Source organism: Eulemur rufifrons, chromosome 19 (genome assembly GCF_041146395.1).
Source record: "Eulemur rufifrons isolate Redbay chromosome 19, OSU_ERuf_1, whole genome shotgun sequence".
NCBI classification, from domain to species: domain Eukaryota; kingdom Metazoa; phylum Chordata; class Mammalia; order Primates; family Lemuridae; genus Eulemur; species Eulemur rufifrons.
Window position 1 is genome coordinate 87,874,862 of NC_091001.1, and position 144,179 is coordinate 88,019,040.

Below are 144,179 nucleotides of genomic sequence, written 5' to 3' on the forward strand. Positions count from 1 at the left end.
GAGTGCAGTATTTGCTTACTTGGGCAGCTTGTAGCCTAGAGGCCCCGTGTGTATAAGAGGGATGGCAAGGATAAAGTTCAGCTCAGTATTTTTCAATTAAAGGACACTTAAAAAAAAAAAAAGCAAAGACTTTCTTGAAATTGTGGTCTTTCAACCTTACTTGTTTTCCACGTGGATGGTTATTTAGATAGGACATTTCTCTCCACTGAAGCCTTTATACTAGAAACAGTGGATCCCAGAAGCATCACATTTGCCTCGCTGACGGTCTGAACAGCCTTTCAACAGTCAATGGTGGGCCGGGCGCGGTGGCTCACGCCTGTAATCCTAGCACTCTGGGAGGCCGAGGTGGGCGGATCGTTTGAGCTCAGGAGTTCGAGACCAGCCTGAGCAATGAGCGAGACCCCACCTCTACTAAAAAATAGAAAGAAATTATATGGACAGCTAAAAATATATATAGAAAAAATTAGCCGGGCATGGTGGCGCATGCCTGTAGTCCTAGCTACTCGGGAGGCTGAGACAGGAGGATCGCTTGAGCTCAGGAGTTTGAGGTTGCTGTGAGCTAGGCTGACGCCACGGCACTCACTCTAGCCTGGGCAACAGAGTGAGACTCTGTCTCAAAAAAAAAAAAAAAAAAAAAAAAACAGTCAATGGTGGACAAAAAGTAACATCCTGTAGTCGTTGAGGCCAAGGGAAGTGAGTGGGAGTTTTAGAGAGGCTGTCACTTGCTTTCCCGGGTCAAGCTTCTAAGCAAAACGAAGGACGACGGCAGAGCTGGAAGACTATCACTCAGCCTGCATTTGGTTTGCCAAAACTCAAGAACTTGAAGACATGCGTTCATTGGTGCTCAAAGCAACTTTCAAGGCACTTCAAAAGGTTATTAGGCGATGAGACAGAATGATGTGCGTGCTCATCCCTGACCAGCCACGTCAACCTGGACTGCTGGGTGGCCCTGCTGAGGGACTGCGGGAGGCCAACCCCCAAGGAGAGGGAAGTTCCACTCCGTTCCTTCTCTCTGGAGTTGTTTGCCAGTTGCCACAGGAAGCTCATTCTGGAGGAGGGTAGAATGAGAGGGTTACCTGGTTCTCCTGTCCTGTTCCTGTCCCTTGACCCATTTCTGAGGCTCTGCTATCTCCCTGGCCTTGGGGTTCATGAGTTACTCCAGTTTCCTTCCAAAAATTCTCCCTTTGCTTGAGCTACTACAAATTAGGTTTCTGTTGCTTGCAACCAAAAGAACCTTAACCCACACAGCCTTCTGTGGCCTGGCCCCTGCCTCTCTCCTCAGCTTCATTTTCCGACACGCTTGTCTCCAGTTCCAATCTCTCTGTGCCCTGTACTGTTCATACCTTCTCACTTTTGTTGCTATCCTTCCCTCTGCTGGGACGCCTTTCCACTTTTCTTCACCTGGCTGAAATGGACTCCTCCCAGAAAACCCAGCCCAGGAAGCCTTCCCAAGCGTGCTTGTCATCTACCACATTGGTCAGATGTTTATTCCTGTCTCTCCCTCACTAGTCTATCAGTTCCTTGGGCAGAAACCGAGTCATTTTCCCCTTTGTACTCCAGTGCCCCCAGTGCCTGGCACATAGTAGCTCATAAACCATGTTTGTTGAATGAAACCCAGGAAGGTAAACAGAAAGAGGGGCTTTCATTTTTCATTTCTGCAGAAGAAATGAGGGCAGAAGGTGAGGGACGGAGTTACCCTGTGGGTAGATACCCAAAGAACATTCTGGTCCTAGAAAAGCAGTAATGGTAACACGCAGTAAGGAACGTAGGAGGCATTGGAAAGGGTGGTGCATTCTGGATGAGATTAGAGCCTCTCTTTCTCTTGCCATCATATTCTGTTTCTTTCTTCCTGAAATATCTGCTTCTTATTCTACCAGTGGCATTGTATTATGGGCTTGCACTGTGCGGTGACTTAAATTCAAAGTTGTCGTTCTCTGGGTTCCATGTCTTTAATGATGTGTGTAGGTTGTGTCCCCTAATGAGAGGGGACCAAGGAGGTCTCTGGAGAGTGGGTGAGTCAGGATTCTGTATCCAGAAAACCTAAGTCTCTCTGAGAATTTCAAGGATGGCTCCAAAGAGGAGGTGGCATTTGGACTGTGACTTGAGTGGTTAAGTAGGAGTTTATCAAGATGATAGGGGAGATCAGTGTGTCCAGTAATCCACGGGACTGTGGACTGTAGATTAAAACCACCCACTTTAAGTGAGGACAGGGTGGCTGTCCAGAGAATCAGGAAGCGTGATGGGGAAAGTGGAGTTTGGGTTGGACATTTAACAGACTCTGTTCACATTGTATATTTAATAGAGCCAGAGAGTACACTCTGTGGAATTACATTTTAAATTATCAAGCTCACTATCCTTTATGCAGTCACTGTGGTGGTTTCATGTGTCACCATTATAAGAAGCCAAGTGGTTAAGTATGTAGAGCCTGGAGTCACATTGCCTGGGCTTAATTTTCAAATGTGCCTCATACCAGCTCTGTGACCTTGGGCAAGTTATGTGGTATCTCCATGCATCAGTTGCATGATCTGTAAAATGGGAATAAGACTAGTATCTCTGCTAAGGTTTGAATGTGTCCCCCAAAGTTCATGTGCTGGAAACTTAATCCCCAATGCAACAGTGTGGAGAGGTGGGACTTCTGAGAGGTGATGAGGTCATGAGGGCTCTGCCCTAACTGATGGGTTAATGGAGTTATCTCAGGAGTGGGTGTGTTATGGTGGGAGTAGATTCCTGATAAAAGGATGAGTTCAGCCTCCTTTCTCTCTCTGCTCTCTCTTGCCATTCCAGTCTCAGGTATTCTGTCATAGCAGCATAAAATGGACTAAGACAATCACTCACAGCAAATCATAGGGATACATGAGTTAATATATATGAAGCCCTTAGAACAGTGCTCAGGATATGATGAACAATCACTATTAGACGTTATTATGACTTTCTTTCTGATGAGGTTGTTTGAAATCACCAGTCGTGTACTTTGTGCATAATCCCATGATAGTAATTATACAATTTTAATTATTCATTTGTGTGTGGTTTCTCAATGGACTGTGAATTCCTCAAAGGCATTACTTGAATAAATGTCTCTTTCCAAAGTAATTGAATTCGTGCTTTCAAGCATATTTCCTACTTATGATATTTATATATTAGTAATCTAAGGGGAGAGCTTCTCATAGAATTTTAACTAGAAAACACTATTATTTGGAAACTCCTTTTCTTAGGCTGGAAAATCCTTAGACATGGAAGCTTTATCTTTTCTATAAACTCATGCTGGCCCCTGAGACTGCTGCTGGGAAACTTACTCTGTAGAGGTGCTGTAGTTTGGATGTGTGTCCCCTCCAACTCTCATGTTGAAATTTGATCCCTATTGTTGGAGGTGGGGCCTAATGGGAGGTGTTTGGGCCAGGGGGGTGGATCTCTCATGAATAGATTAATGCGCTCCCTGACGGTGCTGGGGTGGTGAATGAGTTCTCACTCTAGTAGTTCCTAAGAGAACTGGTTGTTAAAAAGAGCCTGGTACTTCCTGTCTTTCACCTCCTTCCTTTTTCATTCTCTCTTGCTTCCTCTCTCATCATGTGATCTCTGCACATGCCGGCTCCCCTTTGCTTTGAGTGGAAGCAGCCTGAGACCCTCACCTAATGCCCAATCTTGAACTTTTCTGGAATCAGAATCCTGAGCCAAACAGGATTTTATAAATTACCCAGTCTCAGGTATTCTTTTATAACAGCACAAAATGGACTAAGACAGGAGATTTTGCCATGTTCAAAAAGGTTTAAAGAGCCCAGATTAATAAGAAATATCTGAATCCTATCAGTTTGACTAGAAATTTTTAGCAGAGCCTTGTTGCAAAACTTTAAGCCTAAGCAAAGAAGTTTCTGCTAAAGGGCCTTAACTCTTGAGAATTGGGAAAATTAAGTCAAGTGGAGGTTAGACATCATATGCACCCAGAGAAGCTGTACTAATGTTCCATGTTGGCTTGTATTGTTTGACTTTGAGAAAAAAGGGCATGGAAGAGGTTTTTTGTTTTTTGTTTTTTTTCCCCATGAAAGATGGAGTTGCCTTAGGAGATTGGTTCTAGAGACTGCAGGACCCAGAAAGCTCTCTGCAAAGGCTAGACCAGATCCCAGAAATGTGCAGAACTGGGTGGGGTTGGGGCTGGGCATGAGATGGGGGGCTCTGACGCCAACAAAAGGTGGTCACATGACCCACCAGATTGGCAGACAGATCCAAATTCTCGTTCTGTCCCTCCATATCTGCACAACCTTCTTCTGGCCTGGGTTTACTCTTTTTCAGTTTGAGGGATGGACAGGATTGCCTCTAAGGTTTTGTTTCCAGGGTTAAGATTTTAGTCCTGCCTCAGCAGTGTCGGGCATGGTTTAGTTGCACCAGGTGGCAGTTATATCCAAGCCTCCCACATTGTCCAACATCCCCAGAACAATGCATTATCTCCAAACTGCTCTGTGCAAACACTGATTTGACCCCACCCCACTCTCCACCCAGCCTTCCCACTAGGACTCAGGAAGCTCCACTCTCTTGTTAGCAACTCCCAGAAGCCTCAGCCCCTTACCGTCTCGCCCTACTTACCTGAAACCAGGTTTTCTCTTTCAACCTTCCAAGTGGAGGCTGTTTGTTCTGTCTCAGGCCTGGCATGGGGTTGGTCTGCTCTTTGCCCCATTGCCCCTCCCAAGTCACACCCCTCCTCCCTCCCTCAAAGCTCTAGCTCCCTTGAAGATCTCTCCTCTGAACACAGCCCCTCATCCTGTCACTGCTGTCTTCTCCCAGCCTCCCAGTCATCCCTTCTCATTTGAGGAAGATTCCAGAGCCTGGCTCACTATTTCTCCCTCCGTCCCAACTCCTGTCACTATCTTCGGTGACTTGAACATCCGCATGGACAATTCTGATGACACTGTAGCCTTTGGGCATCTCGACCACCTCATGCCTGTGATCCCTTCCTCCACACAGTACATACACACTCAGATCCTTGTTGACACCACATAGACAATGGGCCCATTGGAAGAGGTTTCATTTATCTTCAAAAGTATAATACCTATAACTAGGTTGGCCATATAATTTATTTTCCAAACTGGGGACAGTTTTGTAAATGAAAGAGGACACCGAAATAATTAAAATTTTGGAAATAATTACTTATTGATGACAAATTGGTTTTTATATTAAAGCCCCTATAAAATAATATTTGAAAATCATTTTCCAAAATAAATTTAAAGAAAATCAAAATAACTTATACATTAAAGCAGAATTGAAAAATTCCTTTACGAGGATTATCTTCACATTCAAAAACATAGGGAGAATAATTGTCCCTAGTCTTTAAGTTTTTAAATTAGTTTCTTAGCTGAGTCTGCCACAAATAGAGTGCCACTGGTATCTTTCTGAAGAATTTTCTTTTTAAAAATAGTTTTCATATTTTGAAGTTTTTGGACAAAACTGCTTACAATTGTATTCAAAGTAAATTATGGCTAATAAATTTGAAATTGCTGACACCTTTAATTGATTCTTCTCTGTAGACCACAATATTTTTAATTGACAATATCCTCTCTCTTGAGGTACTAAGAGATTCAGTGAGCTCCATAGAAATTCTGCTAATTGAATGATATTCTCGATTCTAATTTTTTAGGTAAATATTGTATCCCAAATATTGACACAATTACTATCGTTTTGCCTCCATTCACAGTAGTATTCTTCAACACACATTTTTATGAAACATAACCTATCAATTACGTCATCTCTATGATACTTTTGAACGTTTACCTGTCGCACATGTATTGCACATCTGGATAGATGAGTCCTTGGAGAAGCTGGAAGTAAAAAGTGAAGTTCAACCAAACTTATCCCAGCTTATGCAACTATCAGTACTACTATCTAGTTAACAAATAAAAAATCCAGGACAAATGCTAAACAGGATGGACACAGGACAACAGTCAGAAATAGACCCTCTCCCAGAAACACTAACCCCTCGGGTAGCTCGGTAGTTCTCAGTCCTGGCAGCATATAAAAATCATGAGAAAGCTCTTAAAACAAGCCAGTGTTTAGGCTCCAATCCTAGAGACTTAGATTTCACTGGTGTTGGGATGGGGCCTGGGAACGAGCATTTTAGTCTCCCAAAGGATTCTAATGTGCAGCCTATGGCACCACTTTTAAGCAAGATCAACTTGGTCTTCCAGCACCAACTGCTCCTAAAACAGTATGTTGCAAGTATTCATGGATTCTGACAGTAGTTGGGGGAGGGGGAGGGAGAGGGGAAATCAGGACAAGCTGTGCCGCTGTGCATTTTCTCTGCACCCCCGAGGGTGTGTTGTCACATTGGGGCAGGAGTGAGTCCATGGCAGGTGCTCTGGGAAATGAGAAAAGGAGAGGATGGCCCCAGCACAAACCCTGTGTACGCTACACACGACACAGCCAGAAATATTGCATGGCATCCTTGTAAACATTTAATTAAGCAACTCCAACATTGTCATGACAAAAATGAAACTTGCTGAGGGCTACAGAGTTCTAATGAGAAATAAAAATAAGAAAATCTCACGAAAGCTCTATTTAAGCCCGTTGTAAGTGTTGCGCTCTGTTCTGAAGGTTTATCTTGAAAATAATTGTCACAATGTAAAATCTCCAGCACCCTCAAAATAATGTATCATTTTGGCTCATTCTACAAATTGGTGAGCATCTTTCTAACTCCAAGTTTTGAACTATGAAAAACCAGGATGGCAAAGAATAATAACAGTGCCTCTGTTTCCCCAAGCCCTATCCAAGCCTTGCAGCCCCAGGTGCGCCCCGTGAAGCACTGGGCATTGTCCAGAGAGTCAGTGAGTAAAGCAGCATGTGCCGGTGCTTTGCCTGCTCTGATTTCAGTTCCGAGGCTGCGAGTTGAACTCTGTACAAATGTTCCTGATGATCCTGGGGACATACTGGTAGAGGTTGTCAAAGTCATCCGCAAAGAAGGAGTGGTCCCTGGCGGGGTGAGTGGCAATGACTTCTAGCTCCTCCTGGGCAGCCCATGCAACGCCTACTGCGTAGGTGATCACTCCTGTGGGGACAGAGATTAAATGAAACAAATGTCCTCAAGAAAAGGTACTGCTAGTGAGCCCTTGCCTTCTTGTTACTCCATTGGCACAACCAAATCCAAAAGCAGAAATGTGCCCCCCAAACAAAACAAAAACAAAAAACCCTACAGGACTCTGGGTTTTCAGAATGAAGACTAAATATGACCATTCATCCATTCACTCAATCAGTACTTTAGAGCATCCACAATATGCCAACAGTAACAAAATTAATATAGTTACTATCTCAGGAGTTGATAGTCTTTTGGGGAAAAAAACAAACAAAATAGAGTAAATACATGGTAAGAATTTCATGACCATGAGCAGAAGAGGGGAAGATATTTTGGAACAAATGAAACTTCTGGAGCCATGCTGATTACACTACAGGACACAAGCTTGCTTTACCCATGTGGAGGCCAAATAAAAACTCAGGGAGTCTTAACTACCTGAAAAGCTAGTTCAAGATCTTTTCAACTAAAGCAGTAGAATTGAATCCCTTTAGGCTTGAGGGTGGCTTTGTAAGCCATTGAATCCAACCTCATTCCCAGTGCAAGAGCCCTTGCCCAGGGCCCCACAGAGATGGTCACCCTGCATCTGCTCCATCACTGTCAAGGGAGAGACTTCAAGATAAGGAAGGGATGCCCAACAATGTTGGATGCTGCAGGGAGGTCGTGTAAGATAAAAACAAGAAGTGTTCAGTGGGTTTAGAAAAAGCAAAACCCAAACCAATTGGTAGCTTGGTGAGAGCAGTTTCAGGGGGAGAAGATGCCAAAGAAGCCAGATAAACTCCTGTGAGTTGAGCGTGGAAAAGAAGTGAAGATGTGGCGTCAGCACAGACAGCTAATCCTCTCCCAAATGTTGGCTGTGAAGGGAAGAAGGCAAGTGGTACCTGGAGCAGAACACGAGGTCAAAGAGAATGTTTTATTTTTAGGAAGGGCAGGACTTGAGCATGTCTAGATGCAAATGGGAAAGAGTAGAGTGGGAATGAAGGTGTCGGATTGCAATGGGGAGCAAGATGCCCCATGGAGGAGGGGATAGGATTCAGAGACTTGGCAGCCATTCCTAGTGGGAATACTTGGAGCCCGCCTGGGAGGCTGGGTCTTGATTTGGGGTGGGGGCAGCTAGTCAGCAGGTGCTTGACCTTACCCTACAAAAGCCTGTTCCCACACCGCTTTCAGGCTGGCTGAGTGCGGTGAGGAAAACAGCCATGAAGCAGAGGGCAGAGCTGGGTGTGGCTGTCTTGCCCAGGCACCTGCCCCCTGCACCCCACAGTGGCCCGTCTCACTGTCTCTGGTGTCCTCTGGGAGCCCTAATATCCTGCTGACTGGAGAGCCATGTGTGCCTCGGTGGTTCCTGTCTAAGTTGCTTTTCAACTGTGGTCCGTTAAGCTGCATTTAAGCTGCCAGTCCCTTTTCTCACCTGTCTAGTTTCCTTTCCCTGAATATTGTCTAGATCGGCAGTAGCAGCTTTGGGCTTTAAGATGCTGCCTGTGGCAGTGAAGGAAGCTTTGCTGCAGAGCTGGGCTTAGACTGACTGTAACCTCCTTTCTGTTCAAAGATGGAAAGGCTGCCCCTAATAAACACTGCACAAACTGTACTAGAGATTTAGCTTTTCAGATCTCAAGTCCAGCCTTGTTGTAGGGAACCTCCACCTGGCGGTTCTGACAGAGGGTCACCCAGCCTTGACTGGGAGATTGCCAGAGACACAATGCAGACAAATCTTAGTGTTAGTCTGAGTAGGAACTTGCCTGCATGTCATTTGCATCTATTGGTCCTGATTGATTAAGGCTGCTCAGAATACGATACCCTGAGAGCTCGAGGGACACTCCCCCCAGTCTTCACTTTTCCTGATGAGTAGGCCCAGGATACCCTCTGGGTGAGGCCCGAAGGAGGCACTTCCACAAAAACACGGGAAGCTGGGGCTGAACATGGCTGGGGATGGATGCCCAGAGAAAGCAGGGGAGCCCTGGGCTTGCAGTCGATTGCGGGCCCATCTGGCTCTGCCCGCTCACTTTGGGACAGGTTTCTTCTGAATCTCAGGCCATCTTCATTCTGCTGCTATGAGCCCCGGGTCCCTGTGATTGTTGGCACGCAGGCCATCAGTCACCCCGCCGCTAGGAGGGTGCCCCACAGGACCCGCAGAGGGTAAGTCACCGGGAAGACTCTGCCTGAACCTGGTGTCTAGTTACTCTGGTTTCCAGAAGCCAGCGCTGCTGACTCATTAAGGCTTGTTTTAGGAAGGATTTAAAGCAGCTTTCAAGGATACAGAAAATCCTGCAAAATAACCCATGTTAAATGCAGGCTCAGAAGAAGAAAACAAACAACCATGGCACTGAGTGAGTGCTGCACACTAGTACTTATTTACAGGGCTTTGGTGTTCACTTGCCACTTGCTTCACTTTTATTATTATTATCACTTTGGGTTTTCTCCTAGTTGTTTATATTTTTTGATATTTTATGGCACAGTGATTATACATAGGTTCTACAATGAAGGCATAAATGTGACTGATTTTATAAACATTTACAAAATGCTTACATCTACAAAAATATTTTTGCTAATTTTTCATATTTTAAATGTTCTATTGCCCTTTTAGGAATTTTTATCTCCAAATATCTATCTATCTATCTATCTATCTATATATATATATTTTTTTTTTTTTGAGACAGGGTCTTGCTCTGTCACCTGGGCTACAGTACAGTGGTCTCATCATAGCTCACTGCAACCTCCAACTCATGGGCTCAAGAGATTCTCCTGCTTCAGCCTGCCAAGTAGGTGGGACTACAGGCACACCCTACCATGCTTGGCTAATTTTTCTATTTTTAGTAGAGATAGGGTCTTGCTCTTGCTCAGGCTGGTCTTGAATTCCTGGCCTCTAATGATCCTCCCACCTTGGCCTCCCAAAGTGCTAGGATTACAGGTGTGAGCCACTGCAACCGGCCATCTTTAAACATTTTGAATCAAAATTTCCTTGAAGTTTTCTCCAAACCCCCAAAATCTGGTTAACAGTTGCTTACAAAAATAGTATGTTTCATTAAAAACACAATTTTTCGGCCGGGCGCGGTGGCTCACGCCTGTAATCCTAGCACTCTGGGAGGCCGAGGTGGGTGGATCGTTTGAGCTCAGGAGTTCGAGACCAGCCTGAGCAAGAGCGAGACCCCACCTCTACTAAAAATAGAAAGAAATTATATGGACAGCTAAAAATATATATTGAAAAAATAAGCCGGGCATGGTGGCGCATGCCTGTAGTCCCAGCTACTCGGGAGGCTGAGACAGGAGGATCCCTTGAGCTCAGGAGTTTGAGGTTGCTGTGAGCTAGGCTGACGCCACGGCACTCACTCTAGCCTGGGCAACAGAGTGAGACTCTGTCTCAAAAAAAAAAAAAAAAAAACAAAACACAATTTTTCCTTAAAAGGTACTAACACAATTTGGCATCTTCAACAGAGATAGAGATTCTGGTGTCTTTGATAAAGTAATGAGCCTAATCCCCTTTTTAATGTCGCTCACCCTGGTGGGAAATGCCTTGGGACGGGGAATGTAGAGGAAAGGGTTAATGTTCCTGTCATTAAAAATCCTTGGGTTTGCCATGACACTTTGGAAACTTCCTTGTTGCCCTTTCCTTGTTCCCTCTTTCTACTCCAAGGAGCCTGCAGTGTTTAAACCTCCAATACTCTCCCTATGTCTTGAACATTTTATTAAACTGTAGGCAAAACTAATACATAAAAAGACAGCACCTTCCCCGCCACACTGGCCCACCAAGCCCCAGACAGATGCCGCAGCACCAGGCTTACCCTTCAGATGGGCAGCCAGGGCTGGTATCCGGACGTCGTCGTAGGACCTCCCGTCGGTGATGAGGATCATCAGCTTCCTCTTGTTGGGCTTGGACTTCTGGAAGAGCTGTTCCAGGGCGTAGCTGATGGCAGCCCCTGTGCTCGTGCCGCCGCTCCAGTACCCCACCCTCTTGATGGCGTTGAGGACGTCGGCCTTGCTGCTGTACTTGTCGAACCCGAACTCCAGCCGCTGCTCGTAGGTGTACTGCACAGCCCCGACGCGCGTGTCCGTGTCGGAGATCTCGAACTCCCTGCTGAGGTTGGCCACGAACTGCAGAACGGTGCGGAAGTTGCCTGTCCCCACGCTGCTGGAGCCGTCAATGACGAAGCCGATGTCGGCCGAGTTTAAGCAGGTTTTGCTGCAGGCCAGGCGTTCGGTGTCGCAGACCCGCTTCACCAGGGGCTGCAGGGTCTTGTGGAGGCCGAACCAGCTCTGCACGTGGAACGAGTAGAAGCCGTTTGTTCTGCACACCGCCTGGAAGACAGAGGGGAGGATCCGAGCCAGGTCAGGGTCAAGTCCTGCTATGTGTCACCGTCACCCCCGATCGTGGGGGGTGGACAGGTGAGGAGGCTGACGCTTGCTTTCTCCATCTCCGTTCACCCCGCCAGACACTCACTGAGGTGAAGACCCCCAGGTTTATCTGGACTCGCTCCTACTCCCTCGGCTGGGTCTCTGCCTTAGCGGAAAGCTGGCCACTAAGCAAATTCACGGAGAGACAGGAATCACTGATTTCAGCTTCACGCTTCTGCCTCTCCAAGCCCCTCAATTCACTTGTACGGGCAGCCAGCCATGGGCCTGGCACTGGTGGGCACCAACGCGTGAGAGGATTAGAGAGAGTGATTGTTCTGACTGGGAAAACGAAGACACACACAAAGAATGACGGAAGAAATGTTTTCCAGAGCAGTCCTGTGCCCGGTGGGAAAGGGTCCCATAGATGCTGAATGACCATAATGTGTCGGGGGTCCCCTTAGATGCTCTCGGCAAGATTCTCTCAGTAAATCTCCACCCAAACCCTACAAGGTGGAATTATAACCCCTGTCACGAAGGAACATAAACCGAAGGCTGGCTGTGAAGGGACTTCCCTGAGTCCCTGAGACTGGAACACAAATCTATCCACCTTCAAAACCCAAGCTCTGCCCTCCAGACGACCCTGCCTCCAGGCCAATGAATATTTATTTACTTGTGCCTAAGCTTGTTCCAGAAAAAAGATGAAGGCAGCTACAAATAAACACTGAGCAACCTGGCTCGTGTGCTCCCATGACCGGGCTCGTGTTCCTAAGGTGCAGTGTCTCTTCCTCACCCCTGCCTCTGGGTCACAGGGAGTCAGACCCGACCGCTACACGTGAACTTGTATAATTTTAAAAAAAGAGAGAGATGGCTTAGAACTTTCCTAGGAAATATTTTTTTTTATTGACTTGTATAAACCTAACTGGGGTTCACACAACTTTCCATGGACGAGGCGGCATGTGAGATGAGGGCCGAGGCTGAGCTGAATTCTGGCCCACAGCTGGAGAGGCGGGATTCCCACCTGGCAGTAAAGTCAGGGCAGCAGGGAGCAGCGGTGCTGGCCGGGGACAGAGGACCAGGTGACTGGTGCACAGGGCCCGTGGGGGTCACAGTAGCTGGGCCAGGAAGGTGGGTTGGGACCACCCTCCAGAAAGCCTCAAGAGCAATGGGGAACCATGAAGGGTTTGGGGCGAGGACCCCGAGGGACTGGAGGAACCCATCATAAACATGATGTGGGCTTCACTGTGAAATCTACGCTAAACTGGGGGAGCCAGGAGGGAGCCACGCCTGACGCGGAGCACTAGCTTGAGCCAGGCAGGCAGCATCAGCATGGGGAAGAGCAGAGAGACGAGAGAGAAGGACGGGGGCATTGACAAGGGATTCTGCGATGACCCTGCCCTCTGGGATGGGTGCGGGGCCACCAATGTCAAGCCCACAGGAAGAAGGAGTTGGGGGGGGGGAGACTATGAACTTGGCCTGTTACAGGCAGGCTTTAAGGTTCTGACAGCACATCAGGTGAAGAAAAGTCAGTTGGCTGGAAACAGATGGCTGGAGAGCTCGAGGGACAAGGCTGAAGCTGTGGCCATGCGGGGGATTCTGGAGGGAGCAGCCCCATGAGGGAAGAGGAGGGTGCCAGTGGCTGAGACCCAGGGACGTCTACGTGATGGACAAAAGCAGAGAGAAAATGAAGTAAGAGCCATGCAGCATCCTGGACGTCCAGGAGAAGTGACTTTCAAGGAGCAGAAAGTGGTCAGCAGCTTGGGATGGGGCAGGAGGTTGAGCGCTGTTGGCTCTGTAGAATGTTAAAGCTGGATGGGCCTCAGGGACAACCCCCCCCGCCCCGCCCCCCGAGGCTGGCTGGCTTTTTCAAAGCTGGAGGCTTCTCTCTGGGAGAAGGTTCACGTGGAGTCCCACGGTATAAAACACACAAAGCCAAGCAGCTTCGGTGCAGCAGGGGCGGGAGGCCTAGATCCCATCCGCGGGGCCCCATCTCCTGCCTGTGTCTCCATGGAGACCGGGAGGCGTGTTTGAAAATAGATCTCACTGATCTGGTTCAATAACTCCTTTCTCTTGTTTATCAGTTTGATTAACTTGCAGTGTGTATGTATAAGAGCGTGTGTGAGCGCATGCTTGTGATATGGCGTATGTATGCTCGTGTGCGTGCTCATGTGCACGTGTGAAGGCTTGCTGGACTGCCTGGATGAGGCCCCTGGGGCAGTGGCAGGAGCAAGGGAGCACCTCTGTGTGAGACCTGGGGGACACTGTGCTTCCCCTCTCCTCCCACACTGCTGGGCTCGGGTGGGTGTGGGGTTTTGCTTTGAGAGGGTAATTCCAGCTTCTAGACTTATGATTCCCTCCTTGGAAGCCCAGATGCCTAGACGTGAGCTTCGCACACATTTGCAGGAACGAGAAAACAACCCCCATGGCATTACAACTTGTCAGAGTGCAGGGAACCCACATGTGGGGTGGGTCTCGGGCACTTATAATACACACCTTGTTCACAAAGTTGGGCTCCAGCACGTACTGCTTCTCATTTTCAACAGCACCTTCAATGGTGATGAAGAAAATGTTGATTCCTGACTCTCTTGCAAGTCTCGAAGCTTCCTCCACTTTGTCTGTGGGCCAGCCGTCCACCAGCACCACGGCCACATTGGGAGAGCCGCCTCTGTTTCCGTTGGCTTTGGAAAAGAAGTTCTTGGTCACAAAGGAGATGGCCCGGCCTGGAAGTGGAGTGATTGGGCCAATTATAAATACAGGAACAGATCACAGCACACAAAGAGGTCCAGAAAAACACACTCATTCCCTCCCCAGTTTGTTTATTTCTTGTCTTCAAGCCACTTTAACTATTTTTAGGTATACAATTCAGTGGTATTAATTATATTTTCAGTGTTATACAACCATCACTACTATCCATTTCAGTTTCATTTCAAACCTTTAACTTCTTCTTCTTCTTTTTAAGAGATGCCCCAGGCTGGAGCGTAGTGCCGAGACCATAGCTCACTGCAGCTTTGAATTCCTGGCCTCAAACAATCCTCCCGCCTGAGTGTCAAAAGTTGGTGGGATTCCAGGCATGCCCACTGTGCCTGGCTCACAAGCCTTTAACTTCTAATTGTCTCTTGCTTTGAAGAAAGTTTTAGGGACAAGCAAGCAGATGAGAAAGACTTCCACGGGAAGAAAAGGGCCCCTTCTCTGTCTGGGTGCTGGACCTACATTAAGCTCCTAAGCCGGCCCCATGTTATTTCAGAGTGTGGGGTGGGAGTTGACTTGGAGTGACAGCAGCCTTGTCTTGGCCCCTTACAGCCTGGGGTGAGTCCAGGGCTCAGGAGCTTCTGGATGTGGATAGCTGTATTCTGTGGCCAGTGGTGTTTCCTCTCTGCTACCAGGCCAGGGGCACAGGTCTGGCTGGTCAGGGAAAACCTACGCCCACTAGGAACTGAGAGACTGTGTTTTAGCTCTGGCTGGGCCACCTACAGGCTGTGTGGCCTGGAGGAGGTCACTCGAGGTCTCTGGGCCTAGATTTCCACGGCAGCAATCTGCTTCAGCCAAGTACAATAGTCATGAGCTGCTATGAAACCTCCTGACATGCCTTTCCCAAGTGCATCCTTCACACTGTGAAGGGCTGCAGGAAATTTTCAGAGTCAACTAGGATGACCAACTGTCCTAGTTTGCCAGGACTTTCTCAGTCTTATCACTGAAAGCCCAGGTTCTCCTGCACAAACTGGGATGACTGGTCACCCTAGAGCCAGTAAGGCTTCTCACCGTAAGGCAGGACTCTTAACCTGAGCTCTGTGAACCTTGGGGCTCTGCGGGATACAGCCACACACCCCTGAAATAGTACACAGTATTTTGTGTATATAAGTATCTGCCTGGATAGAAGGGCCACAGCTTTCATGAGATTCTCAAAGGAGTCCTCAATCTCAATAAAAGTTGAGAGCCACCTTCTTTAGACTTTAGAACTAATATTATTGCATTTAGTGCATTTCTGGTTTTGGCCAGCATCCTGTCTCCACTGGTTAGTATAATCTTACTGGTCAAATGGAAGCATCAGATGGTTATAAACACAATTGCTGGAGAAATGTCTTGGAGAACCCACGTGAACTGGCTGCACAGAACCCAATTGCTAAGGGAAAACCTTGGATGCTGAGAACTGCTTTCATAGCCAAAAGATGATTTCCCCAACACCCAAAGTAACCAGCAGTCTCTCTGGCCTCATATTAGGCACCTGGTAGGCAGAGCACAGGGAGTTATAAGATCACCTTGACCCCACCTAACCTTAAATTTGGAGACCATGGTGAATTAGTGCTCAACACAATTCCATCCACCTCCCAATGGATCTTGAAAGGAAAGGCTAGAAATCTGAAAATTACATTGTCTAGACTCCCTTGCAGCTAGGTTTATAGCTTTGTTTTAGTTTCATGAATTGATGTGCTTGCATGAGATTTAGAAGATGAAAGTGAGGCAGAGGCTGTACTTTTGTTTCTATTTCTGCTGACAAATATCTGTAGAGTATTTGACCTCTCTGGGGCACTGTTAGCAGGGTGCTTGGATTTGGTTGCTAGCTTCAATGGTGTTGAGGGGGTAGGGTGTGCAGAATCCACTTTGTGAGTGTAAATAGGGCAGGTAGGATGTGGTTCTGGAGCTGGCAGCTGTAGCAGAAGCTTCCTGATCAGGGTGGCTTCCTGGCTGAAGCAAATTCCTGAAAAGGTTGCCATAGCAGAATTCAGGAAGTGATTTCCTGATCTTGGAAGAGGTAGCAGCTCCCCTGGAGGCCCTGGTTCTTCCAGAAGCATTTAGAAGTCATCTCTGAAGCTCAGTCTAGAGTCTGTTTCTTTAGCCCTTTCAATAATTCTCAAAACTATTTAGTACCCTGAAATAAATCTCTTTCTGCTGGAATCATTTGAATGGATTTTGTTCTCTGAATTCAAACCCTGAACAATACAGAGGCAGAGTTAGAACCTGCCATCCACTAAAAAAGGCATGCTGATTGGATTAAGCCACTTCCCTAATCTCATCAAGGAAATAGAGTGCCTTCTGAAGCCTTTCTCTATTGGAATTTTGATAATGTAAGCATTAAGTTGAAAGCAAATCAGAAATAAACTCTATCATGTTTGTGATGAAGGCAATACTGATTTGGGGGGATGTAAAGCAATGACTTAGCTGGTGTTTATTTAGTCTTTCAAGGGTGAAAGGCTCTGCATTTGTCAGATACTAATGTTCTGGTCACTACAGAGATGTGCACTGAGGTGGGGAGGAAAATAATTACTCAGATTTATCGTAACTCCGAGGAAAAGCCCCTGAAGACAGTTCTATTCACTGCATGTGCTCCAAACCAAGCAACTGTGGCTCACATCTCCATTTCTTTGGGGTTTGATGGTAGGAGGTTGATTGTCAGGGAATCTGAGAAGTGATCAGTCAACCCATCCTCTCCCAGTGTCCCCTAAAGCCAGGCTACTATTTATAAACTAATGCATTGGCATGGGCTCTTTGACAGTCTTTGAGCTTGGCACCTGCCCCACTGAGGACTAGACGTTGGATTCTGGTGATACCCCAAAGGCTCAGACATCATAGGAGACTCAGCTTGAAACAGAGAATGTCTCTCTTTGCACAGTCATCACTACAACAGTAGCATTCTTAAGGGGCACCGAGGGGCGTTCTGAACAGAATTGGTCACAAAATCTAACGTTAAATAGCTGACAACTTGTAGACCAATTGGGAAATAGTCACAACAGCAGCCTTCTGCTTGTCCTGAAGAATGCTGCCACCCCAAGGAGCCAAGCGAGCGGGAACTCCATGCCATTTGCTTTTCAGCGACTCTTGCCCACTAAAGCCATGATAATACTTTAGAAAAAATACAGATGGTATGTGAGTCATTTATTGATGAATTAGTATTATTTTTTTCCTCCTTCAACATGAGTATTAGGAGACAACTAGGTAGAAAGGGAACCATGGTAGCAACATAGAATTCTTGGAATGGATCGCATACCTGCATTAGCAAGCCCTCCTCTCTGGGTGATTTTTTCTATGGCTGTCTTCAAATCACGTGAATTCGTGTGAGTCCTGAGGTTAAAGTGGGTTGCAGGGTTGTCTCTGAAGGGTCAGAGCAAGAAATAAAAATTAGCTGAAAATTTATTACCTTTGGAGGAAGACAGAAATCATGGTTGATTCTCATATATGCAAATAGAATGGAAGTTGCTAAGAAGCCTTATGCAGTGGTTTGCAAAATGTCCCACTGTGGACGGAGGTCCTGCTCAGTGTGTGTGGAGAAAAGCAGGTGATTTCAGGACTCTGAAGGGATACGTTCTACTTTTACTGTGCCATTTCCTAGCAGTGTGATCTTGAGAAGACACTTAACTTCTCTGGGATTCAGTTTCCTCATCTAGATAAAAACATCGTCAAAACATCCATATTGCTAATGAACAGGGCTATTGTCAAGTGGGACTCTGCAAATGTAAGGGTCCCATCTATGGAGGGCCCAGTGTCCCCAGGCTGCCCCAGACCCTCCTGTCCAGGAAGAGAATCTCAGCTGTTAGCTGCTCCCTGGGTCACTGGAATTGCACTGTGAATGTGGTGCCAAGGAGATCACTCTACCTTTCTCAGCTTGTGGCTCCTGTGACCGGGTGACACTACTCAAATCTCACCCAGAAGGTCAACATCTACTTTACTGAAAACTGAAAAAGATTAACTGGGGAGGAGTCGGAGTGAATTCAGTGGAGAAACACAATGAGAGTCCTTCTCTAGAGACGAGTCTCTGTGGAGCAGCTGAGTGGTGCTGGAGGGTGGGTGTGCGCCCCTGTGCTCAGGATGCAGTGGGAATGCCATCCAGGCTCAAACTCCGGACCCCATCTTTGCTTACTGATAAAGCCCATCAGTCCCTGCCCCTCAGGCCCTGGCAATTCCTCTACATACATCCACTCACTTTTAGTCCCTCCTCTGTATTTCTACAGAAACCTCCAGAGTTCAGGCCCCCTTAAAGGCTTCTGGCTGATTCTGACATTGTCTGTGTTGGTCTCTGCAATGCCAGTTGTATGCTCATCTGTTAGAGGACCCTTCCCCATGTTCAGTCTCAGCTCTGACTACAAAGTTCCTCTGCTCAAAAATCATCAGAAGTTCCCCTTGCTAAACTTGATATTTTGGCTTTCAAAGCATCCATAATTCACCTCCAACCTATGTTGTTAATGCTGTTCTCTCTCTGTCTTTCTCTCTCTCCCTCCCCTTCTCCCTTTCTACTTTTGACTCTCTTTCTTCTTCTCTTTTGCAGAATATCCTATATTCTAGTCCAAAGGAACTGCTCACTATTTTCCAGTTTTCTGGCTTTGTGCCTTTGCTTATTTCTCCCCTCATCTGGAAAGCCCAAATCGTGCCCACTCTCCAAGCTTCAGCTACCTGTCTCCCTAACCCCCAGCCCCAGCTGACAATCTCTCTGCCTGACTCAGCCTTCTCTAACCTACAACATCTTGCATAATATGTGGCGCCCACAGGTACTCAATTAACAGTATTAATATTGCTTCATTCTATTTCTGTGCATCTCTTTCTCTAAATGTTGGTGTTCCCTGGGGTGCTAGCTTCATCATGCATCTCTTCTTCACTTATGCACTTCCCTGGGAGATCTCATCAACTTCCAGGGTTCAGCGACCATTCACGTGCCAACAGCTGTCCAGTGCAAACTGCTGGTCCTCTCTCTTGAACCCCAAATATACATAAAATAGTTTCCATATAGATCCCTCCGGAAAGTGCCTCAGGTTTATATTTCCAAACCTGAAGTCGTTTATCCTCCAAGCCTGCTCTACCCAACCACCCTCTTCTCTTCCGTATTCCCTCTTCTGACTCATTGAGTTTTCCCAGCAATGTGTGACCTTCACACCCTCCTCATCAAATACCACGTCCTGTCATACCTGTCCCTTAAATATCTCTTGTATTTTTCCCATCCTTTCCATCTCCAAGTTTGGATTTTCATCTTCTCTTTGCTGAACTATTGCCATAGTTTCCTCCCTGGTCTTCCTGTACCCAGGGCAGCCTCTGCAGTGGCTATTTTATCTGACTGGCTCTAAGTGCTTCATAGAAGCAGATTAACTAGGAAGAGTTAATAGTGCCTCTTCTAAGGGGCCTGATTTTGTATAGTATTTGTAATTTTGTGTTCTTTTTCTTAAGGAGGCCCCCAAGTGAATAAGCTTCAGAGTCCCCAAAGTCTGAATCTTTCCCTTGTGACCAAGGATTATAAACTTTTTCAAAGCCTAAAAAATGGGTTGAAACAACAAAACAGTTAGTGGCTACAAAATAAAAAATTGCAAAATCGACACTGACAATAATAAATATGTAACAGTCCACCAAACATAACACTATATATACTTCATTAACTATAAAATTTTTTTTTTTTTTTTTTTTTTTTTTTTTGAGACAGAGTCTCTCTCTGTTGCCCAGGCTAGAGTGAGTGCCATGGCATCAGCCTAGCTCACAGCAACCTCAAACTCCTGAGCTCAAGCGATCCTCCTGTCTCAGCCTGCCGAGTAGCTGGGACTACAGGCATGCACCACCATGCCCGGCTAATTTTTCTATATATATTTTTAACTGTCCATATAATTTCTTTCTATTTTTGGTAGAGATGGGGTCTCGCTCTTGCTCAGGCTGGTCTCGAACTCCTGAGCTCAAACTATCCGCCCACCTCGGCCTCCCAGAGTGCTAGGATTACAGGCGTGAGCCACCACGCCCGGCCTAAAATTTTTAATTTATAAAAATTTAATTACATTTAAAAAATATTTGTGGGCTAGATTTTTTTCACCTTGCACAATTTCCTGAGTGTCTGATTGTCAAGCAATCATAGACAAATAATTTAAAAAGCAAAAATATAAAACTTCCTTTCAAAAATGTTTACAGAACAATGTATTTAATGTGAAACTTGGTCATCTAGTCATTTTCATTATGTTAATATTGATCATTAAGGCACTGTCTTAATGTTGATCGCTTTGTAGGGCAATTGTTGATCACCTATCTCTTTCCCATACAGCACACATAGTCAAGCCTGGTTATTCTTGGTAGTTACATTCTCTAAAGCTGCCACGAGCACTGAATTGGCAAGTACTGAGCCATTGCTCCCACTGGAAATACAGGGTTTGGTTCCTGTTAGCTTCTGGCCACAATGTTTCCATCAACAGATCAGTATGTAACCTTATTTTATGTGTGTTTCTCTTTTAAGAGACCAAATTTAATATTTCTTACAAATAATTAATTGTATGCAGTATTTCCTTATAATAAAACATTAGGTGAGAAGGGTTTAACATTTGGATAATGTGATTATAAGTTTCTTTGGCTTTTAGCCTCACAACAATGCTGTCCACTATGCTTTTTTTTTTTTTTTTAAATCAGTCATGATCTCCTGAATCCATAAATTTAGTCTCTTTCCATACTTCATCACTCTCTATGGATGTTATTTTAGTGCTTTCTGGAGTAGACTCTTATACAGACGAGCAACTTTCCTATCCTTTTTATGAATGTACCAAATTATTCATTCATTAACATTGAGCTCCTGACCAACAGCACAGTAACTCATGCCTAAATGAAGCTTATGAAACACACATTTCCTCTGTAAACCACAACACAGCCTTCTTGCCCTTAGGAACACGAGACACCATTTCAGAACTACATTTGGGAGGCCACTGTAAATAGTAAAATCACCAAGACAAGCAAAAAATGAGGAAAATATGGCACTAAAAAGACTGTGAGAAGGGAACGTGAACAGATGAACAGAGCTGAACCAAAAAGGCAGAGTGTTGCCTTGTTCGACCATAGCTGGGAACCTGTGCATTGGGCAACTCAAAACCTTTTTTCTATCTCTGTGCATGTCCGAGTATGACTGTGAAAGTGCTTTGAGTTACAAATTTGGGGTTACAAATTTAAATTTTAGGGAGTAGGCAAATTCACAAATGTGGAACCCACAAATCATGAGGATTGACTGTAACCTACTTGACGGCAGGCACTCTCTCCTAGCTTCCAGTCCCTAGTGCTTGGCACTCAGGAGGTAAGAAATAGGTAATCGTGGACTAGGTAAACAAAAGCAAGCAAGCTCAGACGTCCTCTCCTCTCTCGGTTCATCCCTGGTGGAGACGAACATGCTACCTCTGAGCTCCACACTGATCACCCTCTGCCTCTATTACATCACAGATGTAGACGAATCCATCTTTGGAGGCATACAGATGAGCTATTCATACACCTAATGAATAGCTGCTTTTGATTTTACTTAATGGTATTTTTTTAAAAAAAATACTGCCTCCCTTACTAGATTGTCAAGTCCTAAAGAACAGTGTCTCTATCACGTTTATTTATTTATTGTAATGGATTGAAAGGTTGGATCAGAGGACTCCTGAAACCCTTTCCAATTGCTAAAATCACGATTAGGGGCAAAGGCATGAAGCTCACGCACCAAGGGAATTAAAGGTAAACATAATCAAACCACTTCACTGAATTTTACATCATATCCCATGCAAATGATATAATGCTTAGTACACGGCAAACACTCAATAAATCTTTGCTAAATTGTACTCTAACTAAATCACAGGAATGAACAATCATGAATCTGCAGTCTGGGGCAGGTCTCTGGACCAGAGCACATGAGTACATGTGTCCTTTTTTAGGATATATAGGCTGATGGCCTGACACCCTGGCCTGGTGACTTTTAAGACATGGAGACTATTTTAAAAGCTCCAAGAGGTATGCCACTAATTTTTTATGTAAGCAATCTTTTCCTTTGTAATTTTATTACAAGTTCTTATTAAAGGGAAACAAAACATTTTTTTCTCAGGACTATCAAAGATTTCCCTTGAAAATAAGAGAAGAAAATAAACAAAGAGATTGATAGCTCAAGGGGAAAATTTTAATTGATCTAGGTTTGGAAGAAGAGCTAGGACTGACGGAGAGGAATTACAGGGAGCCAGAGTTGATTGGGCACAGGAAGCGAGAATTTCTGCAATAGGAAGTGGCCACTGTTTAAGAAGCAAGAGGAACACCTGTCAGGGATGGGCACGTGTGATCCCTAGGAAGGGTCGAGGCTGGGGACAGGGAAGAGAGATGGATCATCAGTGCTCCAGACCTCCTTGATGATATGACTCACCTAGGACACTCATTAAACTACACAGGTGACCAGGCCATTCCTGGAAGAAAATCCATGGGGCCTGGGAATTTTTTTTTTTTTTTAATAAGAGATCCAGGTGATTCTTATCCTTAGGAAGTTGGGGAAGCTTTGGATTCTAGAAGACTCCTGAGGCCCTTTTAGTCCTAAAGCTCCCATTCTGTTAAAGTTCCAGAATCTACTGGTTTACCCCGTAATACTTTGAGTCACAGGGAATAAGCCTCTCAAATGAATTTTTATGCCAGTAGAGAAATATTAACTAATCATATTTCCTCCAGCAAGGACCTTTCAAAACTGTTTCCTCCAACAAGGTATTACCTGAAGATTATATTCAAATAACCTAACTGTGTTCAACCTTTTAATTTTTTTACTCGCTAAAATGTAATGCCTTATAGACTTAGTCAATGACATGAACCATGGCTATAAAATCAGGAGGATGTTCCAGGGCAAACGCTGGTGCTGCAGGTTGGGTGGCGGACCTGTTCCTTGAGGGCCTTACCTGGCTCACATTGAAAATCGCTCTGCCCCCATTCCCTCAAACAACTACAGCAGCTATGGCCAGCCCAGGGTGCAGTGGCCTGGGCCAACGTGCCAGGGGACTTTATACCTCTAGCTCTTGGTGAATGCACACTGGCCTTTTCCACATTTCCTGGCATCAGAGAAGAGGGAGTAGGGTCTTACAATCAAATTTTATTATCACATGGGTGTTTTTTGGTCATTATTAGTAAACAGTAATTCCACCCATCCACCAAAAAGAGTAGAAAATCAACCTGCATTCAGTGCTTCCTGCTGGAGGAAATGTGGACATGCAGTCTGCTGATCTGAGAGTTGCTCCTGGACCAACTGGTCACCAGCTATTGATCCGTAACCACATCACAGGGTAGGGAGAGCGCTGGGGAAGTGGAATGTCTGGGCAACAGAGCGTCCCAAGCTCAGCTGTGCATCTGATACCCTGGGGATCTTGTTAAAATATAGATGCTGATCTTGCAGGACCAGAGTGAGGTCTGAGGGTCTGCATTTCTAACCCACCTCCCAGAGGACACTGTGGATCACACTTTCAGTGTCTTGGAGGATGCTTTAAGAATCAGAAAAATCAGCCCTGGGGCTGCCAGTGATGAGAGGAAGGGAGGAGAAGGGAAGAGACAGGGAATAGAAAGGGAGGGGGATGGAGCTCTCGCGCTCTGGACTGGTCACCTGTGGGGAGAGGGAAGGACCGGGGGCATGGGATCCACTAGAGGACAGCACAGGCCATGGGAATATTTGTGCCTTCATGCTCTGGTTGCACAATAGAATCACCTGGGAGCTCTAAAAAATAATGATGTCTGGGCTCCACACTCAGAAATTCCAGTGATGCTTGATCTGAGGTTTGGTCTGGGAGCTGGGAGTTTTAAGAGCTCCCCAGGTGGTTCTAATGTGCACTGGAGTGGCCGTCTGCTTCTCCAGAGGGAGAATGATCTCAGGGGATGCTGGGTAAGCCTGGGCATTGTGCAAAGGGAGTTCAAAGGGAATCGTTGGTAGGAGTCAAGTGCAGTCATTTTGTATGTATTCCCAGGAGAACTGCATGCGAGGAAATAGAAAAAGCATAAGGTCTTTGGGCGACTTGTATTCACAGCTCACATGGCCTTTAGACTCTGTGTTCCTGAGGAGTGGGGCTCCTCTCACGGTGTGCCTGCCTGTCTCTCAGAGAGGAGAGAAGTGGCATGGTGGGGTCTTTGCAAGGGCCATTAGGCCCTGGAGAGTCAGCCCAGGCAGGTAACGGAGAGCTGTTCTGGGATCCTAAGAATTAGAGATTAAAATACCAAGTCCTGGGCCTCATTCCCTTGCCAGATTCTGGTTTAATAGGTCTGGGGTGGGGCCTGGGCCTCAGCATTTTTAAAAAGCTCCCCAGGTAACATGAAGCCAAGGTCCAGGCAGCCTCTTCCTGAACTCTGCGATTCACCTCTGCTGGCCCCCATCCCAGCTGTGTCTTCTGCCCCAGCCCCACACTCTGTTTTGCTGCGGGCTCCGAGAATGAGACACAGCGGTCCTCGTTGCCACCTGTATGAGTTTCCTATTGCTGCAGTAACCAATGACCATACACTTAAATGTGTGGTGTAAACAACACACATTTATTAGTTTACAGTTCTGGAGGTCCAAAGTCCGGCATGGGTCTCCATGGGCTAGAACCAAAGTGTCGGCGGTGCTGTGTTTCTTTCTGAAGGCTCTAGGGAGACTGTTTGCCTGTCTTTCCCAGCACCTAGAGGATGCCTGCGTTTGTTGCCCCTTTCTCCATCTTTGAAGCCAGTAATGTCGCATCTCCCTTTGACTGACAACAGCTGGGAAAAGTTCTCCACTTTTAAGGACTTCTGTGATTAGATTGGGGCATCTGGATAATCCAGGATGATCTCCCCATCTCAGAGTCCTTAACTTTATTCACATCTGCAAAGTCTCTTTTGCCACGGGAAGTAAAACATTCACAGGTTCCAGGGATCTGGACATTGACAGCTTTGGGGTTATTGTTGTGCCTATCATACCAGACTGCACACTGCTTCTTCCCCTCACTCTGATCGTCCTGCCCTTGGTGGCTCGGCTGACCTACGGGAGCCTCTGTGCTCAGATGAAGGCATGACTGCAAGTCTTCAGTCCTGGGCTGAGGCTGGACGGCCTGAGAAGCAGGACAACCAAGGAGATGCAGCCCCATCCAGAGCCACTCTCTAAAACAGAGGGCAAATGTCACAGACCCATGCACAAGGAAAAGTCTATTTCATTTTTAAATGCAAAAAAATCAATATTTCCTTTTATCCCAAAAGTGTTTCCCAATTTTGATATCCTATTTTGATTATGAAGAGCATGTGCAATTCTGCTCCATTTATACTAAAACTGGAGCCTAAAAGGAAAGCATATGGAAGGTCTAGAGGACACTTAGCACCTGTAGATCTAGGCTGCAGCTAAAATGCAAGCTGTTTGGCCACAGTCATTCTGTTTACTAGAGTTCAACTAAAAGCTGCTTGCCCTGGCTGTTCTTTCATTTAGCCTTTTAGTGTATCTGTTGGCATTAAGTGCAATTATGAACCTGTTGGTTGCATAATTTTAACTTAGAATTTATGTGCAAGACAGGAGCTTGATACGTGGCCTTTTGTCCAAGCACAGTGTCTCAGTCTTCAGGGGATAGAAAGCCCATCTACTTTCTTGGCAGATGAGCAAAATCTTTGCTTTGAAGAAAATTTTGTTTGACATTTTATGGATTAACACAAGATTAATATTTGCCCTCTCCCCTGGTCATGCATTTAGCTTAGTGTTCTTGGGGAGGTCACTCAACTTCTTTGAGTCTGTATCAAATGCCTCATCTCCTGCTGGGGGTGTGTAATAACTGTGGTAGGAACACTGTGGTTGCTGACAGGTTAACACGATTGTGGGCTGGGGGCCCTGCAAGTGGTTGAGACCTCCCCTGGGTCTGGAGCAGAGGTAGGAACTCAGCCGGTGCCAGGTGAAGTTCTGGAAGAAACCGAGAGCCTGGCAGAGGGTGCTGGTCTGCTGAGAGAAGGCAGTGAGGAGGGGTGATGTACGGAGAGGAGGAGGAAGGCATGACCCATGACCCGTCAGTCCTGTGAACACTCCCCTGGGCTGCTTGGAGTGGTTTTCTGTTCCCTGGACACAAAAGATCTCTGAGTGGGATACCGAAGAATCAGGATGCACCGCATTTTGTAAATCATATCATTTTTATACATCTTGCATTTTTATTTATTTCCCTTTTGTTTCTTGTTAATATTTACTGTGAGTCTTTTAAATTCTAAGTTTTTTAAATCCTAAATTTAAAAGTCTAAATTTCGACTCAGCTCTCCTAAGGAAAACCAAGGGAAGGAATCTTGCAGGGGTGGGGGCCCAGTGGCCGTGCAGCCCAGAAGTTGTGGTCCTGGAGAAGGAGGAACTCTGAGTCACCGAGCCCTCCTCCTGTGGTTGGGTCCTCCTCAGCCCAGGCCTGTCCTTTGCGTGCTCATTCTAGATGGGGAGGTCATTCCTTTGTACGGCTTCATTTCCTCACTGTAACGTGAGGAAGAACCAGGTACTCTGTAAGGCTTCAGGGCTGTGATTCCAAGAGAGCAGGGACGATTCCAAGTGGAAGTAAGAGGGCATTAGGATCTGGTGAAGGACCCTAAATGTCACGAGAGCAGCCAGATCCCCAACCGGCCAGAAACACAGATCTACGTCTACCTCCTACCCTTTCCTGCCTTGCTCTCTTTTTCTGTATACACCAATCCCACCCGAAAAAGGAAAGATTGAAGGCAGCCACCCAGGCAGGGCAGCCAGGCAGCTGAGAACAAAGGCGACGTCAGCCGGATAGATGAACTCGTCTGTTCTCAGCCTCCTCACACCCTTCTTAGGCCGCCCTGCAATTTATTTCATTTCCCACACTCCACGGATGGATGTCTAACCTCAGCGCGACCCATCAATTCATCACTGATCCTCCCACCTAACCGGGACCCCGAGGCTGTAAGGAAGGTGGAGGCGGCGCATCTAGTCTGTTAGTCCCACGTTCATGTATCGGGTGTCTTCTGAATACAGAGCCAGTCACTGACTCGCAGAACACCAGGGCCGGCCGAGCCCTAATAAATCATCCGCTCTGACCCCCGCGCTTTACAGATGGCAGGACTCACACGGAGGGGTTAAGTGACTTGCTTAGGGTCACGCTGCGGAGCTAAGGCCAGAATTCAGATGGCCTCCGCAGCGGCTCATCGTGTTTTCTCCTCTCCCCTGTTGCCGGGGGAGGGAGAAGATGATGGATTAGCTTATGTGAGCATAAAACGGAGGGACACACACACATTTCCCGAAAGTGCTCCCAATTAGTAAGGACCCTGGATGGAAATAAGGCAGGTAGCAAGGGACTTTTTAGAAAGTAAAATTGAAAAGCATGGGGGGACGCTCTTTCTTGCGAACGGCAATCACATTAGGAAAATGAGAGAGAAAATGATTTTGGGGGTGGCATCTTTATTGTTTTTCCTTCTCTGCTACATTTGTTCCCTAATCCGTGTTCTCATCAGTAACACTATGCTCAGGCCATTTTTCTTTTCCTTGACACGTTTATCACCTTATTTTCATATTATACTATAAACCTTGGTACACAAAAGCTTTTAAAGCAGCTACTTTTAATGCAAGATAACACACCAAGTTTTGAACCCCCCCAATAAAACTAACTAGGGACATCTGGCACTAAAATGCCTACATTTTCTCCTAGAAAAGCCTGCTCTTTGTTTGCTATCTGTAAAAAGTAACACAGGAATGAAAAGCGGTTGACATTTTGAAAACAAGAAAACAATAACCAAAAAAACCCTTCTTTTCTTATTTCAAGTCAAAAGCCTCTAGACAGATCATTTGACATGGAGAGGCGGCATTTGCAGCAATTGGTTATTTTTATATAATTGACTCTGACTACAGTCAAATGCCAGTTAACTAATCTCCTAATTTTTCCTCACAAGAATAGAAGACAGTACTAAATGTGTTCCTGGAATTTAATTCTAAAAATAAAAATGTTATAGGTTCTTTTAAAAATAAAGCTTTTTGTTTATTTCTCTTAATAACACAAACATGAATATTCTACTGTCTTCGGTACAAAAACCTTGGTCAAAATGCTGCTCCAGGAGGCCCTTGGGAAACCTTTTAGGGGCTGGAGACCCCCTGGGTATTGTCAGGGGTGGATGTTTTGACTTTTCAGGTGAGTGAATAAGCTGTGGCTGCAGTTTCTCAGCAAGAGGCACCAAGGTCAATGTCATTAGTTTCCACTTTCACTGGTCCTTTGTGGAAAATGTGATGATTATCCCGCCCTCAATGGCTCTTGGTCAAAAGACCACCTACTTGTGACACATGCATGCATTTGAGATTTATGCATGCTTGCTCTTTTGATTGTTGATTGTCTGTCAATATCTATATATCTGTTTTACCGAGAAACCAATGCAGATCTGAAATAAGAGCAATTTATTATCCCAAAGAAGAGAAAAGAAGGTTGAGATTGGCTGTCAACATGAGCCCTTGACTATCACCTAAGTAAATAATAAAATGAATTGGGGGCAGTCACCTAGGTGCTTGGCTGACTGTTGAGGGGGAGCGGCCATCTTTCTCCCCACCCACTCTTCCCCATTGCCTGATGAGCTTTCCTAGCACCAGTACAGAGGCCTCAGGTTATTTGGAGAAGACAGAAGGTACAACCTAAAGCACTGTGTTCTCTAGGTGTCTTACCTACAGGTGGATAGGTTGTGGCACAGGGTGCAGTCCCTCTAACAAATGCTCTAATAGTTAGGGTTGAATGAACTTTCTTGATCTACAGAGGAGGCAATTGATGATCAGAGAGGTGAAGGCCTAGCCCAAGGTCACACAGCTTGTTAGCGGCTAAGCTAAGACTTGCACTCAGCTCTCGTAATTCCCAGACGAACAAATAATCTACCAATCATGGGTGCAAATACCATTTACTTACAAGTGTCTATTAACCTATCCTTTCCTTCAGGGAGTCTCAGATTTCTTAAATGGCATCTGGATTGTTTCAGTTTTTTTCATTTACATTTGCATTAGGGAAAAGAACAAATCTGTGCTCTAGAACATGTTGGCAATATTTGTGGCATAAAATTAAGTACGTGGCATCACTGGGTTTCTGGATTCAGAACGTTAACTGCACTCACCCATACTGAACAACACCCATCAGTGGACCGGCAGGGCCAATGTCAAGAGCTTGGGCAATGTCAGCCAGGAACTGCTTCTGGATTCGGAATCGACGTTTGCCAATGCTGGAGCTCCCATCGATTAAAAACGACAAGTCAACTTTGCAGTCTGAAGAACAGAAAAAGATTCTATTATTCTCATGATCTCCCACTGTCTCTACCAGGGCACCCTCTCATTCTTCTTTCTCCACCAGCCTCCTGAGATCCCAGTGAAAAGACAGTAAAAAAGAGATAGTAAAATGCAGGATATATTCATTATTTATACCCCAGCAGAGCTTCCCTGAGCAGCAAGGTCCAGGACACCTGGGCTAGCACTTATTTCCATAACTGTTTTAGAATTCTATGTCTCAGTCACGATTATGTTTCAGAAGCAGCGACGGCCCAGCCTAGCTTGGGAAGGCCCTCAGAATGGTCTTCTAGCCTCAGACCATAGAATTACAGACACCCCAAGGTGGGAATTCACCAAGACCAAGTCTCAAGAGCCTATGCCCTTTCACTCTCATCCTAACTTCTTAGAAATAAGTGTTAGATTTTTATAGAGGCACGAAAGAATCAGCAAGGCCAGTGCTGAGGGGAGGGCAGGAATTGTAAAACAAGAAATTGATACCAATCTTCTCCTTCACTTCCCCATGGGAGGCAACCAAAGAAATTATCCACGTATATCTATGGGATATTAGCACTTGTTTGTAGCTATCTTAGATCCATCCTTCCCTCCCTCCCTCCCTTCCTTCCTTTTCTTTGTCTCTCTCTCTCTCTCAGTTGTGATAAACATTAGGATAGTTGTTCTGGTTTAGAATCTCTGGACTTCTGTGGACATATGAAGGTTCTGATAGAGGTGGGGGAGAGTAGGGCTGCAAGCTCTTTTCAAGGTTTCAAACACTAACAGGAAAAGCCACCCAGGCTAATAGAAATCAGTGTTTTCTTTGCTCTCAACTGAAAAGATATCAACTCAATATGATAAAAACTGATCATTCAGTGCTGATCAGAGGGTCTTACTGGGAGTTATACATCCCTTTGATTAGTAAAAAGAGAAGAATGAATTAACAGTTGCAATTTGGGAGACAAATATGTTAAAAACAGAGTTTCATAGAGGGAGAAGAGAGAAAGTTAGGAGTTTCTGGGCTGGAGTAACTGAGAGGACACAGGGGCCAACAATGCCCTTTGTGGGTGGGGGAGCAGCTGCCTGTCTCGCAGGAGCACTCGCTCACCCACGCTCTCCCTGGCACGTGGCTGCAGAGGGGCTGGAGTCTTCCCGCTCTCCAGGAAGAGCAGCTCCACAGGCAGAAAGAGTTGTCAGTTTTTTTAAAAAATCTTTTAAAAAATGAAAGCAATAAATGGATCTGAGTTGACAAAGTTTTAAGCAAAAGAATTGACAAGAGGTATTTATCAATGCGTGCCACTACAGGGTTGTCACAGTAAGGAGAAAAGTTGTATGTGAGACTGTGTTTTGTTACCCTACAGTGGTGCATGGCAATCCAAACCAGAGATGCAGTAGATGACAGGGACCTGTCTGGGTCTGGCCAACTCTGCTCCATCCGGAATCAGGGCACTGATTTTGTGCCTCGGCTCATCGGCAGATCTCAAAAGCTTTTACCTCCCGTCCATCTGGGCATTCGATGTCTACTAATTAATTCTTCCTTTCAGCTGGGTTTCCTTGTCCTTTGCTGCCCCCAAACTGCCTATACCCAAGCATGACTCTCGAGATGAAGAGTGAAAGAGGCAAATAAAATCCAGAAGTGGAGTTTAAAGCTGCCACTAACACCTGGGATAAAGTGGAAGAGAAGCAGAACTGCTGTACCGATTGTTGTTGCTCCCTAAACAAGGCCAGCTCATTTTTTTCCAGGTCTGGGCTTGCAGTGTGAATTGCCGCCAGCAGGTGTCAGTGGTGTTCTTTAGGGCCGGCCGCCCACTAACACTTAACAGTTGCTAGACTCTCAGGCTCCACCCAAACCTATAGACTCAGATCTGCATTTTAACAAGGTCCCCAGGTGACTGATGTGCACAGTGAAGTTTGAGAAGTACTCTTGAGGTGGGGTTTTTCTTCCAGATGTCAGCAGATTAGTTCAACATGTCTTTTAAAATAAAATCTTTTTGGGGGAACAATTGTTAATTAGAGTAAGGGCCAGAGGGGGTTTTCTTTTTAAGAGAATAAGGTACATGGATTTTGTAGCATCTATTTTGGTTCCTCACAGACAGGTTTTCTTCCTCATTTCTTATATCGTGACCTGTGTTCAGGATTGAAACATTCATTCCACAGCTAGGTTTTAAGAACGTGAGGTGTTTCTCTATTTGCTTCATTCTCTTTACTCGCTAGCCTGATGGCTGGTGTCAAGGTTACCTTTGCTCCCCTTTCTCTGAATGTCTCAAATGACAATGGTTCCAGCTAGAGGTATGTGCTGACTGAGACTTGTGGCTTTCTCATACTGAGATGAAAATATGCTGATCTGAAAATGACAACATCAATACTAATGACTTAGTATCTCATAATTGACTTATGAAATATTCAGTATGAGTGATTTATTATGGTCACAAAAGAGGAGAGGTTGGAGGATGAGGAAGAAGAGGTAAGATCCAGCATCTGTGGGAAGCAATCTACCAATTTTTTTAATTGCTTTGTTTTTCTTCAACATGGTACAATTTTATAGATTAATGCTTTGTGTTGTCCAATGTATCAGGCCAGTGTTTCTTAACCCTGGATATACATCAGAGTCACATACCTGTCAGAGCTGCTTTTACAGCTTCAGTGAGTAAAGACTCCTGGGAATCACTCTGGACAGTGCTTCTCAAAAGTTCATGTGTATAAGACTCACTTGTTGCTATCACTTGTAGAATTAGCAGCTTTGGGCTGGAGCCTGAGACTCTGCATTTCCCAGGCCACACTTTGAGTAGCGAGATCTGGGGAGAGTCTGATATAGTAGGCATGAGGCAGGAAGTGGGCATCTTTAATTTGAAAAATGTCTTCAAGTGATTTCTGCAGCAACATTGAGCTTCACTGCCCATGGGTGGCTGCAGACTAGCAGCAACTTTCTGGAGGAATTTGCAAGTGCCTTCTTTCTGTGCCTTGCAAGGTACTACACCTTTCTGGTTTTCCTCCTTTTCTCTGGTCCCTCCTTTCTGGTATCCTCAGGCAGCTGCTCCTCTGCCTAGTGTGGTTCTTTTCCTACTCTACCCTTTCTCCTTGGGTCACATTTTCTGTTCTCGTAGACTTGGTTTTGAACCATAGCTCATTGTCTTCCAACTCTAAATTTCTGACTGGGCTGTTCCTTCTGAATGTTAGATCTGGGTAGTCATCTCTCTACCACATCCAATGTCTCAGGGAAGATGACAGACATAAACAATCTCCCTGCCTCCAACTGTCCTTCCCCAGTGTTCCTCACTGCAGGACCAGTTGCTCAAATCACCTTTAACTGCTCCCTCTCTCCCACCTCCACCCAACCCTATAGACTCTTCCTTCTCTGTATCTCTTGAATTTGCCCATTTCTCTCTATTTCCACTTCCAACTCTGAACTCCAGCAACCATCATCTCCACTGGACCACTCCTCCTGCCGATCTGCCTATATCCTCCTTTCATCCATCCTTGTCTCTCCATTCCATGCCATTCTTCGCCCTGTTGCCATAGTGATGTTTGAAAAATCTGATCTTCTCCCCCTCACACACATAGACAGTTTAAAACCTTCAAAAGCTTCCCTTTCTCCTTAGAACAAAGTGACAGAAAAGAGGAGATAAATAGATGCATGGTAGGAGAGAGGCAGGCTTGGGTGGGAGTGAGTGGGCAGAGAGGAGAGAGAGCAGATCAGATGTCAAAGCCACCCTGGGTTTCTAGTTGTCAATTAACTTACTTGGATCTCCCAGGGATACTGGCTCCAAAGACTGTGTGCTTAATTCTTCTTTTGGAACAAATCCTGGAAAGAGCAGTAAAACTTTTGGTGACTTACAAGCACAGGAAGCATCTGGCCTTACCCCAGGGAAAGGGACATAACAGATATTTACACCCAGCTCGGGGGCTTGGCTTACAGATAACTGTGCTCTTCTCCACATCACCCCCATCCTGAGAAAAATAAGAATAAATTAATATTTACTGACAGCCTACTAAAGACACAGGACTCTGCTGGGTTCTCAGGGGGATTTGAAATCAGGAGACTTGAGTTCTGCTCCTGTTAATTTATTCTATCAGACCTTTAGTTTTCTTATCTAAGCACTTTGCCAGTGTAAATTATGCCTGTGTAAAATGATGAAACTCTTAAGGTCAGAGAACATGTCTATAAACCTTCACTGTGCCCAGGGCATGTAGGTCCTCAGTCAACATTTGGTGATTGAGTCAATGAACAAAGACGTGTAAGACACAAGGAGGATAATCTAATGAGGGTTGGATGTAGGTTGGACGAGAAGGGTTTAGATAAAAGTAACTCAAATAAGAAGGTCTACAGTGCAACTCCTCTCCCCAGCTGTTTGAGACTAGAGGTAAAAATGCGAAAAGTCTCATGCTCTGAGAGTCTGTGTGAGTTGAATTTCAACCTCAGGGAGGTGGGGGTGCCTTTAGAGCCATTTACATGTGAGCCAAGTTCATAAATATACCACGGGGGGAAATAAAGACAATAAATGAGAATCCTTTTGGGCTTCGTAAGACCAAAGGGCTTTGCAGGCAGAGCAAACTTGCAGGACCGGAAGTGAGTCTCCCGGTTTTCAGGACACCCGGAAGTTCCGCAGCGGAGGAAGGTGCTGGGGTCTTTTCCTCGCTCTTGGCAGCAGTACGCTTTCCCCTAGCTTGTTATTTTTTCCAGTTTGCAAAGCACATGATTTCATCTTCCTATTAAAGGTCAGCTAGCTCATCTCACATCCTCACATCATTTAAGAAATTCGCTTTGGGTGTCTAACAGCATTTCGCAGCCAGGAACCTCTCGGGGAAACGCCCGAGGCTCGGCATTGGAGGGAGGGGGAGAAATGCAAGTCCGGAGTCCTCATCTTCACCTCGGTCTCTCCTACCAGTAAAATCTTTCCTCGTACCACGAGCTGGGAGGTCTTGTTTGTTGGAGTTTCAAACATTTAATGCAGTAAACAGCAAACAACACCCATTCATGTGAAGGGGATACCTGAATGCCATTTTGCAAAGAAGGAAGGGGAAATAGAGGAAACCAAAGGTGCTGCCAGATGGAGGGGGTCACCCGCTTGGGGGTTGGGGGACCGCCTTCTGTTTTTTTGTCTTCATGTTTGCTTTCTTCCTTTTGTTATCCAGTGTGGCCCCTTGCCCCAGGCCTCCCTAGGGAGGTTTCACTGTGCTCTTCACAGGACCCTCCTGTCGTGTCAGAGCAGGAAGCTGTTAGTAAAGCTGCTGCAGCTGAGCTCGGCCACTCGTACCACCAGATGGATTATTAGACTCTCCTAGTTCTATAATCCAGTGCATCTCGATCCGGCCATGGCTGTGAGGTTGGGCTGTATAATTACCTGCGTCCAAAAGGACTGATCCAGGTTTCCAGAAGTCCATTTCTCCTGATTTTCAAAATTAAAAAGAAACAAACTTGTTACTTAAACTAAACCATTGGAACCTCTCAAGTGAATTGCCAGAATGATAAGGTTTCCCAGCTGTGGCAGAAAGTTCAATAAAGGAGCACGGGACCAGAATATTGGAGGAAGCAACCTGCAATCTGTATGGTTTTTCCTCCTAAAGCTCTTAAAGTCAAAGGCATAAGCATCTTTGTTTGTTTCACTATGCACCAGGAATCATGGAATAATAGGAATCCTACAATTCAAAAGGACCTAAAAGTTCATCCAGTCCAAAGCCTCCCCTCCCCAACCTGCTTTGCAACATCACTGCGGAGTGGCTGGCTGGTGCTTGAACACCTCCAAAGACAGTGAATTCATTACATATTCAACCAAAGTAGTATGTTCCTTCTTGGACTGTTGAGACTGAGAAAATTTTCATTGTATCGATCTGAGATCTTTTACCCTAAATCTTGCCCCATCCACCCATCTGTCCACACTTATTAAACACTCAGTATGTGTCTATATCATCCTAGGTACAGTTGTCCTGCTTGTTTGTTTGAATTCTTTTTCTTGGAATTACCCCTTCAGGGAGCAGGCAGTTTACTCATTTCCTGAGGTTCAGCTTCTCACTGAGTGCCTCAAGCAGAATAAAGCAAAGTAGCACCTGAATTCTATATGCAATAAGATCTTCAACGCCCTTCACTGCATACTGGTGCTGCTAAAGTGGAAAGGGTAGTAGTGGGGGAGATTCTTACCGAATAATCCCTGATCTCTTTGGAGGAATCATGGCTGGGAGGGGCTCAAAGGTCGATAACCATGTTAATAAGCCTCATGAGGACACAAAAATGGCTGTTTCCTTTTCTCTCCCTCCTGCCTCTCTCCCTGGTTTCCTTCCCCCCTTCCTTTCCTCTCTTAGCTCAGAAGGCTGGGAGTATGATCAGCTGTTTTCTTTCTTTCTTTCTTTTTTAATAAAGAGTATCATTTAATGCTCACAACCCTATGAGGTAGGTACTTATTGAACAAATGAGGAAACAGGCACAGAGAATTGACTTACATCAAAACAGCTGTTTTATTTCTTAAAGGCTATCAGCTTTGCTAATAATTTCAGCAAGGCTGCCGGCTGAAATTACTAACACACTCAAAAAAGGTGATATTTTTCTTTATGTGATTAAGATGCCAGGCAGTTTTGAAAGGCGATCTGTGCTCTTGTGCATTCTGGTCTAATGGTGAGATCTGAGTTTAATCTAGCTCAGCCATTAACCAGGTGTGTGACCTTGAGCAAGTCACGTAATCTCTGTGAACCTTAATTTCGTTGTAAATAACATAAACAGATTGGGTGAGATGGTCTCTACATTTAAAATATTTATGATTTATGTTGAAACATTCTGCTTTAGTCTTATTACTCTATCGCCACCTACTGGTGAAAATATGCACTTTGTTCTTTTCTTAAATGGGCCGGTGGCTTCTCTCAATTTTTGCCCAAGGCTGACGACTTCTTTCTTTCTTTTCTTTCTTTTCTTTTCTTTTCTTTCTTTCTTTTTTTTTTTTTTTTTTGCCCAAGCACCTTTGAATGTCATGAAGATTAGAATGTTGGGTGCTGTATTACTTTATCAGGAGAAAAACAGTCCCCTGACATCAGGGATCTCCAAGCCTGTGGAAGCCTGGAAGTCTGACCTTCTATTAATGCCACTTTCATTTTGTTTGGGACAAGTTTGAACCAAATTACAGTCATCCAAAAGCTGAGGGCTGAAAAATATTTAGACAGCTGAGACTTGGTGTTTTTTGGACTTGGTAGTAATGAGAAGTAAATTTGTAAGAACATTTGTATTCTGGCATCAAGGAGAACATTTTAAGAACATTTGTATTCTGGCATCAAGGGTGGTATTGGAGGAAAAAGAAGTCAGGAGACCCATCCTGGGTCTACCAAAGACTAGCTGGGGGCCTTAGGGGTTCACCTCCCTTCTCTGCAGTTCACCTACAGTTTTTTCAGTGTTGAGCTGAGGTCGTAAGGACTTTCCCTGCCCTGTCTCACATAGAGGGAACTCAGAGGAGGTAAATGTGTATAAAATCATTCTGAAAAGTGTAAGTCACTCTTAAAAAAACAGGAGATTGTTTTTGTGATAATCCTTGCTTGGTCATCTCACAGATACAGCCAGGTCTAAGAGAAGTATTGGTTCTGAATGATTTCCATGGTAAAAATATAGAATCCATGGTAAAAATATACAATTCATCAACATTTATTGAGTGCTTGCTCAGTGACAGGCACTGACTAAGCACTTTATACATGTTAAGTCACAATAACCCTGTGAGTTAGGCACAACTATGACCCCATTTTATAGGTGAGGAAACTGGTGCACAGGGAGTGGCAGAGCAGAACTTTACACCCAGGCAGTCCGGCCCCGGAGCCTGCACGTAAGCACCATCTGTTGATCACATCATCGAGGTAAGTCACAGACATCGTCGTGTCCGCATCTCAGGGCACTTGGTTAGGCCACTGAAGAGGTAGGCCTGGCACAGCCACGTGTAACTCATGCTAATGTAGCTGAGTCTTCAAAGTACCCAGAACCATCTCTGCTCCTAAAACCCTGGAGATGGTATTTATGCTGGTTACAGCTCATTCTGTTCTCCTGCACATCTGGAAGTCACCACCATGGGACCCAAGTGGCAGCTGCGACACATGACCTTTAGGGCTCTCAAGTTTTGTAAGACAGAGCTCAGGTGGCATTTTCAGCTCCTTGGTTTCTCCCCAGTGACTCCCCGGGGGTGCAGTTTTTAGGAGGCAGTGGCAGTCTGAAGGGCAGCAGGCCTGTGGGGCCTCCTCGGAGAGCTTCCTCTTGCTGCACTGGAGTGAGGCGGGGCAGGGCGCTGCAGCTGTGCCGGAGGTGTTGGCATGCTGGCAGCGCATGCGTCACAGAAGGACTTTCAGAGAAGGCTGCGGACAGCCTGGGGTCCTGGGCACCAGCTGTCACACTGTGAAGCATCACAGTCCCAGGTTTATAAGTGGGTTGCCCTTCAAGGCTTGGTATGGGGTATTTGTTTGGAACCTGACAGCCTTTTCTCATGGAAACAACATTAACTCCATGGTTAGAGTTTCCAGGCCAGTGAAGCTTATTTGACTCACACAGAGTTCATGGTACCATGAAGCCAACCAGCACCAGGATGGCTCTGAGGAAAAGTCACCGAGTTCTAACCTGATTCATCAGGAGCTCGCCATCCCCACCTCCTCCCGGAATACAGCAGGGGCAGCCTGCCCCGACTCAGAGGGCCCTGGGAGGAGGAGCAGGGGTCTGGCTGTGGGGCCCCTGATGGCTCTGCAGGGGGAGAGTGTGGGGCCTGTGAAGGCAGAAGCTCCAGCAGCAGAATCCTAGCATTTGAAAATATTTGGTTCCGCTTTGTAGTTCTAACATACACAGTGGCTGACATATAGTATACTCGACAAATATTTGTTAAAATTAAGTAACAGTTCCCCTACAGTGAGAATGATGGCTTACATAAGGGCTGTACAAAGTTGTATCTGTGGGCAGAAGGCATTACTCATGGGTCATAAGCTTGATGTCCTGGGGTGGGAGGGGATGAAAAGTTGAGCCCGACATCATTAGGTTCATATGGAGCTGCTTGTGTCTGTTAATGTGCTGATCTAAACACAAAAGAAGTGTTTAGTGGGGATCATAGGAGTCGGTGGTCCCATGTGATGTATTTTTATCAATGACAGTAATGGAGACAGGTGGCATGTTTATCAGTTATACAGATGATACAAAGATCAGAAGGAGAAATTGAGAGTCAGAAAAACTGCAACAGTAAACTAAGGGAGGATTTAATGGAGATATATGTGATATTCCACCTTGGGATCAAAAACTCAATTGCATGTAGACAGGATTGGGGGGACCTGCTTCTACAGAAGTAAAAGAGATAAAATCTCGGGGACACTCCTTATCGCAAGCTCAGCAGTAGGTAAGCCAATGTTGAGACTGGGCATCCCCCAAGCGGAACGTGGGATGTTTTAGTGGAGGCAGAGTATTTAGGACAAGAGAGGCAATTCCCTGGCGCAAAACCCTTGTAGGACTGTGTTCTGCTCAGGGTCCCTGTTCTATGAATCGTTAATAGTCTGTAGTTTAGCTAGAGGGTGTACTGCCACGTCATGTAAGGACCTACTCTGGGGATTGGAGAAGTTTACCCTGGAAAAGATGAGACATATCAGAAGACATGAAGTCTAGCTGCATATATTTGAGTCTCTCAAATTTGAGAGACTCTCAGGGAGTCTTGGCTTCTTCATGCTCTTAAAAATTATTGGAGACCCTAAAGAGCTTTTGTTTGTGTAGGGTTATATCTGTTGATTTTTATCATTTAGAAATTGCAACTATGCATTCTCTCATGTGAAACAGAATATTAACTAGAAATTTATTTACTATTCATTGATTTAAAAATAATAGAACTATTATATTTTAACACAAATACCATTGTTAAACGAAAAATAACTTCCAAAACAAAAAGAGTTCAGTAACAAGGGTGGCAAACGTCTTCGATGTCTGTCATAATATTATATAAGACATCTGGAATCGGATGTCGGCTCCTGCAGCCAATCTGTTGTGATACATTGTTTTTGTTAAGCATATGGAGAAAATCTGTCCTCATGCAGACAGGTAGTCAGAGAAGGGAGAACTTTGAAGAATCCCTCAAAGCAGGGTCCTCGAGCCACACTTGGAGAACAGCTGGATTAGACAAATTAGGAGCGATGAGCTGAAGTTCTGGATAGTTATTAATATGTCTAATGCCGCTGCTTATTGAAGCAGCTGGGAAATTCCCTACCACTTGAAATGATCTGACATAGGGTAAAAGCCTCAGTCTAGCACACCATAAGGGATTCATTTTTAGGTGAGAAATTAGACAAGATGTACTTTATACAATTCTTTCCAATTCCATGATGTGAGGATTTTATAGCTGAGGCAACTGGGCGACTTGCCTGAGATACATGACTATATCTGAGGGGAGAACTGGTTCAAGGGCATCTAAGAACCCCAAACTCAGGCTGTGCAAACGGTGTCCTCCCCCTTCAGGAGCCACAGTGGGGCTTCATAACTAGTGTAGCTCTGAGCACCTGCGGGCTGGGAGCATCCTCCAAGGCAAGGACACGCTGCAGGGTCATGGGAGGGTCTGAGGCTCTCAGAGCAAAGTTGCAGGGATGATGGTGAGGAGCAGTAGAACGGGTAGGATTTGAGGGCAAAAAGGGAACTAGGAACACCTGTGTGGGTCACAGAGCCCCTGTAATGACTGGGGCATGAAGGAGCATGGAGAAGAACAGAGCTTCTCAGAGCTGTAGAACTGGAGGCCAGTAAGGTTAGAAAAAAGGGACTGAGGCCAAATGTATTTAGCAGATACAACCTTGGAACAAACCTAATGTTGTCAGGTGGTATAAAAACTGGAGATGATGAAGGGTAATGTGCCTCCTTCCAGCCACCTCCCGTGCCACGTGTGGTTCATGCGGCGTGTCTGGGTATTTGCACTTTGCTCCAGAGGCCAGCCCAGGGATGCTTAGCTAGGGAACCTCTCAAGGGCACATAAAGTCATGACAGCCCTTGGGCATCTGAGTTGACAGAGATTTTCTCTCAGACACACTGAGAACAGACAGATCAAAGAGACATTTTCTTGAGGTTAAGATAATTTGGCAGGCCCCCAAAACTCTGGTGACCTGGAGTTGAGCTGCAGAGGCCAAACGCGAGCGTGTGTGGAGGTCTGTGTGTCTGCAGGTGCCGCAGAGCAGGTTCCCAGGGAGCAGGGACGGTAGGCAGAGGGCAGCTTACCCAGACTGACGTCCGCTCCGACAGGCTTCTGGAAGGCAGCTCCCGAAGAATCCTGCCTTTGGACACCTGAGGGGATCACACAGGGTCAGCTGATTTCCATGCGTCAGCAGACTGCTTCCTGCCCTTGTTTCGCCCCTGTTCAAAGTGACCCTAGCTCAGATTTTCCTTGGAAGTCTGCCGAACTCTCTGTGGTTGGCTCTACTTTTGGGGATTGTAAAGTAGGCAGAGATTCTGGCCAAGGGGAAGGTGGAAAGAGTGCCCCATGGCTTGGCCTCCTGAACAGCCATGGGCTTGATGAGGCCTAAGATGGCCTTGGAGTCCTTGCCCTGCCCGCTGTTCTGATTCTTAAGCCCTTTTGTCCAGGACAACGGCGTGGACATTGGCAAAGGTGCAACTGTGAGCTTGCGTGGAAGCTGCTCCCCCTGATCAGGGGACCCCATGGAGCCCCTGCTCTGATGCGGTATCAAAGCAAAACAACCTACAGTTTCTAAGAGCATGTGGAGGGCAGAGGAGTAGCCCCCAGCAGGAGGAAGACCCGAACACCTCCCACTGCAGGACCTGACCTCTGATCCTAGTGCCCTCGGCTTTAAAGGGAATGGTAAACTTCCACCAAGTCTATCAGCTCATGGGCCTGGCCCGGAGCAGAGTTTGTAGAAAACATCGAACCCTGCTCCATTTTCCTCTCTCATCTCTGCAGGCCTCAACAGCGCCACAGAGAGAAGAATTTGCTAGATTCCCAGTTCTTGGGCCAAACTACTAAGGGGCACACAGAAGTGAAGAACGCCAGGGGAGTCAGAATTTATAGGTGAATTCCCAGAGGCAAGACAACGTATTTCTAGCTCCTGAATTATAGAAATACTCAAGCAAGAGAGAGAGAAAAAAAAAAAAAAAAAGGAAAAGCCCTTTCCTGGGAGATGATAAAAATTTCCTTCACTCTTTCACACTAGTTCCTCAAAAATAGACCCCAGAGAATATCACTTTTCAGGTTAATAAAAGCCTGGTTACTGAATCCTTAGGAATTTCTATCACAACGTCTATAAAAGTTGCCTCAAGGGAAAGGAAAGTAGGTAAATGCTTTGCTTACTTAGCGACTTCTTTACTTTTCATACAAGTTTCCTTCAAGCTGGACCCTGAGTGGTATCTTCTGTTGGCCTAACTGGTTTAATGTTCTCTGTCCAAATCCAAATCAAATGGCAAAGATTTGGAAAGATGATCCCCATGTAAACAAGCTTAACTTTCATCAGTAGCTAGAAAGGGAGTTCAAGTTCTCACCTGGATTGGCTCCGGGCCTGTTTTGGCTGCTCGTGTAGGTAGGGGTGGACCATAGATCTGTAAGAACATTCGACTCGTCAGAGCATGAATTTTAATTGAACTTTTCTCATTCTTTCCATGGTCCAACCTAGCAAGACATTGCCAAGGTCAGAACCAAGGTAAAGCTTTGTCCTTGCTTGGTCTGAACCTGCCCTGGAGGAAACATTGAAATGGAAAAACAAAATGGGTTTAACTTAAAACACTGATTAAAAATTTCAGGTAATGATAGCCCTTGTATTTCACAATTATCAAAGTATCTTTTACTAAAGTGCCATATTTCTTTATACTCGATTATTCTTGCAATAATTCTCCTCAGCTGTACCACTCATGGGGAGGTTAAAGTAATCTTTCAACAGAAATGTCACTTAACATTTAACAATCTGCTTAAACTGTGTTAACATGGTGTCGATGCAGATAGCATTAGCTTTCAGTCATTTTTAGAGGTACACAATGGGTTGTCTTTAATTGCTCCGAGAGAGAATCAAATGCACTTCAGCATTCATTATTTATTGGGCAATTTCTCTGAAGCAAGGTTTTAAAAGGGAGATGGGGAGAAATAGGGGATGGAGGAGGACATAAAAACCAGCTGAGGGAAAGAACCAAGTGTCATGGAGGAGACGAGAAAACATATTAATATCATGGGGAAAATCTCAATTTCTCTTAGAATTGGATGTATCTGTGGCTTTTGACTCTTTTTGTCTTTGTTCCAATTATTTGTAACAAACTCAGAAGAGTATCTTTATTTTCTAATTGTACATATAATACAGTCTTACTGTAAAAAAATTATATACTAAGCATAAAAGCAATCAGTAACTATCCTCTCTCCAGCAGTTACGGGTTGATGATTTTGGTCTATAGAGTTGTATCCCTTTCTCTACACATATGTTGTCATATACGACACACAGTTACAGAAAGGAGACTGGTACCCTTGCTGTTTTGTAACTTGCTCACAGGCCAGTCTTCTCCAGTCAGTGAGCGCACATACTCCTCAGCATTTTAATAGCTGTACAGTACCTTCTTTAACTGTTCTAATGATGGACAACTAACTTGTTTGTTTTTACTATGAACAACGTCTGTGTTCATGCTTCTTTTCACCCTTGGCTGACAGTTACCTTAGGATATATTCCTGTAAGTATGAATTCTGGGTCATTTGTTCACACTCTTGCCAAAACTGTTATCAATTCCCAATGTGAACTGGTGAGAAATGGCATCTTGTTAGTTTGCACTTATGTGATTCCTGGTGAAGTTGAACATCTTTTCAAAGAATATTTATTGGCCATTTGTAGTTCTTCTACTGTGGCTTGCCTGGTCATGATCTTTCCCCATTTTTCTTTTGGAATTTTTGTCTTTTTCTTACTATGTAAGAAACTTACTTTGTTAAGACTGGGTTTTGAGGAAAGCCGCCTCCAGACCCCTTAAGGAAGATAAACTTTCACAGGTGAGATTAATGTTGGTGAGAAGGGAAATTGCACGTAGAAGGAACGGGCAGTGACAGATGTTGGTCTCTCTTGCTACCTCCAGTTTCGCACTTCCTCCCGCTTAGCTGCCCGTGGTCAGGGGTGGGGCCGGGAGTAGACAGGTGAACCATCTCAGTCATCGCCATGCTTGCCACTGGGTGGCGCTCTTCTTCGCCTCCCAGGTCTACCCCGGTTGTGGACGCATTTAATCTAGATCAGCTGAGGCCACCATGGCACTTCTTGAAATGAACCTGACTAGGAAGACAAAGGAGGGTGCAGCCACTCCACCTGCAGAGCCTGTGGTAGCTTCAGCTGGCCCAATGGTTGGGCCTGGAGGGATTTTCTGTCTTTTCCAGAACACTTTCCTAAGCCTGTCTCTAGATCTGCCTTTCCCAGGAAGAACTGCCTTACTCTTGCCCCTATGAGAAGTCTTGGCTCCCTTAGCCCCAGCCTTGATTTGCTCCTTTCTGTCTTGGTTTGCACATTCATGGGTCAGTTAAGGGGCCATGTTGGGGTGGTGGTGTCCAGCCCGGTGTTCCTTGGAGTCCTTCCACCTGCATCAGCTCCTCTGCATGGGCTGGGGGAGCCCCTGTCTCTTCTACTCTCCACTGAACTCTCTCCAAGGTCCTATGTCTTGTCCGAGAGGCAGCTCTTTACCTCATTGTACACCAAAAATGACGCTTAGACCCCCAACACAGGTACCTCCTATTCTGGCTACACCCTTTTTGGGTGTCCTAAACTGAAGTGACCTGCTGCAGGGATCTTGGTGGGATGTGTCCACTGATGTAGCTCAGATCCTAGAACAGTGCCTGACACACAGCAGGCATTCAATTAATATTTGTTGAATGAGTAAATGAATTAGGTTTTACGTGAACACCCTGTCCACAACCACTTCTAGAATCATTTGCCTAAAGTCACATATGTAAGAGAAAAAAATAAAAACACCCTTAATAGATGCAATAACAGCAACTCACTTGTCTATTAGCAGTATGAGGAGAGTTGCTCTCTTATTTTTAGTTCATTTGGAGAAAAAAAAAGTTATCTAAATGCTAAATATTAGTTAGTATAGTTGGGCTAAAATATCACAGCAAATATCTACAGCCATACATTAAGATAGGCACTCATGAAAGTAGACTGGTGGTTACCTAGGGCTGGGAGGTGGGGGGCTAGGGGAAATGGTGAATGACTGTTCATGGGTAGGGGGTTTCTTTTGGGGGTGATGAAAATGTGCTAGAATTGATTGTGGTGATGGCCATGCAACTCTATAAACATACCAAAACCTATTGAATTGTACACTATAGATAGACAAATTGTATGGTATGTGAAAAATATCTCAATAAAACCATTATTGAAAAAAGACATAGACCTTTAAACATCAAATTTCACATCTTTTTATGCTTAGAGAAAATCCTTTGAGTAGGTGGTACAATTTTTAAAAAGTCCTTCCTCTCTCCCCAATTTGGCCATTACAGTGGCTTCCGCCCAGAGCGCTTGCCCCGAGGATTTGTCTAGCAGTCTGTGGGTCGGCATGGGAGCGGGAGCTGGACAAGGATGAAGAAGGAACACTGATGGGCTCGGAGGCTGTTGTCCAAAGCCCCTGTCCCCAGGCCAGGAATAATGAAGCTTTGCCAGGGTGGGAACCACTACTTCAAGGTTCTTGAGGTTTTCCACCAACAGAGCCCAACTTGCAACAGGGTTTCCAAGCTCTCGGTGTAGCCAAATAAATATGCCACATGTTTAATTATACGTGTTATGTAAGGAATTGATGTTCTCTAAGGAGACAAACAACTTAAATACTCAAAAATCTTTGAAAGAATCAAGAAATCTAAAGTCAAGAGGCTGAAATTTAAAAAAAAACAAACAGTTCTGGCCAAAGGACCCCTGTTAACCCTTCCTCCCAGCATCCTTGCGAAATAATTATTTCTCTTTTGCTCTCAGGTACTGGGTGCCTCTGTTAATAGTCGTCTGAGTTAAACAAGAATAGGATGGTGGGGAATTGTTTGATGCATTTCAGAACCTCAAAAATTATTTTTATGGCATTTTTATTTCAGGACTTTATAACACAGCTTTTTCCATGAGTCATCTGTAAAAGGGAATAATAATAATAATCCCTATTTCAGACCATTCTTGGGAAGATTAAATAAAATAATGCATGTGGTGTGCCTGGCACAGGGAAGGTATGGACTTCACGAATTCTGTTATTTATTATTGATCACATAAGAAGTTGGCTGGGTCGAGCACCCTCTAATCTTGCCACCCAGCCATGCTGAGGTGTGCTCTGCCCAGGCCTGTGCTGTTCATCTCTTGGCAGGAATGCCCCCCTGCAAGGGTCAGAGGAGAGCCAGGCTACTGGAGTTTGAATTCCAGATTTGCTACTTCCTAGCTGTGTGAACGGGCCAGTTTCTTCACCCCGATACTTCATGGTACCCTCACTAACACAATGAATTATTCAAATTAGAAGTAATAAATCTACTTCATAGGGTTGTTATGAAGGAGTCCATAGGCTGATATTTGCAAGGTGTTTAGAAAAGTATCTAGGGCGTTGAAAGTGCTGATTCACATTTGTTAGATGGAAAGATGGACAGACAGACAGCTGGGCTCCACTGTGTGAGGGGCAGGGCCGCTGTGTGGCAGTAGTGACAGGAAGCTGGAGGTGAGGCTGAGAAAAACAAGTCCCAAGCTCTTCCTCCTAGAAGGAAAAAGTGGCGCCCGGTGGGAAATACTCAGAAGGAGTTGCAGGGGCAACAGTTGTACTCCCCCTCCAGCCTTTAGAAATGAGACGGGTGCCGGTGAGCCCAGGCTGGCATAGACACAGGCCTGTGCAGAAACTGGAAATTGGATTATCAGATGAGCTCTTAAGGCTCTGTTTGATGTAGTGCTGAGATGAATTCCTTAAACTTGACCTTAGGAAAACCTTAAACATGATTTAAGAGATGGATAAAAATGGTAAGACAAAAGCAATTTGAAAAGGAACACAAATTTTAGCTATCTGACTTTTCCTAAAGGGACTCTTGGTTTTGTTTGTTTTTAATATTTGAAGACTTCCAGGTGTATACCATTTGTCACTTAAGAAACAGCAACAATAACCAAAAAAAAAAAAAAAAAAAACCCTAACAGTGTTTATGTAGAAACCTACTATCCCTTCAGCTGAGCTTTTTGATGAAATGAGGATTTTGCAATGGGAAAGTTTTACTTAATATCCCACCTTCAAATGTGTGGTAACAGCAGTCCTATTTTTGAATCTATATCCTCCCTTGAACCTGGGAGGACACAACCGCATACCCTGGGTGTGTTCCCCATTCACCCAGCTCAAAAGGTGGGAGAGGGGCACCGCGTATAGGGGTTCAGACAGGGCTGTTACTCCAAAACCCCATCTCCCACTTTCCCAGCACACACGGTCCACCTACTGACCCATCTCCCGGCTCCTGTGGCCCACGGGCTGTGGTCTGGCGCTGCTGGTGGTAGAAGCTGCGGATGGGGATGGCTTTGGCAAGGTGGTGTGGCTGGCTTCGGCTGTGGTGACAGCCAGAACTTGCGTCAGAGTGACTGGCTGTGAGGTTGTCCCTGGAACGGAGGGTCTCTCATAAGCTTTTGTGGTCTCACCTGTAAGAAAATGGAATTAGACCCATGCCCACAAAATAGCCTTTTGGCTCCTACAGGACTAGAAATAAAATATATGTTTATTGAACACTAGCTATGAACCAAGACCTATGCTAGCCGCTGCAGAGGGGGACATCCAAATAAAGGGCCCACAGTTCTTGCCTAAAGGGATGTATTATATAAACTCAGAGCAATACGCTAATCAACAAACCAAAGATTAAATAACAATAAAATAATTAAATGAAAGTTCAAAACTACAGCAACATAGAATATAGACAAGGCAGAACATGGTTAATTGCTGAATTAATGGTTCATGGACTTTTTTTTTTTTTTCTGTTTCAAGTAGCCTTGGCTTTGGAATAGAAGGTACTTTGGGAGCTTTCTATGACTTTTTCTTAGAGAATGCATTCTTGATAGTCTAGTTTAGGTTGGTTCATGACTAGTCATCTAACTCCGCTGGGCCTCAGTTTCCTCATCTGTAAAATGGGGTAATGGAACTAACTAGATGGTGAAGATCATCTAGATTCTACTTCTCAACTGTGCTCTTCATCCCCGGTTTTAAAGGCCTGTGTTGTTGCCTCCCTGTAAAGCATGGTTCACTTTGCTAGTGCTCTAATGCCCCGAGCACATCTCTGAAGGCTTAGAGCAAGGGAGTGGCTACTCAGTGGCCTCAGGATCGTCTTGAGAACTGTGGGTCTGTGACAGAGGGAGACACGCAGTGGCCCCCAAAGTGAGCAGCTTCTTAGTCCTGGGAGGGAACAACCACCCACTGGTGCTCGTGCCTGCCGGGCCGCATTGGTGGCGTGCAAGCTGCCATACCTGTGTGTCTGCATGAGCTTCCTGGGGCTGCTGTAACAACCACCGCAAACTTGGTGGCTTAAAACAACAGAAACATATTCACTCACTGTTCTAGAGGCCAGAAGTCCAAAATCAATATCACTGGGCCAAAGTCAAGGTGTCAGCAGCACTGAGCTCCCTCTAGAGCGGAATCTGTTTCTTGCCTTTTGCAGTTTCTGCTGGCTGCTGGCATTCCTTGGCTTGTGGCCGTGCTGCCTCAGTCTTCAAGGCCAGCACCCTCAATTCCTCTTCTGTTCCATCTTCCCATGACCTTCTCCTCTGTGAGTGTGAAATAGTCTCCCTTTGCCTTCCTTTTACAAACATGCATGTGATTGCACTTAGGACCCACCCAGATAATCCAGAATAATCTTCCCATCTTGAGATCCTTAATTTAATCACATTAGCAAAGCACCCCCACCAGTTGTTTTTGTTTTTGTTTTTTTTGCCATATAAGGAAACATTTATAGGTTCCAGGATTAGGACGTGAATATCTTTTCAGGGGCATTTTGCAGCTTTCTACAGCATCCCAGCTCTAGCCTTAACTCTGCTTAGGATTCGTGCATTTTCTGCACAGGACAGCGGACCAAAGGGATAACATCTGAGATAAGAAGGTGCTTCCCTCTTCGTGGGAACCATCCAAATTCCTCTTTGACATTGCACAGAATCCTGGGAAAATCACATGAGAACCACAGACCCGGCCCAGCCATGCAGACAAACGCGTGGTGGGTTTGCCCGGCACTGGCACCTGCTCACCTCCCCACCCTGACTCTGTCACCTTCTGCGGGAATCATAGCATCAACTGAGGAGAGCAGGACAGCAAACAGCAGCCCTGGAATTGGGCTGGAATTCAGCCATTCCCTCTGCCCTTGCAGGCGTTAGTGGTCAAGGTAGGAAGCAGATCTTTCACTTGCCCCGTTTCTTGCTAACGGTTGGTTGCCTTTAAATCTGCCTGTGGACCGAGCCAGACAAATCACTAAAGAGCTGGCAGCAGCCTCAGGGCTTCAGCCTGTCTTCAAGTCATCCCCGGGCAAAACCAAATCTGCCTGATTTATGACAGTTCCATCACTTTAAAGGGATTGAGCTTTCCTAAGGAGTAGTCGGGAAGTTTCTAATTTCTCCAAAGTACTCTGTCTTACCCTCAGGTAAATGCTACCAGGCATTAATGCCTCTTTGGGGAGATGCAGGCCCCAGTTTGATCTGCTTCATCTAGGGAAAAGCCATTTAACGGAATCACTTGTATATTTTATGAAATAGGATATAATTAATAATTTGGAGAGAGATATGTAAATAAGCTGACAATACATTTTACTTGTAAATTATTCATTAAACTGCAATGTCCTCAAAATAAAACTACTTGGAAGTAGTGAACATTTTTGCCACCTTAAACATATATACTGGAGATCTGAATGATCTTTTTCTCACACCATTGGCTAATTCCAAGGCTCCTGATGACTTCAGCCTGCCATTGCTAATACTGATTTGCTAGAGAGAGGTTAAATATCCCGAGGGCAGCCTCTGTCACTTGATTGTAACGCAGATGCTTTCAAGCCCATCATAAATTCAACCAGCACAGCCCTGGGCTTCCACGGGCTGTTGTTTTTGCCTGCTGTCCTTCAGGGATGAGAACTGTCTTTAAGAGGGGAGACAGAGAAAAATCACCCCTCCTACCCCAAGCGCTCCCAATTCCTTACTGAACCTAATGCCCTTGATTTGATCCAAAGTGAATTCTTCATGGAACCAGGTTCTTTTTGAACAACTTGGAATAAAACCTGTAAAATAGTTTCTTTATACAATCTCAGATGCATGGAGGTGTGATCTTTTTTCAAAGATTTTCATGGGAAAGCGTTTCAAAACTCCTCTTGGGCTGTGAACATAGTCTTCTTTCGGACACGGTCAAGAACAGCTCCAGACAGCCGCCTTCTCCACAGCAGCAGGCGGAGCCTCGGACCTCCCTCCCTCCACCGGCTCCTCCTCGTTGGAATCACAGTGGGGGTGTTAAAAATGCAGAGATTCTGATTCACTCGACCTGGGGTGGGCCTGGGAAGTCGGAATTGAGAACCATAGCCAGGGCCGGGCTGGACTGGTGGCAGCACCTTCCCCGGCCTTGCTGCTAAAGCTTTCTGAGCCTGGCTCCCTTTGCTGTAAAATGGGGATGGGCATTCCTGCTTGGCAGGGCCACTGTCACGATTAGAGATCGTGTCTACAGGGGGCCTACACAGTGCTTGGCACACAGCAGGCATTTGGGAAGTGGTAGTAGCTGACATTTATCCTCCTGCTGTGCTTCCCCTCTCCTGGTGAAGAACAGTGCTGTCAGTGAGGGCAGTGACGGAGACTGAAGCCAGCGTAGCAGCAGTGCTTGGAGGTCAGAGTGGTGCGGAAGATTTGGTTGTCCCCACCACTAACCTATTGCGTCCGGACTCAGGGTTATATACAAGGGCAGGCATCTCACATTCATTGAGCATCTATTGTGTGCCAGGCACTGCAATGGCCTCTTTCACATACGCATTCACATCAGATGTTAATCACAGACCAGGAAGTTCACCTAAGTAGTCCTCTTTTTAAGATAGGGAACAGGTTTTTCAAGAGGTCAAGAAATGTGTTTAAGGTCACACACACACAATAGGTAGCAGAGCCAAGGTTTGGACCCATGTTTGTTTGATTCCAAATTCATGCTTTTTTCCACGAAAGGGAATAAAGTGGGGGGCAAGTCATGAGCAGCTTCAAGATTCCTGAATGTGGTTCCCATTAGAGGGCGGCCCAAGGTCTCTTGCGATCTCGCCAAAACCATTTCATTGTCAAGAGAGGGTGAGGGAGTGGCTTGGGTGGGTATAGGCAGGAGGGCAGGAGGTTCCTGGGAAGTTGAAGTTATTGCAATAAACTTTGGCTTCACTTTCTTCCAGCATGAGGGACTTAGTAGACAGCCAAGGATGGCAGTAGGGCGTTTTCCTGACACTCTTGCTCAGCAACCTCTAACGAGATCTATTCTCTTGTCTCTTGATGAACATCTACACACCAACACTTACCTGTTTTTATTTAGCCCCGAGTGGCGAGTGGCTCCAGCCAAATAACAGCTGCCCAGGGGAACAAATTTAAATCTCAGGTAGTGTCTGTCCTCAGTGTGGTCTGCACCGGGCAAATCAAGGTGCTTTCTATTTTTCAAGTGAGATAATTTCCCGTGGAAGAAGGTGGTTGTGCTGTCGGGGGACCACCCTAGACTGACCTACCTGTTGACTCACATTCTCAGAGAGACGAGGAAGCATCTTATAGGGGCACGCTGAGCCCTGAGCAACTGCTGGCCCTACATCTCTGCTGCTTCCCCCAGTTGTTAAAGGGATTTTATCATTTAAGGAAGAGTGGCAACACGGGGGACACTCCTCCATGATTCTTACTGGAATTTTTAATTTGAATTCATGAGAATTTACTCCATGGACTCCATGGTGGGATTGCGACTTTAAAGAAAGAGATTCCTCTATCTTGAGGTTGGGTGAGACCCCAGGTATCCCTTTTATGCTGCAATATTTATAATTTAGCTTGGGGTCTGGCACATGGGAAGTGCTTAATACATAGGTATTGAATGAATGAATGAAGAATGAATGAGTGAACTTAATATTTCCGACTCTGATGACCGTGCATGATCTCGAAATAAGGAGTTGACAGTAATGCCCAGTGATGCTGTCATCAAAAGTTGAGAGGGGTTGGGAGAGGGGACAAGTGATATCAGCAATGCATGGTGTTTAACTATGGCTCTTGCTGATTCATACATTTCTGTAGCAGCAAATTGGAGGAAAGTGTCCTGGCCCAACCCCAATCCTCATGGATGTCAATGACTCAGGCATCTGAAACAAGTGCTTGCTGGGGCTTAATGGTGTTTGGGGTAGATAGTTCTGGAAATGGTCTCTGCTGTATAGGATGTAGAAACCACATGGATTGTATATTCTAAGTCATGATTTGACTATAGTTTCTCTCCCCTTCACTCTTCTCCTCCTCCCACCTTTACTTGCTTTAAGGTGATACAATCAGAATTTGAGTTTTATGTGGGCTGGTTAGGACTATGCCCATGGGCAAATTACTAAACCTCTCTAAGGCTCAGCGCCCTCATCTGGAACAGGGTAAGATCCTAGCACTCTGTCCAGGGTGACTATAGTGCAGGTGCCTGGCACAGAGCAAGCACTCTGTGGGTAGCTACAGTCACAGGAGGTTGTGTGGGACTCTGCCTGTTGTCCGGACTCAGGCTCAAAGCTGAAGCCCAAGGGCCCAAGTACCCCTTTCCAAACGAGGAGAGGTGCCGCTGAACTTCCCACAGGTGAGGCTGTTCCAGCAGAACCTGCACAACCACCAGCATCCCCTCACCCCGGGCCAGTGAGCAGAAGGAAAGGGCCAGAGGAAGGGGAGGTGTCAGTAGCCACCTTTCAGGAAGAGCAGCGTCCAGGGCGAGAGGATATTTCCTCCCTTCCTTCCGAGCCAAGTGAAGGTGCTTCAAGAGAGTCAGACATCAAGATCGCAGGGGCCTGCGAGGAGGGAGACGGGCATCTCATTCCCCCACGATCTGTCCACAGACCCACCTCGCACACTGTAGGAGCGGAGCTTGCAGAGAGTTTGGGGGAAGTATTCTAGGAGTCTAGAAGTGCTCTTCCCCTCAGGGTAAAAAATAAGGACTGCTTGACATGTGGTCCCTGAAGTTGGGGGCTTTACCTGAACATGGGGACTGCTTCTGCCCTAGGGATCTCTGAGAGGGGAGGGTGCGGCTGGTGTGGCCCAGGCCAGCAGGGCTCGGCAGCCACAGGGGAAGTGAATGGAAAGAGGACGGTGACCTCACTCCCCAGACCCCAGAGGGGGCCAAAGAGGACCCAGCCATTCCCATGGCTCTGTGTGAAGAGGCTGCCGGGGGCCCAAGGGTGAGTTACCTAACTTGGAGAAAGCAATGGGGGAACAGAATTCTGGCCCAACAAGAGGGAGCCGGGATACAGCTGAACACTGTCCCCTTATGCCAGATGTCCACACACATCACCTGCTCAGAAATCATCCCGTGAGGCTGCAGGGCTAAATGAAACAACAGAGAAGCCAGCCACTTAAGGAGATCTCTGCCACCCAGTCCTCTTCCCTGTGCCTATGCCAAAAAAGGACAGGTGATATCTCAGAAATGGTCCATGAGGCACCAGTACCCACTGCCAGTTTGTGGCTAGGGGTGGGGAACAGCTGTATCCTTGCAACTAAACAAACAGCTCTAAACCACTGGACTCATTAAAAAGTCATTAGAGGTATAGTTGGAGCAGTAATTGGGGGAAAAGACAGGAAACATTCCTTATTTGTATGGCAAGGCTCCTCAAATCGGGACTCTTCATGTGCACTGATATTATATTAGCGTAAGAAAATCTAGGGTAATGATTTGGAGAGGGGTTTCAGACTGTCTGGATTTGATTCTCAAGTCTGTGACTTTCTAGCTGTTTGACAAAGGGTAAGTTACTTAACTTCTCTGTGCTGTACTTTCCTCAAACGATTAGGGCAACAGTGCGTACCGATGGTAGTCTGGGGTGATCATATGCAATGATCAGGTAAAGCTCCTGGAACAATGCCTGGCACACAGCAAATGCTCAATAAATGCTAGCTTCTATTGCTATTTGTAAACCACGTTCACCTTAAGTACATGAAGAGAACCTGAATGGAGTCAGCTGCTAGCCCACCTGGAAGCAATGCAAAATCCCATTATAAAGCAACTCACAGCTTCTCTTTGTGTGGGAAGTCAAAGCACCTCCAAAGAGAAAATAATGCATAACACAGTTCTTGATTTAACACAGAAACCTAGAAAAAAGGTATTTTCTTGGCCTGAGGTCCACCTGTACCCTCTTTTGTGGTTCACATGGAAGCTGGGTTGGCACCACCCCATAGACAGGGTATTCTTGGCCTGGGTTATTCGGATTAGCAGCTTGCTGTTATCACACAAGCCACATCATTCTCTTTGCTTCCCTGCATTTCATACCTAAGTAGATACAGCCTTTTTCCTTGTAGCTGCCAGGAAACATTTCCAGACAGAATGTCATGTCATCTTCTAAAGTAACAATATAATAAAATTCAAGGCAACAGTCACCCTGAATAAAAATGACACAAATATGGAGACAATCCTGGAATTGGAAAACAAAAAAATAAAGCCTTCACTCTTCAGCCCCAGCCCTCTGATCCCACTGATTTCTGTGCCCACGTTCCTGGCATCTGATAAAATATTACCAAATCAGTGGAGCTTGACCAGTTAAGATGTTAATTTCTACACTATCTCCTAAAACGCAATATTGCCTGTTTACCAACTCAGAAGGTTTAGATTAAATCACAGGTGAACACTTGCCTGCTTTGGCAGCTGGGCTTTTAGATGATGAATATGTAAGAGCCGATGGGTAGGTTACACCCTTTTGGGGTTTACTTTCTGCAAAAAAGGAAAAAAAAAAAGATTTATTTCTAGAGCTAGAGGTTTTAGATGGTTCTGTACTGATAAGTTGATTCCCTCCTTCCAATTTACTTCCCTTGAGTTCAATAAAATCAGTCTCCCTGATGCTGAATTGTCAATTACAATGAGAAAGTCAAGTGGCGCTTTGTTTTCCCGTATAGCCTGTGTTTTATTAATATTGGAATGGAAACAATCAAATCTCCATGTCTCAGAGTGGTTTAACATCAGCAACCCTGCTTTCGCTCATGAAGATGTGGCAGGGAAGCTAAGGTTTTCATACACGTGGCTTGGAATGTTTAATTATATCAGTAGATGAATGTGAAAACATTCCACGTGCTCTCCTTTTAGATGATGGAGTGCTCTGGGCTTAGGCTGGTTGCCTATCACTTTCACAGACCCTAAGGGATCCATTTGAATCCCACGGTAGTCGAGAAACCTGAAAGTAGGTAAATATAGATCAGCCTTGAAAATAACCATGTTTTACTCACCCAGAGAGAGACACTTTAGATGCCAGGCAAGGAGGAGGGACGCTCTTGCCTATCAGGGAGACAGTGGAGGCATAAAATAGAAAAGTGACCAGGCAATCTGGGAAGCAGTCACCAAGCCTGGTGCGACTGGAGAAGGCTGCCGCCTGCAAAAGTCTTTCTTCCGACCATGAAATGATGGCTGAAATTCCACCATGTGAGTTTTGTTCCACAAACTGAAAGTGCCGCTGGAATGTCACAAGCCCCCTGAAGGCAAGTAATTTGTTTGACTTGGTAACTGTTGAATTTCCAGTGCCTAAAGCGTGGAATGTACTAAAGTGCTCAGGAAATATGTATTTAGAGAAGGAATATCTTAATGCCTTTATCTCTGTTAAAATTCAAATACTCTTGGGAGTGGTATCACCTATTAGCTGTTATTCTCATGTAATAATAAAAGCATTCCAGCTGTCAACCTGAGGGAAGGCTTTTGGGGCTGGGGGCCGTGGAGGGGGGCCGTGGAGGAGGGAGTGGGCAGTATTGCATGGAGAACCTGGGGGTGTGGGAGGGGCTCTAGTCATCATCTCACCAACATCCTATCCGCACGAGGGACTGTAGAGTTGTGAAGCAGACAGAATATAATAGGGTCTCAGGAAGGACCAGAGATTGGGAGTAAGAAAATCTGGGTTTCTGTTTGTATTTTACCTTTAATTAACTGCCTCAATCTTTGAGGCTCTCATTTTCTTCATTAAGAAAATACGAATAATGATAGGGCCCTACTTACTACACAAAGATGTAGGGAATTAATGGAAAAAAAAAGTTAAAATGATTTGGAACTATATATCTCCATAAAGATGCAAACATTTATTCTGGTATTACCTATAAATGCCACTCAAAGTGTGGATGAGGCGAAATATTTGGGCTGACTCGTGTTACTTCACCTCATTAAAATCACCTGGGGAACAGAACTGGACATTCTGTCAAGACCCACGTCCAGGCCTTCTCTGAATAGACAATGATGGAGGTTATTTCAGACTCCATGAGGGCCCCTTATCCGTGGACCACACTTTATCCACAGAAAGCGATGAGGAGCCATTGTCTCCCTCCATTTACTATTCTTCTCACATCCGAAACCCTATGGTTCTTTCCGTTTCTATTCAGCAGGAAAATGAGCATGAGCTCAGATTTCTGAAATGTGGATCTAAGAATAATCGGGCAGTGTTAGGGGGTCCCTCACCGACCTTTTGTCTCCTGGACTTTCCAAAGACCTTGCTGACCAAAAATGCATGTCCCCTCTCCCTTCTCAGCCTGCCAAAGTGAATTAATTAAAGGAGCACAGGAATATGTGAAAATTAGAAATAAAAACCTAGAGAAAGGTCACAGAGGTGTCTGAGCCTTCGGAAGAGGATTCTGACATGGTCCAGTTCAACTTGCTGGCTGTGAACCTCTGACTAACAGGGAGGTTCCTTGGCTGCCAGTCAGTGAATGTCCCTGCGCCGCAGCACACACTCCTAACTCACCGTCTGGAAGAGGCTTCTTAGCCATTGCAGAAGCGCCGATGTTTGCTATCATTGGGAAAAAGTATTTTCGGTTAAATGTCACTATGTGCAATGAGGGGAGATGGAAGCTGAGATTTATAGAGAATAATCTCGGCAGATTGATTTTCATTTAAAAAACCCAAAACATCTCTACTGTCATGAAACTAATTGTTCTTTTAAACCTCTGTTGAGATTCTTGGATTGTATGCAGACTGAGCCCTTCAGGTTGAAATGCCCTTATTTAGGCAGGAGCTACTTGGTGAACATCTATGTGGAGATTATATTTCTCTCTATCTGAACATGTTTGTATTTTCATATGGACATTAGCATTTTCATATGGACCTGTTTTGAATTCTCTGTTGTAAGGCAAAGACCCACAGTAAAGCGCTTTATGCCCTTTCACGATCTGACAAAGAAATGAGTCTGATTTGAACCCTAGGTGTGCAGAATTCGGCAGGTAGAAGGAAATAGGGACTGCTCGAGTTGAGAAGAATACTAACAGGTCTGTTTGTAGTCTTGCTACAACTCTATCGATAGAGGAGAGTGGGGCTTGAGGCACGGGGTGCCTAGTGGTGCTAGAAAACCACCAAGATTGGCAGACCCACTACATTATGAGACATTTCTCTCTTCACTGCGTCAGTTGGCTTTCTATAGTTGGCTCTTTCTCAGGACAGTCCCAAGCCACCTAGTCTTGTTGGGAGGCCAGGAAGCTTGATTTGAATCTAGTTTAAAATCCCATGGAACCTCTTTAGAGAAAATGGGAGATTGAGGTCCAGAGTAGGGTAAGTATAAGGTGAGCATAAAACATTGTGTTGTGCTCAAACACGAATGTGGACATATCAGAAGCTTAAAAAACTCCACTGGCCAATCCTAGAAAATTTGAGCACCAAAAAGGTAATGATTATAATGAATTATAACATGTTGTATTTTTAAAAACAATCCATGAGTCCATAGCAGACTTAGAAAAATAGGTGCAGGGGATAGAGGAAGAAAACTCTTCTTTATATAAGAATACTAGCTAATAAATGTGGAAGAAATGACAATTGGAAAGGTTATAATTTTGCAGTTACTAATGTGATACTTGCTACAGTGAGGATCAGCAATTGGTGTTAAAATTACTGGGCGAAATTTGTTGGGGGAACAAGCTACTCAAGCTGTTTCAACGTATCACTCTACAGACTGCTTATGAATTCCAAGGTGTCTTTGCCATGGAGAGATATGGTAAACTATCCAAGTAATCAAACTTAGCATCACCAACAATTGGACAAATTGACATTATATGCTTCTTGATAGGATTGTTGTATTATGACACAATGGATATGCTATGATACTATGTGTTCTTGTCAAAAATATTTCAGCTGAATCCAGTCATGAGGAAACAGTTAGACTGGTCCAGATTGTGGAATATAGTAGTAGGCCCCTACCCTGGACTTTTAAAGATGTCAGTGCCATTCATGACCAAAAAAGGTAGTGTGTAGGCCGGGCGCGGGTGGCTCATGCCTGTAATCCTAGCACTCTGGGAGGCCGAGGTGGGCGGATAGTTTGAGCTCAGGAGTTCGAGACCAGCCTGAGCAAGAGCGAGACCCCATCTCTACTAAAAATAGAAAGAAACTAGCTGGACAACTAAAAATACATAGAAAAAATTAGCCAGGTATGGTGGCGCATGCCTGTAGTCCCAGCTACTTGGTAGGCTGAGGCAGAAGGATTGCTTGAGCCCAGGAGTTTGAGGTTGCTGTGAGCTAGGCTGACGCCATGGCATTCTAGCCTGGGCAACAGAGCGAGACTCTGTCTAAAAAAAAAAAAAAGTAGTGTGGTAGGGCTATTTTTAGATTAAAGGAGATTAAATAACATGACAACTAAATTCAATGCATGGTCTTTGATTAGATTGTGGATCCAAAAAAAAAAAAAAAGAAGAAATTATTATAAAGAATATTTTAGGGATCATTGGATACAATTAAATAACTGTTTATTATATGATATTATTGTATCAATGTTAACTTTTTACGTATGGTATTGGCATTGTTATTTAGGGGAATGTTCTTGTTCTTCTTACAAGACGTGTACTAAAGTATTTAGGTATAAAGTGTCATGATGCCTGCAGCTTATTTTCACATAGTTCAGAGCAGAGTATAGATAAATGATAGATAAAAAATTAAAGCAAATGTAGCAAAATAGTAACAATTGGTGAATCTAGGTGAAGATAATATGGATATTCATTATACTATTCTTTTAATTTTTCTGTAAATTTAAAAAACTTTAAAATAAAAAAAGTGGGTTGAGGAAATTCACAAAAATAGAAAAAATGTGAGGGTAGGTCATGATAGTACAAAGATACGTGATTATCTTTTCATTGTGAAATCACATTAATCATTAGCCCATTGACATCACGTCTTTGAAAGGAAGGGGAAGAGTGAAGATAATTATCTATAAAATCTAGGTAGGGAGAACTGATTGAAAAGTGAAACAATTAAATAACAATTTAGAACTCTAAAATAAAATTATAGCTCTCTCTAAGAGCATATGCCCCTATCTATTCATTTACCAGGAATCTCAGGAAATGAGGTTCTAGATATGAGGCGTATTTGTCCTAATTAAAGGACTAGCTCAAAAACTCAAGTTAGTAAATACATTTCACGTAATTAAAAATGTGATGGGACTTGCAGATGGCTGCAGTGTATTTAAAATGAGCAGTTAGAGCCTTTTAAATGTTTCCTGACTCCATAGTGATCTACCACGTAATTATCATTTATTGTTTCATAATCCTAATTATCAAAACTAATGGTTCAGATTTTTATGAAATGAGGTGGGCCATACACAAAAACTGACAGCACACGTAAGAGAGCACATGTCATCCTGGGGGTCAGCCCAAGGGCCTTGACTAGCAGCGTTTCTCCCGCGTGTGGTCCTACCTGAGACGATGAAGGATTCTCTCCACCGCGGCAGGGACAGTGACTGGACACCGTTGGAGTAACTCCCCTTATACCCGGACTGACCAGCCACTTTCCGAACGAGTATTTTCCCTCCCGAATTATCGAGCACGCCACTATGAAGAGAAAAGAATAATTGCTGAAGAAAGAACAGAAATATTCTTTGACGTGATCAACAGACTATCAAACTAGTCTCCATCTTTATTTAGACATATGAAAGTAGCGAGATTAAGAAAAGTTTACCTTTGGGGGGCCCAACCCCCCAAACAGTGCCTCTATCACTGGGCCCTACACCTGAACTCCCAGGTCTTACAGGACCTGGTTGATCTGTCAGTCACGAATTTCTTTTTTCTTTTTCTTTTTCTTTTTTTTTTTTTGAGAGAGAGTCTCGCTCTGTCACCTGGGCTGGAGTGCTGTGGTGTCGTCTTAGCTCCCTGCAACCTCAAACTCCTGGCCTCAAGCGATCCTCCTGCCTCAGCCTCCCAAGTAGCTGGGACCACAGGCATGCACCACCATGCCCGGCTAATTTTTCTATTTTTAGTAGAGACAGGTCTCGCTCTTGCTCAGGCTGGTCTGGAACTCCTGAGCTCAAGTGATCCTCCCGCCTCGGCCTGGCAGAGCGCTAGGATTACAGGTGTGAGCCGCTGTGGCTGGCCTCAGACAGGAATTTCCCTTTGCCACCATGCCTCAGATTCCATTTCCTTGGTTTTCTCATTCTCACTAGTTCTTTTAAGTAAAACCTCTTTCTTGATTGACCATTTCCAATTTGGTTTTGTGACATCGCAGAATGAATCCAGTTATTTCAAAGGGTGGTATGAAATTATTAAAAGTAAAAATCCTTTTTATTTGTGGGTCAGGGAAGGAAGATATGCGGCTCAATTAAACTCATTAAAAAGAGTCCTCAAAAGACTGAAAATCATTTCTTAAATTTCTAGGATTCTGCAAGGTTTTAGATTCTGACGGGATGGTGACTGGCATATGTACGTCTTTCCTTCTATGTTAGGCAGGGGCTCCATCTGGTTCCTGAATGGCACTTTCTCGTCATTTCTTGCCCCATGGCTCCTTTGGGTATCTACAATTTATGGTACAGGGGATTAAAAAAAAAAAAAAAAAAAGATGTTGACTTGTTCCCATCAGCACCCTTCCCTCCCTGCAGGAATGAGAGAATTGCCACTTCCTGCCCTCCCACCTTCATGGTGAGTCAACAACTTTCAACACTCAACTTCCCAATGGCCCAGAAGGAAAGAAAGTGGTAATAATACTCGACATGTAAAGCACTTAATTGCTTTAAAATCATTCTCACATACGGTATCTCACTGGGTCCTCCCAGCAAACCTCTGAGCTGTGGCGTGGACGGAATGCGGCTATTCCCGGTCATTCCATCAAACAGGCTGTGAGAGGTCGAGTGACTCACTCGACAGTTTGTAACCGGTGAATTGCAAGAGGGATTTGAACCCAGGTCTGACTGACCTACCTCATCCTGGGGTTGTTCCTCTTGCTTACAGCTACCTCTCAGGGTTCAAAAGCACGAGGATGCCAACGCCTCCTCACCTCTCGACTCCACTGCCCTGTCTTGTCTGGGGGCTCCCCATGACCGAGTCACCTCACTTCTCCCAGCAGCAGGCATGCCGGTCTCAGCTTGCCGGACACCCCACGCCATCCCCACCCCCACGGCTCTGGTCACGCTGCTGTCCCACTCCGGGAGACCTGGTGCCCACCTCTGCCTGACCAGGCCTGTGCCGCTGTCAAGGGGCCGCCCAGTTTCTAGCACCTTCCCCACAGAGATTCTGACACGACTTTGCTACCCCCACCTCCCTTAGAATCTTGTTCTTACAACTTAGACTCTGATTTTTTCTGTCTTGTACTAGTTCCTAAAAATTTCTGGAGTTAATTTTGTCTTCCAACTAAATGGAAAAGTTTCTTACAGAAAGGACGGCATGTCCTGTTTCCTTGTAAGAAGGTCTGTCAGTGGTATGTAGGTTCCACACATACTGGCTTGTGAGAGCCGATCATTAAGCTTTCGGGATCGTGTGAGCTAGTTGACTTGACATTGGTAGATTGGAATCAACTGTGAATCAACCGTGGGGGGGTATTTACACCATGCGAATTGGCAAATCAGGCCCATCCCCTCCCTCTCGGAGAGCTGGTTGTTAAACATTGACCAGCATACCACTGGCTGAGGCTGAAAATTCTAATTATTAAAAAAAAAAAAAAAAAATTGCCCCTATGGGGAAAATGGAAATAACCCTCAGTCTTTTCTTGTCCTCTGGAGACATTGTTTGGTCTTTGGATCTACCGTGAACTGTTTTGGGGGAGCTGTGTGCACATGCATGTCTGAAGCATGGTAGCTGCCACTCAGGGAGGGAAGCCCCTCTCTAGCCCTCCCCTGCTCCCGCTCACCCCGGGCTGAGCTTCCCTCTGCCTGTTTGCAGGGAACAGGGAGGGGATTCTCAAGCCGGACTGTGTAGCTGCCAGCCCTTGTGAGGGCTGTGTGAGACTGAAAACCCCGACTTTGGGACAGGTAGAAATGGGGAACTCTTGTGTTCTTATGCGATTTTCCTGTTGGGGCAGAGAGTGAAGCCTCATCTCGTGGTGGGGGGCACCTAACTGGTGGGCGTGGATATTTCCAGGGCAGATCCTGGAAAGGTGAGTGGTCCGTAAACTTCAGGAGGCACCAGCTGTGTGAGGAAGCAGAATGCAAGGGAGACTCGACCGGTGCAGGAGATACTGCAGGAGGAGAGAGGCTGCGGCTCCATTTAGGAGCCAGATGGGGGCTCAGAGCCATGGTCATTTGGAGAATTTATGTAAATGTGTCCTCATTCGTATCACTCAGATGTAGGCACTTCATATATATTTTCTGGAAGAGCAAAACCAGTTCCATTTCTTTGCATTTCTCAGACACCCTACATGGTGCAGAGCATGGCCCTGATGTCCTCCTCCCTGACCCTGGTGCAGGTGATGGGGATCAGCTGAGGGCCAGTTCCTGGCTCAGAGAGAAGGGACAGCTCACCACCAGGTCAGGTCTGGAACAGCTGCTGTTCTGAGGGGGTGTCTGGTCTGAGATCCGAATGAAGAGTGCTCTGCGAGGAGACGGTCTTCTCATTGCTCTGTCTCAGACAAATCTCTCCCCTCCCCAGCACTCGGCCCCCTTTCAATACAGGCGTTAATTTGTGATAAGGCAGAGACAAAATACGATGCCTCAAATATGTTCATTATCCCTTTGGTTTGAAAGAATCAAGGGAATTGCTTGTCATAAGACCTCTGAGCATGATACAGTATGTGAATATTAAATCCTTTAATCCACATTAATCTGAATTTCTAAACCAAAGCATACTCTCTGCAGTGTCCCTGTTCTGACTGTGGGGACTCTAGTAGGACATTGGCTGTAGATCCCCAGTGAACTTTTTGCTCTTGTTCCCTGTGTCTTAAATCCTGCCTTCTGAAAACAGGCTGGCTCTGTTTGTGAAAAACAAAGCTGATAGCGTCCAAAATTCCTGTCTGCTTTCCCTGAAGACTTCTATTCATCCTCCCCATGAATAGTGACACCTCTTTCCAAATAGTTTTTCCACTCTATCTGTCACTGGTGCAGGAAGCCATAATGGCACTCAGTTGCTCAAGCAGCACATCTTGTTAAAACATTCAAGCTCTTCTCCTCTGCCCTGTACCCTCATCCATATTTTTTCCACCAAGTTCCTACACCCTAACCCAGACACTGGGATTGCAGAGGCCTGGCCCTTCTTATTTTCACCCCAGGAGTGTGTCCTTCCACCATAAAGCCTTTGCCAACTATGAGTCCTCACTTGGTATACTAAGCAGTGCTGGGACTTGCTGCTTCTTATGTAAATATGTCACCCCGGGCTCAGGGCTGGAAGTCCGGAGACATGAGTTTTAATCTTCAATGTGCATCTAACTAGCAATTTAATTAACTGAATTAATGAAGAGAGGCCTCAGTTCCTCTTCTAGCAAATGGGGACGCTATCAGCAGCCTCATAGGGTTGAGATGATGCTAGAACGAGAAAATCATAGCGTAAGGGATAACTTGTCATTTTGATGACATCTTTGGTGAGGTCAGATTTACTCTTGTGGCTCTATTCTGCGTAGGAAACATGGAAGGGCAAGAGAGATCCAGCGAATGCCAGAGGAAATAAGTGCCAATCATCTAGGATCACCACTGGAAAAATGAAGGCAACTTTAAGACAGGCTCAGCCTCTACAGCAGATGTCACTGTCTACACAGACACTGCAGTGTCTACACAGACACAGACTGGAGAGTGCTGACGGCCTTGGTGGGCATGCATGTGTGTGTAAGTACGTGTGGGAGGCATGTTCGTGTGTGTGGGAGCATGCACATGTGCATGTGTGCCTGTGTAGATTTGTATACCTCCTTCCTTTTTGCATGAAAATATTTTTCGTTCATGGTCTGGAATTAAGAAGCAGCATTTGGTGGTGTTTTTCTTTAATGTTCCACTTCTTATTTTTAATAGAGCTTGCGTAGTCCCAGTCCCATTGAAAAACCATTTAGCTCAGCACCCCTCTGCAGTAGTGGGAAAAGGAGTAGTATGGCCAATGAAATCTATTAGTAATTCTTAAACCTTATTTTATGCAAGTTTTTTTCTTACTGTTTCCCTTAAATTTCAGAGAGTCTACTAACTAGACCTCTTGAAAAGAAATGAATTTTACATCTTCTCTCTCTCCAGTAGAGGTACAACTGAACAATCAACTGACTTATGTGCAAATGAAGAAAAGGAAAAAGATACCAGACCCCCAAATAATTCAGAAACTTCATCCAGCACCCAGGAGACAAGAATTGACTTGGGAGCCATGTCTCAAAGCTGTGCTAGGCAGCAGCTGGCAACACAGGCACTGCAGTCAGCTGGACTTGGGTTCCAGTCCCCTCTGACACTTTTTAATTATGTAGCTTTAGGAAAGCTCTTCAACCTATCTTCGTCTTTAAGATGTGCTTAATAGGAATAGATACTGCATAGAGGAATTGTTGTCAGGATTAAATAAGATAATGTAGGGAAAATGCTTGGCACATACACATTAGCCTTATTGCAAAGATATTAAGTCAACATACATTTGTATTTTGACTCCAAACTTAAGCAACATACATTGTGTTTTGACTCCAAACTTAAGCAAAAGAGGCATGAAGATTCTGTGAAGGTCAGTTTTGCCTCTCCTCACTTAGGCAGTGACTTAGTCCAAAGCATACCACACCTCCTGTCCTCCTCCCTGGATCCCAGACCAACAGCTGACCAAGTGGCATCCCCTGCCTGCCTTCATCTCACTTCTCCCATTCTATTTTCTCCAGCCATCACCATAGCTGTGAAATTTCTTCCTCCAAATTTCTGGCCCTTCCTTGGTCACATTCCTATCATTTCTTGCCCAGCACATACAGGTAGAAAAAAATGCTTTATATTGTCAAGAACTTTGGTCTCCCTGTCATGAGCATGAGAGAGTAGAATTCTCCTCCTCTCCCCATCAAGGCGTAAAGAGGAGTCCATTGTCCTTTCCACGGAGTGCTGTGAAAGGAGACACAGCACCGTGCATGGCTTCTGGGTCTTCCTTTCCAGGCTGAGGTTGCCAGATAAAATGCACGATGCTCAGTTAAATTTGTACGTTTTTGTTTACTAAATATTGCACCCCTGCATGGGGGGCTCCCTGTCAACACCCTGATCACTAGTTAGGAAGTAGCTCAGAGCGACTCACCTGTGCACAGCGGCGCCGCACACGCTGGAGTAGGATGCGTAGACATCAGTGCCATACACATGGTATTTGGGGTCTTGGCATCCTGCCGGACATTTCACGATGAACTCAGGATTGATTATCTTCCCAGCTTTGACATCACAGTTGATCTGAGGCACATCTGGGAATACAATTAGGTCAAAATGACACCTTGGGTACCAGCTTTTTTTATGGGGGGGACTCTTTAGGTCATAATTGTTTATTTACTTAATCTCTAAAAGCCAGAGCCTGAGCTGACCCCGCCTCCCCTCCATAAAATGAAAGCAAAGATGTAATTAGGACATTCCCCAGACCAAAAGAACAACAATGATCATCCATCGCATTTAACCTGCTGAGAGCAAAAACAAAAGGCTGATTCCTGTGCTGATTTGGACAATTAATTGAAAAAGAGAACTCTGGGAAAGACCCAACCTCCAGTGGCCAGAAATGTAATGAGTCAATGGCAGGTGAGTACTGGTTTTTCAGGTGCTCTGTAGCTGGTCCAGGAAAAGAGAAAATCCCAGACAACTTTACAGGAGGAAGGAAAGCTGTTCCAGGAAGGGCAAGCAAGGGATCCCACAGTCAGCCTGGTCAGAGTGACCTGGGCAAGGTTGGCTTGCTGGGTGAAGGCTCTGCGCTGGAGCCTGGTGGGACGATGGTGGCGTGGTAGGGCTGGGCCAGGTTAAGGAGGCTGGAGTGCTTGTATTCTGTGCAGGATGTGGGATGCAATGGAAGGTTTTTGGACGGGGGAGATACATAATAAAAGTGATCTTTTGCCTTTGTCCTAGGGGATCCTCTAGGCCTAGATCTGGGGTCACGATGGGAATGATCTTTTCTCATCTGCCCCAACACTTGCTGGAAATCTGGGAGCTCCCCTGCTGAGGTGCCAGGGAAGCCCGTTCATTCTTTCCTCCCTCCTTTGCGGCTTTGTTATTGCTCCTGCCAGGATAGCACTATCCAGTAGGCAAGTTCTGGAGCTGAAAGCTTGTCTGGGGATGAGGTGGGGTAGATGCTCAAGTGACAGTATCTATTATAAAAGGGGGCGGGGCTGCATCTTCCCTGCAAAGATTTTTCCTCCAAAACTCCTGAAGGAAAAGGTCCTCTGGAGGGTACTGTACTGGTGCCCTTCCATCTGGGAATGTATTCAGTTCCGGGCCCCATTCTTCAGAAGGGACTCTCAAACACAAGCACAGTCCAAAGACTCAGGAGGAGTCTGGAAACTGCCCAATGAAAAGGACGGTTTGCAGGAAGGGGTCATTTGCCCATGAGAAGGCAAGAATTTGGAGGCAACTGGTGTTGTCTTCACAAGTAGGACTGTTGTGTGCTACGGCACCAGAGGGCCAAGTTAAAACTTAAAGGGTAGACTTTCTATAGGGGAAAATTTTGCCAAGAAGAACTTTCTAGGAATTGAAGTTGCCCTGGAAGGAACGGGCTGCCTCAGGAAGCAGTGAGTGGGCTCTTGGTGGAAGTGCGCAAGCAGAGGCTGAGTGGTTGAAGAGGGGATTTCGACATGGGGTGGGAGGTAGGAATAAAACCCCTCCCAGCACTAAGAGTCTGTGATTACACACATGGATCCAGGAGCTCTGCCAGGCCACCCACCCTCTAACTGGGTTACTGAGATGGTCTCAGAGCTGCTAATGGCTTCCAGCTGTATCCAAAAAGCATATTCTTCTTCTTCTTCTTATTCTTCTTTTTTAACCCTTGTGTACCGGAATGAGCAGAGTTGCATTTCATTCAGGCTGGAGGGAGAGCTGAAGTCAGAATTCCTACTCTTTTCTTAAACACCCCTCCCAGACCATCTTTGCCACTCAGGGCTGGGCCAGCATGGAGCTTCTCCTGGGAACCACAAGGCTGAGTTTGATCACAGGGTTAAGCAATTTGTGGTTTGCATTAAGAAGTAGAGCACTGTGCTTAAAACAGTTTTGTGGTTTCATTCTCCCCACCAGAGGTTGCCTCCGCACCAGCTATTTCTTTTTACCTTTCATTCTTTTAAACTCTGATACTCAAGGCTGCATTTACTATTTTGAGTCTCAGAATATTTTTTTTAAAGGCAAATCTTGGACTGAAGATGCCAGTATAGCTTTTCCTTAAATTAGTTAGTTGTTTGATCCCTGGGTGTAACAGAATGTGTTCAACTCCCCTCCCTTCGGCAGATCCCCCGCCAGCAAATGCATCTCCTCCCTTAGATGTAAAGAAAATGAAAGATTTCTTTCTGGTTCTTAGTTCTTTGAAATAGGAGGTGACAAGCTCTGTGAACTGGGATTAAATCTTGATGTGACTTTGGCACTCAGATTTTGGATCTTCTGTCAGGCCAACTAAATCTTTTGGGACTGAGTAAATGAGGCTCTATCAGGAAGCTTATTGCATGAGTATTATACAATGACCATGACTTCAGGGTGCACACAGTACGTGCGGTAGGATTTTCCATGAAATAGTTGGTTTAAAAGACAAGGGAAAATTTCACATGGGACTATTTTACTTCCTGCTAATCAATCCCCACCCCCACTCCCTTTTTAAAGGGGCATTTGTTTTTTGTTTGTTCATTTCTTTTTTCTTTCGTTCTTTCTTTTTTTTTTTTTTTTTACAAAACCCAGAGAAGTAACTTAAATAAGATCTACTTTATCTGCACCCAATTTTATCTGCAAAATTGGTCAATGAACTCATTAATTTTTCCCACAGGGGGAAAAATTGAAATCAAGCACAAATGCTCATGCACTTTGGAAGAACAAGGAGCAATGGCAAAGTGTGGCTACAGGTCAAATACTTGTTTAATTTGTACAGAACATTAAGCTGGATAGAGTGGACTAATTAAATTTTGTGGGGTAATTGTGAAAATTATTAAAAAGTATAATGTCTATATCCAGCCAAGAAAAAGCAATCATTTGCATCTTTTTGGTAGCTCTTTTTTAACTATATGGAAACCGTAGTTTATTTCCTTACAATATTCTCCTAGTTATTTGTGAGGTAGTCTGCTTGTTTGCAACTGTCAAAGAACCTTCTACCTCTCCACTTAAGGCCCAAATGAAATGATTTACCTTTTCATTTCCTCTGAATGTTTTTGAACTATTCAATGCTTACAGCTTAGGTTTTCCTTTTTTCTCTTTTGTTAAGGTTCATTTTCATATCTCCCTTCTCCCTTCTCTGGGTTTTATCTTAAAAGTGCAGAAATCAGACTTCCCTAAGAGGACAAGTCGCAATTAAGGCAGCTCAAGAAGTATCATTGTGAGGTCTGAACGGAGCAGGAAGACACTTGGCAAATGTCAGGACAGACAGTCAGAGGGGAGTGCTGTCTCCCCACTGTTAACCTCAGGTGAGAACTTATTTACAAGTTCTAGAAAGGTTTATTCCCAGGAATATTTGGAGAAAACAAGACAAAAGCCTCTTCCACTTCTTCCTGAGTTGACAGTTGCTGGTGGCAGTGAGGGAAACCTCAGGCCAAAGTCAGAGAGCCAGGGTGAGCCCAGACCTGCATCAGTGGAACCTTTGCACAGAAACCTGTTGCTTGGCTGTCTGCTCTGATTCTCCCCTTGTGCCCTGACCCGCTCCCTCGTGTGACTCCATCGGGTTACCTTGCCTTCTCCTAGTCACTATCACTTTCACGTCAGAGCTCACATTAGAGCACCTCAGTATCTGCCAAGGATTCCTTCCCAGAGGCCCTGGGAACCAGCCACAGGGAAAAGAGAACGACTTACAAACTATGTGGAACTGTAGGATCACCTCACTGAGGGACATGTGTCTGCTGTGTTGAACTTACAGGGTCCCTGGGCAAAAGTTCTCTTCCCAGAACAGAAAACTGTTTGCTGTTTACGTGCAAAATTGGAATCTTAGAGGAAGAATTGCAAATGTTTTTGCAGTGGGTTGCGTCTCCTGCCTGGGCTAATAACAGTGCTTACTGGGTGATGTCATGCACAATAAGCCAGTTTTGTAACAGGCCAAATCAAACTGTACGTTCCTTACTTCGCCATTCATTTTTCACTGATCCCAGGCGCGCCACATTGATTCTGGAAAACAAATTTTCTTATCAATTAGAGAAGGTCATTGTAAGCTTGCCTTGTATCTATTAATGAGGAAGAATTTTTGTTTTATTTTTTTTAATGAGGAAGAATTACAAAAGCATGAAAGAACTTATATGTGAAAAGTTTTGATATTAAACTACATTTTGTTGGACTGTGATATTCAATTAAAGTAAAATCCTATTTTTAAGATAATTATGCAAAAAATTGTTAGTTTAATAAAATACAAATGATCATTAATTTGAAGATGAATGCATCCTTCCTCTTGATCCTGATTGCCAGGTCACGTTCATTCTTCCTTTGTAGCGACTGCTTTTGCAAAGCGTCTCTTCCATTTTTCTCAAGCAGTTTTTGATCATGTTGAGTCTTTGCTCAAAAACCACCAATAGCTTTTTGCTGCCTTTAGTAAAAATTCCAAAATCCTTAAGGCCTTTACATGGGCCCTTCCATGGAACATCTGGGCTTGTCAGTACTGTCTCTGGTACTTTCTAAATGCATGTTGTCTTGCAAACTTAGTGTGAATCATTTCTCACACCTGGAACCCTTTTTTCCTTTCATCTGTTTAAATGCTACTACTTTTTAGGTCCCAGTTCCAGTTATATCTTCATTTATCTACTAGAATATAAACTCCATGAGGGCAGGGATTTTCATCTACTTTGTTCACTGCAATTCAATAGAATGTCTGCTGAATGAATGAATGAATGAAACTAATCCATTAGGAACGCCTATTAATTTTATTTCTAAATCTGCTATTTCTCTCGACCTCTACCTTGGTCTGTCACTGACATTTCCTATCTGGACTGTTAACACAGTAACCTCCTGTGTTGCCTTCTTCCTTCTGTGCTTGCCCACCCTTTGCCCAGATTCTTTCTCCGTTGAACAGCCAGCGTGGTACTTTGAAAAATGTCACTAGATTTCATCATTTTCTTACTCAAAACCCTTCACTGGCCTCCTTCTCTCCTTAGAATAATGTCCAAGCTCCTTAAGATGGTCTACAAGGCCCTAAAGGATTTGGTCCCTGTATTCCTTTCTACTTAATTTCCTGCCCCTGGTAGATAGAGGATGAGAAGGTGCCTGCCAGTGCGGCCTGGGAAGAGGACCTTCTAGCAGAAGGAAGAGCCAGGGCAAGAGCCCTGATGTGAGAACGGGCTTGGTGGTTTGAAGAACACAAAGGAGGCCAGTGTGCCTGGAGCATAGTGAGCAAGGGGGAGAGAGGTCCACGGTGAGGCCTGGGAGGTCATCAGAAATCAGATCACATGGGGACTAGAGGGACTCACAATCCCACTGTGACCAAGATGTCAACAATTGCTTTTGCTAGAACTCTTTTCCGGACAGCACAATATTCTTTTCAGAAGAAATTTCTTGATAAGCCTACTGAGCTTCCAAGGGCCTGTGTAGGAGCTTAACTGTTCAGAGAGGCAAGAGGGAACGTCTAGCTGTAGAATAAGCTTGTTACATGAGAGAGGGAGGGTGGAGCATGACGTGGGAGGGGAGAGGGGGTGGAGTGACATGCTGGTGGACAGAGGGTCATGTGCTCCTTGAGGCAACCCCTTCTGTTGCTTTGAAAATCTGTAGTATAGTGTCTAAAACATGACAGGATATTGAATGCAGGGAGATTTCCTGTAGGAGGCAGTGAAAGAGCTGAGCCACAGGGCAGAACAGGGCAGGAGGGTCATGAGAACCCAGAAGTGGCTAGGCAGAGACAATCATGAGGAAGGAAATTGCAGATTCTTCAGAAATCTGGAGGAGAGCTCCAGACTTTCAAAAAAGATAATAGAATTGGTTTTTACATAGATTAAATCTGACGTCTGAGGAGCCATGGGGGCCAAGCTAAGACTGGGGTGACATCTCTAGGTTATGAAATTACAGCTTTGGTCCATGGTGGGCTGGATTTGAACCCCAATATGTCTGATTCCAATGCCATGCCACACTCTCACCTGAGTCAAGCCTTTGCCAAGAACATGTACAGCATTGAGCGTTAAAAAATATCTCCCTTGAGGCCGGGCGCGGTGGCTCACGCCTGTAATCCTAGCACTCTGGGAGGCCGAGGCGGGTGGATCGCTCAAGGTCAGGAGTTCGAGACCAGCCTGAGCAAGAGCGAGACCCCATCTCTACTAAAAATAGAAAAAAATTATATGGACAACTAAAAATATATATATAGAAAAAAATTAGCCGGGCATAGTGGTGCATGCCTGTAGTCCCAGCTACTCGGGAGGCTGAGGCAGGAGGATCGCTTGAGCCCAGGAGTTTGAGGTTGCTGTGAGCTAGGCTGACGCCATGGCACTCACTCTAGCCTGGGCAACAAAGTGAGACTCTGTCTCAAAAAAAAAAAAAAAAAAGAAAAATATCTCCCTTGATCATAAAAATTTCCCAAGAAGAATCTATACAAGTAACATTGGGGGGGGGGGACATGGACATGCAATGGAAACAGTTTCATAAATACAAATCTAATAAAAGGTATTTGTCTCAGCAGATAATTCCAAGTTCAAGCTTTAAGCATGTCAAAAAGTCTATGAAGATTGGTCGTTCTAATCAATGATTTTGCCGGGCTTGAGAAAATGCCTTTATCCCTCTCTCACAGAAGGACGTGATGAAGGAGTGATTGGATGACAGAAGGTAATTGACCTGTGGCAGCTGCAGAAGTTTATGTCTCTAAAAGTAACATATTTAAAGTTACAAAAGACCATAATACACATTCTTTCACTTGATCCTTACAAAACCCTGAAAGGTTTATTTTTTCCATTTTCCAGAGAGGCAAGTTGACTTGTTCAAGCTCAAGTACCAAATAAGTGGCAGAGCTGAGACCCGAACCCTGGCCCTCTGGCTATAAATGCAAAGCTTTGCTAGCCCCACCTGGGTGCCTCTTCCATGACTGAAGAGAAGTTAAATTGCTGCTTCTCTATGAAAATCTTAACAGGGCTTTTCTAAACTTTAAGATGGCCAACAACCACTAGTGCGTGAATGCGGGGTATATCTAGCAAATAGGCTGTGTATGAGTGTGTGTGTGTTTGTGTGTGCTTTTACCCCCAAAACCTGCAAGGCAATGCTTCTTGTGTAATTTTCCTTTGTATTGTTTTCTTCTTACTTCTGAGAATTGTCATGGTAAAGTTAAGTCAACTGGAAATCTGTAACACAGAGAGTCTGCCCTCTTTCTCACCCACACATTAGAAGGAGGGCTAGAAAATTAATGCCTTTCCGTTCTCATGGTCTGAGAAAGGGCACACTTGGCAATCTGTGTGAACACACTGGTGTTGGCACCAGGTGTCTAAGAAGCAAGCAACACTGGGGATTACTTACAAGTTGCTACACATAAACATACCCAAGAAGCTGGGTGCATGTTATACCAAAGCCTGTAACCACAGAGCCGTATTTCTCTCTTCATCTGTGTCCAATGCCCTGACTAACAGTGACCTTTTCATGCCCAAGGAAATAGGTTCAGGAATCATCCATCCTTTCAAGGTTGATTGCAAAAATCTTTCCATGCCTTACAAGATATTAAGATTAACGTGTTGAAGAGACAGACCCATGTGAGTTACAGGTTGTACATTTCACCCCCAAGTTGTCTATTTCAACAGACTCTAATGTCATGGAAATATTTCAGAAGGTAGCTGCCCTGCTGGTGGAGACTATCTTGTTTATCTGATTGCTGTCTTCATCATGTATATTTTCTGCTCAGAAAACTTTCAAGAGTCCCCACCCTCTAGCCAATAGCAAAAAAAAAAAAAAAAAGGCTTCTCAGATTGGCATTGCCTGGTGGGTTCTAATTCACCTTCTAGCTGCACCTCCCGTGACGCCCCGACACTTAAACCTGACCATGCCACTCACTGCTTCCTGACCTCATCCCCCTCCTCTTCCCCATGATATCTGGGCTTAGTCCACATAGAAAGGCCTGCCACCCACCTCTGGAAAATTCTACGCATTTTTCATGTCTAGTCTTGAACATTCTTTCATGAAACAAGTATGAATCCTATTGTAGACTCCTTGTTATTTTTATGTAGAATTTACCACATTTTGCTTTCTTTTACAGTGGCTTTTGTTGCTCATTTGTCTGTACATACATCCAGCAATTACCCAATGAGCACTAATTCTATCTTCATGGTGCTTTTGGTCTTGTTGAGAAGATAGAATGTATTTTAAAAAAGCTCTTAGGATAATATGTAGTAATTGTGGAAAGTCCCTGAATTATGATGGTTTGACTTACTGGTTTTTTGGCTTTGCAATGGGTTTATTAGGGTATTAAATGCATTTTTGACTTAGATGTTTTCTAAGATTATTGGGACATAGCCCCACTGTAAGTCAAGGAGCATCTGTACTTGATAGAGGAAGTGCAGTGCACTTAGGAGGCATCTAACCTAGTTCTGGGTGTGTGTTGGGAATAGGGGTTGGGTCCGGGAAGGATTTCCTTTGCATGCTTGTATTTTGTCTTATGCAAGATTGGATGCTTAGTGAAGTCACAGACTTTGCAGGACAGGCAACCAGCAACATGTTGCATGGAGTTAGTCATCAATGGCTCCCATCTGTGTAATGCTATCTCACCTGGCACCACTTTGGACTAAAGCCATTGCTTTTGGGGCTTTTCTCGGGCAGCTTTATGTGTGGAAAAGCTATCGATGAGATTTTGCAACTTGAAAGGCTTTTCTCCTGTCTAGCACAGACACTCTGCCAGGCAGGGATTGTTCTAGAGTCTTTGGTAGATATAATTTATGTAGAAACAAGATGTGTTTATTACAGTATGGGCTGAAAGGCTCATGAGTTGAAGAGTAGGCCTTTTTTGAATGTGTAACCTACACATAAATGAAATTAATCCCTAAAATTCATAAGGTATCATGACTGTCTTAGGAGAAGAGTGTTATGAATACACCTAAACCCTTCAATCATTACTTGTAGCCTTAAACAGTCGAGAAAAATGCAGCCACATTTTGGTAATTTGTTAGAAACTGCTTACGTAGATTTGTGCTGACTAAACCTACCACTAAGGTAAGGTTAGATCTACGGCTCCAAGACATAACCGAGAAGTGAGAGCCTTTAAAAAGTCACCTCTAAAAATAAAGTGATGAAACTCTCATTAGTACAGTAAGGTAAACTTTACCTTGGACTATATAGCAGGTTAATTTATTAAGTTATTAACTTATGTTTATCACCTTTATATTTTTTTCCTTTTACTATTTTAAGAAGATAGCCAGGCTCATGTCCTTCTACCTCCGGAGCTCACGTTTGCAGGAAAGAGGGCAGAATTGCCCAAGACAGCTCTCTCTCTAGGCTTTGGGAATTAGACTCTCCAAATCCCCCTTGTTTGGGAGGATTGGGCTTGTTCACCCCAAAGAGTGATGGAGAAAAAATGATCTTCTAAGACTGGGAAGGTGGGAGTGGGCAGGTAAGTTCCAGGAGGGAATGTTCCCATTCCCTAGCAGCTGCCTGAGAGGAGCACCACATCAGAACTGCGCCTGCTGTGATGCACGTCAGTGTGGAGACTTGGGTAGGGGGCTGCCCCACCTCTGCCAAAATCCCAAGGAAAGTGGAGCTGCCCAGCTTCCAGAGATAACACGGGCTTGGACACTGAGCAGCTCAGCAAACCTCCCCGAATCTTCTAGATTGCATAAGCTTTCCAGGGGGTGGAGCAGGGAAGGAGAGAACCCCTATAATTATGGAATTTTAATTCCACCACTGTCCTGCAGCAATTTGCAGTTTGGATTCAGACTTAATTTAATTTAGAAAATAATGTGTTAAGTCAAATATGGTGGAATAAGATTGTACCCAATACAACTGTGCACATGATACCAAAACATCAGCTTGAAACGAACGGTCACATATGGGTTTGGGTAGTAGAGCTGTGAGAATCCATCCAATTGCTTTTTTCATCTTTGCTTTTCTCCTTTGTAAAACCCCCATGCTGGATTATTTTCAACATGCTCTTAGGTATTTACTACCTTTTTGGTCCAAAGGGCCGCCATGGAGCTAAGCAATGTCCATGAAGACAACTGGGGGCCATGGGCAGACCAAAGCATTGCAAAGAAGGAAAGGTGGATGAGAGGGAAAAGAAATGAAAAAGAAGGGAAAGTAGTAAGGAGGGAAAGTGTTAACTATCACTGAGAGCAACAGTAACCCTCAGTCCTCCTCAAGCCAGGCCAATGGGAGACATTCATGCTCTTCCCCTTTTTCTGCTTTCTCCATAACTCTTCTACTTTCTATTCGGTCAGACCTTGATCATTAACACCCTCACCTGCTCCCAGGCTATAGACACCTCATTCCCTAGTCCCACCTAGCTTGGGAGGACGCCGTTGGCAAAAGCTCTGGGGTTGACTCACACCCAGACCCAGATGTGAGTTTCAAATCTGGCTCTGTTAACTAGTGGCACCGAGCCTTGGGCACTAGATCCCCGAGAGTCTAGGACAGGGTGACACGTGTCGCAGGAGCCAGGAAATGGCTCACTGATCAACACTACCAAATTACCTCCTCCTTGTTATTTGACTTTAGACTTTGGGTTGTGAAGACCTTTAGTCTTGAAAACACACTGGTGAAATCTGAGGGCTGTCAGAAGAGAGTTTAGAAGACACTGAAGAGAATACACCTAAATGATTTCACATTCATATCTGTAAGCAGCCCTGACCAGGGTCCTCTCTCTAGTTCACTGGTTCTCAAATTTTATGAGGCATCGGAATCACCTGAGGAGCTTGTTAAAACACAGATTGCTGGGCCCCACCCCTGGAGTTTCTGGCTCAGGAGGTCTGGGGAGCGGGGTGGGACAAAAGGTGCCAGGTGATGCTGGAGATACAGGAGCCACCTTCAGAGAACCACCGACCTAGCCCACTTTCTTGCTTTTATAGTTTGACTTTCTGTTTAAAACTCTTCAGCTCCCTTTAAGATGTATTTTGAGACATGAACTGTAGCTATAAGATGATCAAGCTTCTTTTTTTGTTTAGTGGAGAGGACCCTCTCCTCTTAGGGCGTTTCCTTGAAGAGGTAATAGGCTGAGAGAAGGCCGACCTTTTGATTTAATGATGCAAGGTCTTTCGCCTCATGATCCTTGGATCTGTGAACATTGACCTCCAGAATGAGCTCAGGGGTCTCCAGGTGTTTGGGAGACAAACACGAGGTGCTTCCATTTATTGCTCAAGAAGACAAGTTATCATAACCTGTCCTCCACTTTACTACAAAAATTTGTGTGAAATTCTGTTCAGGCTTGGAACACACTTGCATGTTACCTATGTATGCACGTAAATCTGTAATGCTTACTCACTAACAAATTGTGTTCCCTCTCTTCTCTCTTCATATATTGGTGCAAAGGGGTTTGTTGTTGGCAGGATGGTTTCATTGCCTTAGTACAACCCTAACCCTTTGCTCCCACCATAGGGGTGGACTCCTGCCAGTTGATGTTCATGCAATGAGATTCTCTCTCCCAGGATCAGGACTGAGAGACACGGTCTGCAGAGAGAGAGAGAGAGAGAGAGAGAGGGAGGGAAAGACAGACAGACATAGACAGACAGGCGTATATGCAAAGAGAAGCCGAGGTGACGGTTCCTGAGGCCTTTCCATCTGGGGTCCAGCCCCAGGGAGTTCCAGCTGCCTTCCTGCCTTGAGCTCTGCAAGCTACTTCCTGTCTTGCCCAAATCCCCTTTTGTGCGTAAGCAAATTGGCTTTGGATTTCTGCTAATTGCAACCAAAATAACCCATACCAAGATACTCCCCATTGCTCTCGTGATGAAGTCCAGATCCCTGGATATAGTAAAGCCCTTCACCATCTGGTGCCTCCATTTTTGACCTCAACATGTTCACCTCCTACTCTCTATTTCAGCTGTATTGAACTACTTTTTTAGCTCTTTCTGCTTTTCAGGCCATGAGCATGATGTGTTCTCTCTATTTATAACACTCTTTTCTCCCCATCTTCGCCTGGCCAATCCCAACTGGCCTTCAGAATCAGTATAGATGTGTCATTTCCCTCAGGAAGCCCTCCCAGATACACAGCTTATTCCCCATACTTTTGGAGTACCTTTAGCTCCCCTCGTCCTAGCACTTACATAGGACATTATAATTGCCTGTTGACTTGTCTTTCTTCCTCCCCAGATTGAGCTCTGTGAGGGCATAAACTGAGCCTCAATCGCTCTTGTATCTGGGTGTCTAACAGTGCCTGGTACACAGCTCACATTCAGTAAATACTTGTCAAATGAATGAATGATGTGCCTTCCTTTCAATCAGTCACCTCCCCAGCAGCAGACTGACAATACTGAATAGAAAAATGAAAATTACTTTGGCTTCAAGCTATAGACTATGATTTAGAAATACCCTTGAGGTCAAGAATCAGATATCTCCATAGTTTGGGAATATCCAATTACCTTCATAGTATCTTTTTTCTCTTATTTAATGATTGTGCCAGAGTTTCTAATTAGCGAAAAGACCTCATGCATTTATTGACTCAAATGTGCTGCATCACTAGGGAGATTTTAAGAATAAGGCTAGAAATTTAGCATATCAGAAATTCAATCCATCTGAGATCTCTCAAAGAGGTTTGCCCTTGGGTCATTTAGCACAGACTTTCATAGTCACTGCAAACTGTTGTCATGGCAATCATGGAACCTTTCATGATTTTTGTATATGAGTTAATGAAGATACTGGAAACAGCCCAAAGGAATTCCTACTTGGGTGTGCATTGGTCTCCATATTAACCCAATCATTGTTTTGAACACACATCTGCCCCAGGGCTGGTCCTCTTGGCTCTTGGTTCTGACAGAAATAAATAAACAACAGATTCCTTTTTAGTAGTTCAGCCTAGGAGGCTGTGGATGGTTGCCCTTTTGGTCTCATTTCAACAGGAAATCTCACATGGATGGTTTAAAGGAGCAGAAGGAAAAACGGTGGTTGTGTGAAGCAGATCTCTTTCTTTTATTTCAAATGATTAATATTGCTGATTTCAAGGCACCTAAATTTAATGCCTGCAAAGGAAGTTTCAGTTGTGGAGAGCACAGAACATTGACTGTATCCAAAGCCTTTCTTTTATGGTTCTTGATAAACACACCTTAACTCAAACTTCTATCAAGTCTGTTAATTTGGATTCAGATACCCCAGTGTGCTCACAACATTTAAGTAGGAGATTTTCCATCTGTGTCCTGTCCTGCTAGTTATTTCCCAATATCCATTTCTCCCTTCTTTCCCAGTAATAGGACCCCTTACTTTTGAGAAGGCATGTGGATGTTTGAACTCAAGACATTTTCCACTCCACCTGACTGCTGACCAATGGTATTTAAGTAGAAGGGGTGTATTCAACTTTCTGGATGTATCTTTAAAGGGAGCTAGTACATGCCTTCCTCCTGATTGGAATGTAGGTATGAGGGATGGAGCTGGGGCAGCCATTGGGAACAATGAGTAGGGAACCACATTGAGAGTGGCAGAATTACAAGACAGAAGTCCGTGTTCCTGAAGTTTGTGAAGTTTTCATACAAGCCCAAACTGACTATATTCACAGGAGAGAGAAAGAAACTTCAGTTTTATGTAAATGACTATTATTTTGGATTGTCTGTATATAATCTTAACCAATATACCAAATAAAAGTGAAAATTATTTTTTCTCTTTCCTTTGATTGGGTGTGAAATCTTATGTGCTCCTCTGTAAGACTTACCTTCTGACTCCAGAGCATGTCAGAAGATGGGCAAGTTTGCTGCACCTTTGCATTAGCCAGACTGAATTTTCTAGCATGGGGAATTGAGACAGCGTGTCAATGGCAGGCAATACCTATGTAGCTTGGCCATAGAGACATAGTGTTGCTTGGTCTATGTATGTGCATTTTGAATTTTTTTAGTGCAGTGGAACCATCTTCCTTTTACCCTAAAATCAGGACTCCTATCTAAAATACTTTTTGGAATGTGGTAGGTGATGAGACTCATTATTAATTAGTCTGAATGGAAAGTAATTGAGATAGAGACAAAACAAAGCAAAACAAAAAACCACCTGCCATATTATCTAAAATAAGTGTAACAACCTTCCATGGGAGAGGGAAAAACAAGCCTTCTATCAGCAAGGAATTGCAAGTTTACTTACTGAACTTGAGCCTTTTAATCTTCTTTGTCATTTCTTTATTTGAATGTATTCCAGTCACCAGCAAAACTACATGAAGAAAATATACACAAAAAATCTAATCAATATTATTTTACCTAAATGTTTTTTCTGTTCTGACCCTTACATTTGCTTTGATCATATATAAAGGATTCTTACTGATGGGACTAATTTTTCCTTATACAGTCACGTATTGCTTAACAATAGGGATATGTTTTGAAAAGTGCATTGCTAGGTGATTTCACTGTGTGAACATCACAGAGAATATATTTATACAAACTTAGAAGGTATAGCCTGCTACACATCTAGGCTACCTGGTATAGCCTGTAATATTCCTAGGCTACAAACCTATACAGCATGTTACTATACTGAACAATGTAGGCAATTTTAACAAAATGGTAAATATTCATGTATCTAAACATATACAAACATTAAAAAGGTACAGTAAAAGTATAGTATAAAAGAATTAAAAAATGGTATACCTGAATTTTGCAGCCTGGAGCCTGCAGGACTGGAAATTGCTCTGGGTAAGTCAGTGAGAGTTTGGTAAATGAATTTGAAGGCCTAGGACATTCCTGTACACTACTATAGACTTTATAAATACTGTACACTTAGACTACACTAAATTTATAAAAAATATTTTTTCTTTAATAATAAATTAACCTTAGCTTACTGGATCTTTTTCACTTTGTAACATTAATTTTTTTAAAACTTTTTCACTCTTTTGTAATAACACTTAATTTAAGTCACAAACACATTGTACAGCTGTCCAAAAATATTTTCTTTCTTTATATCATTCTATGAGCTTTTTCTATTTTAAAACCTTTTTGTTTTGTTTTTTACACTTTAGACTTTTTTGTTAAAAACCAAGACACAAAGATGCACATTAGCTTAGGCCCACATGGGGTCAGGATCATCAATATCACTGTCTTCCACCTCCACATGTTGTCCCATTGGAAGGCCTTCGGGGGCAGTAACAGGCATGGAGCTGTCATCTCCTGTGTTAACAATGCCTCCTTCTGGAATACCTCCTGAAGGATTTACCTGAGGCTGTTTTATGCCTAACTCTTTTTATAAGTAGTAGGAATACACTCTAAAATAATGATGAAAATATGTTACTAGTATAGTATGCATACACCAGTACCATAGTCATTCATTATCATGATCATTATCCAGTACTATGTACTGTACATAATCGTACGTGCTGTACTTTTATATGACTGGCAGTGCAGTAGGTTTGTTTACACCAGCAACACCGCAAACATGAGTAATGCGTTGCTCTATGACATTAGGATGGCTCCGACGTCATTAGGCAATAGGAATCGTTCAGCTCCATTATAATCTTATGGGACCATTGGTCTGTCGACCGAATCTCCTTATGCGGTGGGTGAGTGTATTAAGATTGGGGAGATGAGATGGACAGTTTGCATACTTTCTTAGCCTCTGCTGAAAGGTCCTTTCAAAAACATCTCTTGGATATTTGTCCTTTGTTTTTCTGTCTTTAAATTTCACTGCACTAACCCTACAATCTACACTTTCCAAATGAGGGAGTGTGGGCCTAGAGAAGTCTGCCCATTTGCCTGGACCCAGGAATAAATGATAGGGGTAGGATGGGCACCCAGGCCCTTCCTATGCTTCTTCCTCTGTCCCACAGCGGGTTTCCAAATGGCCAATTTCCATACAGCCAGAGAACTGCACATGCATGTGTGCATGTGTATGTGCACGTATGTGTGCATGCATGTGTGTGTGTGTGTGCACATGTGAGTGTGTTTGAGGGAAGGCTGAATGGAAGGGGACTGGGAAAGGAAGGCAAGGGGAAAGGGGCCTGGGGAGAAGAGGGAGAGGTGCATCACAAGGTCTGTGGGGAGGGACCCAAGCGTCCCCTGGTGGTCCACTCTAGAGGCCCTGATTCTGGGCCCCACCGAGGCTGACTGCAGGTAGTTGAGCTTTCTCCTTAGAAACAGGAGCAGAGGCGGGGTGCGGTGGCTCACACCTGTAATCCTAGCACTCTGGGAGGCCAAGGTAGGAGGATTGCTTGAGGTCAGGAGTTCAAGACCAGCCTCAGCAAGAGACCTTATCTCTACTAAAAATAGAAAGAAATTAGCCAAACAACTAAAAATAGAAAAAATTAGCCAGCATGGTAGTCCCAGCTACGTGTGAGGCTGAAGCAAGAGGACCACTTGAGCCCAGGAGTTTGAGGTTGCTGTGAGCTAGGCTGACGCCACGGCACTCTAGCCCAGGCAACAGAGTGAGACTCTGTCTCGAAAAAACAAACAAAAAAAACAACACACAGGAACAGAACCTCCAACAGCCTTTGGACACTGCTCTACCTCAGGAATTATTAACATATCGGCAGGTGAAGAGAGAACTCTTTACCCTTTTTAATGTAAAGTCACATTACCAGTTCTTTTTCAAGCACCTAAAAAGAAATTGAGCCTTGTGTTTAAAAAATAATGTTGACTGTTTTTCCTCTTATTATAAAAATAATATATGTTCTTTGTATAAAAATGTAAAAGACAAAAGAGTACAGAAAATACGGATCAACAGAAAAGCATAATATTTTCCCATCTTTTCCCACATTTATAGGGGGTACTTTGAAACAAACATTTGATCATGGTCATACTGTTTACAGCATTTTGTAACTTATTTCTCTTTCAGGATATATACCAACATTTTTTCCTTGTCATTAAATGTTCTCCTCACAGTAGCTTTTAACTGCTCACCAAGTATTGCACTATGTGGATGTATGGTAATTTGGCCAATCCTCCATTTAATATAAACAGTGTAATCTTTGAACAAATTCATTATTATGTCCTTAAATTTCCAAATAGAATTTTTTGTCTGAAATTCATGCCCACTTAAAATTTTGATACATATTATGGAAATTTCTCATAGCAATTTTTTTATTACAATGTATGAAAATGCTCACTTCTCTATACCTATACTAATTCTGCCTGCAGATAGAAAAGCAGTATTTTTCCTTTCAAAATGCTAATCAGTTCTCTATCCTTCTTCCTTCTTCTCCAGGCAGTTTTCTACCTCACACACCCAAAGGTGGCACAGCTTTAACTTACTTCCATTTTAGAAAAATGCTTCTGAGAAACCCACCTTCTGGATGGAGTTGGGGCTCTGGAGATGAGCACGGGGAAATAGAGTAATCAAAATAGGCATTTTACCTCCCAGTTTGTGTGTTTATTTTTAACCAAACACAGATGCTTCATTTAGGTATAAATGGACTTAGGAATTCTTGAATTGGTAACTATTTTTGAAGGGAAAAGTGGCAATGCCACCAAGTATTTAAGAAAGCTTTAGCTTATGATTATCTAGCTGCTAAAGACTGAATGTTTGTGTGCCCCCAAAATTCATATGTTCAAATCCTAACCCCCAATAGGATGGTATTAGGAGGTGAAGCTTTGGGAGGTGATTAGGTCATAAGGGTAAGTCCTTTTGAGTGGAATTAGTGCCCTTATAAAAGTGACCCCAGAAAGCTAGCTTGTCCCTTCTGTCATGCGAGGACACAGCAAAAAGATGGCTATCAATGGACCCAGAAGCAGGCCCTCACCAGACTCTGAATCTACCAGCACCTTGATATCGGACTTCTCAGTATCCAGAACTTTGAGAAACAAATTTCTGTTTTTTATAAGCCACCCCATCTATAGCAGTTTTTTTTTATAGCGGCCTGAATGGACTAAGACACTGTCTAATCTGTGCCAATGATGCGGCCATTGAATCATCCCCTATTTTGACTGCTAGCATTAGTCGAGGCCTGGGCAGTTGACATACCATGTCCTACAAGAACAGAAACATCAAAGAGAACTGAATGAGAACCAAAAGTCTGGCCAAGTAGAATGAAGGCAGACATTTTTTAGGTGTTATTTACTTCTGGGGTTTGGGTGGGTCTGAGTGTCCTGGAGGTCTAATTTTTATAGTAGTCTCTTGTCACTTAATTCTGTACAAAGACCACATTTTCATTTTATGTGCAAAAATAAATATCTATAAACCTAGAATATTTAAAAAAAATAAGTACTAAATAAATACATAGAAAAAAATTAAGCCAAGTGAAGTAGAGGGAGTAAGTGAAATAATCAATTTAGGTATCAATTCTTGTTAAAAACCAAATACTGTTCTTCTTGGTCTCCGCGCCTGAGGCAAGTGGTTTATGAGTCCTGGTATCATTAGGACTATAAATATTTCAGTGAGACCACCCCATCACTGGCTTTTGGTTGCCCCAGACCTTTCAGGCTGAAACATGCATAGCTGGGTTCAGCTAACAGCAGTGGTCAATAAAGCCAGTATCTTCAATGGTACACACAGGTTCTCCCCTCAGCTTCTGTGCTTGTTAATTAAAGCTGCCCAGAAACCACTCCTCAAGGGAGGGCTTGTCAGTAAGGTCCACAGATGTGCTTGTGCCCTGGAGCAAGTCTTCATTCCTCACCAGCAAGACCGCTCTTGCTACATTGGAAACAGTGAATTACATGTTGAATTCGGTGAGAGCAAAATCAGTCTTGTGTTCATTTTCCTAGGACGCCTCGCAGAGCGCCAAGGTGGGTGTCTGACGTTCACTTCAAAGTGCAAAGCAGCAGGCAGGTCTGAAAGCCAGTCCCTTCTGTGAGAATAGTTAATTATCTGCCTACTGAGGCCATGAGTGTCTAGAAAACTTGAGGAAATTAAGTCTAGAATCCAAAGTTCCAGAGCAATCATGATTTACCAACTCTACAGCAATGCGTCTCAATCTTCTAAAATCCAACGTTCCAGTTTTGAATAACAAAAAGTTCTTTACGTAGTAGTGCTTGAAATTTCAAAGTAAATTAAATGCTAAAATTATTTTTTCAAATAAAAATTTCCCCCCACTTCTCTCTCTCTCTTTCTTTCTAGTGTAATCAATTAGTTAAGATATCCGAGGTATAATTGTTTTTACATATAGTTAAAAACATTGATTATACTGATAATTTATAGGGAAAATATAAATAAGCTTGAAATAATATTCCATCTTATTAATGATAAAAATGCAATCTAAAGCAAAATGAGGGGATGTTTTCCTCTATCATGTCAGTAAATATGGAACACAAAATTATACTTAATCCTGGCGGGGATTTGAGATGAAGGCATTCCTGTACACTGCTGGTGAAGTCTAAGCAGATAGAGCCATTCTGGAAAGCAATTTGGTAATGCATTTCAAGAGCCTTAAAAACATTTATGTTCTTTAAGCTAGAAAATATACCCCTAGGAATATATCCCAAGGTGTAATCAGAGATATAGACAAAGATTTATGTAAAAAAATGCTCATTATAGCATTATTTCTAATGGCAATCTGGAAATAATGAAATGCTGAAAATGTGCCAATAATGGGGGAATCCTAAGCATTTATTACAAATGATGTGTAGTAGAATATTAAATTACCTGTGAAGTGCTCAGCTCTAACCTCAGGAATGATTTTGACAAGGTTAAAAGATACGCAGAGAAAAACTGGAACAAATATACCGAAATGTTAACAGTGGTGGAATTATATTTCTTTTTTATATTTTCTTTATTTTTCCCTTTTATATTATAGTTCTTATAACATAAAGATATTATATTATTAAAATACATATTTTATACAGAATGTTTCTTTTATTAGAAAAATATAATTTTTAAAATTTGGTCATATTGAAATCATATAGATTTGTGATAATGAAAAATACTTTCTAAAATTATTGGCATGATTTATCTATGCTCATGTTTTCCAGTTTTCCTGTCAGTAATGAATTATAATCAGAATCCATCTACTTTCAAGAAAAGACATGAAGTGCCAGAACATCTACTCAATGACCAAATCAGTAAGTACTTACTGAATACTTATTACGTGCCTAGAACTTTTACAGAAATGCCTCACTTTAGCCCATAACCTTCTCATTAGATCTTTTTAGAGCCCCTCAATATACAGGTGATATTTACAATGCCTCCTTGAAAACCGATTTATAAAGCAGATCATTTTAAAACAGTTCAAGTTTTCCTAATGCTTTAATTTGAGATTATGTACTCAATAAAATATTTAGCATTGAATAAGTCAGAACTTCCTAGCAAAAATATGACTTACTATTCTCTATAATCATATAAATCATAAAATTATGCTTCAAATCATAGAATATTTAAAGCTGGGAGGAGCTTTGGAGGTCATCCTTTATTTTATAGAAAGGAAACCGAGGTCAAGGTTAACACCTTGGCTAAAGCTGCAGTCATTTGGGCCCAGAAGTTGGAACCAGATGCAAGATTTTTGGCTAAAGTTATAGCCTGTTTATTCCACTTACTTACTCCTCCTAAATGTACGTGGTTGATAGTACTGCAATAACAATGAGTGGCATAAAATTCTGCTCTATCACATATTTAAACATACCTAAAACAAGCATGCTAACTGTGATATAAATTAGTTAAACACCTAATTGATGTTAATTTAGGGGGCTTTTGGGAAAATCATTGTATGGCTCTGGTACCTTAAAAATCCAGCAACCCCAAGGGCAATAATTTATTTAGCAATATTTCTTGAGTGCCTATGATATGTGCTGAGCACTGGAGATACAACAATGAGCAGGACACAGCTCCTGCCCTCAGTGAGTTTACAATCTTTAGGGAGCCAGACCAATGACAAGGCCAGTATGATGCAGCTACAATGAGAACAAATACAAGGCACCCAGGACTGCATAGGACAATGGTCCAACTTATGGAGACGGAGGGAAGCTTCCTGGAGGACCAACACGGTTTGCAAGGGTGTGGGGTGTCCTGGAGTGAGAGGAACAGCATTCCCAGAAAGGGAACAGCATGCTAAAAGGCCTGGAGACGAGCAATGATGTAGCCCTCAGGGAAATTAGAAGTTCAGTGCCAGGGTGGGGGATGTGAAGGGGGGTGTGGGGAGTAAGAGCTGTATCAGATAGGCCTCATGGGCACACGAGGTACTTTAGGAAACTTGGACTCCATCCTAGAGGCCAAGGGAAAACACTGAGGAGTTTCAATCAAGAGAACAAGAGAGTGGTGACCAGGCTTTAAGAGATTAGTAGGGGCATGGTGGAGAGTGAGTTAGAGGGGTAAGGATTTGGGGGAGGGAGGCTATCATAGAGCCCAGAGGAAGGATCACAGGGGACTTAAGGAAGTGGCCGTGGGACAGAGACAAGTGGGCAGAGGAGATGGCAGGGAGGAAGGTGTGTAAGGTCTTAGAGAAGGGGATTTGTGAACAAGAGTCTCATTTTCTTTTCATTAATGGCTTGATTTATTATTTCCCTTCCAGCTTTATTAAAGTATAATTGACAAATAAAAATTATATATATTTATGGTGTACACAATATTTTGATATATGTGTATATAGCTGAATGATTAAATCAAGCTAATTAACATATTCATCATCTCACACAGCAGTCCCCAACCTTGACTGGGGCTGGGGGATGGTTTCCAGATGATTCAAGTGCATTACATTTATTGTGTTCTTTATTTTTATTGTTAGTACATTGTAATATATAATGAAATAATTATACAACTCACCATAATGCAGAATCAGTGGGAGCCCTGAGCTTGTTTTCCCACAGCTAGATGGTCCCATCTGGGGGTGATGGGAGACAGTGACACCTAAGTGTGTTGCTTATGTCCAGACTACTCTGTAATCTCATTTTGGTTGCTGTCACTGCAGAAAATCTGGCTTTACAAAGATAAGGTGTTGGAAATAGAAGCAGGCTTTTCAGTGCTTTTGTGGCAATCTCAGGATATTCTGCCTTGACTTTAATCCAGAACGTATGAAGATTTGAAGTTGTCTCAAACATGCTTTTAAGGCCACCATCATTTGCGATCTCAAGCAGTTGATCCTCTTCTAGCATGGACAAAGTCAATTCACCTGGCTTGTTCACAAATGGGTCGTGGATTCATGCCTTCCCAGTTCAGGGGTCCTTCGTGGTTGGGAAGTAAAGCTCAAACTCTTTTGAAAGCTGAGATAGTTGATCATGCACCAGTTGGGAGAAAGAAGGCCCTGGCTCAGTCTCTTTCAAAATCTCTGCTAATGTTTGAATCATGTCAAAAATCCCAATGTTCACTCATCACTCCCATAATTTCAGTTGGGCTGTCAATACAGCCACTTTATCTACCGACTTGAACACAGTTGTTCTTCTCCCCTGAAATGACAAATTGAGTTCGTTGAGCAGGTTGAATATGTCACACAAGTCAAGTTTTGCGACCCATTCTGTGTCACTGAAATGTGCTGCCAGTGGTGACTGTTTTTCTAAAAGAAATCTTTGGAGCAGCTCTCATAAGTCAAAAACTCCGGCCAGTGATCTACCTTTAGAAAGTCATCTGACTTCTGTGTATAAGAGAAGATGTGTGTGCTCTGCGTCCATCTCCTCACGAGGTGGGGGGGGGGGGGTGGACATGAGTGAAGGACATGTACTTTAATGTGGTTGATAATTTTAATTACATACTGCAAAATGTTGTTTAGTTCAGGTAACATTTTTTGGATAGCCAGCATTTCTCTATAGATAACGCAGTGCATAGACTCACATTCAGAAGTGACCTCCTTGATCCGAATAGTGAAACCAGAAAGCCATCCAGTCATGGCAGCCACTCCATCCATGCATATACTGACACAAAATGACCAATTCAGTTTTCCTGATCTGTAATCATTCAGTGACTTGAACAGTTCTGCAGCTGTGGTGTTGGTTGGCAACAAAAGTGGACATAACATATCTTCATAAATATCTTCTTGAAAAATATATTGCACAAAAACAAGCATTGCTGCCTTTTTGTCAACATCAGTAGACTCATCAACCTGGATTGTGAACCACAGTGACTCATTAATCCTCTCTAACAATTGTGCCTCAATAACCTCTGCTATTTCATCAATTTGTTTAGTTACAGAGCTAGCCAAAAGAGGAACACGTGCCACCTTTTGAAAAGTTCAAGGCAAATGTCCTTAGCAGCAGGCAGGATCAACTCTTCCCCAGTAGTAAAGGGCTTCTTAGCTTTAGCAATGCAGTTAGCCACTACGAATGATGCTCTCAGTGCAGACACATTTGATCAAGTGGTGGCCTTCAGTAATTGCTTCTGTTCTTTGTGTTCACATTTTTTTCTTTTGAAAAACTCCAAAGGCTTGCCTTTTAATGCAGGGTGTTTGGTCTCTATGTGGCAAAGCAGTTTTGAAGATTTCATGGCTTCGTTGGATAGCCAGTCACCACATGTTATACAAAGTGGGCTTGGAGAATGTGAATCACCTGTTGCAATGACCCGTAATTTAAGTAGGACTCTTGGTATTTTCTTTTAAATGCAGCTTTCACTTTGTTGGCAGTCTTAGAGTCTTCTGCTGTCTCATTTATTGGGTCTTTCCCCCTTTTCAAAGAAGCTCTCCAGAGACATTTGTTTTTTATTCATTTTTCCTAGGGTTAGCTTGTGGGCTTACCAAAACTGTGACTGAGACAAGTGCACAGTGCAGGAATGAGGTGGAGATGGAAGTGGTAAATAAAATAATGGGCAGGCCACACGTGGACTAAAATAAGTGTTAGATTCTGATTTAAAGCCTGCCACCAGATGCAGTTGTATAATTGAAATACATCAACTCACTTGCCACTATAAGGCCTGCCACCAGATGCAGCTTAATTGTCACTTGCCACTCACTGATAGGGATATGAGTCTGCAAGAAATTAATTTATTATGGTCTCTGTGCAGTCAAACCTCTCTGCTAATGATAATCTGTATTTGCACCTGCTCGCCAGCACTAGCATCACTGCCTCAGCTCCACCTCAGATCATCAGGCATTAGATTCTCATAAGGAGTGTGCAACCTAGATCCCTCGCATGTGCAGTTTACAGTAGCATTCAAGCTCCTGTGAGAATCTAATGCTGCTGCTGATCTGAAAGGAGGTGGAGCTCAGGCAGTGATGCGAGTGATGGGGAGCAGCTGTAAATATAGATGAAGCTTCACTTACTCGCCTGCTGCTCACCTCCTGCTGTGCGGCCCAGTTCCTAACAGGCCACAGACCAGTACTGGCCCATGGCCCATGGCCCAGGGATTGGGGACCACAGATCTCACATACTTAATATATATATATTTTTTTTTTGTAGTGAGAACATTTTAGATTTACTCTCTTAGCAAATTTCAAGTAGCAACACAGTATTATAGGCTGGATGCGGTGGCTCACGCCTATAATTCTAGCACTCTGGGAGGCCAAGGTGGGAGGATTGCTTGAGCTCAGGAGTTCGAGACCAGCCTGAGCATAGGAGTGAGACTCTGTCTGTACCAAAAAGAAAGAAACAAAGAGAGAAAATCCCAGCTGGGCATTGCAGCTCATACCTGTAATCCCAGCTACCTAGGAGGCTAAGGCAGAAGAATTGCTTATAGCCCAGTAATTGGAGATTGCAGTGAGCTACAATGACACCACTGCACTGTACCCAGGGTGACAGAGGGAGACTCTGTCTCAACAACAACAACAACAAAAAAAAAAAAAGCAAGGCAACTGAACACCCCTCCTCACGACCCCCCCACCCCTTATTAAAAAAATACAGTATTATAAACTATAGTCATTATGCTGTAAGTTACATTCCCAGAACTTATTTATCTTATAGTTGAAATTTGTACTCTTTGAGCAACATCTTCCTACCTCCCCACCTCACTTCCCCTGTCAACCCACCATTCTACTCTCTGCTTCCCTGAGTTTGACTTTTTTAGATTCTATGTGGTATATAAGTGAGATCATATAGTATTTGTCTTTCTGTGTCTGGCTTATTTCACTTAGTTAATGTTCTCCAGGTTCATTCATGTCATTAATGGCAGGATTCCTTTCTTTTTTAAGGCTGAGTAATATTCCATTGTATATATACACATTTGCTCTATTTGTCCACTGATGTACACTTAGGTTGATTCATCTCTTGGCTATTGTGAATAATGCTGCAGTGAACTTGGGAGTGCACATATCACTTCAACACACTGATTTCATTTCCATTGGACATACGCAGATGGGTGATTGTGGGATCATATGATAATTCTATTTTTAAGTTTTTGAGGAACCTCCATATTGTTTTCCATATGGCTGTACTAATTTACATTCTCACTAACAATTTACAAGGGTTATCTTTTCTCCACATCCTTGCCAACACTTGTTATTAATATCTTTTGTCATTTTGATTATAGCCATTATAGTTGTGAGGTGATATCTCACTGTGGCTTTAATTTGCATTTCCCTCATGATTGCTGATGTTGAGCAATTTTTCATATACCTGTTGACCATTTGTGTGTCTTCTTTTGAGAAATGTCTGTTAATGTCCTTTGCCCATTTTTAAAATCAAGTTATTTGTTCTCTTGCTGTTGAGTTGTTTGAGTTCTTTATATATTGTGGATATTAACATTAACTCTTATCAAATGTATGGTTTACAAATATTGTCCCCCATTCCATAGATTGTCTCTTTACTCTGTTGATTGTTTTCTTTGCTGTGCCAAAGCTTTTTAGTTTGATGCAATACCATTTGTTTACTTTTATTTATTACATTTGCTTTTATTACTTGTGCATTTAGGGCCATATCCAAAAGAATCATTGCCCAGACCAATGTCAAGAAATTTTTTCCTTATGTTTTCTTTTAGTAGTTTTACAGTTTCAGGTCTAATGCTTAAGTCTTTCACCCATTGGTTTTTGTATATGATGTGAGATAAGGGTCCAATTTCATTCTTCTGCACATAGATATCCCATTTTCCCAACACCATTTATTGAAGAGAATATTCTTTCCCCATTGTGTGTTCTCGACACCTTTGTTAAAGATAAATTTAACATAAATGCATGGATTTATTTCTGGGCTATCTAGTCTGTTCCATTGGTTTATGTGTTTGCTTTTATGCCAATACCAAGTTGTTTTGATTACTATAGCTTTGTGGTGTATTTTGAAATTAGGTATTATGATGCCTCCACCTTTGTTTTTTTTGTTGACAATTTCTTTGGCAATTTGGAGTCTTTTGTGGCTCTATATGAATTTTAGGATTTTTTTCTATTTCTGTGAAAAAATGTCATTGGAATTTTGATAGGCATTGCATTGAATCTGTAGGTTGCTTTGGGTAATATGGACATTTTAATAATATTAATTCTTTCAATCCATGAATATGGATATCTTTCCATTTATTTGTGTCTTCTTCAATTTCTCTCATCAGTGTTTTATAGTTTTCAGTGTACAGATCTTTCACCTCCATGGTTAAATTTATTCCTAAGTATTTTTTTGATGCTATTGTAAATGGGATTGTTTTCTTGATTTCTTTTTCAGATAATTAATTGTTAGTGTACAGAGATGCCACTGATTTTTTTTATGTTGATTTTGTATCCTTTAGCTTTACTGAATTCATTTATTAGTTCTAACAAGTTTTTGGTGGACTCTTTAGGGTTTTCTATGTATAAGATCATGATCATATAATCTGCAGAGATGATTTTACTTCTCCATTTTCAATTTGCATAATGTTATTTCTTTTTCTTGCCTAATTGGTATGGCTAGGACTTCTAGTACTACGTTGAATAGAAGTGGTTAGCATGAGCATCCTTGTCTTGTTCCTGATCTTAGAGGAAAAGCTTTTAGCTTTGAGTATGATGTTAGCTGTGGGCTTGTCATATATGGCCTTTATTTTGTTAAGACACAGGAGTCTTCTCTTTCTACTTTCATTTCCTATGATCTGAATGAGCAGCCCAGAGGGGAAAAGGCAGGCTGAGAAAGGCAGGGCATGAAGAAGGACAGCCTGGTCTCCCTTATTGGTTCTGTGATAGTGGGGAAGACAGCAGAGTGTCAAATAGCCTCAGGGTTTGTTATGTTTTGTTTGTTTTACTAAATCCTATTCCTAATCCCTTGCCCCAATGCCCCACACATTCCTGTGTTAGGAACTTACTAACCTGTAGGTTAATATGAGAAGAAAGGTGGCCCCTCAAAAGGGCAAGGTGGAAATGAAGGACCCCGGGCTTTCAAGGTGACTGTTCCCCAGTGTACTGGCCAACCTTTTGTTTACTACAGCTAGCGAGGCATCTAGAACAATTGTAGAGGCAGTGTTGGGGTAGCTGACTCATGGACCTTGCCCAGTCCCTGAGGATAACAGCAATGGTATGGGAGGGCTCCTGCCCCAGGGACTTCTCATGTCCACCCGACAAGAGCCAGGGAGAGTGCTGCTCTCCTCCAGGAGAGGGTGGCCTGGCTGAGAGACATGTGATTTGGACAGAGCTGTCCCAGCTCCCTGGTAGCCATTTTGCTGAGTGCTGGTGATTACTAGCTCAACCACATAATCTACAGGAGACTCTGAGAGGAGGCTCAACTTGCCAAAATTAGCCAGTTGATAGTGGAGTTAGGACTAAAACCCATGTCCTCCCTCTGAGTCCTGGTCCAGTGCTCGTTCCACCACACTTAGAACACCCTTGCCTCCCCGGCTGTGTTACCTTCCCTCCCAGTCCCCGAGTCTGCTGTGTATACTCCCTCTGAACAGACTTTGAACGTTGTCAGTGTGATGTGGGTTGAATTATGTCCCCCCAAATTCCTACGTTCACCCTTTAACCCCCAGTATCTTAGAATGTGAACTTATTTGGAAATAGGCTCATTATGGATAGAATTAGTTAAGTCAAGATGAGGTCATCCTGGAGAAGGGTGGGCTCCTAATCCAGTAGGCTGATGTCATTATAAAAAGGGAGAATTTGGAGACAGACACACACACACACACACACACACACACAGGGAGAATACCATGTGAAGCCATGGCAGAGATCAGAGTGATGCATGTACAAGCCAAGAAACACCAAAGAGTGCCAGTAAACCACCAGAAGCTAGGAGAGATTTCTTTCCCATAGCCCTCTGAAGGAACCAACCCTGCCAACACCTTGGTTTTGGACTTCTAGTCTCCAGAACTGGGAGAGAATAGATTTTCATTGTTCTAAGCCACCCAGTTTGTGGTATTTTGTTACGGCAGCCCTAGAAAATGAATACAGACTATCTGAAAGGCCTTTGCGCCCTTCTCTGGCAATAGTTTCACAGTGACTCACAGGATCACTTTACCTGACAAGGCCACAGAATAATGAGGCCAAGCTTAACAGATTACCCTTGGGCTTATTCCCAGACCCAAAAGCATGTCCCTCTTCTAGTCTACCTACTGCTCCTCGAGGGCCTGTTCACAATTTCATTCTGTGGTGATAATGGATTAAGTTTAAAGTGTTTCATCTCTAAAAGCATGTTGCCAATGGTACAATTAAAGCTGTGTCAGTGGCAAGGATTTTTTTGTGTGAAGCTAAGGAACAAGAAGATCCCTAAATTCACAATCTACAAATATGCTGCATCTGAAATATTTGCTAGTTGCTGAAGAATACACATAAAGATATGTGTGTATATATGTGAGGGCAATATGTAATAGAGACATGTGTAATATACAGTATCCGCTTTATATAAAAGTATTAATATATAGACACATGCATCCTGAATTTGATCTATGCTTAATATTCTCACTTAAACATCTTTCCAAAATGTTTATCCTAAAAAGATATACTGTATTGTTTATACGCTCTGTCTTGGCTTAAAATTTTTCTTGGCCAGATTCCTTGGACCTTAGGAAAATGTTAGAAGGGTATCCAGATACGTATATAAAAGTACTTACCAAGGAACATTTCAATAACAGATGCCTTCATAGTGAGAACAACAGTCCCCATAAATATCAAAATGGCACCCTGGAGAGGAAGAAACAATAACATTATCATATTTCAGCCAGGAGTTTGTGGGTTTGGGCTGCATTGTTTTGCTTTGCCCCCTGCAGTCTTAGGACTCCAAGCTGCAGATTTCTGTAAGCAGCTCCTAAAGATGGCAGTGGCCAGCGTGCTGGTGCCCAGACAATCTACTCACAGTTAGAAAGCGCATTCTAGATACCAGCCTCCGATTCTTCAGAGATCTGGTCTTTGTTTAGAAAGAGGAAATAAATCTACAATTTCAAGTGTATGTCCACCTAGTCTTCAAATTAGGGCAAAAGCCACATTTATGGTATTGAGAAAACATTTTTTAGATTACAAATAAATACTTCATTCATCATTCATTCAATAAATATGTATTAAACTCCTATTATCTGGCTGGTAGGAAGACGGTGATAAAAATTTAATTAAAAAACATTTCTCACTCCAAAAAGGATTACAATTTAATAGAAGTGGGAAAACATATGTGGACACGAATAACCACAACACTGATTGCCTAAGAGAGTGTTAAGGCCTCACAGGAGAGTATAAGGAAAAGTTTATCAAGCAGTGGTTTTCAAACTTTGCTGCATAGTCATATCATCAGGGAGTTAAAATAAATCCTGATGCTCAGGCTACACCCCAGACCAACTGAAGCAGAATCTCTTGGGGTGAGGTCTAGGTATTAAGTTTTTAAAAAACTCCTTAGGTAATTCCAACATGCAGCCATGTTTGAGAACCAACAGTTTAGAGTAGGGCTTCTTAAATCTTAATGTGCGTAGTAATCACATTAATCCTTATGAGCTATCAATTTTAAACAATGTCAATGCTAGTAAAACACTCTTCCCTCTGGGCAGATGGCTCCCACTGTATCCTTTCCCTCCTGTGCCACTGCCGTGTGGCTTAAAGCCTGCATTCATGGCCCTGCTATACCCATTTGTGCACTTGTAAACCTCTTCTATGAAAAAAAGCCCTGATTTACAGTTTGTCAATTTCTGTGGTGTAAATCCTCCTATATTGGCTGATTTTGAAGCCACCAAAGTAATGTCACTAAATGGAGATATGGAAAGAGACAAGCTCAATGTGGTACCAGCTAGGTCCAGTACAAGCTTATATCCAATATATAGATATGGTACTATGCAGAGTTTATTAACAAAATTAAAAAACACAATCTAATAATCATTAGATTGTGGTTGAGATAGTAATACAAGTGTGTGATGCAATTAACTTAAATAAAACTGTTTAATGTACGAAAGCTTTCTTGCAAACAATTACATTAGACAGCAAGAGTAACCCCTAAACAGAACTGATCACTTTGCTAATTTCCAGCAACAATTTCAGTGTGTTAAATTTCCCAATTAGGGTAGTTGGCCTTACTTATTAAGTAACGGTCTTTAGCTTCAAAATAGAAATAAAACCATACACACAATCTATTTGGCAATTTGATGTTTAAATAGCTGAATTATATTTTGGAAATAGTGTGATAAGTAATTATTTATGTTTTATTAATTTGAGAAACTCCAGAACAATTTACATGTCTTCAAGCCTAAATGTTCAATTAACTTTCCTATGGGCTAAATGCAGTGTGACAAGCTGCCCCGCCGGACCCACCTACCCCGCTGCACCAATTGGCTGTCAGCACTCAGCATTGCATATCTCATCTGAGTCATCCTCGGCTTCTCCTCTCCTGCCCCTCGTCTTACCCATCAGCCAAGCCTGTTGGCTCTGCATTCATAATGTATCCGGAATCTACCATGTCTTACCATCGTCACCATTGCCACCTGGTCCAGGCTCCATCTGGTCCCACCTGGATTACTGCACTGAGCCCCCTGACTATCCTGTCTCCTTCATCCTTTGCCCTGTGCAGTCCACACAGCAGCCAGCATGATCCTGCTCAAAGTGAGTCAGTTCGTGGCATTTCTTACCTCAGAACCCTACAGTGGCTCCCACCTTCTTCGGAACAAAGCTGAAGTCTCTACAAATGGCTCAAGACCCTGCTTGATTTGTCCACCACTGACCTTTCGGATCTCATTTCCCACCATTCTCCTCCTCACTCAGCAAGCTCCAGCCACATTGTCCTCTTGGCTGTTTCTGGAACACTCCTCTCGCCTCGGGAGCTCTGCATTTCCTATACTACTGTTTCCTCTGCCTGGATGCCCATCCCCGACGTGAGCACATCACCTGCTCCCTCATTTCTTTGTGTAAATGTTACCTGCTCAGGAGACATTCCCTAGCCATCCAGTTTAAAATCGCAATCCCCCTCTTACCCACTGCCGACTGATAGACCCTCTCCTTTTCCTACTGTCTTTTCCTCCATTTACTTATCATCTCTGACATACGCTATAATTTACTTATTTTATTTCATTAGTGTTTGTGTTCCCCAGTAGAATGTAGGCTCCATGAGGTCAGGGTTTTTTTGTTTGTTTGTTTGTTGTCATTTTTTTTTTTTTACTTCTTAGGTGCTCAGTAACTATGTGTTGGATCAAAGTATGAGTAATGAGGGCTCTCCCTCTTCCCTAGGAAATAAAAAAAAGGAAACAAAATAAAGGGAAGAGTCTTGTGAATACACTAAAAACTACTGCATTATATACTTTAAATGGTATTTTTTTGTGATAGGTGAATTATATCTCAATAAAAAGAAATGAATAAAACATTATTGATATTATTGATAGTCAACCTACAAACTAACCCTAAGTGTTCTCAGATGTGTGCTACAACTTTAGAAGTCACAATGGACATGACCTTCCTTTACATGTTGGGATGGATGGATAAAAACGAACCGAATTCCAGGAAACACTCTAAGCCCAGAGGGGATATCACTCAAGTGCTGACTCACAGGCAATGGAACCTGACCAGGATCTCTGTGGTCTCTTGGAACCAGAATGTTTTGATGCTTCTTTCTCACCACTGCAATTTCCGTCCTTGCTTGCTCCATTTACTCATACACTTAAAATGGTTTTTTTCCCCCCCAAACAGCTGACTTTATTTGCAACAGAATGTGGAGAGAACTAAGCCTATAGGTACTGTAAAAAACAGTAGAGGTTGTGGCAAAAGGCAATTGGGAGCGAATTGCTAAATTCATTGGTAATATGAACTAAAGGCAATTGGGAGGTGATTGGTAGGTTCACTGGAGATACAAGCTAAACTGTAGGTCTGCTAGTTTGCTGGGGAGAAATAGGGACAGAGGCCCACTTAAAATGTTAATGTGCCTTTTGAAATGTGTAGGGAAAAAAAATTCAAACCCTCACTCAGCCATTTCCCAGGCTGGGAATGACGACTGCCACCAGCACCATTAAACAGTTTTTATAGGTGGTCCAATGTCACAGAGCCACGGGGCACACTGTAACATCGGAGCCTGCATTTCTCATGTGCTTATCAGGGTTCTAACAAAAACTGAACAATAGGGACTTCCAAAAGAATGTGTTACTGATTCAAAAATTTATGGACTAGCTGGGAAGTGAAGATAAATAGCCCCAAATATGAAATTCTGGTGAGGAAAATGAAGTCTGGGTGTGAAAGGAAAGTATGCATTTGTGTAAGTAGGTTAGCATAGCCAATTTAATTAGATCTCTTGTTGCCCAGAGTTAGAAGAGAGCAAGTAATAAATAATTATATTGCTTTATTTTTTGTGGTTCTTCACAGTCTTTAAAGCTACATCATGTGGATGTCTAGAATGTGAGCTCCATTTGTCTGTCTTGTTCACTGTTCAGTTTCTAGAACCTGGAATAGTGCTTGGTAATGGGTGCAACAATACCTGTTTGTTAAGAAAATTAGTAACAAGTGAATACAAACTTGTTCTTCGCAGTAAACTTGTGTGGGATGCAGTGTATGCATTGCAATTTCCATTTTAAAGATAAAGAAACTGAAGTCTGCAGTGAGTGACTGACTCATTCAAGGTCACATACCCAAGGTCAAGCCCAGGTTTCATGACTCTTAGTCCTGCACCCCTGTCTCTACCCCCTGTGGCATACAAGATGATCTGCAGGTTGCATCCTATTGAGATCTAAAAAGCAAAATGGACTTTTCCTTGGATCTCTTTATCATAATGCTTGAAGTTTACAGATAAGAGAACAAATTGCTCATCAGCCAGAGACTGTATGAGCAGAATGTCCTTTGTCAAAGGTGGAGGAAGACTAAAAGGGCAAAGAAAGAGAAAAAGAACTTAAAAAGGGAAAACAAAGACCACAGGGAGAAGAATGGGAAAAAAAACACTTGATAACATTCAGCACTGGTGACCGAGAAGTGAGAAGATTAAAGCAAGTTCACATGGGAATTAAATGTGCCAACTCATGGAAAAGCAACTCACAGTAAGAATGATGAAGATTAAAAAGACTGGCCATACCAAATGTTGGTGAGGATGTGGAAGAACTGGAATACACTGCTAATGGGAATTTAAAATGGTACAGCAACTTTGGAAAACAGTTTGGTGGTATCTTCAAAAGTTAAAACGCGAAACATTCCTACGGTAGGATGCAGCCATTCCACTCTTCAGTATTTTCCCGAGAGAAATGAAAGTGTATGTCCAAACAAAGACTAGTGCATGAATATTTTTAACAGCTTTATTTGTAATAGCCCCAAACTGGGAACAATGCAAAAATCTATCCGTAGGTAAATGTTTAAAGGAATTGTGGTTTATCCATACAATGAATGCTACTCAGTAATAAAACGGAATGAACTATTGATACACACAACATGGATGCATCTCAAAATAATTATCTTGAGTGAAAGAAGCCAGACAAACGAGGAGTACATTCTGTCCGATTTTATTTACATTACATCTAGACGTTGTAAAGCAATCTATAGTAACAAAGAGCACATCACTGGCAACCAGGAGCCCGGGGAAAGTCCTGGGAAGAGAAGGACAGGAAGGAAGGATGACAAAGGGACACATGGAAAATTTGGGGATGGATATGCTCCTATCTTGATGTGGTGATAGTTTCATGGTATACTTATGTGAAAACTTATCAGACTCTTTAAATATGTACAGTTGATGACACTTCAATTACAGATCAATAAAAAAGGTGAAGTGAATATATGGTATGTATATTCTTCTTTATGCCTAAAGTGTGTTTGGGAGAATTCACTAGAAATCAGTAGCAGTGGTTGCGTCAGGGAAAGAGAACTGTGTAAGTGGTGCTCAGAGATGGGAGGGAGTCTTACTGTTTTATGCCATGTAAATCTTTACCCTGTGCATGTATGGTAATAAATCAGAAATTAATAAACTATAAAAAGAGAACAATGATAAGAATCCCCCAACGTGGCAGGGGTGCTTAGGAAGTACTATTGGTATCACCATCACTTCCACCAAATTTAGCAGGGATTCAAGGAACAGAAACCAGGTGGAGGCCACAGAGCTTCGTAAGCCGCGGTGTGCTGGGAAGACTTAACACACACAGACGATGCTGATATCAAATGAGAAGCTGCAGCCGTCTCCTAACCCGCTCTTGCTGCTTGCTCCGCGACACCCTTCCCTGCAGTTGGAAGTGATGGGCGTCCTAAAGCACAGGTCTGATTGTGGGCGCACCTGCTCAGCATTCTTCTTCACAGTGCACTCATTCTGCACAGAACAAAGCCCAAATTCCTCAGTGAGACGGCACAAACGCTTCATGCAATAGCCCACCGTACCTTTCAACACCATCTCACTGCAATTCCCTGTAATCCTCTCCTCGGACCCCAGCACACCCTGCTTTTGGTGTTTTCCCCGCACCCTGCACATCGGTACCTTGGCTCACGCTCCTGTCATTGTTCTATCTGGACTGCCTTACGACCCTCACAGGCCTTTCCCAGGGCGATCCCCAAGCTTTAGCTCATGGACTATCTCTTCTATTTACAGCTTTCTGATTTCCTAAAGTCAAAATTCATCTTCTTTCATGCATCCGTTAATCGTTCAAAAAAATTTGCATGTGTACTATGTGCTAGGGAGAGAGGAACAAGATGTAGGTCCTAGCATCAAGTATTTTTGAGTCTTCTAGAGCAGGGGTCCCAAGCCTTTTGGACACCGGGGACCGGTTTCGTGGAAGACAGTTTTTCCACGGACGGGGGTGGCCTGGGGTGGGGTTGGGGCGTCGCCGCCTCCGCTCCACCTCGATCATCCGACATTGGATTCTCCTGGGGAGCGCAACCTGGGTGCCTCGTGTGCGCAGTTATGCAGCAGGTTCGCGCCTATGAGGGTCTGCAGCTGCCACTGATCTGAGGCGGGGCGGGGCTCGGGCAGTGACGCCAGCGATGGGGAGCGGCTGCGGGTGCAGGTGTGGCTTCGCTTGCCAGCCCCACCTCGCCTCCTGCCGGGTTTCTGGCCAGTTGCAGACCAGTGCTGGTCTGAGGCTTGAGGGTTGGGGACCGGCGCAGTTCTAGAGGAAAACTTACACGCATTCATCATAACTGACATTTATTGAGCACATACTAAGTGATAATAACATATTAGCTCATTTAATCTTCACAACCACCTCATGAAGTAGGGACGATTTCTTGCCTTGATTTTAGAGCTAAGGAATTAGAAGCAGGAAGAAGTCCTTAGGGACTTTACCCAAGGTCACAAGGCTGGAAAGAAGACCAGCTGGGTTTCAGACATTCCCGGTCCAGAGGTCCTGCATTTCTCCTCTCGCTGTGGTCCTTTCATAAGTAAGTGCACTTATTTCATCTCCAGTGTGATCTACGGGGTGTGAGTTGGCATGAATATTGTTTTAAAGCTCCCTGGATGACGCTACCTTGCAGCCAGGATCAAAAACCTCTGCTACTGGGGTTACAGTGATGGCAGAGACGGTGGATGCGCACATAGGCCTGGGGCCTGGGGCCTGGGGACGGGAAGGAGCTTGGGTTAATTTAACTGGCAGGTTGGAAAACAGTGAATGAGTGGAGAGGAAAGGACAGGACACAGGGACAGGGGAGGTTCAGGACCTGGGAGTTGCTCGGCCAGGCTGGGAGAGGAATCAGACTGCTAGGTAGAAAGGAAGGAAGGGGCCATGTCAGCCTGGAATGTCATGCCTGAAGAATGTGGAATTGATCCTGTAGACAATAGGGAGACATGGAAGGCTTAAAACTTGTTTTTGCATTCATCATTTTTAATAAGCCCCCTAGAGGCTTACTTGAGCCACTCACTTGGAAAAAATCTGCCCTAGAGAACATGTAGGATTTATGTAATGTTGGTGTTTGCCTGATCTATGACGCTACATCGGGGAGCACCCAACCATACACTTTGTCCACGAGGTAGAAGGAGCCAGTATTCATCTGGAAACATTTAATAGTTATGAGAGGCTTGTGCTGTATTTCCAAAATGCCAAAAATCCCTTGAGGACAGACATCTCTGAATGGGGAGAGGCCACATCTGCAGCCTTGCTTTCTTCGTCTCTGCCTGACTTGAAGGGCTCAGCGGCTTGCCAATGCACGGGGGTCGATCTGGAGAGGATGGGCAAAGGAGGCTGGCACTAGGAAGGTCCCTTACAATGTGCAGGTGGCCTCAACCTGTGTGTCAACCTTTACAGATCATATTCCACTGGCCTAGGCCCGAAACACTGTGTTTTCTGTTACCGTGACACCAGTGGCCACCTTGAGGTCACTGTTACAATCCCCCCTCAGGATTCTGTGAAAGAGAGAGAGAGAGCCAGAGAGGACAGTAATTTTACTTTCTTTCTCGATTTTTCTTCTCTTTCCAATTCTTCCCTTGTTTATTTCCTTGTTTAATTGTAAAGAAATGCTGGCAGAAAAGTATAGGCTAAGTAAGGGAGGTAGGGGAATTTTGCCTTTCCTCGATATTTGGCTCCTAAGTGTGCACAGGGTAGGTGAAGGTGGTGACTGCTAACTGCCACCTAAGTCACAGTGCCTGTCCATGCAGTGGTTTTAACTAGAGAGGACTGTGATAATAGCGGTTGATAATAGAGCCTGCAGAGTGTCTTCTCAACAAACCATTTAAGTGTTTTCTCATTTGAACCACCTAAAAGCCTGATGAAGAGGTAAAATGGACATTATATTCCTATAATTCAGAGTGGTGAAGTGACTTGCCCAAAGTCACACAGCCCAGATCTCCAGTTTTCAGATTGTGCTCTTTCTACTGTGTCAAACTCCTCCCATGGCTTTCACTGTAAATTTCCAACTCTTCTATGATTTCTTATATAATACGATCATAAAATAAAAATTCCACTCTTCATCTGTACAGTACTTTTAACTTTTCAAAGCCTGGTTACATCTATAACTTCAGTCTCACAGGATCCCTGAAGTAAGCAGCACGAACATTGCAGTCAGATGCAGGGACGACACTCGCTGAAATTTAAGAGACTCAGCTGGTCCAAGGCCTATGATCTGGCAGGAAAAGACACCTGAAGCAAGTTGAGATCTCCCTTAGGATTTTGGAATTGGGACTCTGAGAGCCTTGCAAACTGAGTGCCAAGCTGCAGGCCACGTGGGCCCCTGAGCAAGATGTGTAAGACAAGGGCAGAAAGAGATGGAGAGAACAAGCGTGTGGCCCCGGGGGAGAGCAGACGCCTTAGTTTCTGGCCACTTCCCAGGTCCCATTTCCAGTCTGAAGGAGAGCCAGCTGGACTCGGTCTCCTGTGTATGACATAGATGTTATTGGGCCCTTTTACTTGAGCCAGTTGAAGTTGGTTTCTGTTCCCTGCAGCTTTGATTAAAACCCTTTTCATGTTTGTTGTTTTAGTTATGTCCTGTTTCTGTGAAATGATTGGTAGTAAAATGAAAACACTTAAAAAGGACCCATGCTCTTGTCTTTTGGTAGCATCAAAACAGGGGGTCCCTAGAGAGGCTGTGTCCAACCCTAAAGCCAGGCTCTGGGAAGAAGTGTGACAAGGGATCCTTTGAGCTGTGGCAGCCACTGAGAAGGTCTGTAATGCTCTGGGGATAAAAACTAGGAGTGGGTGACCTTGAAACTATGCTGTCAGGATGTTGCTATGGAGTTTCCCCATATATTTATGACAGTAGTTCACAACCAGGGGTGATTTTGTATCCCAGGAGACATTTGATAATATTTAAAGGCGGTTTTAGTTGTCACAACTTGGGCGGAGGAGGGAGTTGCTACTGGCATCTGGTGGGTAAAGGCCAGAGACAGATACTGCTAAGCATCTTGTAATGCACAGGGCAGCCCCTCACAACAGAGAATTGCCCCGCTTGACGTGCCAGTAGTGCCAGGGTTGAGAAACTCTTGATTTATGAGAATGTTTATTTCCTGATATATTTATAAGAACATTATGCTTACTGAAGTTCCAATCTAGGAATTTCCCATAAATATCATATGTACTTTTTTGATGACTAGGGTGTGAACTACTTACGGATTTATTTCTCTCTCCGGCATCACTTTTGATCACTACCTATAGTCAGAGAAAATCCTAAAGCAAAGAAGTTTCCATATGGGCAGTTGTGTGGATTAAAGGGCTCAACCATGTGTTTAACGACTGATAGATATATGTCTGTGCCATTAGGCTCATCGATCCATGTGGCATGCTTCTACATGTCAGAAAACCAAAAACGGAAAGCCTGTTTTGGTGTGTGCATTTCAGACCATCATTTTGTACCATGTTAAGAACCTGACATATGGTAATGCTTACCACATCCACAAAGGCTTCAACCAATGGTGCTTTCCAGTGAGACTGCAAACAGCAATTACATTTCTGAAGTGGTAGTTTAGATCTTACATTGCCAGTGGGGAAAAAAATACTAGTTTGCAGGCATGCCCCAAAACGCGCTCTAAAGAACTCCTTCCTAGAGTTATTTATCCTGTGTAATAGAAAGGGCATGAAGACCAGTAAACCTAAGGGAAGGGCACAAGGACCCCAAAAAAGATGAGGTGCACCCTGATGGCTCCTCTTAGTTACCCTGGAAACCATGCGTGGTTTAAAAGATTCTCTTGGCGCTTTGGAAGATGAGTTTCTCTCATCAGATGCTCCTTTACCTAATGTGTTTGACACTGTGGATTAGCCTCTACTGCTCCTGGCAAGTTCTCCCCCTTGGACTTTGAGGATTGCGGTTGCCAGGGGGCTGACTGCTGTGAATTTGGAGCTGGGGAGTTGGTTTGGTTCAGCTGTGACCAGAGCCTCCACTGGCCTGAACGCTCTGTGCTTTTGGGTCTGCCTGCAATTCTGAGACACAGCAAAGCATTTTCAGGTCTGGCCCAGCTTTCCCTCTGAGATAGGAAGGAAGATGAGGGTGTGTCTGTAAGAGCCATGCCTTCCCTGCCATGTGCCACTTGGTAAAGAATGGGTTCATCTCAGATGACAGGGTTCCGGAGGCAGGCGTGGGGCTGTGGGTCAAAGCACATTCTTGAGTCCCAGCAACCAGAGGCTTGGGTAGAATGGAGGGTGCAGGGGAGGGCAGGGCAGTGACCGTGGCTGACGAATTGAGGGCTCTGAAGGATTAAGTCTTGGAAATTGCCAGGGACCGGCAGATACAGAGTCATTTAGAAGCAAGAGGCTGAGCTCTCCAAAGGGAGCCACCCAGTCTCATACTCCAGAGGCCCTACCAGGACCACCCCCAGCTCTGAAGGGGCCCTCAGCCCCTCCTGTGTGGCCCCCTCCACCATTTTGGCCCAGTTGTATAGCGGCCTGTTTCTCCTTTGCTTTCCTTCCCAGAAAGGTTTAGAAGTGCAGAGGCCATGCCCAAATCATTGATTGAATGTTTATTATATTCTGCACACTGTACATAGAGGATCTTACTTAATTATCATAGTGATCCTGTTAGGTAAGAACTATTATGCCCATTTGTCAGAGAAGGAAATCAAGGCTTAGAGAATGTTACTAAGCTGCCCAAGGTCAGAGAATAAATATGTAGCAGAACCAGGATTCTATCTCAGAGCCCAAACACTTAACCCCACTCAATACCTCATTTTCCTACTCTAGAGGATGGTTTCATCTTCCTTTTACCTTGATGCATATGCCGTAGGCTTTTTGAAATACTTGGTTGACAACAGTCAAAAACACACTGTAAAATACATACATTGTGTGATAAAGTTTTCTTAGTTATAAGGTCAAGAGATTTTTTGAGTTGTATTTGAGGCTGAACTCACTCACAACTTTCTCTCTCTCACAAATGTTATTTAGGGTAAAATGATGCACCAGGAGTATTTTTAATTGTAACCAGGCATAACACACCCATCTAAATAAACATTTGGGTGTATTGTAATTGACTTGTAATGGGATGTTAAAATGGGATGATCCTTTGTGAATTTCAGCTGTGGCCTCAAGACAGTAGGTGCCAATTTCTTCCTCCTTGAAGCTTCTCTCACTGTTGCTTAAAGAAGGGTGGCAGTGGGAAGCCCCCTGCACCTCTTCTGCATCTGGGGAGGAGGAGGGGGAGAGAAAATGCCAACAACTTTTCCCGAAGAAATTCTTGCTGTCCGATCTCCAGCTACTTCTCTTGGCTCCTACAACCTCTTGTACAGTCTGGAGAAAGGCAGTCAGCAGGGATCCTGGTTCTAGGTTGCTTCTTTAAAAGGCCAGCTTGGATGCCCAGTAACCCCATAATTGAGGAGCTGTGTCCCTTGGGCTTGGGGGCACAGTGGACTGGTGTCTGCCTCATGATTAAGTCATTTGCAGAAGAGGGGAAGAGCATAAGGCAATCGACACTCCCGTGTGAGAGTCAGCCTGGGGTCACTTTAGCTCCAGCCTGAGTCAGGTGTGTGGAGGGCCGAGGACAGAGCTCACCAGTTACTCGGGGCCAGTAACTCCCAGCAAGAGCAGATTTATTCAACAGCATCTAGGGAACTACCAGTGAGGGATTCCCAACCAGGTGGGCAGTCCTCTCCAAAGAACCCATAACAGGTGTCCTGTAGGAATAAGAAACATCTGTAAACCCCTGTGGAGCTCAGGGAACCTGGGTGCTAGCTCACAACAGTACCACCTACTAAGAAGGCCTTTCTTTCCCTTTCATCTTTCCTCTCCATACCCACTTCAACTCTGGACATGAAGAGACTACTCTTAGTGGCCAAGGGGAAGAGTGGTAAAGGTGCAGAGCAGAGAAAGAGAGAAATCAATCATGCCCCCTTCCTCATTGAAGAAAGCAAGCCTGGATGTGGGGGATGAAACTCTAAACTTTGAAGATCATTATGAAGTTTTTAAGTGTTATCTAATGTTATGTACATGTTAATGACTGAACTGAGATTGTTTGGGGGTATAATATCAGCAAGGTCTTTTTAAAAGCTCTGAGCATGGTCTGAAATATTAAGGGACTTAGATTTCATCCAGGGCAGAGGCAAGAACTACCCCACAGATAGTGTATGAGTGGGTGGCAGGGGGCTTCTGGGGGAAATGAGGAGTGAGGACAGCGCCCAGCGCCCTCTGTGTCTGCTTGTCCAAAGCACACCCTTGGTCTCACCTTTCCTGCTCGTTCAGCCTGCTCCAGACAGGACGGCTTCCTAAGCATGGTCCCACTGAGAGCCTTTGCATTTGCTCTTCCCTCTCCTTGGAATGCTACACCCCGGCCCCCCCCCCCCCAAGACCAGGGACCCACCTGGGTTGCCCTCTGGCTTCCTCCACAGCTCTCTCTTAGTCTGACATTTATCTAATTATACAATGCAGATTATCGCCCCCATCTCACTGCTTGCTCTCTGCATCCCGTTTTCCTGCTTTCTTGTGTTTGTCTCAGCTCTTATCACCATGGTTCTCTTAAGTGTATTTGTTTGTTGTATGCCCGCAGATTAGGAAAATGGAAACTATTTTGTTCACTCTTCTTCCCAAGCGCATGGAATTGTGAATGGCTCTTAAAGATGGCCCAATTAATATTTGTTGTTGCTGCCACTGAATGTTATTTCTGCTTCCCCAAATTTCTTTTACCTTTTGGAGTGCAGGTTTACTCACTATCGTATACAAACTAAGCCAGTCTGGGCAAGTTGACTTGCACCTTTCCGTCCAAAGCATGTTTTCTCTGTCTGCAACACAAAGAAACCCAGAGGAGGGAATTCACTTAGCATTAAGATGCCAGTGACCTGATCCCTTGGAAACTGTACGTAGGGTTACCCCAAAGGAATAGATTTTTTTCGAATCTGAGAAGAAAGAATGTAGAAACAGAGTTCCTTCTCACTATAGCCTGAGGGGCAATTTTGATGAATTTTTACCACACGTCCACGCAAAAGATTAGCCTTTCTCCAACTGAGGGAAAGAATTTGAGAAATTTTTACTAGAGTCTTGTCAATGTGGAGACTCTGTCAGGGAATGTGATTTTCTGAAGTAGTTTGAGCCATAAAGAAGCGTGATTCTTTCTGTGACGAGCTGCTAACTTATCCTTGGAGTGAAGATAAAGGAAACCTTTTGGAGACAGCTGCTCAGAGCACATGGCAATGAAGGCTGCTCCGTGGTCTTCCCCCCCCCCCCCCCCCCCCGTCCTACCCGCCAGCTCGCATCAGAGTCAGATCTTCCCTACACACCTGAAAAACAACTCTTAAATCAGCAGGTTATCCAAGAACCACAGAAATTAAAACTCTCCTTTCCCAACAACTTCTCCTATGAGTTCCTGGCTTCTACCCTCTCTCCAGTAGTATTATTAAGGTGTCTCTACTTGCAAGAAGGAATATTTTTCTTAGAAATCTAACTTGGCTTGAAAATTATGTTTTCGGGGATGGCAAGCATTAATTTGGTGCAGTGGGAGACAAACCAGGACCATGTGTCATTGTTGCCTGGTGGGTTAAGAGTGTGAGTTTGGAACTACACATCTTGGATTTGAAGCTGAGGTCTATCCCTAGGCTGTGTTACCTTGGACATCTTACTTAACTTCTCAGTGCCTTAGTTTTTCGTCTGTATAATGGGGATGGTAGCAACCCACCTCATATATTTGCTGTTAGAATTAAATGAATTAATATATGAAAAAGACTTAGAACAGTGCCTGGTGCATAAGAATAGTTCTGTAAGTGTTAGCAATTATTATTATTATCACTGGGGTGATGGTTAATCATTATAACCACTGCCGCCACCACTATCATCATCGCCACCATCCTGCAAAATGTGACCTATTTAGACACTAGTTTAGGACTTAACAGATAAAGCAACCAGCTGAATCTCTCAGTAATATGCTGCCCAGGGTTAGCCATGGCTTGATTCTTAGACTTCTTGATGAAGGAACCTACGAGGGTCTGAATGTTTGTGTCCCCCTCAAATTTATATGTTGAAATCCTAACCCTCCAATATGATGGCATTAGGAGGTGAGGCCTTAGCAAGGTAATTAGGTTACTAGGATGAAGCCCTCATGAATGCGATTAGTGCCCTTATAAAAGAGGCCTGAGAGAGACCCTCGCCCCTTCCACCATGTGAGGACACTGGGAGAAAAGGGCCATCCATCTATGAACCGGGAAGTGAACCCTCACCAGATACCAAATCTTTGAGCACCTTGATCTTGGACGTCCCCACCTCCAAACCGTGAGAAATGAATATTTGTTGTTTAAGCCACCCAGCCTATGGCATTCTGTTATAGTAACCTGAACTGACCAAGACACCTGGAAAGGGGGCACTTCTGTACTTTTGTTCCTTCCTTCTCTGCTCAGAGATTTGTAAGGGTCTTTAGCCCATTCTCATGAAAATCTTCTAGATAGATGTACAATTTGGCCAACCAAATGACTGAAGAATGACATCTGCATCCTTAAAAAGAATTGAAAAAAAAAATCTAGTGAAAAAATATAAACTAGAAATGGACCTGAATATATTATTTTAATTATAAGACCAGAACAAAACACAAACACAAAAATATTCTCTAAATAGAATCTACACCAAACTAACATTTCTCTGTTGCAAGACTTTGGCTTGTAGATTTGACTCAGGGAAGGGTTTGGGCACCCATGATCTCAGTTCACCTTTCTCCCTCCGGGTACAAGCTCCGGAATGCAGCGATGGAGGGATTTGCTTTTGCAAGTTGCCACATGATGTATAGTTTTTAAAGGTGGCTCAACTCAGAGCATCGTCTGGTGCCTGCTTTGCACACTTCCCAGGCAGCCCCAAGCATTTCAGATAGTCTCTAAGGATTTCTTTAAGTTTTACAGTCACTTGAAATGTTTTCTACATGATTAAAAACAAATTCTGAGTCCAGTGTCCACAGCTGTTTGTTTTAAAGATGAGGTAACCATAGCAAAATGCAATAAACAAACTTGAAGTAGTCTCTGCTCTGTTGTGAACATGGGACTCTGGGCATGTCATGGGTTTTAGACTAATTTTCAGCCCTTCACCTTCTGGTCTGCAAAGAACTCACCTAGATGATCCCAGACTGACTTAAATTTGTGTGTACATGGTTTTTTTTAGTTAAAATTTTAACAACCAGCACTATCAAAAAGTTATTTCTGATGCCGATTCTAAGTGTTCCTGCTCTCTTTTTCCTTTCTTGGCCCATTTCCTGCAAGAACAGAAGCTGCCCACTGCCCCTTGCATAACGACCTTTCATGCTTGTAAAAAACTAGCAGGTTCCCTGTGCACCTTCCCTTTCAGGAATGTCCCTGTCTTCTGCAAACCACACGGAGACACGTTTTAAGGGCAGTGAGAGGGAGACCTTGGGGGCTTCTCAAATGACAAGCATCACAGAAGTTGCCTCTCTTGCTCACATTATTTTACTGATGGACTGATTAGCTCACATCCTCTGGATGAAGAGATGGCAACTAGTTTCTAATGAGTATATTAATATCACATAATTCCATAAATCTGCACACCATATCCAAAGAGTTAATGCTGAGAAGTTTAAAGGCAATTACAAATGATTTGTTTCACAGCTGATCTGATTTCTCGTTCTAGTCACATATAAAAAAATATATACACTGACATTTGGGTACCGACGGTGTGCCAGCCACAGACATAACAACTCTCTGAGGTAGGCAGTAATAACAGACCCCTTTTATAGATGAGAAAACTGAGGCCCAGAGACTGTAAATAACTTGCCAACATCGACACCTTTAAGAAGTGGCAGAGCCTCCTTCCTAACACCCCCTGCAAGTCCCAAAGCATGGGAGAGCCATTTGGTCTTGACCTCACATGTAAGGCCTTAAATTTAGATATTTCACATTCTCTCCACATGGGGTTACGAAGATAGTCACAGAAATACACCAGAGAACTGAAAAGAATCTGTCATGCAACTTGGATCTCAGTGTCCCCAGTATACTATGGAGGTATATATATATATATATATAGTCTTTAATTGTCTTGTGAAGAATACAATTATGTTAAATTTCGTTTTTACATACATTAAAGTCTTTAGTTAGGTAAACATAAATATTTAAAACATACCCTAAGTTCCGTAATCCTGTTTGGGTACTTCTGCATTTTGTAATGTACAGAGAGTCTCAACCATGAAATTGGCCTGGCCCTGCTTTGACGTTGCATAGAACCCGGTCCTGGTGCATGTGACGTTGCATGGGCGCCTAGTCCCAGTGCACAGAGCCACAGGATGGGGAGGGAGCCCTAGAGACTATCTGTCCAACTTCTTCGTTTCATGTAAGACGAAATAGAGGTGCAGAGTGGCTGAGCAGCCTCTCCCGGTCACACAGCGAGATGCCCGTCCACCGACAGATCCGTGTGCTCTGTCCTGCGCCACTGCTGCCCATACCTGCTCACGCCTCCACAGGGGAGCAAGGAGAGAAATCGCACACATGGGCCCACATAACAGGAACATCCTATTATAAAACATTGATTACATAAAGCCTTTCCAATATAATCTATTTTTGATTATGGGGGGGAGGGGGAAAATTCCATTTCTATAGAAGTTTTTACATTTCAGAACCGCTTTGGAGCTGAGAATCAATATTGAGCCTCCGATCACCCTGGGAGGGAGCGTGTGCAGGCATTGCTATTTCTGTTTTTCAAAGGGGGAAATAAAAGTTAAGAAATGCTACACACCTTTTTCAAGGAAACATAGGCAGGTGGTGGCAGAACTGTTACTGCAGTTTAGGACTCCTGGCGTGGCGTGTGGCATTGAGCCACACTGCTTTCCCGTATTCAGTTATGTCTTATGGGAGCCACAGAGAGAACAGCACAGGCATTTTTGTTCTCATGATGCTATTCATAAACCTTTCTCAAACCTGGTGTATTTTCTCTGAAAGAAACTACTCTTCATGTGATCAGGAACTTGGTGGAAAAGATAATTAGATCTTCTAAATAATATTCATAAAGTAAACACTATTTCAGGATAGATAGTAAACATTTCCAATGTTCCTAAGGTTATTTCCTTTTAGTGGTGAGGTGTAAGATATATTTAAATGAAGCTAAGTCTAGGAAACCAGCATATTGCAATCCAAAATGCAGTTTTTGTAGGTTTGTAGTTCTTTGTCTAAAGCTCTTTTACAAAAGAGGTGATTTTAATTCCACAAATAAAAGACGGGTGCTTCCGGCTTTCCTACTGGCCCTAGCCACCACTTGTAGCGCGCGCACACACACACACACACACACACACACACAGAAAACACAGACAAACAGCATTTGAGCCTGCCTTGTTGCAGGGTGTTTTCATCTTTCAAGAGACCAAGGGAAAAACAACCTCAGAACTTTACCACCAAAAATTCCAAATTCATTGCAACACAACGTAATGGCAAAATATTATTTTCTTAGCACACACATTTTTGAACAACCACGATGGCCAAAAATGCTTGTTTTTATTTTTACAATAAACCCAAAGAAAATCTTGAATTCCACTCGCGATCGGGGGACGGCAAAGGCGCAGTGGTTGTTTGAAGCAAACTCTATCATGTCTAATTATTCAACCTTATCCTCCCTCTTTAACCTGTGCTTGAGGTATTTCTTTCATGTTTATACTGGTTTGTCACAAATCATACTTAAAAGAGATTTCTTATCCTATCTTCCCTGAGCAAAGCTGAGGTACAATGGTAGACTTAACAACGCCAGCCCTTCTCGGGCTTATCAGTAACAGAAGCATTCAGCCTAAGAAAACACTTCCAGTGTAAACAAGACACAGAATTGCACATCGAGCCACATTCCACTGAAATCTGTCTGAATAGAGAGAAGTAGAGATCCTAGCTAAATAATCTCTCTTTTAATTTAGCATCAGTGTGCCCACTTCTCATACTGCAATCCATACATTGTTATAAGCAATTTGTTGTATTGCTATTATATTCCATATAGGAAGCAAGGTTTTTAAAAAGGCAAGATAAACAGGAGACTTAAATTACTTTAAAATTCTACACAAATGTCATACTTTTCAACTTATTTTTAACCATAATTAAGTTGGTTTAAAGAAACAGTGAGAATGTTGTGATAATATTAATATTAGTGTCGTTTATTTATAGTTGATAAATATATATATACTACTAGTTGTATATATTTGCAAGGACGCCAACTATCACCCACTCCCATTTCAACTCTCTTGAAACTGAAATTTGTACAGACTGATAACTTGGTCAAGGGATGTGTTATAGTTTCTTAATGGCAAATACATTTCTATGTTTTTATAATAATGAGTGGAAAGCAGCTATATACACAGCTTAGTAATTTATCAGACATACCTTGTTTGAAGAAAGCAACTTTTTTTTTTCAAAAATTGTCCAGCACACAGAATGGATATCCTTGTTTCCTTAAGCTTTTCTGCATCACAAATCCCATCCAAATTATTCCAAAGAAGAAACCAGAAGAGATCCAAGCACTTTTTCTCTTCTTCTCAGAGGAGCTAATCCAACAGTCCCATCAACCTCTCAGCAATTTGAAAAGCACATTTTACACCACACACATGCACACACACACTCACACACACTGCTTCTCACACTGGTTTTAGTGCTGAATTAGGCGGTCCTTTTTTTCAAGTTTCCACTCCCACTTGCTTTTTTTTGGGTAAGGATTTCTAAATATTCTTTTGTAGCCTAAAGTACACATTTTTAGTAAGCAAATTCTACAATGAGACATTCTAGAAAGTAGAAGAGGGGCACTTAGATAAAATGGAGAATAAAAATATGCTTTAAAGCAGGAGTAATTACATTTTTTTCTTTCTTTTTCAAAAGGTAGTGAATAGCTAGATGAAACTGCACAAAGAAAGAAAACTGTGCAAACACCATCAAGCTTATTCTACTGGACTCTCACTGTAGATTGAAAATACTTACTTTTCCTACGTTTTCCTGCTATTTCTTTGTTTTGTTTTGCTTCAGTCCTGTCTGCATTTTGGCAAGCTTTATATAATGACTCAAGTATATGCTGCTAGTAACAGGACACAAGATAATAATAGTGGGAAGAAAAAATCTGACTCATGTTTCAAAAAACGACTGATGGATATCTCATGTCATCAGGGAAATCTGCTGGCTTTAGTTATTTATGTATTAGTGTCACCAATTAAATCTAAGAGCTCCAGATCCAAAATGTGCATTAACATATCATAGCATTTTAAAAATCAGACTGAAAAAAAAGGACATCTGGCAGTTCTTGAGATGCCAGTGTCTATCAGTGTGGCAGAGCATCTCTTTTCCAGCAGGGCAGAGGGTAGCAAAGAGCCATTCCTCCTCCTGCTGGGGAGTGTGCACTCACGCAGCTTGGGAGGAGAAGCTTCTTCCATGGCTGCAGCCTCTTATCCTCATCTACGGGCCGTGGGGTTGCTCCTTAATTATAATAGCATTATGATTTGAATGTTATTTAACCTTTCCTCCACCCATGCTCTTTTTGGTTCTTCATTGAAATTATTTCTTAATCCTGTTTCTTCCTCCACCAAAAACAGAGCCTAGGTCCCTTGGTGGTAAGGATGGTGCTGCCAGGGGTGGCTGTCCCACCATTTGAGTTAGGGCAGGTTCAGATGAAATGGAAGCCCAAGCATAAATATTACGATTAGTGTTACTACTGCTACTCTTAATGCTAGTTGCTGTTTATCAGCCACTCACTCACTTTTACTGGGAATTGTGATCTTTTATATATATCATCTCATTTAATATTTAGAAGACTGTAGAGGGGTCAGTACTATTATCTCCATTCTATGGACAAGAGAACTAAGGATCAGAGAGATTAAGGAAGTTTCCCAGGGTCAATTAGGCAAGATCTGGGATTCAAATGTGAGGCTGCCTAACTCCAAAGCATGATGCTGTATTACGATTTAGAGCTTCTTTTCCTTTAGTAGTTTAATTTGTTTTCTTATGGTGAATATGGCAAAATTTGAAGAGATGCTCAAAGAAAATTGATAATCTTTGGGGTGATAGAAAATTTTGGAAATAGTAGTGATCGTATAATATTATGAATGCAATTAATGTTACTGAATTGTACACTTAAAAATAGTAAAAAATGGCAAATTTTATGTGGTATATCTTATCACAATTAAGAATAGTTTTAAAAAGAGCAATTCCCTTTAAGAAAGCAATGAAATATCATTTTATGTTCATCATATTGACAAAAATTAGAAATCTGGACAAAGATCACGGCAGACATGTTGTGGCCCTGACGAGCTGCTGGTGGTGTGGACAGTGTGGCTACTCTGGATCCAACAGTACTTGGTTGAATTCTGTTTGCACCCTTGGACCCCCATCTCTTTCTGGGGTATATTCTTCAGTGAGCTTCCCACACAGGGCCATGAGAAGTCCATCCCCGGAGAATTCATGAGTGAAGTATGGGAGATGCACAGGCAGCAGCTAGACACAAAGGACCAGAGCCTTTGTGCTTGCTGTCCCCAAAGTCTTCTCTCGGATATCTGCAAGGCTTACGTGCTCACCTTCTTAAAATCTTTGCTCAAATGCTATCTTCTGAGTGAGCCCTTTCCTGGCCACCTTGTTTAAAATGACATTCCCAGCCCAAACATTTCCTCTTCCTCCTTTTCCTGTTTTATTTTTCTCTATGTACTTATTACTCTTTAATAATATTTTAAATTGAGCACTCCCCCCTATAAGAGAAGCTCCAGGAATGCAGGAGTTTGTATCTGCTTTGCCCACTGATGCATTCCTCGCCTGTGGTGCCAACACATAATAGGGCATACAGTAAATATTAACTAAATGAATGAGACTACGTTAGAATGGTTGTCTATGGGAAAAGAGAATAGGAGTGGAGAATTGGGATAAAATGGAATAAAAAGCATTAAAGCAAAAGTCCTGGAGCCTCGTGTGGATTGGCAAACATGGTACTGGGAAAGGAGTCAACCCTCCAACCCAGACGTCTGACAGCAACACCACCACCTGCAATAAAATCAATCAGGTGGTGGCCTCAGGGAAATCTTTTATCTTTTTAAAGTAAAACAAGATCACAACTTCCTGGTGAGAGGCCTTGAGCTTGCTACTTGGCATAAACAGAACCAGATTATTTCAAGTTGAGAACAAAAATTGTGATGTTCAGTTTCTCCTGCTATTACTACTTAAGATCCTGTTTTGCTTATAAATCACCTGTGGTTGCTTGAATGCATCAGTTCTTTCTTAAATAACTGTTTGTGACCACATAAACTTAGTATCCTCATCTTGTTTTGTATCCAGTACAAAAACTCAAATCTCTTTTAGAACATTCTCTATTACAAGTTTTTATTATTGTCATAAACATTGAACTTGATGGCACTTTAAAATACTGCCTCATTTATTTTTTTCACTCCAGAGACAGAATGTGGGGAGATCAATGCATTCTTCATATCACAAATCCATTCTTTTATGTGACTTTTAAAAATGCAGGATGGCAATTTAAGAGTCTAAGTAATGAGGTAGCCTTTTGAGACACTCCCGATGCTTTTACTGTGTGCAGGTATAAAACACAAGAGTTATACATTTCATAACATAAGCTCACTGAAATGTCTAAGGCTACATCATGTTTGATGCTGCATCAATTTTTCATGGAAATATGATTTGCCTTGAACTCTTCTACAACAGATTTGAGACTTTTCTCCCTGCACTTTGGTAGATGTTTATCTATCAATTGTTATTTCAGTTTCCTGGATGTGGCTGAATGTTACTACTAAGTACACATGTTTTGTGTAGTGTCAATGTGATTGGAACATGTGCCAAAATAATTAGCTTTTGTTAAATGTACGTTATCACTATCTGACGGAAACAAAAAGGTTATTATAAGAAAAACGTCTCTTTCAAAAAAATTGAAGGAGCCAGCTGGGGAGCATAGACAACTTACAGAGTACAGGGGGTCAAAAGAGATTCTGCTGAGCAATGTAAAAAACAAAACAAAATAACAACAACAAAAAAAAAAAAAAAGAAGGAAGAGCTTCTTAAGAATATATCATAGGGAAAAACGTAGATTAACTATTAGATAGGAGTCATTGAGTATGAGGCAAAAGGTAAACTCAGTGGAGAGAAGGAGATGGTAGACCAGAATTCATCTTCTAAAAGATGTTAGAATTCATCTAACATCCTTTATTACAACAAAGGATGTTAGAAAGATTACAAATGCTTCCCTGAAACAAATGAGTTGGAACCACTCTATCAAGTATTAGACAACACTCACAATATTGTGGGTCACACTAACAAAAAATGACTGCAGATAAGTTGCTGTGATTGTAACAGCATAAAAGAGATTAAGAGACCTAAAGGATGATACTGGGGACTGGAGGCCACCCTGTAGATCCCACATTGCAGAGGGCTGCTAGTCTGGCAAATTAGAAAAACACAAAAGTGCCTTATACAAAACAAGGGCTCAAAATGGTGGACAGGAGATTATGGGCCTTATATCTCCCTATTATGCCAGGTAAGCACATGGAGTCTAAAATAAAAGATTGGTTCACAGAACACTGGCCCGCTGGGGCTCTGCTGATCTAAGCTGTGCTGTGCTGTGCAGCTCTGCTTCTCACTAGAGGTCTGTGGCTGGCTGGGGAACCTCTGTTCTACGTGTGTTTATTTTGGTGTCCATGCTTCTGGGACAGCAGTTATACAGGAGAAGATCTTCTCGTGGCAATGATAAAGCTGCAAGAAGGCAACAGAAAATATGTGCGGTTTCTTAAGGTCTAGTCTTAGAACGGACACACTATCATTTCTGGCCCATTCTATTGGCCAAAGTTAAGTTCCGTGACCAAGCCCAAGGGGCAGGGAACTAGGCTATGGCAAGGGTGTGAATGAAGAAGGAATGAAGAATTCAGACCTATAATTCAATCTACCACACCTCTTTACTTTCAATCTTTCTTTGTCCTTACGTGTTTTTTGTATATGTTATAAATAACATTCAACAGGATTTTTTAAAAAAAATTCTAGCTTGTTAATCTCTGCATCTTGTTGAGTAAATTTAATCTATTTATATTTATTATGATTACTAGGATAGTTGGTTCCATTTATGTACCTTATTTGTATTTTTTATTTATTATCTTTATCTTTTTTAATTTTCTTTTTCTACCTTCTGTTAGATTAATGAGGTTTTCTATGTTGCCTCCTAGTCCCACACCCCTATTGTTTTTGGAATCTACAGAGTGTGTTTCTAAACTTATAGTGGTTTCCCTTTAAGTTTTAATCTATATGTGAAGCTGTAATTTTTTTTAAGGTTGAAGTTATTTATTATTTGTATTTTCCTCTTAAACCTGACAAGAATCTTAGGCCATTTTAACTACATTCCTTACATCTTGTCATTTTGTTAATAATTTTAGTGTTACCTTTTTAAAATACAAAATTAGATTGCTATTATTCTTTTATGTTTTTATAGTTAATACACTAACATATTTTATCAGTGTCCATGTTTTCCATTGTGTCTTTCTTCCCATGCCTTCTTCCTGCATTTAGATTTCCTCCTGATGAAAACATTCAAGAAAATAAGAAATGATGAATACTTAAACCTGATAAAGTATACAAGGGCTGTCCAGAAAGTATCCAGCCATGTTTATTGTTATATTAACAATGGCTGGATACTTTCTGGACAGCCCTCGTACATACTTTAATCCTAAAATCTATCATCTTACTTACTGGGGAAACTCTAGAGGCATTTCCACTAAGATCAGGAACTCAGCAAGGATACTCACTATATCTACATTGTACTAGAAATATTAGCCAATGCAATTCAACCAGGGAAATCCATTAAAGGAAAAAGAATTAGTAAAGAAGCAATAACACTATCTCTATTCACAGATATATAAATAGATATAGATATGTGTTTGTGAGTGTGTGTATATCTCTTAGTTCTACTTGCTGAGAAGGCCCAGAATCAATGAAACCCCACTATCCATGAGCATACACAGTGTTTGCAACTTGGTTTCTAAATATTCTTCAATAAACAGAATCAGGCCGGGCGCGGTGGCTCACGCCTGTAATCCTAGCACTCTGGGAGGCCGACGTGGGCGGATCGTTTGAGCTCAGGAGTTCGAGACCAGCCTGAGCAAGAGCGAGACCCCATCTCTACTAAAAATAGAAAGAAATTATATGGACAGCTAAAAAAAATATATCCAGAAAAAATTAGCCGGGCATGGTGGCGCATGCCTGTAGTCCCAGCTACTCGGGAGGCTGAGACAGGAGGATCCCTTGAGCTCAGGAGTTTGAGGTTGCTGTGAGCTAGGCTGACGCCACGGCACTCACTCTAGCCTGGGCAACAGAGTGAGACTCTGTCTCAAAAATAAAATAAAATAAAATAAAATAAACAGAATCAGAGCTCCTTGGAAAATAGCTGATTCTAGGACTGTAGGTGGGAAAGTACAAGATGTGCCTGGAACATTTTGGAGCCAGTAAGCAAGAAAGTGCTCAAAAACAATGAGAGGAACTTGTCAAAAAAACACAGGAGCTAACCTGAAGTAGCTCTCCATAGCCAAATCTTGTATAATTTGAAAGACAAAGTGAAAAATGCTGTCAATGAATTAAAACACAGTAGGATAATTTATGGGTCCATACTAATATTTTTTTCTCCCCCCACCCATATGGGTCCATACTAATATGAATAAATAAATAAATAAATGGGGAGAAGGGATAGCTCTTCATTATAAAAACAATTCCAACTAATAAATGAGGAAAGAATGATGGAAATGGAAAATTATTATTTAGCAAACAGCAAAGTATTGGTGAAACAATGATGACAAGCAGGATATTTATGTAGTCTCAAAATATCTCCCTAAAAGATCTTTGTTAATGAAATAGGGAAAAATAATATCTTCACAGTGGAGAAACCTGGAAGAGACCACTTAACCAAGTGATGCAGTTGACATCATGAGTAATTGAACAAATTGACATCACATGCCTTCTAAGCCGGTACAGTGAGAAGAACACGTCACTTCTATGATATTCTTGCCCAAAATGCATAACGAACTTCAATTATGAGGAGACATTAGACACACCCTGATGTCTATAAATTAACTGACTAGTACTTTCCAGAAGTGCCAAAGTCATGAAAGACAAAGACTGGGGCATTGTTACAAATTAAAGGAGATTAAGGAGATATGGCAGCTAAATGCAACATGTGATCTTAGATTTGATCTTGGACCAGGAAAAGGACATTAATGGGAAATTGGTGAGATTTAAATGAGATCTATAGATCACATAATGGTGGTATGTTGATGTTAATTTTCTGTGTTAATAACTGCATTGTTGTTACGGGAAACGATAACACTTGGCAAAGCTAGGTGGAGAGTATACAGACATTCTTTGTACTCTTTCTACAACTTTTTGTGTAAACATGAAATCATTTTACTATAAAAGGGCAAATTTTTACAACCGAAAAAAGTTGGTATCATGAATGGCAACATGGATTAGAAATAGGGAACCAGGCCGGGCGCAGTGGCTCACGCCTGTAATCCTAGCACTCTGGGAGGCCGAGGTGGGCGGATCGTTTGAGCTCAGGAGTTCGAGACCAGCCTGAGCAAGAGCGAGACCCCATCTCTACTGAAAATAGAAAGCAATTATATGGACAGCTAAAAAAATATATAGAAAAAATTAGCTGGGCATGGTGGTGCATGCCTGTAGTCCCAGCTACTCGGGAGGCTGAGGCAGAAGGATCGCTTGAGCCCAGGAGTTTGAGGTTGTTGTGAGCTAGGCTGACGCCACGGCACTCTAGCGCAGGCAACAGAGTGAGACTCTGTCTCAAAAAAAACAAAAACAAAGCAAAAAACAAGAAATAAGGAACCAGTTTTAGTAGAAATAATGCAGGATTTGTGTCAGCAGACCTATACTCAACGTCTGTTGGCTCCTCAGCTTTGAACACTCAGTTTCTTCACTTACAAAGTGAGAAAAATAATTTGTCTTTCCATTTGGATTATCAAATGAGATCAACTTGATAAAATAAAATACCCTATAATAAATTGCTTCACAAATTGTTATTATTAATGATAATTATTACATAGCTTGTTCTGGATAAGATCAGAATATTCAGGAGTAAGATCTTTTTCTTAATAGTTATAACCGTTGTGGAGAGAAGCACATAGCAAATTTTAAAGTTTTCCTATGGCATCCAACTATCCTGGCTCGTAAATCTATGTGAATGGGAAGCAAATGGAAGCCAGATCTTGATGGGAGCAACAGAATGTGACGTATCTGGAGATGAACCAAATTCCCTGCCACGTGCATAAATGAAGGGTGTAGAGTGCCTTTTAAATGATACCAAAAAAAGAGACTGGGTCTCTTTAGAAAAGGGATCCCAAGAATGCCCACACAAAGCCTGGGTCACGTAGATCAACGTGTTTGTAACAATATTTTAGTTTTAATGTAGAAAGAAATGGCAAGTTACCATTTGGAAAGGCAAGTGTAGGTGACATAGGCATCTGGCTGGAAGTGCCCAGAGTCTTGGCAGAGATGGTGCAGGAGGGTGGCCCTGGGAGTTAGAACAATGAACAGAACTTCTGTTTGCAAGGGCAAAGTCTGAGAGGGGATGTCACTGAAATGCATAAAAGCTGTGGAAGAAATCACAAAAGAAAAGATCAATAGGTTTAACAACATTAGCATTAAGGCTACAACATGGTTTTTAAAAAATCCACACATATACTATGAAGGCATTGAAAAGCAAATGACCAAATAGGAAAACATATTTGTAATAAGTATGACAAAGTGTTAATATTCTTAGAATATAAAAATACTTAAAATCAATAAGAAAACTTTAAAAAGGATCACCAAATAGAAAAAAATAGGCCAATGACATGAACAATACACACACAGACACACAAAGACTAAATGAGCAACAGGTATGGAAAAAAATCATTTAACCTATCTGGGCACTCAAGAAATACAAATTGAAGTGACATTGAAACATTGTTTTCAGCATATTGATTTGACACTGGTTTTTTTTTTTGAAGAAAATATTCAACACTAGTGAGAGTAAAGACCAGCATTCTCATGTACTACTCCTAGCAGGCAGCGGAAATTGCTACAACCTTTTCAAAAAGCAATTTGGCAAGCTGTACCATGAAACAAAAAAAAGTTTATAATCTTTGACCCAATAATTCCCTTTCTAGGAATCTATCCTTAATAGAAAACCAGAGATGTGCTATGTTATATCTGGGCCCAACACAAATAAACAGCAGTTTGTGCTGCACCCCTGAGTTGGAGGTCACCCGGCCACGGGGGACTCTAACCCCGGAAACCCCAAGCTTGGCCCTCGCCTGGGGTCAGGGTATGGGAGGGGTTTTTCCAGCACCCTGTTGGTTCAGCACAATCCAGTGTCACCTCCTCACCCACTGACGTGTTCACTAAGGTGCTGGCTTGTGCCAGAGAGCCCCAGTTGTCATTGGCACAATGGCAGAGTGGAAAGCATTTGGAGCTCCTAATAGACAGAAATCTGAGTTCTGCTACATGTTACTTGAGTAAGTTTGCCTTTCTGTGCCTCTTGTCTCAAACAATGATAATAGTGATAACTACAATATTAATAACATTTTTTGAGCATTTATTAATGCTCTATGTCAGATACAGTTCTAAGCATTTTGCCTATGTGAATTCATTTAGTCCTCAAGCAACCCCGATGAGTAGCAATCATTTTAGAAATGAGAAAATGTAGGCAGAGAGACAAAGTGACAAGTCTGGTGACACGTAGCTAGGAAAATGAAGTCAGGACCTGAATGCAAGTGGCCTGTTTCCTGACTATGCTGCCTCAGCCTCAGGTTGTTTTGAGGATCAGGACAGATAAAATATGGGAAAGGGATTTTTCAAAATTGAAAAGCAGGACTTGCACGTAAGACCCGTTTATTGCTTGAAAGGTAATAATAAATGACATCATCTGGAGCACCTGCTTTGGCCGTATTTGCTTTTCTCCATAACTACACATTTAAAAGTTAAATAAAGAAATCCTGAGTAGATATAAAAATGAGTACTGAAAAAGCTTGCTTTCTTTTTTTAAACCACAAGCTAGTTGAGAACGGATACCTTGCTAACTAAGAAAAATGGGTAAAATTATGGCTTGGGTGAGCTTATTTTCCCTATTTCCCAAGTGCAAATTTTAAGGTAGACCTATGAGTCATTTTTTCAGCAAAGGGAGGTTTTCTGTGGCCCAACGTGTGTTGATAGCTTCCCTTCCCCTTTGCTCTTAGGCTGAAGAAGCTTAATTGAATTTGCTAGTAGTAAGAAAAATGTTTTGCTTTCGTGTGTTTTGTGATGTATTAATGTATAAAAAGATTAATTAGCATAAAAGATTAATTACAAAGCACTTGAACTAAATGAACTCTGATTATGATGGAAGCTGAACATAGCCACTTCATTAGCAGAACAGTGAAAGTGAAAATGGCACGTTGACTAGAGTGTGAGGGTCCCAGCCATGTGCCAGGCAAGCAAAGGCAGCCTGCGCTCAGTGTCCGGCTAGTGCGCTCGGTCCGCAGGGCCACGGCCATCTTACAGAGTCCAGGGCGGGCCCACTCGGACACCAAATTGCCTGATTTAGCAAAATTGCGTTTGGAGATGCTCCCGGGCATGCAGTTTGAAACACTGGGTTAGGGACTGGGCTCGACTTGGTGGGTTTTAGGGTATTTATTTACCTCTTTGTTTTCTGATTAGCTTCTTTTCACCATCCTTTGAGGTCACTGCTTCTCTCTGTTCCTTAACACTGACTTTCCCTGGTAGTCTATCCTCAGCCCTCTTCTCACCCCTCCTTAGTTGTTTTTTTTTGCCCCCACTTCCATAGTTTTAAGTACTAAGTATATGTTGACTTCTCTCAAATCCTTATCTTTGGACTCTCTCTTATAAATTCCTCTGGTTATTATGTATGAATATCTTGATACCTCTGTTGTGGACTGAATGATCGTGTCTGCCCAAAATTCATATGTTGAAGGCCTAACCCCCAATGTGATGGGATTTGGAGATGGGCCTTTGGGAGGTAATGAGGTTTAGAGGAGGTCATGAGGGTGGGGCTCCCATGGTGAGATGAGTGTCCTTGTAAGATGAGGAACAGAGACCAAAGCTCTTTCTCTCTCTCCACCCCGTCACTGCCACGTGCAGACACAGCAAAAAGGTGGCCGTCTGCAAAGCAGGCAGAGGGCCCTCACCAGGAACCAAATCTGCAGGTGCCTTGATCTTGGATTTCCCAGCGTCAGGATCTTGAGAAATAAATCCCTGTTGTTTAAGCCACCCAGCCTATGGTATTTTGTTATGGCGGCCTGAGCTGACTAGGACAACTTTGCAGCTGAAACCAAAATGTCCAGGAAGGAGCTCATCATCTGAATTCCCTGTCCTGATCTGTGGCAGCCCCGTCCACACAGATCTGCAGGTCAGAATTAGAGCGGTATTACCTTTCTTTTCCTGGCCTCATCATTTCTGTCCTTTTCTTTTTTTAAGTTTTTTTGAATTGAGATATAATTCACATATCATAAGGTTCACCCTTTTTAAAGTGTACAATTCAATGGCTTTTAGTATATTCACAGAGTCATGCATCTGTCGCCATAATCAATTCTAGAACATTTCACTACCCCAGAGGGAAGCCCCACAGCCCTTAGCCATTCTTTCTATTCCTCTGTCCCCCAGTGCTAAGCAACCACTAATCTACTTTCTGTCTCTATAGATTTGCCAATTCCGGACATTTCATACAAATGGAATCATACAATAGATGGCCTTTTGTGATTGACGCCTTTTGTGATTGGCTCCTTTTATCTAGCATTAATGTTTTTGAGGTTGAATGACGTTGTGATGTGTACCAGTACTTTATTTTTTTATGGCTAAATAATATTTCATTGTCATCACTTCTTATCTGGACAGTGAATTGTATAAATTCCTGACTTGTTCCTTTGCTTCCAGTCTTATCCCCTCCAGCCCATCCTCCCCACTCTTTCCACAGGAATCTGCAAGCATAAATCTGATTACGTCCAGCTCAAAATCTCCCAGCAGCTCCCCGCTGTTTGCAGAAGGGAGGCCTAAACTCCTGGGCGTGGCGTTCCAGTCCTAGGGTGCCTCCCCTGACCTGCCCAGCCTCTTTTCCCACCTCATCCTCCTGCACTCTTGGCATGGCTAGAGGGGTCGCCCCCTCCGTTCTTTCTCTGTTGAGTGACACCTTCCTGACTTTGCAGGTGCACCTCCTCTGACAGGGGTGTCCTTCCTCCCAGACTCAGCCCATTTTTCTACTTACATGTCCTCTCCTCTTTGAGTTTCCATAGGACCTTGAAGACAATTCTGTTGGGATATGTGTCATGTGCTATAATGATTTATGAATATCTGTGAGCTGCTTGAGTCCAGGAGCTAAGTTTTGCCCCTTTCTCTATCCTCAGGGCCTGGTACAGAGCCTGGTATGCAGGCAGAATTTGATAAACATTTGTTGAATACATAAATGATTGAAGATAAAACGAAATACAATATTTTAAATATTTCTGTGAGTAGCTCACAAAACAATAAACAATTTGAAGATTTCTGTCTGAGCACATGTGTACTAACTGGGGTTACTAAATATTAGATTGTTCTGAGATAAAAAGAAGCAACGCTACTATTAACAAGAATAGATATTTTATTGCCTGGAAATGGCTTAATTTACTAATCAAAGATTCACTAGATAACTGCTGACCACTCTATTTCACTTTGATGCTAATAGCTCAAGGATCTCAGTAAATAACTGGTTTGTAGAAAGAATCTGCTTTTGCATTTCCATGTGCAAGGTGCCTTTCACCCATATGCAATGAATATTTATCATGTGATTCTTATAGTAACTGAAGGCATGATCAATAGATGTAGGTATCAAAGGGCTCTGTTGCCCCACACTAAATCTAAGAAGCTGAAATAGAATTTCTTCTTCTTAAAAAGTGGGTAGTTGACTCTCACTGAATTGATCAGTGAATATATCTTAGGATACTGAAGTTAATTCCATGGTGTGTGTTTGATATATTTGGGAATTTAATAAATGATCTCAGTTTTGTGGGTTTTGTGCTCTCTTTAATTCATAGCAACAGTATGAGAATGTCCTTTTGGAATTCTGAATTGATGGGATTGTAAAAGCTCATTGATTTGGCAAACAGATTCACAAGATATGTGATATTAAAAGGCAGTTCATAGACTTTATGTGCTGAAGCACATAAGAAGCCTAACTGAAGCGGTAGTTTTAATATCAAGAGTTAATGAAAATAGAGATGGGCAATCTACCTGAATATCTTTTTCTCCTTTCCCCTGTGCCTCTCTCCTTCTATTCCTGGAAAATTACTCGAACTAGCTGGCTGACTCTTAGAATTCAAATTCTGATCAGTAAAGCACTACAGATTTCCCTCAGTCCACCCCCCAGGGCAACTCTCAGTTCTCCTGAATGTTTTCTTGGGTGAACCTGTGGAAATTGCAGGCTCATAGATAGCAAGAAAGAGAATGAATTTCTATAAAGAGTTTTATTTTCAGTGTTCTAGCCAAGAGGCAAACCATCATGCACATTATCAAGATGATTGTTGCCTGACAATGTACTATTAGGCCATCTCAAAATCCTAGTCTTCTGGCATACGAAAAATAGCAATGACACTCAACTTCTGAAAAAATTAATATTCTGCATACTGTACCCTAAGCAAAGAATTTTCAAGGAAAGAGTTTGGGTGGTGGCACAGAATCTTGATATTTATGTATAAAAATACATTTGATTAAATCCTTTTCATCTCTAAACTCTGACAGCATTGGTTAGTCTTATTATCCAGGTAGTATTAAGTCTTACATTGTTTTTTTGTTCTCTAGCTGTTGCATGTTTCAATCTTTTCTTTTCAAATGGATTTTAAGAATACTGAAAAACTGGAAAAAAATTTTTAAAAAAGCATACTGAGAGCAGGGTTTTCAATTTAAATCTTTCATTTTCCACTAGTCTGGCAAATATAGTCAGTGCTAGGCTAGACTTTGACACTTACATTGGACTAACACTCCTACTGACAAAAATTATAAGCTCTCAAAAATGTCAAAAACTATTCTTTGTGAAAATCCCAGCAAGTTATTTTGTGGATATTGGCAAACTAATTCTAAAGTTTATATGGAGAGTTAAAAGACCTAGAAGAGCCAACCCAATATTAAAGTAGAAGAAAGTCAGAGGATTGATACTATACCTGGCTTCCAGACTAACTATAAAGCCACAGTAACTAAGATGTTGTGGTACTGGCAAAAGAATACGTAAATATGTCAATATAATGGAATAAAGAGCCCAGAAATATAGTCAACTGATATTTGAAAAAGGAGCAAAGGCAATACAAGGAAGAAAAGGTAGTCTTTTCAACAAATGGTGCTGGAACAACTAGACATCCACATGTACAAAAACAAATCTAGACCCACACCTTATACCTTTCATAAAATTTAACTCAAAATGGATCACGTACTCAATTGAAAATGCAAAACTACGAAACTCCTAGAAGATAACATAGGAGAAAATATATATGACCTTGGGTATGGCAGTGATTCTTTAGACACAACACCAAAGGCATGATCCATGAAAAAAATAACTAATACATTGGACTCCATTAAAATTTAGAACTTCTGCTTTGTGAAAGAAACTGTCAAGAGAATGAGAAGGCAAGCCACAGACTGAGAAAAAGTATTTGCAAAAGACATATCTGATAAAGGATTTTTATCTAAAATATACAAAGAATTCTTAAAACTCAGCAATAAGAAAATGAACATCACAATTAAAAAACAAGCAAAAGACCTGAACCAGCACCTCACCAAAGAAGATATGCAGATGGAAAATAAGCATATGAAAACATACTCAATATCATATGTCATTTGGTAATTGCAACTTAATGATAAAATACCACTACATACCTATTAGGGTGGCTAAAATCTAAAACATTGACAACACCAAATGTTAATGAGGATGTGGAACAACAGGAACTCTCATTCATTGTTGACAGGAATGCAAAATGGTACAGCGACCTTGGAAGACAGTTTGGCAATTCTTTTTTTCTTTACAAAACTACACATATTCTTACCATATGATCCAACAATCACACTCCTTGGTATTTAGCCAAATGAGTTGAAAACTTATATCCACTCAAAAACCTGCCTACAGATGTATATAGCAGCTTTGTTTATAATTGCCAAGACCTGAAAGCCACCAAGATGTCCTTCGATAGGTGAAAGGATAAATAAGCCATAGTACATCTAGACAATGAAATATTAATCAGCACTGAAAAGAAATAAGCTATCAAGCCAAGAAAAGACTTGGAGGAAACTTAAATGCATACTACTAAGAAAGATGCCAATCTAAAAAGATTACTTACTGTATGATTCCAACTGCACAACACTCTAGAAAAGGCAAAGCTATGGCAATGGTAAAAACATCAGTGGTTGCCATGAGTTAGGGAGACAGGGTGTGGGGGTGAATAAAGAAAGCACATAGGATTTTTAGGACAATGAAACTATTCTATATGATGCTATACTGGTGGATACATGTCATTATATATTTGTCAAAACACATAGAATGTATAACAACAAGAGTGAACTCTGATGTGAACTATGGACTTCGAATAATAATGATGTGTCATTGTAGATTCATCAGTTATGACAAATTGATGTAGGTGCTGGAGTGAGGGAGACTGTGTGATGTAGGGGTGGGGAGGTGTGAGAAGGTATATGGAAAGACTCTGTATTTTCCACTCAATTTTGTTGTGAACCTGAAACTTCTCTAAATAATAAAGTCTAGTTTTATTTTTAGTTGGGTTTTTTTTTTTTTTTTTTTTTTTAGGCAGGGTCTCACTATGTCACCCTTGCTGGAGTGAAGTGGTGTCATCATAGCTCACTGCAACCTCAAACTCTTCTGCTAAAGTGACCCTCCTTCCCCAGCTCCCCCCTCCACCGAGTAGCTGGTACTACTGATTCTATAATTATTTGATTAAGCCATTCCTGTTAGTTCTAATTTTTAATTAACTTTTATTTAAAAATATCAAACTTATAAAAAGTTATAAAAATAAAAATAGTACAAATACTAATATACCCTTTACCTAAATTGACCTATTGTTAATATTTATCCCATTTGCTATGTCATTTGTGTTATCTGTACCTATATATCTACAACCATATCTATCTGTTTACATGGAATTTTTCTTTTAACTATTTGAGGGTAAGTTACATACTTCATGGTCCTTTATCCCCAAATACTTTGGTGTGTATTTCCTGACAGCAGGGATATTTTCTTGCATAATCACATTATAGTTAAAAACTTTATAAATTTGCATTGATATAATATTTTTATCTGATTTACTGCCCAGATATAAGTTCTTTTAGATCATTTCCTCCCCTTTCAATGGAGGATCCAGTGCAGGGTCAGGTACTGGGTTTAGTGGTTGTGTCTCTTTAGCATCCTTTAACTTGGAACATTTTCTCTGCCTTTCTTTGTGCTTTACAACATTAATATCTTTGAAGAAGTCTCCTCATTATTTAAAATAGAAATTCCTCATTGTGTGTTTGCCTGATTTTTTCTCATGATTAGATTCAGGTTATACATGCTGGACTGGAATACTGCACTGGATAGGTGATGTATTAATCTTGGGGTGTCACATGGCAGTTGCATTTTAACAGAAATAGAGGCTCTGATTTGAAAGTACAACATTTTAAGTGTGATTGCAGTATTTAGGGTTGGAGAGAGGGCACATTTTCTCCTGAGGTCAAGCCTGATCTTTCTATTCTTTCACCCAGCAAATATTTACGGACTCTCTTCTATGAACAAGACACTGTTCCAGCTGCTGAGAATACCGTGGCAAACTAGAAAGGCAGTATGTCTTTCTTTATTAAGTTTATATTTTAGTCAGAGGTTTAGGGAAGAAATAAACAAGTCATTAAATAATGTGGATCATGAGAGGAGGAATGAAAAAACATTTTTAAGGGTGTTGCTGTGGACAGTGGCAGGGGCCCTGGGATTGGGGAGAGGCCGCTCATTTTGTCCTTTGAGCTGAGACTTGAATGACCAGAAGGAACCAAGTACAATGGCCCTAAGGCAAGACAGGGAAGGGAGAAGTTTGGGAGTGGAAATCAAGAAGACTTCAGAGATCTATTCCCAAGGACATTCTTGAACTTAATCTCACCATTATCTGTAGGACTTCCAAAATAGCAATTTCAGTTTCATTCTCTGATTACTTTTCCTGTCCTTTCATCTTATCTGCTCTAACACCTCTACTTCAGTAATTTTTAAAAAAAATCATTGAGACTTCAATCTTTTTTTCCGTTTTCTACCACCCTCATGTCTGTATTTCTGTCCCTATCCAGAATGGGTTCTGTGGTCATGCATTTGGAACTCCTTAACTCACTCTTCCTCCAATATAATCATCTGGCTGAATTCTCATGGGCACGGAAGTCAACTGCCCAACTAGTTCTCACCCATACCTGAGCTGCAGAAGGCACCCTGAGAAAAGCACGCAATATTCTGACTTCTCTCCCATTTAATTAATGGCCATAAGTCTTATGGGCCTAAACACAGCCTGTTGCTGCTGCTATTATACCCTAGTGTAATAAATCTCCTACTCTTCAAAAAGATTATCTCACACCTGCCCCTCGTCCTCAAACCATCAATATTGCCACCCCCTTCACACACACATAACCTCCACATTTAGCTGTTGTTTTTTTTTTTTTTTTTTTTAGACAGAGTCTCACTCTGTTGCCCAGGCTAGAGTGAGTGCCGTGGCGTCAGCCTAGCTCACAGCAACCTCAAACTCCTGAGCTCAAGCGATCCTCCTGTCTCAGCCTTCCGAGTAGCTGGGACTACAGGCATGTGCCACCATGCCCGGCTAATTTTTTCTATATATATTTTTAGCTGTCCATATAATTTCTTTCTATTTTTAGTAGAGGTGGGGTCTCGCTCTTGCTCAGGCTGGTCTCGAACTCCTGAGCTCAAACGATCCGCCCACCTCCGCCTCCCAGAGTGCTAGGATTACAGGCGTGAGCCACCGCGCCCGGCCTTTTTTTTTTTTTTTTTTATTTCAGAATATTGTGGGGGTACAAATGTTTGGTTACATGGATTGCTTGTATACTGTTTGAGACAAAATTATAAGTATGTCCATCCCTTAGATAATGTACATTGTACCCGTTAGGTATGATTTCACCCATCCCTGCCTCCTCCTTCCCACCTGCTTGATTTCCATTGAGTTTTACTTCCATCTGTGCACATGAGTGCTGTTCGGTCAGTTCCAATTTAATAGTGAGTACATGTGGTGTTTGTTTTTCCATTCTTGCAATACTTCACTTAGGAGAATGATCTCTAGTTTCATCCAGATTGTTACAAAAAGTATTAATTCATTTTTTAAATGGCTGAGTAGTACTCCATGGTATACAAATGCCATATTTTATTAGTCCACTCATGAATTGATGGACACTTGAGTTGATTCCACATCTTTGCAATTGTGAGTTGTGCTGCAATAAACATTCCAGTGCAAGTGTCTTTTTGACAAAATGACTTTTTTCCTTTGGGTAAATCCCCAGTAGTGGGATTGCTGGATCAAGTGGTAGGTCTACTTTTAGTTCTTTGAAGAATTGCCATACTATTTTCCATAGAGGTTATACTAGTTTGTAGTCCCACTAACAATGTATAAGTGTTCTTTTCTCTCTCTATCCTCACCAGCATCTATTGTTTTGGGACTTTTTGATAAAAGCCATTTTCACTGGGGTTAGGTGATATCTCATTGTGGTTTTGATATGAATTTCCCTGATGATTAGTGACGTTGCGCATTTTTTTGTATGTTTATTGGCCATTAGACTATTTTCTTTTGAAAAGCTTCTGCTCATATATGTTGCCCATGTTTTAATGGGGTTGTTTTATTTTTTTCTTGCTGATTTGCTTGGGTTCTTTGTAGATTCTGGTTATTGGCCCTTTATTGGATATATAGCATGCGGATATTATCTCCCCCTCTGTAGGTTGTTTATTTGCTCTGTTGATTGTTTCCTTGGCTGTGCAGAAGCTTTGCAATTTAATCAGGTCCTATTTATTTATTTTTATTGCTGCTGTGATTGCCCTTGGGGTCTTCCTCATATATTCCTTGCCTAGGCCGACATCTAGAAGAGTTTTTTCAACATTTTCTTCTAGAATTCTTATGGTTTCATGTCTTAAATTTAAGTCTGTTATCCATCTTGAATTAATTTTAATGAATAGTGAGAGATATGGATCCTGTTTCCGTCTTCTACATGTGGCTATCCAGTTTTCCCAGCACCATTTATTGAATAGGGATTCTTTTCCCCAGTGTATATTATTGTCTGCTTTATCAAAGATCAGATGGCAGTATGTGGATGGTTTTATATCTGGGTTCTCTGTTCTGTTCTATTGGCCTATGTCTCTATTTTTGTTCCAGTACCATGCTGTTTTGGTTACTATGGCCTTGTAGTATAGCTTAAAGTCTGGTAAAGTGATGCCTCCAGATTTGTTCCTTTTGCTTAAGGTTGCTTTGTCTATTCAGGCTCTTTTCTGGTTCCAAACAAAGTATAGAATTATTTTTTCTAGATCTGTGAAAAATGATGGCATCTTGATGGGGATTGCATTGAATCTGTAAATCACTTTGGGTAGAATGGACATTTTAATAGAAGCAAAAACAAAGATCATATGATCATCTCAACAGATGCAGAAAAAGCATTTGACAAAATTCAGCACCCTTTTATGATAAAAACTCTTAACAAAATAGGCATAGATGGAATACATCTCAAAATTATAAAAGCCATATATGACAAACCCACAGCCAACATCTTACTGAATGGGGAAAAGTTGAAAGCATTTCCACTTAGAACTGGAACAAGACAAGGATGCTCACAGTCACCACTTCTATTCAACATAGTGCTGGAAGTCCTAGCCAAAGTAATCAGGCAAGAGAAGGAAATTAAAGATATTCAAATGGGGAAAGAGGAGATCAAACTATTGCTCTTTGCTGATAATATGATCTTATATCTAGAAAACCCCAAAGATTCTGCCAAGTGACTCCTGGAATTGATAAATAAATTCAGCAAAGTCTCAGGTTACAAAATCAATGTACACAAATCAGTAGCATTCCAATAAACCAACAACAGTCAAGCTGAGAATCAAATCAAATACTCAATACCTTTCATAATAGCTACAAATAAAATAAAAAATATATTTAACCAAGGAGGTGAAAGATCTCTACAAAGAGAACCATGAATCACTGAGGAAGGAAATTGTAGATGATATAAGCCAGTGGAAAAACATATCTTGTCATGGATCACCAGAATCAGCTGTTAATTTTGCCTTATACTTTTCTTACAATAAAAGAAGCAATTCCACGGGAATACTTTCATCTTTCCATATCCAGATTTATAAAATGTCTGCATTTATAGATTTACCCTTACTTTCTGTTTCAGAAATTGTATCTGCTCCTCTCCCATGTTCTACTCATTGTCTCAGATACTCTGTTCTTGGAATTTCAGATGTGCATTGCATGATGTTTCAGTCAATGAAGGACTGCATATATGATAGTGGTCCCATAAGATTATGACACCATATTTTCACTGAATCTTTTCTATGTTTAAATACACAAGTATTTACCACTGTGATACAATTGCCTACAACATTCAGTACATTAACCTGCTGTACAGGTTTGTTGCCTAGGAGCAACAGGCTATATACACCATATAGCCTAGGTGTGTATGGGCTATACCATTTAGGTTTGTGTAAGTACAGTCTATGATGTTCACACAATGAAATCACCAAAGGATGCATTTCCTAGAATGTATCCTGTGATTAAGTGGCACACAATTGTGTATCTTCTTTATTTTGCAAAATCAATTTCTCTTTCTCTTCTGGAGCATTCTCATCAGCATACTGACATGCTCTGGAATCTCCCATCTTGAAAAAGAGATTGAAAAAAAAACCTTTCTCCCATGACTGGACATTCCCATCCAGCTACTGCCTCAAATTTATGCTCCCCTTTACAAACAGATTTCTTGAAAATTGTCCATATGGACAATCTCCACTTTCTCCTTCACCTCTTCTAATGGGGCTTCAGGTCTCATTATTACCTCTGAAGCTGCTCCTACCGAGGTCACCCATACCCTCTGCAAGGCCAGGTATAAGGGTCACTTTTCTGTCCACCTCTTGCTTGGTCTTGCAGCTCGTTTGACATGGCCTGTCCACTTCCTCTTTCTTGTAACACTCTCTTCTCATGGCTACCCTGGTGGCATCTTCTCTGGTTTTGTCCCATCACACTGACTACTTCTTTTCCACTTCCTTTGCTGGCATTTTCTCCTTTGCTTTTCCTCTATTTGTTGGTATCCCCAGGGCTCAGTCCTGGGCCCTTTTCTTCTCTATTTTACTCTCTTTCTGAGACCACTGAATGTGTGTTTTTTCCCTTCACCTGTATGCCAAAAACTTCTTTTCTGCATGTGAAGATCTCTAACCTCAAACACTAGGCTTCTGATTCCAGTGTCAGGGTGGTTGGGAGGTGGTCTCTTCTCCTCTACCATAACAATGGCTATCCTGCCTATTTAGCAAATTAGGATCTGTCTTGAGACATTACTTTAGAAACCTAGTTTAAAAAAATTGTTTGACGACTATTAATTATCATTAAAGAAGATTTTCTTACGGTAAATTATTTTATGACTTCAGCATAGGAAAGGTCATTTCCTACCACATGTAGCCAAATACACTGCCGTTTGTTTTAGTTTCAAGCTTCCTGGCTCTAAATTTAAAAGTGAACTCAAATCAACCAGAGAGCAAATTCTCTGTGTGTGGCCTGCCCTCCTTCTTCCCCTAATTTTGTAGTTGGAAACACCTTAAAAGGAAAAATAACTCCCTTTTCGGCAAAGTGAAGCAAAAATGTAAACTACATCTATGCTATCTTGAACAAATGTACATTTCTTGTTATTATACTTCATGGTGAAGAGTGAGTTCTTGAGAGAAAATGGGGAAAAGAAATAGAAAGATACCAAAGCACATACATAAAACCACAAAAATAGAAGAGAGGGCTGTGTGAGAGCTTACTGGGAAAAGAAGTAAACTGATCTATTTTGTTCTCCTGCCAGCTGAATTTTTAGCATCTCTAAGAATAGGTTAGTAAGAATAAAAAAACGGGCTTTCTCCATTAAGCTTCTAGTCTCTGTAGAATTGAGGTTGCTGTTTACTCTCCATCTCTTTGGACAACTGGGTTAGCCCCTTACTGAATCCCCTTGTCTAGAGGATTTATTTCTTCAGCAGTTTCCCTTCACTTACCATAATACAATTACCACTCTGCCCTCCCGTAGGGTGCACTCCTGAGGTGCTCTCCCCACCCCATCCCCAGATCTGCCCAGATGCTTAGTTAGTACTCTGGAAATTTCTACAGAAGTGCCTCTTCATAGAAATTACAAACAAATTTAAGAACAGCTATAATTATAAATCACCGTGGGATTGCTAGAAGGTTATGGAAGGGAAGGTAGGAAAGAATAATGCCATGGAAGTTAATGTTGGGAGGAAGAGGGACTGATGTATTGCTTTTAAAAACTCTGGTTTTCATTCTGTCTTTCAGAAAACGTTTCCGTTATGCCTATTTCCCAATTGCAGGAGTAAATTTGGGAATGAAGAAGTGAAGGAAAGGGTGTTTCTTAAGTGAGATTATATGCAATGGGTTTTGTTGTCTCTGAAACAACTGGTGACATCAGTTAAAATTTATCATTCAAGTTTTTATTTTATAGCCACAGTCTGTGAGACATCAAAACTTGAGTAAATACAAAGGTTTATGAATGCATCATATAAGGTTAAAAACTTTCTTCTTTTTGCTCCCAAAGACTTTTGCAAAGAGACTGGCGGTATAAAAGAAGTTGTTAAACAATGAAAGTCTAAGGGTAAATAGTAAATTCCTCTGTGGGGCAAATAGTGCAAAGCTACTTACGATCAGACAGCAATGTAATGAATAAAGATTGAGGATGGGTAAATAAATGCCAAAGTAAACAGCAGTTAAAAAAATGACACGAGGGGAAAGTTAGGGTGCATCTGAACTCTTTACAAGCTCTGGTTTGGGGCAATGTGTCAAAACTATTTAGTCAATGAGAGAGATTTGTATATGCATAAGGATGGTAATTAGTGGAATATAGAGTCTTCCAGGAAGGATGAGGAAAGTAAGTTGGAGTTCAGATCTCTCCTTCCTTTCATTCTCTTTCTCTCTCTCTCTTTTTACAGCTTTATTGAGAGAATTTATATTCTATAAAGTTCATTCAAAGTGTACAATTTGATGTTTCTTAGTTGTGTAACCATCATCATAGTCTAATTTTAGAACATTTTTATCATCCCAAAGAAACCCCGGTACCAATTAACATTCTCTCCCTATTATCTCCTCCTCCCAGCCCCTGGCAACCACTAATCTACTTTCTGTCTCCACGGATTTGCCTATTCTGGCATTTCATAGAAACAGAGTCATATACTATGCGTTCTTTTATGACCAGATTCTTTCACTACGCATAATGTTTACTAGGTTCATTTATGTTGTAGAATGTATCAGTACTTTGTTTCTTTTATGGTCAAATAATATTCAATTGATTATTATTGAATTGATAGACCACATTTTGTTTATCCTGTCACTAGTTGATGGACATTTGGGTTGTTTCCACTTTTGGGCTATGATGAATAGTGCTGCTATAAATACTTATAATACAAGTTTTGTGTGGACATATGTTTTCATTTCTCCTGGGTATAATTGCTGGGTTGTATGGTAACTCTATTTTTTATTTGTTTGTTTTACTGGATCTTACTCTGTCAGCCAGGCTGCAGTGTAGTGGCGTGATCATATCTCACTATAATCTTGAACTCCTGGGCTCAAATGATCCTCCTGCTTCATCCTTCCAAGTAGCTGGGGTTATAGGCATGTGCCCCAATGCCTTGCTAACTTTTACATTTTTTTGTAGAGACAGAATCTCACTCTGTTGTTCAGGCTGGTCTTGAACTCCTGGTCTCAAGCAATCCTCCTGCCTTGGCCTTCCAAAGTGCTGAGATTATAGGCGTGAGCCATTGTGCCAGCTGGTAACTCTATGTTTAACAATTTGAGGAACTGGGAAACTGTTTCCCAAAATAACTGCACAATTTTATGTTCCCACCAGCAATGCATGAGAGTTCAAATTTTTCCACATCCTCGCCAACATTTGTTATTGTTTGTCTTTTTTATTTTAGCCATCCTACTGGGTGTGAAGTGGTGTCTTCTTGTGGTTTTGATTGGCATTTCCCTAATGACTAATGAAGTTGACTATCTTTTCATGTTCTTTTAGCCCTTTTTTTTTTTTTTGTCTCTCTTGCCACCATACATTCATTCATTATTCTTCAATCTTCCATCCTTTCCTCCTTATGGAAATCTACCACAAAACCTGGATAGGTAGGACCTGCATTGAGAGGCCATTTTCTGTGTTGAAGCTGTTTCCCAATGAAACTCAAGGACAAGTTCATTAATATTAATTCTGAACCATTAAAATTACCAATTTTGGCTTAATTCAAGTCAACAGATCCGGCTTAAAATCTGGTAGAGAATATAAATTAAGTCCATCAGTAAGTATTAATATAAGGAAGAAATAGGTAAATATCATAAGAAAAGTATGAAAGAGTAGTATCTATGGCTGAAGTGAAAACTTTAAAAATATGCATGCCCTTTGAACCAGCAATCCACTATTAGAAATCTATCCCAAGGAAATAATTTTACATTTCCACAAAAGTTTATGCACAGGGATCTTTACCCAAGTATTTTTTGTAATTGTGAAAAATCAAACAGTATACTAGGTAGGTAAATAAATTATGATATATCCATATAATTATGCATTTATTTAAAATGATACACAAATATTTTATTATATAATATGCAGAATGCATGGGAAATCTCTAGGGGCCAGAAAAAAAAAAGAGAAATGAAAACCAGAGTGGTAAAGAGGTGAGCTGGTATTGCAGCTGGCCTGGGGAAGGGCTATTAGTTTCAGTAATCTAGGCATTTAGGTTTTAACACTCACAGGGGGATAGAAGATAAGACTTAGGGTCTATTGAAGGTAACATTCTTCAGCATACAGCCAGATTCATTGTAGGACAACAACCTCAGGTGGAGACTAGATTAGGAAAAATTCCACACAGCAGAAGAGGTGACATGGAACTCTGTATGTTTTGGTTTAGTCTTTAGATAGAAAAAAGAAGTCTATTTTAAGAATTTGTAATCAGGAACCTGTAACTCATGTAGGTTTGGGGCCCAAATTATACTACCTGAGTTCAAGAGAACCTCAAAGCAGGAAATTAACAAAAAAACTGTCTCCTAGCTAGAACCCCCAGGGCACTTAACAGAAGATTGCTGAGTCACCAACCGATCAAATTCCCTGAAGATGAGCATACAGTCCACAATTCAATCTCAGTTTTTTCTACTTCATATATATTTTTTCTACAAGATTTTTCATTTTTCAAAAGTCTGGAAAGAAAGATCCAAATTCATCCTTATCATTTTCATCTTTAAATGTTTCTTCTTGTTTCTGTCTGGCAGCCTGGAAATCCTGCCTTAGTTAAAGTGTAAAATCGTGACAAGTATACGTCAGTGAGGATTATTTCTGAGTGGAACTAAATAGGCTTTCTTAATTTGCTAAATAACAACATGCTGAAATTATCCTTCAGATCAGGAAACAGTTTTTTTAAAAAGTTCCTTGCTCATGTTTTTTTTATTGTTGGCATTTTGTGATTTATCTGGAACCCATTATTTGTAGTTGTGTGCACTCCTATTTTGTAATCATCTTTTTTAAACCATTGTCATTTATTTGATTAATTTCACAGCAATTACCTTTGTAATGCCAGCCAGTGCATCTGTGATTCTTTGCTTTGCAGCATCCACTCAGCTTTTTATTGGCATCCATCTAAGCTTTCAGTTTCTCTTTAGTGGTTACAAATGCTACACATTCTTCAGGTATCACAGTGCTTCCTGCTTTAACCGTTATTATTTACCCTTTTAAAGGAGTTAGTGCCATTTCATTCATAACTTGTAAAAAACGTATTGCTATTATAATGATGAGACTACAACTACTTTTGAAATTTTCTGCCGTAGGTTTCTGCTGACTTATATTCCTTCAATGATGGTGTAACATATTTTAACAGAAACTTAATTTTCTTGAAGATTTGTTCATTGATTTAGAAACTCAACTGGCTAGGTATTCTTGTTTTTGTACTTTCACATGATTTTACTTTTAAGTTTTAGTTTAAGCTTGGAGATGACGTCCTCTGGAAAAGTAGTCCTCTAGACTACAACAAGGGGAGTGAGAAGCAGACGAAAACATCTCTTGTGAAAAAGTATTTAGGATTCTGCAGATGATTCACCTGAAAAAGAGAAGACCCAGGAAGACCATAAGGGCTGTTCCAAAATATTGAGACAATGGGGGAGAAGGGGAATAAACAAAAAAGAAGTCCTAGCTTTAACATGCAGAAGAAAATGTTCATTGGAACCATGCAACTACCAGATACACAACATTGCAGATGAGGTGCTTTTTGTTAGTAGGATTTGAAACATCAGGCATAGTCTTTAAGCATAGACCCAAGGTTTTATTCCCTTTAGACCCAAGAATATGCATTTCATAATAGGAAGAAAAAATAAGTGTGTGACTTATGATATACACAGTTCTCTAAAAATTTAATTGATTTAATCATAAGATGAAGCTTGGAAATAGGGTGCTGTTATATTTTATACCTATTTTTCTCCCATACCTTAGGAGAAGAGATTTCCTGCTCTTTTTATGATTTTAATGTAACCTTACTTTTGAAGTACCATGTGTGAAAAAATAAGACAGCACTTTTGACAAGTAGCTTTTATTTTCTCTTTACTCTTTGGAATAGTCGTTAAAGCAACAAGTTAGGAAATATGAAAGGTATTTTGTTTCTAAGAAATATAAATTCACCTATAACATATATTAATGCCCTCATGGATATGACCAGCTCTTTGCTATTATCAAATCCTAAAGAAAGTTACAGATTCTAAACTAGAGAAAGTTTCTCTTATAAAGAGAAACCATTATAAGAAAACAAAATAGAAAGAAAAATAGCAAAATCCTGATTAGATGTCCGTTGTTCCATAGTTCCACAATGGGGCGCTATTGAGTTTTACAAGTTGCCCTTTGCATGGGCAGACAGAGAACCTCGATACAAATGATCACCTAAATGCTTTGGTTTCTCATAAATGGATTATGTAATATGTATTTTTCTTTAAATGAAAACAAGTCCTCACTCCAGATCTGAGTATATATTTGTATAATCTCACTTCAAAAATGTCGAAATCTCCCATTGAATGATATCAGTTGCGCTGAATACTTTGGAAATGTGAACAAGCACAGAGACGTTTTTAAAGATGCAGGTGTTGTGCTAGATTAGAAATTCTCTTCTAGGCTTTGCATTTGTGAATATGGAAAGAATTATTTGAGGCATTAGATTATTTTTAAGTAATCCAAAGCTTCTAAAATCCCATCAACTTTCAAATATAATGCTTTGTACCAATATTGGCTTGAGATTATATGATATATAAATAACCAATGAATTTAGGTAATTTGATCAAGATAGCAAGCTGATTGTTCAGCATTGTTTATGTAGACCAAATAAATAATTTATTGGTTCTTTTTCCTTTTAAAGTTATTCTTTTATCATCATTAATGAATGTATAAATGTACAGTATTTAGGTAAGCATTTTTCTTACTGATGTTTTTATTTCCTTTAGGATAAAATAGCTCTTGTATAAGAGAGCAAGTTTGAGAAGAAAGGGGGAAAATGAATGTGCTATGTAAAACATGTTTTTATTGCTGTGTGTTACTTCAGAGAGAGATGTGTCCTCTTGTGGGATCTTGCTCTATCCATCTTTGCCTATTGGCAAAATTACCTACCTGGTGAGGAACACACTGGAGAAATACATGGTATATTCAGGTAGGAGGACAGAACAAATGAAAATTCATTAAATGGAGAGATAGTGTAAACATTTCATAAGTTCTGTATCCATGATAAAAACAAATGACAGTCAGTAGGTCCTCACCAGCATCTCGCATGACACATAATAGGCATGATGGGTAAGCAGGCAAGCTCAAGGTGTGACCTAACTGATCAATGAGACCTTCAGTGAGTCAATACAGTAGGCAAGTTTCATAAGTGGAAATAACAGAGTCCACTCTGGTGAGTTAAAGCATGAGATGGATTTGTTAGAGAATACTGGGAAGCTCACAGAGTCATTGGGAGAGCCAGAGAGGCAGGAATGAGTCTCTACCCCAATGCTCCAGCAGAAATCCCACTACCAGGCTGCTCTACTCCTAGCAACACAACCCCCATGCTATGTGCAGCTCAAACTCACAAGACTCCGGCCTGGACCCCAGAAGCTATACCACATCTTGCTTCAAGGAGCCAAACACCTATACCATCTTGCTTGTTACAAGTCTTAGAAGTCAATGCCTGCAGTTGTTCCCTTATGAATTGAAATTTTGTGTGAGTGTGTCCGATTGGCACAGTCCATGTGCCTGCTTCCATGCCTCTCGTTTGGCTGAGGAATTTAGTTCTGACTTTCACCTTGGGAAGGAAGGCATTATAATGTGCAGGTTTCCCAAAACATAGCAAGGATATTTAGAAGATAATGAGCAACTGTGAATATAACAGAAGTCTCTTACAGTTCATACATGCAGGTGATGGGAAAGCTGTTTAAACAAAACAAAACAAAAAACAAGTAAACCACCTTTAACAAATACTAAATTGTTCAAAGCTGATGAAAAAAATTAAACTGCTAGAATTTAAGGAATTGTTACTTCTATGGGGACATAATAATATTCAATGTTTACCAAGCATTGCACTAAGGCTTTTAACCCAACTATGTAATGTAGTAGTTGTTCTGCCTATTCTATAGGCTCAGAAAATTTAGAAAACTTCCACCAGGATCATATAACTGAATTGGATTCAAACCTAAGTCTTTTGGCCTCTTAGTCCATAATCATAACCATTATACCAAGATTTCCCAATAGAACATGAGGCCAAAACTTTTGATAGGATATGATCTATTTTCTCTTAATTGTTCTTATACTGAGAGTGTTTCGATGAAAGTACAGTATTATAAATTGTGTTATTAGTATTCAAAGGCAATTTTTTTTCAAGCATGAGAATTTTAAAGGTCTTTTGTGTATTAAAAGTGTTGGTGTAACACTTCTTTCGTGTGTTTGTTCAGTATCTATGCCCTTTCCCATCTAACCAACTTGCCTGGCATGCATTTGGTCAGAAGAAACTCAAATCACATTTGCTGTGTTCTACTACCTTCTGCTTATTGAAATTCTGTACTCATTTGGGGTCCAAATCAAGTCTTGCTTCCTCCTAGAAGCCTCTTCTGACGCTGCCAATCCTGATTGATCTATAGAAGTATCGTATTTAGAGACACAAGAGGCTTCAGAGGATGCTCAATCCAACCTGGTACCCGGTGGGATCTAGAGTATCCCAGAAAAAAATGCCATTTGGCTTCTGCCCACTTACTCCCAGAGAAGGAAAAGGCTTTGCCTGCCAGGGCAACCTCCTCAAATGGTAAGTCCTTAAAGGTCTTTCCCCAATGGCCTTGAAAAGTAATATGTCATTTCTATGTTGTTTCAGATATGCCAATCTCTGGGTGCCATCATAGCTACAACGGCACTTAACCATTTATCCATTTATCTCCCCTATGGAATGTTCTGGAAGACAGGGTAGTGCTTTAGTCATCACACAACCCCAGCACAGTGCCTGGCAATTGATAGTCATTGAAAAAATGTTAATACTTCTGGGGGCTGGAACGGACTCCAGCCTCTCCATCAGTGTTCTTTTACTAATCTCATCTGAGCACAATGGGACTGTTTCTTAAAGAATACCACATGCATATACCAACTAGAGCTAATTTAATGGGTAGAAAGAAAGCCAGAGTTATTTATTTCAGGAATTTAAAAGCTAAAATGCTAGCATTTTTAAAGGATTAAGGCCAATTTTTAATAATTCACACTACATTTTTTTTCTGGAATTAATATCAAGCTCATCTGTCTGTTGTTTCTATACCATGTCTTGTTCTCCTCTTTGAAGTTCAGGGTGCATGTCTGTCTGCAGCCTGGGACATTCCTCCTATTGTCTGTGATCTTGTAACTCCTACCTGAAATGGCTTTGATATGACATTGACAGGTTTCTTCTGCACTCTGGTCATTTGATCCTGAGATCAACTCATTCTGCCTATTACCTCCTCCTCACCTGTTGAAGTTCATGTAGTCCATTTTGAAAATGATTCCACTTACTGAAGAACAAGAAACAACAAAGTAGCCTAACAGGCCTGGCTTCTTCCAGTCATCAAAGAATTCTGTGTGGAGTCACACTGAGTTCTTTATGTTTTTGTTTCTCCCCCTTTCATCCTCTTCTGTTTCTTTCCTTCACTTCTGTCCTTCAGTCCTTTTGCAATTACGGGGAAACTCATGGTCAGGTTTCGGTTGTTAGATGCATACATTACTTTGAAGCCACATACTCTTAGAGTCTATCTGTGCATGGAATCTTCCCCCTCTTTTCTTGGATTTATTTGAAATTCTCTTATTTAATTTTTTTCTGATCATAAAAGTAAAATTGGTTCATTGGCAAATATTTGGAAAATACAGGAAAGCACTTAGAATAAAATAAAATGATTTATATTTCCTTCACAGGATTCTATTTTGCATTTTGGTGTGTGTGCATATGTGCACGTGTATGTGTGTGTGTGTATCTGTGGTTACACTGTAACAAGTCCTAAGGTATGCCTTGCACTTCTCCTTGAATGTGTGGGTCTCTGTCTTTTCAGGGGGTGGGGAGGTCACAGAATATGGGACGACATAAAAAATATCATTTAATGTTTCTGTTTTAATGTAAATATGTCTAATCTATATATAATGTAGTAGGGTGATATGAAATATTAATTGATTTTTTGATTTTTTTTTTCTGTCCCAAACTTCCTCTTCCCCCTGTAACCTTCCCTCAGAGGGTCAGAGACAGGAGGCCTCCTTTGCTTCAAGGGAAGCTATCACGGTGGAATCAGATAACAAAAACTGCAAACTTTGCTTTTTAATTTTAAAAACTTTTAATATAATTCAGGCATGAGATTGATAGGTCAGGGAAAAAAATATGTAATCAACCCAACTCTTCCCATTTGCCTTTATTCCTTTCTACCACAAATATGAGGAATATGACAAAAGCCATGTTAGGAAATATAACAAAAGAAAGACCCCAATTCCAATAGCAACAATAACAAAAATTATCAAGAAATAAACTTCAGAAGAAATGTACAGGATAAACATAGAGAAAATTAGTATAAAAACAACTTTACAGAAGGTTAGAAGACACCAATGAATGGAGAGAGGCATGCTTTCTTTTGGGGTGACAGGAAGACTTAATACTACAAAGATGTTAATTCTCCTAAATTAATTTGTAAAGTTCATGCAAACTCAGTCAAAATCCCATCAGGATTATTTGCGGATCTTGACAATATAATCCCAAAGACCAAATGGAAGAATAAATATGCAGGAATATTGAAGAAAGTCTATGCTGGGAGGCGTAGGAGAAAACGTGCTCTACCACAAATCAAAATCTATTATGAAACTATACAAAACTGGCGCAAGAATAAAAAAACCAGATCAATAGAATGGAATAGAGATCTGAAATAGACTCTAAGGTATATGAAAGTTGTGCATCCCCAGATTTATTGCAATCATTTCCCAATTTTTAAAGATTGTAATTCTCCTGTTTCTTTTATTAACCCCTCTCTAGCCTTTTCCCCCAAAACATCCAGCATCATCACTTAAAAACATAATAAGGTCATATAAACCTTTGGCTTAAAAGCTTTCAATGGTTTTCCACGCACTTGGAATTAAATCCATATTCCTGCCCTGAATGGCCAGACCCACTGCTCCAGCTAACCTCACTCACAGCACGCCTCTCCATGCTCAGCATGTCTCAGCCACACTGGCCAGTGTTCCTTTCTCCAGAGAGCCAAATTCTGTTCTCCACAGTCCTTGCATGAGCTGCTCCTTCCACATGGAGCGCTTGTCCCTGGCTCTTTCTTAGGCTGGCTCAATCTCACTCTTTGAGCTCCAGCTTCAATTCAATGGGACTTCCTTCAAGCAGTCCCACATCTCCACCCTACGTTTTCTCTCTGCAGTCGTTGGTTTCCTCCCTAGCACTTTGCAAGTTTCAATTATATATCTGCCTACTTTTCAGTGTCTCTTCCACTGTACTCTACACTCCACCATGGGAGGGACTGTGCTGTCCTCATTGCTGTCCCTCCAGCAACTAGCACAGTACCCGGCACAGCAGGCACTTGCTTGATATTTGTAGAGTGTAAGAAGGAATGCATATATAAATGGATAATAAAGGTAGCTTTTCAAATCAGTGGGGAGGAGCTATTAATAGAGTATTGAAGAAATAATGTTTGGGCTACAGAGTACCTCTTTGGAACAGCACCAAGAAAAACCCAAAACAAACAAAACCCCCCCCACCAATTCCTTATCTTCTTACACAAAAATAAATTTAAGGTTGATCAAAATTTTAATTTAAATTTTAAAACCATAACATTTTTTCTTTCCCCTACCTTTTATTGAGGTATAACTGCCAAATAAAAATTGTATTAATATATATTCAAGGTATACCATGTGATGAT

General features: G+C 42.5%; 1 protein-coding gene across 9 annotated transcripts; it reads right to left on the reverse strand.

Annotated features, from left to right (window-relative positions):
• Window positions 1-6,414: 6,414 nt before the first annotated feature.
• On the reverse strand, window positions 6,415-112,146 carry VIT (vitrin). 9 transcript variants are annotated; one of them, XM_069494207.1, is made up of 16 exons: window positions 111,889-112,146; window positions 93,404-93,473; window positions 78,791-78,856; window positions 64,734-64,890; window positions 59,008-59,141; window positions 54,001-54,078; window positions 46,638-46,829; window positions 41,731-41,787; window positions 40,459-40,524; window positions 34,622-34,666; window positions 33,019-33,081; window positions 29,141-29,288; window positions 17,358-17,461; window positions 13,868-14,094; window positions 10,828-11,341; window positions 6,415-7,027 (listed from the first exon to the last, which is right to left on the reverse strand). In XM_069494207.1, exons 2-16 carry the CDS (start codon window positions 93,453-93,455, stop codon window positions 6,849-6,851), a joined length of 2,082 nt encoding a protein of 693 aa, XP_069350308.1. In that variant the 5' UTR covers window positions 93,456-93,473; window positions 111,889-112,146; the 3' UTR covers window positions 6,415-6,848. The 9 variants fall into 9 exon arrangements, with proteins under 9 accessions (XP_069350308.1, XP_069350315.1, XP_069350314.1 ...); XM_069494214.1 differs by lacking the exon at window positions 46,638-46,829 and having other exon boundaries at window positions 6,415-7,024; XM_069494213.1 differs by lacking the exon at window positions 46,638-46,829.
• Between the last annotated feature and the right edge of the window lie 32,033 nt (window positions 112,147-144,179).

Coding starts and splice junctions, on each gene's coding strand:
- VIT (XM_069494207.1), bottom strand. CDS start 93,455: ATGGGGACTGTTGTTCTCACTATGAAGGCATCTGTTATTGAAATGTTC. Junction 41,788..46,637: donor CCACAGGAGCCGGGAGATGG/GTCAGTAGGTGG, acceptor ATGTTCTTACAG/ATCTATGGTCCACCCCTACC. Junction 11,342..13,867: donor AGCCCAACTTTGTGAACAAG/GTGTGTATTATA, acceptor TCTGTCTTCCAG/GCGGTGTGCAGAACAAACGG.